The sequence below is a fragment of the Prionailurus viverrinus genome, chromosome B3 (genome assembly GCF_022837055.1).
Source record: "Prionailurus viverrinus isolate Anna chromosome B3, UM_Priviv_1.0, whole genome shotgun sequence".
NCBI classification, from domain to species: domain Eukaryota; kingdom Metazoa; phylum Chordata; class Mammalia; order Carnivora; family Felidae; genus Prionailurus; species Prionailurus viverrinus.
Genome location: NC_062566.1, coordinates 130,158,548 through 130,267,823, shown reverse-complemented (window position 1 = coordinate 130,267,823; position 109,276 = coordinate 130,158,548). Strand labels below are relative to the sequence as shown.

The 109,276-nt window shown below is 49.6% G+C and overlaps 2 protein-coding genes across 9 annotated transcripts; one reads left to right on the top strand and one right to left on the bottom strand.

The window, feature by feature from the left end:
- Positions 1–247: 247 nt before the first annotated feature.
- GPR68 (G protein-coupled receptor 68) lies at positions 248–29,866 on the top strand. Of its 8 annotated transcripts, none has more exons than XM_047864331.1 (2): positions 248–917; positions 26,469–29,866. In XM_047864331.1, the coding sequence occupies exon 2, from the start codon at positions 26,598–26,600 to the stop codon at positions 27,678–27,680; it is 1,083 nt and encodes a 360-aa protein (XP_047720287.1). In that variant the 5' UTR covers positions 248–917; positions 26,469–26,597; the 3' UTR covers positions 27,681–29,866. The 8 variants fall into 8 exon arrangements, with proteins under 8 accessions (XP_047720287.1, XP_047720294.1, XP_047720292.1 ...); XM_047864338.1 differs by lacking the exon at positions 248–917 and adding an exon at positions 9,789–10,191; XM_047864336.1 differs by lacking the exon at positions 248–917 and adding an exon at positions 10,207–10,417.
- Positions 29,867–34,589: 4,723 nt separating this feature from the next.
- On the bottom strand, positions 34,590–106,394 carry DGLUCY (D-glutamate cyclase). The gene is given in 18 exon segments (XM_047864091.1): positions 34,590–35,112; positions 35,114–35,146; positions 40,900–41,051; positions 41,733–41,837; positions 41,840–41,851; positions 45,232–45,380; positions 49,613–49,712; positions 53,383–53,643; positions 60,277–60,480; positions 63,679–63,801; positions 64,949–65,096; positions 68,425–68,623; positions 70,370–70,523; positions 74,541–74,570; positions 74,573–80,190; positions 80,492–81,014; positions 84,064–86,353; positions 106,144–106,394. Coding segments are annotated over 15 exon segments (1,836 nt in total). The 5' UTR covers positions 74,622–80,190; positions 80,492–81,014; positions 84,064–86,353; positions 106,144–106,394; the 3' UTR covers positions 34,590–34,995.
- Between the last annotated feature and the right edge of the window lie 2,882 nt (positions 106,395–109,276).

The window sequence follows — 109,276 nt, the reverse complement described above, 5'->3', positions numbered from 1 at the left end:
CATAATTAAGTTAATGTTAATTAAATTAAAACAAGTTAATTTTTAGTGATGACTGTTTATCAACTGGCTTGCAAAATTCCTGCACGCTCCTGGGAGCACCGCCTTTTTAGAGATGGGCTGAAAAAGCAGAGACAGAATTGAGAACCGAAGAAGACCAAAGAAGAGGGAGGAAGCTGTGAAGAGCTGACCGCCTACTCCGTGTTGGTGTGGGTGGCGCAGTGTTCTTCCAGCACAGGGCACAGGGAGCCATCGCTGGAGGCTGAAAGCTCCGACCCGGGCTTCGGTGTCTCCTCCCATCGCCCCTCCTTGCCCTTCTGCCCCAGGTAGAGGGAAAGAGTGGGCCCGAGGAAAGCCCGCGACCTCTGCGTCTGTACAATGGAGCAGTGAACGACGTGAAGTCAGGCAGGAGCCCGGGGCGCCGGGCAGGCCTGGCACGTGCTGGGGAGGGGTGAGGAGGGATCATGGCAGCGCTCAGACCCGTCCTCCCCTTTCCAGGCTTTTTGGCCCAGCCCACTGAGGTGAAGATTACGGGGGTCACCTGGCGCAGTGTGAGAGCTGGCAGAGGCAAAGCCGGCCACCTGCTCCCCAAATCCTCTCCTCCAAGAGACCCCCAATAAAGAGCCGGGAGGAAACCCCAGGGCCCCTCGGCGCTCCCCGCGGGAGAGCAATGGTTCTGGAAGCCGCACCCTCCCCGGATCCCTGGGGCGGCTGCTCGGCGCCCGCCGGGAGCCTCCGCCCCCTCCACCTCCTCCCGCGGCGAGGCGGCGCGCGAGCTGGAGCCGGTGCGCAGGGCCGCCCGCACCTCGTCCCCGGCCCGTCCCCGGCCCGTCCCCGCCCGGTCCCCGCCGCCGCCGCCCGCTCGTCCCTCCGCTCCCGCCCGCCGCGATCCGGCCTCCTGCGCCCGGGACCCGAGAGAGGTGAGTGCGCCCCGGGGCAGCGCAGGGTTGGGCCGGGACGGCGGGGCAGGCAGCGCGCGGATGACGGCGGCCCGGCCCAGGGGACCACGGACCTTCAGCAAGGCCGGCTCCCTGACATCTCCTGCGGCGGAAAATTCAAAATCCAGTCTCCAGATAAAGGCCTTAGCGGGGAGTGGAGGAGGAGGAGGAGAGGGGCTGGGAAGTAGGTCCGTGTCATCCCAAGGTCCACACTGATAGTGCTTTGGGGGCCCAGGGACCTATCACCCAGAAGGTGTGTCACGAGAGGGGGCGTTTGGGGGTGCAGCGGGCCGGAGGGGGCCGCCCTGCCCAGGGCCCCCGCGGTCCCCGCAGATTTCAAAAGTCCAACACCATCCAGGTCCCCGGGACACACACCCTGACCCTGCATAAGCGCAGCTAAGGCCCAAGGAAGTGCGCCGTGGGCGGAGTCCAAGGACCCGGTCCCAGACTGGAGACTTTCCTGATGGGGGGGGGGGGGGGGGAGGCGGGGAGGAGGGGGCAAACTAACGTTTCCCGAGTGCCTGCTGGGGCCTGGTGCTTCTCCAGGAGCATCTCCACTGTCTGTCTCCGCTCTTCCCCCATCCATTCCCTATGGCCCATTCAGCAGCCCCACATGGAGGGAGCTGGTCCCCGCCCCCCTGCCAGTACAACTCACACTCGAGCTGGAGAGACAGATAGATCCACCTTGTTTCTCTTTCCTGCCCCAAACGATCAGAATCTGAGGGGGCACTCGCCACCAGCAATATACCCTTGGACTAGTGAGAAATTCTTAAGCCCCCCACCATCAATACTCAAAGGACCCCTTCTGTAGCCACAGCATCATAAACACCAGTCACTGGGAGGAATTCCAGGATGCTCCTGCCCCCTTGTGGGTTTCAGTTTAGAAGTCACCTCTTCCAGGAAGGCCACCTTGACTGCTGTCCTCTTGATCAGATGCTCTGGTACCTTGGGCTCCCACAGTATGGCCCTCCTGCCCTTCATCCTGTGATCATACCTGCTCTCAGAGTATTGTCATTGCCGTATCACTCCCAGCTTTCCCTCCTAAGTCAGTTTCAAAAACTCAGCCACTCTAGTTCCATGTTAGTATATACATAACATTTTTCTTGATTTTACTTTGGAAACTGGATGATTGCAGAACCTCTATTCAGGAAATAGAAACTTTTCTCTGTTGGTCATCTCTTCTCTCTGGCCAGCCCGCACTGGCCCGGATGGCCCCTGAGTGGCTCTTTCGGGGGCACAAGGTAAAAAGTTACCCAGAGGTCCCCTGGGCCTCCCCCTCGGTCCAGATCCCATGGGCATCTTGGCTCTAGCACCGTCTCCTCCTGCCCCCCACCCTGGTTCCTGCCCCACCAGATGGCCCCCCAGGAGCTCAGCTCCTGCCCTCACATCCACTTAGCCACACAAGCCTGCATGACAAGTGGAGGACGGTGTGCAGGCCACTCACTGTCCCCTGGCTGTCTCCTGCTCCTCTCCAGGCTTCTTTTCTTCCTGTCCAAAAAGGCACACTGAGCAGTTTACTGTGCTCCCTGCCTTAGCAGATGGACCCCAGGCTCCTCTCCTTGTAGCAGCCCCGCCCCCCTCCACGAGAATTCTCTTAGAGAATCTCAGCCTCTCAGTGGCCACCCAGTTTCCGCTCGCCGTCCCCAGCACCGCACACAGCCCAGAATAGGATGTGGAAGTTCTCAGGAGTCAGGCCCAGCGCTGCCCCGGGCACACACTCAGTGTGCCCCTCTTGGTGTTCAGCTGGACCCCAGTGGTCAACTCCGGGATAGGAGGGAGAACCCCCCACTCACTCATGGTTCCATCACACTTGCGTACAGTTCTTTTTCAAAGGAAATTGTGTTCCGCTCGCAGAAGTGGAAAACCAGTACCCTCTGCCACAAAATGAAGGTAATTAAACCAATAAAAACAAGGAAAACCAAGAAGTGTTGTTAGACTTCAATGGGCACCTGTTGCCTGCATAGCACACCCGAGTCAAGCTCTCCAGGTTACAAAGCGAGATTAATAAGAATTAAAGAATTCAAGACACACTAACACCCAGCTGAGACTTTCTCCTTAGTGCAGGAAGATGAGCTAAGGGAGAATTAGCTAGAGGTGCCTGGTGGCTCAGTCAGTTAAGCATCTGACTCTTGATTTCAGCTCGGGTCATGATGTCACAGTTCGTGAGTTCAAGCCCCGCATCGGGTTCTGCCCTGAGGGTGTGGATCCTGCTTGGGATTCTCTCCCTCTTTCTGTGTTCCTCCCCATCTTGTGCTCTCTTTCTCTCTCTCAAAATAAATAAAACTTTTTTTTTAAAGAAAGAATTGGATAGTGAATAATAAAATATATGGCTAAACTCCTCTCAGTCAGCACCTGCTGAGTACAGAGCACCACATAGAGCCTGAAGTGATACAGAACAAGCCTTCAGTTTACCTATCCTGGAAGGGCCACTTCCTCCAGGAAGCCCACCCAGATGTGCTTCCTTAACAAGCTGTACTCGTCCTGCTGTAAGGGTTGTTATATGCTTTACTATAATGGGGTATTGGCTTCTACTCCCAGTGTAAGTTCCATAAGAACCCCCACCAGGTCTGTCTCAGTCACTTACTATCCAGGTGTCTATCCCCCACAGGGCCTGGAGCACAAGCACTGAATAGGAAGATGAATGAATAATGATTGAATGACTGTGTTGACCTCCTTGACTTTGGTCCCCCTGGGCCTCTTCCCACAATGCCTTTCCTTCCTCCTCCTCCTCCTCTTCCCTGTCCAAACCCCACACTTTTCATCCTTCAAGGCCCACCTGAGGGTGTAGATTTTCCAGGAGGCCTTTTCAACCCACTGAGCCCACCGGGATGTGTCCTGCCCTTTTGTATTCAATCCCTGGCAGTGCCTGTGCCCAGAGGAAATTCAGTTCCATGGTCCAGGGTGTTCCCCACGCCTGCACGGGACAAGCAGAGTGGGTGACGTCACAGATGCTTCATGTCTACTGTGGAGTGAGTCAGCGTGGTTCTTCCCTCAGGGATGCAGCTGAGTCGGGTCTCGGCAGCTGTATGAGTTCCCTGCTGCTGCTGTAACAAATTACTACAAGCTTCGTGGCTTAAAACAACGCAAATTTAATCTTGCAATCCTTGAGGTCAGAAATAGGTCTCATTTCCTTTTTCAGTTTCTAGAAACCTTGTGGAGGCTGCCTGCATTTCTTGGCTGGTGGTCAACTCCCATGTTCAAAACCAACAAGGGCTGATTGCGTCTTTCCTACCTGTGGAAATTCCAGGATACTCTCCCCTTCTTGAGATCCTTAAATTAATCACACCTGCCAAGTCCCTTGTGCCATAAAAGGGCAACACAGTCACAGGTTCCAGGGATCAGGACACGGACATCTTTGAGGAGGGGCATTATTCTGGCTGCCGTAATCGCTGTCCCTGGTGGTCAGAGGGCACTGTGGCTGGTGGTATATTAATAATAATTGACATTTACTGAACACTTACTCGGGCCACGGACCGTTCTGAACGCATCACCCAGCACTCTGAGGTAGGTGCCATAGTTACCACCTTCACAGTACAGGTCAGGCACTGGGAGGTTAAATAACTTGGCAAGTGGCAGAGCTGGGATTTGAACCCACGCAGTCTGGCTCTGGTGCACCCTCCTGACCTTGGGGCTACACTCCCTCCCTGTCACCATTCTCACCTCCAAGATACCAGCCAGCAGCCTGCGAGAGGCCAGGCAAGGTCTGAAGCCCAACAACAGGAGGGGGAGAGTTTTCACCGAGATTTTCTGGGTGAGGCCCCATCTCTGGCCAGTCCCCTCCCATTTCAGCCCTCTCTCACCCCATTAGGGGCACCTAAGCCTATCTCGGGGAGCTGCAGGGAGCTTCCGATGGTTCTTCAGGCAGGTGGGCCTGGAAAAGCTCCTGGGTGCCAAGTACCAGTCAAATTCACCTCTGCCCTCCCCCCACACCCCTCCCCCAGGCATACAAGCCCCATAGAAGGCAAGTCTTATACAACAAACCAAAGAAACGAAACCACAGTTTACAAAGAAGCCTGTATATCTGAGCCAGAGGAGAACACGGAAGCCTTCTATAGGCACTCGGTGAGGAGGGGTGCCCTAACATTTATTGAGCGCCCACTAGGGGCAGGCATATTTCCAAGAGTTTTATACTCAGTAACTCATTTAATACAACAACCCTATGAGGTACTGTTATTATCCCCATTTCACAGATAAGGCAACTGGGGCAGAGAGCGGTCATGTGACTGTTCAAGGTCACACAGCCAGTATGAAGATGCAGTCCATTCTCCATGAACAGGAGAAAAAAGGCAGAGGCTGGTCAAGGCTGGCTGAACAGTCCCAGCCTGACTCCCTGTATTTCAGTTGGCCAAGCCCCTTTTGTGCCTTCCCAGCATAACCTGCCCTCTTTGCATCTGCTAGGCTGGGCCCCTGGTTTCTATGACAATATATTTCTTTTTTTTTTTTTTTAATTTTCAATGTTTATTTATCTTTGAGATACAGAAAGAGACAGAGCACAAGTCGTGGTGGCGGGGAGGGGCAAAGAGAGAGGAGACACAGAATCCAAAGCAGGCTCCAGGCTCTGAGCTGTCAGCACAGAGCTCAACGCAGGGCTCGAAACCATGAACCATGAGATCAGGAACTGAGCTGAAGTCAGACACTCAACCGAGTGAGCCATTCAGGTGCCCCTGTGACAACAGATTTCTTGAGAACACTTTTATATTTCATCCTCACACCAATCTTCTTTATCACCCCCATTTTTATTTATTTATTTTTATTCTTTTAAATTTAGAGCAAGCAGGGTTGGGGCAGAGGGAGAGACGGGGTAGAGAGAATCCCAAGCAGGCTCTGCACTGTCACAGAGCCTGACGCAGGCCCAGAACCCACAAACCATGAGATCATGACCTGAGCCGAAATCAAGAGTTGGATGCTTAACCGACTGAGCCACCTAGGCGTCCCATTGCCCCATTTAAAAAAAAAGAAAAAACCAGGCACAGGGAGGCCGCATAACTTGCCAGAGTTCTCCCAACTAGAAAGCAACAGGTTTGGGATTTGAACCCGGACATTCAGATGCTACCCCCTCTCCCAGCCCCCAAGCCTGAGCAAGCCCAGCCTGAAGGCCTCCGCCGGGAGTCTGTAGCCAGGCATGCGACATGGGTTCCCCAGCTCTCCAGAAGTGTGTGCTTGTACTTCAGCTGGACTTGTGCTGTCTTCTCCGCCAGCCTCAGAGTTTCCTGCCTTTGGGTGGCTCCATTAGTCACACTCCGTCTGAGAGCCTGGGGATTGTCTGAGTGGAAGCGGAAACAACGTCGTATTAATCAGGTCAGTCTGATTAATCAGTTCAGGCCCGAGCCTGCCGGAGTGTGGTTGATGCCAGAAAAGATAATTCACAGAAAAACCAGCTTCTTGCTGCTTGAAACTGTCCTGGCAGGAGCATGACTCCGCAATGACAAACACTTCTCAAAAGGAGAGTCACACATACCCGAGTGAATAGCCAGGAAGCTCATGGCCACAGGCAGCACAGGGCAGGGGCATCTGCAAGAGGCAGCGATGTGCTGCTGACGTAGCAGAGTGAGGAAGCTGGGACTCCTTCAGGGGATAAAGACAGATTTCCTCTGAGGCTGGCCAGCTGTGCTCATTGGAAGAACCAGCTGGAAAAACAGTAATTTTTTTAAAGTAGATAATCTGTGCGCATTCTAAATATGTGCATATTCTTCCATTAGTGTGAGTTTGCAGTGAAGACGCATCTGGCCCGTGCACTTTTGTGTCACTCAGGGTCTTGGCAGGAAGCGGACGCAAGGTCAAGCAGGGTGACCGAGGAGAGGTTAACACAGGGGACGGTTTTTAATGATGTGGGGATAGAGTTAAGGGAACCAGCGCAGGAGTCTGCAGCACCCTGGGCCTGGCGTCGTCGCTGCCCCAGGCTGGAGGGGGCAGAGGAAGAGCAGAGTAGGACAGGGACTCCGGCAGGAGCTAAAAGGAAGCAGCCAACCTGAAGCTACCCTGGCAGGGGGATACATAGTCCCTCCTCCTCACTCTCTTGCCATCTTCTGATCCCAGTTAGTGCTTCCCATTGGCCAAACCCAACAGAAGCCAGAGGGCAAGGGAGGCCGGTGACCCAATCCACGGAGCAGGATGGAGACGGGTGGACAGTGGATCTGGATGGGCCCATAAAAAGTCCTCGGCACTTTTCTGGCCCTCAGGAAACAATCCCTTTCAACCATCCCATCAGCTGCCGTTTCTGAGCCCCTGCAGCAGCCTCCCTAACCCAGACACTGGGAAAATGCAAATGCCGAGACCGAAATCCCATAAGAGACTGGAAAAGAAATGGACGTGAACGTCACTTATGCCAGGTATGGAGAAATTCTGACCACGTCTCCGGAGTCCAGCCCATTGTGGGAGATGATTGCTGTGGGCAAGGAAGATGGTTATTAGCGCAGTGTCTCAGATCAGCATTCCATGGGCCGTAATTTACCATTCCCTGGGACCAGGAAGGTTCTGGAAAACAATGCATGCTTCATTTTAACATGGTGAGCTGTTGGTTGTTTGCAAGGCCAGTGCCAGGTTTTGTTTACAAAACAACAAATTCTACTGCTCCTGCCAATGACTGGGCAGCTTGACATCAAGAAACGGCAGAAGTCGAGCCAGAAGGTGACGTTGCAGGCAGGGCGACGAATCTCTTTGCTTCCCCAAATCTAGCATCTTCTTAGGGAGAGCACAGCCAGAGATGCCAACCCCATCTTCCACAGGCCGGCTCTGGATCTTTCAGTGAGTAGTATAGGTGCCATGCTGTTCGGTCTCTAAAGAGTAAAGCATGAATCCAAACAGAGCTTTGCTTTAATCGAAGAGTATTTATCCTGGTGAGAGGTTCTGTGTTTGGAGATCTGTAAGCAGAGACTGTGTGCTAGAAAAAGGCAGGGAGAGAGGGCCACCAGACACTGCCACACCGTTCCAACTCCAGGGGACACCATCCGGTCGGTTCCAGTGTGTACGGGCCCCCCGGAACCGTGCGTCGTGGCAGCCCGGACAGGATTCCCTTGGTAATAACCTTTCCACATGGCATGTGCGGTTCATACCCCTGGAAGCCAGAATCCTGCATCTGACAACTGACGATGGGCTTTAGAACACCCCACTCCTTTCCTGGGGGACGGGACACGATTGCTCCAAGAACAGCTTCCCTTAAGACTCTCTCAAGTCCTGCTTCAGACACTCAGAACCGAGTGGCCTCAGTTAATTCACTGAATCTCAGCTTCCTGATCTGTAAGTTGGAGAGAATAAAACTACTTGGAATTCAAAGAGAGCAGCGTGCATAGGCACTAAGGACAGTAAGCATTCAAAAGATGAGAGCCGTGTAGAAGAGGGTATTGGGAGGAGACAATAATAACAGCTAATATCTACCGAACCCTAATACCTGCTGGATGTCGAGCTAAGGGCTTTGCCTGATTTAATTGTGAAATTGCTTCAACCCCCTTTTGAAGGGGTGTCCCCATTTCGCACATGAAGAGCTAGGCACAGAGAAGTTAAGGGACTTCTCCAAGGTCACCCTACTGATAGGTAACAGAGCTAGGACTCTAATTCAGACACTGGCTTTGGAAGGCAAACTTTTTTTTTTTTTAGTTTATTTATTTATTTTGAGAGACAGAGAGAGAGTGCACGCACACGCACGCGTGGGGAACGGGCAGAGAGAGAGAGAGAGAGAGAGAGAGACAGAATCCCAAGCAGGCTCCGCAATATCAGATGTGAGACTCGATCTCACTAACCGGGAAATCATGACCTGAGCTGAAATCAAGTCAGACACCTAACCCACTAAGCTGCCCGGGGCGCCCCTGGAAGGCATACTCTTTAACAAGTACTCTCAGCCTGGCAACTTTTGAAAAGCATATGTGCATTTTTATGGCCTGAATAGTTAATCCAGAAAACTCCATGTGTGAAGATGTTGCAAGAAGGAGGAAGATGTCGCACCAGGGGCCCCATCCAGCCTCTGCTTCCACTGCCTTTCCTGCTGAGGTGTCCTCTGCCCTCTTGTTCACTGTCCATCTCCCTCCAGAGAGTCCCCTAGGGGCCAGGTCACAAAGTGAGCAGCTATGAGCCACCCAGAGGGGTTAGCAGAAGGTGAGACATCTCTCCATCTCTTTACCTCTCCTGCCTGCTCTCTGACTGCCCTCCGTCCTAACCCCTGACCGCCGGTCCTAATGACCAATGGCACAAGTCTGCAGACTCCTGCAGTGACCATTCCCAGACACTCAGTTCACAAATTGGAATGGGGTGCCGTCCTCTGAGCCAGGCACTGGGCCGGGAGTGAGAGTCCTATAGAGAGACGTCTGTGCGCCAATGACCCCCGTGGACGGTGCAAAAAGACGCTGAGAAGGGGTCAGGGGAGCAGAGCACAAATTGCCTGGAACAGTCATCAAGGCCCGGTAGCAGAAGTGACTTTTGGGTCTTAAAACTGGGGCTGGAGTTCAGAAGATGGGGACGGGAGTTCTTGTGGGTGGAGGGGGACACAGGAGTTGATGTGAACGAGCAGAGATGCTGAGGGAACAGCTAAGGCTGGCTTGGCACAGACTGCTGGCTCTGGGCTCACCTGCCTGAGTTTGAAACCCACTGCCTCCACTTATTACCTGCGTGACCTTTGGCTCATTACTTGACCTTTCTGTCCCTTATTCCCCCATGTGTGAAATGGGGGTGATAATGGTATGTACCTCATAGGGTCATCTAAGCCCTTGGCACAATACCACAAGCCCTGGCTGCTGTTTTTGCTGTTATCCGTGAGCCCGAGGGGCAGAGGGGGAGACGGCCTCCTTGACTTCCCTCCTTGACCTCCACAGCAGGAGGTCTGTGTTGTGACTCAGGCACACTCAGGCCCTGGGAAGCACCAGCACCGGAATCCAGGAAGCAGCAAACCTAAGTGCAGACTCCTGGAGGGGGGCGCCCCGGCTGAGGTCAGGGGAGGTGCCAGAGGAGGTGCCGAGAGGCTCAGGGCGGCAACGCGGTACCGCATTTACTGAGTGGCTACCGATGTGCTGGCGCTGAGGATAAGGACCCGCAAAGTACAGGAAGGTCGCTTCATGGACTCTTCTCTCAGCTTCCCCAGGGATGTGGCTGGAGAAGGAACCTTGTCCTTCTGCAGCCAAGACCAGTCTGGCCCACCCTGGCCACCCAGAGCCTGTTCCGGGGACACGGTTGTAGTGGGTGGGGAGTGCTGTGCCTCTAGGACAGGTCTGAGCCACTGCGGTTCCTCCTGGCAGGCGCCTAGCCTGTGGCCTGCGGTCAGAAAGGCTGGGTAAGGACCCGGCAGGGCTGGGTGTGCCCGACCGGCAGGCGCGGGAAAGGGGGAGAGGATAGAGGAAATCAGGGCACAACGAGGAGGAGGAGGGCCCAGCCAGGAAGTGGACCCGCCGGTGTTCCCAGACCACCCCTGCCAGCAGTGCCCACCCTGCTTGCTGGGCGTCGGCCCTAGGAGGGGGCGCCGACAACTGCGACCCACACGCGGGCCCTTCACCGCGCAGGTAGGTCCCCCACCCCTGTTGCGCCCCCACCCCCCCAGCTGGGCCTCTTCCTCTCGCCAAGGTCGTGGGGTCCCTGGCGCGCCCGCAAACTGCTTTCGGACAGCGGCCGCGTCCTGGGCACTGGCAGCCAGTTCCCCGCCTTCGCCGAAGCGGCCCCACGAGCGCGCGATGACGCTTCGGGCCGGTGGGGCCACCTGTGCGTGCGCGGAGCGCAGCCACCAAGCGTGGGAGCGACCTCGTGTGCGCGGGGGATGGGGGGGCGGGAGGCGGTGCGCGGGGCGGGCACGTGCGGGAGCGGCCGGGTGGGCGCGCGCCGGGCGGGGCAGAGGCGGCCAAGTGCGGGCGCGCCCTGGGCGAGCGGTACGGCAGACGCGGCTGCGGCCAGGCCCCGCCTGGCCTGGTGTCTGCCCCCGAGCGCCGGCGGCGCGTCCGGACCCCCCTCCGCGGTAGAGTGTCTCCTCCCGCGGTAGCTGCCTGGGTTAGCAGCCACCCCCTCGGCTGGCTCTGTGGCCACCTGGTAATTAACACACACACACACACACACACACACACACACACACACAGCTAACCCTTCTTTTCCCAGAGCTCGGCAGCACAGGGGACCCAAGATTCAGCGTGGACCAGGCTCTCCCTTCCTTCCCCCAGGCCTGCGCGGTGTCTTTTACGTGAAGGGCAGGTGTCCGGCAGAGGGAAAGCTTGTCTGCGATTGGCCGAAGGAGCGCCCGGATGAGGTTGGCAAGGCCACCTGCCCGGCAATCCGTGGGCCCGGGTACTCCTCAAGCTGGAGAACGGTGACGCGTTGGCCAAAAGGCACAGGAAGACACTTTGGGATTCAAGAGGAGAAAAAGAGGAGGGAGCACTGATTTGGAGCCAGAGGCAGGTCACTTCCTGTGGCTGGGCCTCTGTGAGATGGAAATAACTACTTTAGTGAGGACAAAAGAGATGTGAGAATGTTACAGATCTGAGATGGTGAGATTGTGTTGTTCTCCCCGCAGGTAAGCTTCCAAAGAGAGGATGGTGGAAAAAGGATTCCTAAGCTTAACAGGGGATGCCGGGCTGGAACAGTGTGGATGCTATAATGAGAGCTCAGTTCCAGAGCGAGATGACGGGAGTGCAAATCTCAGCTGTTACTCTTAGGAGAGCGATCACCTTAGCAAATCAGCTACCCTCTTTTTAAGCCTCCGTGCGATTTTCTACGAAATGGGCATGATAGCCGAGCCTGCTCCCTAGGGTGTTACAAGATCATACGGGAGAAGATCTCTCCTTGAAAGCCTTGCAGAGCCCCTGAGTGTTAGCTAGGAGTCTTGTTATTACCGTCAGGTTGCACCCTTCTGGGCACAGCACACACACCGTAGGGAGAGAAGACGCAGGGAAACAGTAGAAACCGGGTTTTATCTTTCCTAGCTGGCCGGTCTCAAACAAGATACCTTACCTCTCTGAGCTTTAGTATCTCGTGGGAAAAATGGAGATTATTATATCCACCTCACAAAGTTGTTATAAAAGTTAAAATAACATGAGTGAAACCAGCACATGATAAGCCCTCACCTGATTTTGGAGAAAAAGAATACTTGCGTTCCAGTTTTTACTGCTGCCTAACACACCAGTTTAAAGATAATGGCTTAAAATAACAGTACTCAGCTATTTTGCTCAGGAAGCTGTGATTTGGGCAGGGTTTGGTGGGCGTGGCTTATCTCTGCTCCTTAACTCGTCAGCTGGCGCCAGAGAATCTTCTGAGATCGCACACTTGCGTGATCCTGGCTGCCAGCTGGGACTGGGGCTAGGGTCTTGGTTCCTCGCAACGGGGCCACTCCAAGAGGCTGCTTGGGCCTCCCCATGACATGGCGCCCAGGTTTCAAGAGCAACTCTCCCAAGTGATAGGAAATGGGGGTTTATAGTCTCTTCAGCCGTGGACTCAGAAACCAGCGCAGTGTGTTTCCACTTCATTCTACTGACCATGTAGTCACAGAGACCACCACCATTCAAGGGGGAGGGGACTTAGACTCCATCTCTCAATGAAAAAAGCATCAAACGATTTCCGACTATCTTGACTGTACCACAACTTGAAAGTCTTTTTAAAATTTTTTCTGGGTGCCATGGTGACAAATTAATTCATCCTTGCAAAGGAGAAGACCAGCAGAGATCCAGATATCCATAACGAGGGCCTTATCACAGAGCCTGTTTCGGTCACGGTCACTTTCTTGGGGCCTGGTTCCGGAATGAGGGAGCAGGCCTCCTATACAGTGGCTTCTCTAGGATCTGTTTCCCGGGACCCTCTCTGCTAGCCCCTTGTCTTTAAAACCGGAGGGAGAAGCCAGGCAGGGGATAATTTGAATTGAGAAAAGTAGATTCTAGCAGGTGGCCCAGGCTGAGTATAATGAACATCTATGTAGTGCTGGAGAAATCCCTGGAGAAATCTGTTTGTTTTTCACGAGGGTTGCTGCTTGGGTGCTTGGGGAGTGACTGTTGTCCTACATTATTAGGTTATTAACTGATGGGTTGGAGCCCCAGGGGGTGGGGAGGCAGGAGGCCAGAGAGGGCAGCAGGCCCTAGGAGTCGCCATGGCAACCTTCAGGTCTGTGGTTTTGTGCTTTGGCTCCAAGCAGGAAGGATGTCCCAGACGGCTGAGACCTTCTCAGAAAGACCACAGACTCTCCAAAGAGAGACCAACGTCTCTCTTTCGGCAGTAGGTTTCCACCGTAATGCATTCTCACACGTGGCCACCCACCAGTGTCTTCAGAGTGGAAACCAACCCTCTTCCTGTGGCCTGCCCCAGTCTCTTAGCTCCTGACTTCAATTTCAGCCACACTGGGCTGCAGAAAGAAACAGATTTTAGATTCATTTATTCATTCAAGCATTCAACACATTTCTGTTGTGCGTTTATTTTGGGCCAAACCACCTTCTCCCTAAGAGAGAACAGAACAGACCCGGCTCCTCCTTCCGCATGGGCTTACTGTCTGGAGGTGGAGGTGGGCATTAGCACATAATCATACAGATTCCCGTGCACTGCATTGATAGTTACTAGAATACAATGAATTTATTTTTTAAATATTTTATTTATTTGGGTTTTTTTTTTAATTTTGGAAAAAGAGAGTACAAATGGGGGAGAGGGGCAGAAAGAGAGGGAATGAATCTTTTTCTTTCTTTGTGTGTGTGTGAGAGAGAGAGAGAGAGAGAGAGAGGGCGCAAGTGAGTGAGGGGCAGAGAGGGAGAGAGAGAGAGAGAGAGAGAGAGAGAGAAGCCGGGCTTGCTCGAAGCCGGGCATGTGTTCACCTGAAGCGGGGGTTGAGCTCACCCAGTGCAGCACTTGAACTCATGAACCGTGAGATGGTGACCTGAGATGAGGTCAGATGCTTAACCGACTGAGCCCCCCAGGGGCCCCAAAATACAGTGGATTTAGACTTGACTTGAATCCTGGCTCTGCCAGCCCTGTGACCCTTGGTGTGTTCGGTGGTAAAGCCGGGATGATAATATTTACCTTCCAGGGTTGCTGCAAGGCATCAGCAAGGCATGTTGTGGGATACACAGAGCCTCGCATGTAGCGGTAACTCTGAGTATGTAAGCACCCGCCCGGTGTCCCCTCGTCCGGTGCCTGTTTGTCATTTGGAACTCATTGGCCACCTTCTTCCTGTATGGAGAGCCCCGGTCCCAGCTCCCTGGCAGTCACAGTCCTCCAGCTGGCCAAGGAAGGATGAAAAGAACCCAAGGAGGGATGTGTGCAGCACATTAAGCTGAGTCTTAAAGCCGTGGTTCTCGGACTTTGGCGTGTGTCAGAAAAACCCAGAGGTGTTGCTCAAAGTGCCGCCTCTTGGACCTCATCCCTCAGTGATTCTCAGTCAGTGACCCAGGGCCGGGCCTGGGAATACTGATGCAGGTTTGCTGGAGCTCCCCGGGGAAACCAGATTGGGCCTGAAAGACTAGGGAGCAGAGGCCAGGAAGTGGGTGGGCCCTGTGTTGGGACTCAGAGCGAGGGTGATGGGCCTTCTCCCTTCCTTCACACTTTGGCCACTTCTGCCCACCTCACCCGCCCCCCCCCCCCCCCCCCCGCTCTCAGGGCGCCAGCTCAAAGCCCATCCGCACCCAGAGGCTCTATCCCAACTCACCACAGATGGCTCCACGTCTCACAGATGGCTCCATCATTCACGCCGACATTCCAGAAGCACTGCTCTATAGGGTTTTAGATAAGTGCGATGTGGTGGTGTGGTCAGCAGAGATAATGACCCTCAAATGATGTCCAGTTCATAGTCCCTAGAGACAGTGACTATGTTACCTTACACGGCAAAGGGAGATTAATTAAGATAGCAGGTAGAATCAAGGTTGCTAATGGGCTGACCTTTAAATAAGGAGACTGTCCTGGATTATCCAGGTGGGCCCAGGATGATCGCAAGGGTCTTTAAAAATGGAGGAGGGGAGCAGCAGGGTCAGAGTCAGAGAAGAAGAGTGAGGCTGGGAGCAGAGGCCGCAGTGACGCAGCACGACACGAACTCAACCCGCCACTGCTGGCTTGGAAAACGAAAGCCAAGGAATGCTGGAAGCCTCTAGAAGCTGGAAAAGGCAAAGAAATGGATTTCCCCTAGGCCTTCCGGAAGGAATGCAGGCCTGCCAATACCAGTGAAACCAATGTCAGACTTCTGACCACTAGACTCTAAGACAAGAGATTTGTGTTGTCTTAAGCCACTAAGTGGGTGGTACTTTGTTCTGGCAGCAACAGGAAATTCATACAGTGGTCAAGAGTCATTGGTGCCAAACAGCTCTACTCTTTCCCAGCTATGCGACTCGGGGCGAGTTGCTGGCATGCTGGGTCTCCATGGACTGAGACAGGGATAACCCTGGCTCACAAGGTTGGTGCCAGCATTAAAACAGGAAGCATCTGAGAGGTGCTCATCCCAGGTACTAAGCACATGCTTCCACAATGGCAATGCCTATGCTCTTTGGCCCTATGTTGCCTCCACTTCTTCTCTGACCCCACCAGGGCCGTGGTGCCAGGCGCTCTGGAAGGTTCTCTGCTGGTTCTTTTTCTTGGTCCTTGGAGCCATCCTTACTTCACACCTGGCCACCTTTGAACCTGCAACAATATCGCACCATGCGTTAGCTCCTCTGATGTAAGCCTGTGCTTACAGCCTGTGCCGCTGACATAGAAGGCCTGGGGAAGGCCAAGGCTGGCCTTCAAGACACAAGTCAGCAAAGGTCCCTGGTGTCAAACAGCCGATGGCTCATGATAAGACACTCGTACTTGTCAGAGCCCCCAGGGAGCCTCCGAGGTCGTTACCCCAACCAGCCCCAAATCAGGAGAGTAGCCATGGGGATAAGGTAGTGCACCATAAAAAAATACCTCACCAAGTTGGCCTGCCCACCCTTCACCCTTTCTAGGGGAAAGCAGACCATGGGGCAGGACCTTCTAGCCTGTCACTTCCATCACCACCATCCTCGTCACCCCTGGATCCTCACTAACATGGAGGACCTACTGAGTGCCAGGCTGAACCTCATCTCCTTTGGTTCTCACAGAAGGCCAGTGGTCACAGGGTATGCGATTTCTCAAGGTCACATAGCCAGACAGTGGCAGCCTGGGGATCTAACCTGCACAGTCTGGTCCAGAGCCTCTGCTCTTAACCTTCATCCCGTGCCCATGGCATTGCTGCCATGTGCTGGACAGCTTGCATGGTGCCACCAGCTCAGGGCAGACTCTGAAGTCCTCCCTATGATGAGTCTCAGACTGTCTGGATTCTAAGAGCCAGGGGTGCCCGAGAGCCTTCTTGCCTATGGTCTTGCCTATGGTCCTGTTGCCCTCAAAATAGCCTCCAGAGTGGCTCAGAAAAGTCTGCCAGCCCCTCAGAGCCAAGGTTGTTGGAGGAGATGTTTATGCTGGGGGCAGACAGGTCTTCCCAGGGCTCAGTCCAACCTTCTGGGGCTGCCATTCTGCTGGGGGCCTACAGGGCTTCCTGTCTGCTGTCACTGAGGGCTGAGAGATGGAGACAGTGAATTCAGGTGGCAGGCCTGGTCCAGTTGATGTCCTGTAGCTTTCCAGGATGGAAGGAGACACTAAGGTGGCCCCTAGCAGCCCCTACGAGTCACCGTACCCCACAGAGCTCAGGCATTCTGGCCCTTCACTAAACTCCCCGTTCTGCTCAGCGGCAGCTCTAAGATACTATCACTTTGGGCTTAAGGACAGAAGTCTGAATGCAAGGAGGCAGTCCGGGGGCTTCTCCTGAGGCTGTGTTTTTATTACAAACTCATTACTTTGTACTCAGTTACAGGTTTATTTAGTGAGGTTTGGGCCACTCGAGGTTATGAGGTCCCTAGGGCCCCTCAGGCCCCTGCTTGATGCTTTGTGTTATCACGCTTTCTAGGCCTTCTTTCCTGTTTTAGGTTCAAGACAAAATCCTGGCAGCAAAGGAGAACACAGCACGGGCTCCTTTTTCTCTTACTGAGTGGGTGTCTCCGAGGATGTGGGCTCAGCTGACTTGAGTAAAACTAAAGCGCCACCCGCCCCCTGCGTGTGCGTGTCCTATTAGGCCGGGCCCCCCTGCAGAAGGAGCCAGAGACATTCTCTCTGGCCTGTGTGTCCACCGGGTGGTCAGGCATTCGCCACTAAGTCAACCCTGTCCTCCTCACCCACGCATTCCTTCCTGTGACATCAGGAAACGCCAGCCACGCTTCCGCGGTTCCGGAAGAACATCTGTGTCGAGAAGCATTTGCTCAGAGGGCCCGGGCCCCAACCCACGGGGATTTGTTTTTCCTGAGACCTCTACCAAAACAGTCCCCCCAAAAGACTACAGCGATTCACCCTCTGGAGAGGACGAGTCCCACAGATCACCCAACGGGGCAGGGAGAACGCACTTTCTCAATGACCCCCATGCGTGGCGGACGTTGGCTTTGTGGCCCCAGCAACGTGTCCCATGATGCAGCTTCCAAGGAGAGTTCTTCAAAGGGAGGAGGCTATGCCAAGACAGCATGACGTCTGAAGTCGCCAGCGCATTCTGAGAAAATCACGGCTCTGTCATTTAGCTGTAAGGCCCCGGTTTAGAGCCTTTGCCCTTCTGGGTCTGAGTGTCCCCATCTGTAAGATGAGGGGGCTGGGCTGCGTAACCTCCAGGGGGCTCTTCCAATCCCGCTGTGCTGAGCAAGCTTAGTAAATGCTCCTGAGAGACAGAAGACCCCGTGAAACCAGAGCCCTGTGCTTGCTCTCTGCTCGGGGCCGTGCTATTTTAAAACATCGATGCTTGCCTTCTTCATAGCCCGGAACCTTCCCTGTTGCCCTGGCTCTATCAGTCTGCAGAACAGGATCCAGCTTGCCTCCACCACCACATCAGTGCTTCTCCACCTGGCCGCCCACTGGAATTGTCCTGAGATCTTTGAAAAACATTGGTGCTGGCATCTCACCGCCAGAAAGGGTGATTTAATTCATCTGAGGTGGGGCGTGGGCATTAGTATTAATTTTTATAAGTCCCCCGGGTATGTTCTTAGGTGAGTTGTGACCCACTGACCCAGATGTTGGTTGTTTGCCGCTGAAGGGTGACAGCCTGGGGCTGGGGGCGGAAACAGTCCCCTTCCCCTGTCCTTGCCGGCCGTCCCATCGTTCTTGCCGGTGTCCGCAGCATATTCTAGCATTGGCTTGTCTGAACGGCTCAAGCAAGGACTCCTGGGGCAGGGGTTCGACACCCTGTAGCTCCTCTCCTGGTATCTTGTAGGTGCTCAAGGTGGTTTGATGGGTAGAATTAGTGTGGTTAGCTGCTCCTGCACCCCCCACCCCCACCCCACTCCCCAGGACTCTTGCCCCTAACTCAGGCTTTCGCATTCCTGGCAAGGTCTCTCCCTGCCCCCCCTGGGGTCTGGAAGCATTTGGAGGATGCCGATGGTTGAGGGAGCAGTCCCCCCCTGCTCTCATCCTTGGCTGGCAAGTGTTCCTCGGCAACCACCCAGCCTGATACCGGATCGGAGTTCACATGATTCTGCCTCAGCTCGGAACAGGCAGCCTCCAGCTGGGATTTTCTAGACCGAGCTGGGAGGTGTGGTCTGTGGGAAATCTCCGGAGGGGAAGCGCGGGTCCTGGCTGCAGAGTGGCCTGCTGGGGGCCATCCACCAGGCCCGGCAAGGTGGGTCCCGTCTCCTCCCCCGGGACTCTCCAGAGCCAGAGGAAGCCCGGCTATTTGAGGTTTGAGGGCAGCGCTCAGCCGAGTAGACAGTCAGAGAAGAGCCAGATTCCCCCTTTGCTGCCGCTCCCTGCCTGCTCTTCACCTGGCGTCCGAGACCATCGCCTTCCTGGGGTCTGGAGGCTGAGAAGGCGGGGGAACAGCCCAGTTGTTTCCAAACTGAGGATCGTGACTCATTAGTGGGTCAGGAAATCAATTTAGTGTAGAAATGATCAGAGTGCGTCGCAAGTAGTGGGGTAAGTATTGCTTTGGGGAAGTTTTATTCTCTGTATGCACGCATGTGTATGTGTGTGTGATGTCTGTGTGCTTGGTTACAATGTCAAATGTATCCTTGCTACGCTTTGTGGTCAGAAGAGCTTAAAAGGCAGCAAATCAGTGCCGTGATGCCTGGGTTCTGGGTTCTGGATTCAGATCCGCCCGACTTACTGTGTGAACTTGAGCCACTGGCTTAGGCTCTCTGGGCTTCAGGTTCTGTGAAATGGGATAGCAGTGAGAGCCCCACCTGCCCCAGAGCGACTGCCTGAGCCCAGATGGGACCGAACTTCCCAACAGGGACAAGGGCTTGAGAAATGAGATTTTCTCCTTGTTGTTGTTGCCCGAGGGAGGCTGTTTGGGAGCAAGATGGGACTCAGGAAGCCTGCAGCCTGATTTCTACTCCCGTCCCAGAGGGAAATGTCAGCCTCTGAAAGCAGGTGGAAGTTTGACCAGCTAAAGGGAAGGGAAGCTGGGTGCGCAGGAAACTCGCTGCTCCGTGGGCTCGGGGCTCCGTGAGTAGCCGTCTGTGTGCGTGCCTGTGTGCAGCACGCGGAAGAAACGGCGACAGATTAGATCACTGTTTATGCACCGGCTCCAGGCCAGCATCAGGCACCTCCGCCTTCTGGCTGGGGATGTGCAGGAGGCTCTCAGCTTGCGTCAAAAGGCGCTTCCTTCCTTTCAGGGCTAATTTTTCTTGGTCGTTAAGGTCCTGGAAGACCTTTCTCCGTGCCGACGAGCATTTGTAGAAAGATTTGCTTTCAGGGGTTCGTTGTGTCGTGGATAGTCCGTGGATTTCTTAGCTGGATGATGAAGCGTTTGAGGTAGATGCAGAGACTCCTTGTGTTCATTCTCCGCCCCTCCCCCCGCCCCTCGGGCCACCACGGACTGGGCGCACTTTGGGTGCTGAGGACATGGGTGACCCGGTAGACATCTGCCGGGTGCAGGGGAGCGGCCCGGGACTAAGCCCGGTGGCCCTCCTGGTGGCATCTGAGGACCGGAGCTTGGTGAAGCCTGGGGGTGGAGGGTGGTTGCTCACGGATCACCGTGATAGACAGAAAGGGGACATGACACAGAGTTCATGTTCACAGAGTTTGGGCCGGTCTGAGCTCCAAACCTAGCCTACCACATCGTAACTGTGGAATCCTAAGCGGGTTGGTTCATCGCTCTGAGCCTCAGTTTTTTCACCTGTCAAATGAGCACTGGTGAGAGTGGTATTGAAAGGGAGCGAAGGTGCGGAAATGTGCCTGGCACGTCGAGCCCTCTCGGCCGATGTGGCTTGGTTCTTCTATTCCATCTAGGTTTTCCCATTCACGGAACACTTTTGCATCCACTGTGTCCCTTGATTTTTGAGGAGGAAGTTTCTTATGGACAGCAGGTAGAGAAGGGACCCTCCTGGCAAGGTGGAGTTTCTATCTGGGGGTACCTGTCCTCAGGAACTGGTAGAAGGGAAGGTTGGCTGTGATAAGACCTGGGTGCAAAAGCTGGACCCTCTGACCAGCTCTGGAGGCTTGAGCAGATGCCAGGCTTCTGAAGAGGAAACCCCAGTAATCCTTCCTCCTTACTTTTCTATTTCTATTAATGATACCCCACTGTCCCAGCACCCAACCTCAAACCCATCTACCTATCCACTCACCCATCTATCCATCTCTCTCCCCATTAACCCATCCATCTGTCTACCCCTCACCCATCTAGCTATACTTTTTTTAATTTTTAATGTTTATTTGAGAGATAGAGACAGAGAGTGAGCAGGGGACAGGGGGAGAGACAGAGAGAGACACAGAATCAGAAGCAGGCTCCAGCCTCTGAGCTGTCAGCACAGAGCCCGATGTGGGGCTCAAACCCACGAACTGTGAGATTACAACCTGAGCTGAAGTCGGACGCTCAACCGACTGAGCCACCCAGGTGCCACCCACCACCATCTAGCTGTTTACATATCCATCCACCCACCCATCCACCCATTCATCCATCTGTCTACCCATTCCCTCATTCATTTATCCATCTACCTCCTCATACATTCATTTACTCATCCACCTACCCATCTATCCACCCATTCACCTATCCACCCACCTAACAAATAATTTTTGAGAGTTTATAAGGACCAAGCACTAAGGAACATCTCAGATTTGTCCCTGACTGGGGTCCCTGCCCCCTACCTCCCTTCTAATTAGTTGTCAGTTTCTGTAGCTTCTTGTCTCCTCTCTGGCCATGCTTCCTCATACCTAGACCCAGTCATGCCAAGCTACTCTCAGTTCCCCAAACGTGCCCGTTGTCTCTCTTAAATTTGGCCTGTTGCACACATTGTTTCCACAGGCAGAAACTCCCCTCTGCTTGGGTAGCCCTTCCCCCTTCTTCTGTCTTAGTCTGACTTGCTGCTCAGGAAGGCTTCTCTGGCTGGGTCAGGTTACCTCCCATGAGCTCCCTTAAAGTCCTGTGCTCTCCTTAGGAGCTGGTCTCACCCGTCTTCTCCGCTGTCTCATGAGTAAAAGCAACTTGAGTTTCACTAAGTGACAGTGTCTAGGGCAGTGCCTTCCATACAATAGATACTCAATAAGTGTCTGTTGTATGAATGAATAAGTGAATGGATGGACAGATGGATGGATGCACGAAAGCATGGTTGCATGGATGGTTTAGAGGATGGCTTTAAGGGCGGTCAGATGGAGCTAGGAAATCCAACAGGAGGCCGTTGTACCGATGCTGGGGGTGAAGTCTTGACCAAGTCAATCTAGGGCATTGGTGTAGGAAATGAAGAGGAAGAGATTGATGTGGGAAATATTTAGGAGTTGAAAATGGTAGAACTGGGTAATTAATTGGATGCTTTGGATGAAGATAAGGGAAGAAGCCAAAGGCCATTCATCTGCACAGGTAGAGATGCCCCTTCCAAGAGGCCATTAGTGCAGAAAATGATGGAAGGGGGCTGGGCCTCATCATGGGGCATGTCCTGTGAGGCAGCGGGAAGCTGGTTACGTCCACTGTCCGCCTGGTGGGAGGCCTGGAGTCGTCAGAGTGCAGATGGGGTTGAAACCACAGAGGGAGGCTGTCCCACAGAGGCCGTGTGTGGAGTGAAAAGAACAAACCAAATTAAACATGAGTATGAGGGGGGCTCACAGTACCACCGTGCGCTGCCTCGAGCGGTAGTCATTTGTGCGTGCTGTTCTGTCTTATGAGACTGGAGGCTCCCTGAGGGTGGGAGGAACACAGAGGAACTGGACTCTTGGACAAGCCACTCCATCCCTCAGTGCCCTCTTGCCTAAAATGGGGAAAAATAACAGGGCTGTAGTGAAGATGGCTGAGAGGGCAGAGGTGAAATGCTCTGTAAACTGCAGAAGATTTTGCAAATATGAGGTGTAAGAACCCGGACAGATCCAGTCCCTATTTCTTGAGAGAGTGAATCAGGCTTTGACCTCCCAAAGGCTGCATCCTGGTTCTGCCCATAAGGGTTCTGTTGGGTCGTTAAGTTCCCCTTACAGCTACCTCTGCCTCCCAGCTTGGGAACTCGAGTTATCAGGATACTTATCCTGCCCCTTATCAGGACTCAGATCCCAGACTTTCTAGAGCTTTGAGTGCCTTGCTACTCAGAGTGTGGTCAGCGGGCTGGCATACCAACGCCACATAGGAGCATGTTGCAAATTCTCAAGCCCCACCTCAGACCCACTGGATTAGACATTCGGTAGGTAAGGCTCAATAATTTCAATAAGGTTTGTTTTTTTTTTTAAGTTTATGTATTTATTTTGAGAGAAGAGAGTATGAGCGAGGGAGGGGCAGAGAGGGAGGAAGAGAGGGAATCCCAAGCAAGCTCCACACTGTCAGCACGGAGCCCGACACAGGGCCCGAACTCATGAACTGCGAGATCACAACCTGAACCGAAACCAAGAGTCGGACGCTTAACCAGTTGAGGCGCCCCTCAATAATCTGTTTTAAACAAATCTTCCAGGTGACTCAGATGCACCTAAATATGAAAACCACGGCTCTGGAACACCCAAACCCACTTTTCGCTACAAGGGAACGTAGGAGGTGTTTTAACCTAAACATAGTAAATGTTTCTTCTCTGCCTTGCACGCTTGAACATTTTTTACTTTGGTTGCCAGAATTCGCTTATTGTTGGCCTAGGAAAGAGGAAGCCACAAGCCATTGCCCCGGCACCCCCCTCACCCGCCACACACACATATATACACTCACCACTTATAAACAATAGGCTTCAGCCTGGTGACCTTCCAAAGACCCGACAGGACGTGTTTTTCTTCACGATGGCTTCATTTGCCCTGTTTTGGGGGCATCTGGGGGCCTGTGCTTATGAATGAATTTTATCTTCCTGCGGGTGGACTTTATCTGGACTTTGGAGAACCTGAGGTAAATCTAGAGACAGGGGCTGTCCTGGGTGAGTGCTCTTGGGGACAGTTCAGGGACGTGTCCGGCTGTTGACCTCATATGTAAGCCAGCTGAACTGTGCGTGGGCTTGGGATTCAGGGATAGGAGGGCCGGCAAGTGGAGGGTGAGTGGAACCAAAGTTTGACTCACCGGCCGTGGGCAGAGTTGAGGGGTCACAGGGCTCATCTGCCCCCTTTCCCCCTTCCTCTCACCATCAAGACATATAAGCAAAACCAAAAAAAAAAAAAAAAAAAAAAAACCACAAAAAGCAAAAAATAAGAAAACACCCTCGTGCACTGTGGGTAGGAATGTAAAATGATGCAGCCACTATGGAAAACAGAATGGCAGTTCCTCAAAAGAATTAAAAATAGAACTGTCCTATGATCCAGGAATTCCACTTCTAGGTGTTCACCCCAAAGAACTGAAAATGGGGACTCAGGCGGATCCTCGGCATCCCTGTTCATTGCAGCGTTATTCACACCGGCCAGTAGGTAGGATAGAAACAACTCCGATGTTCATTGACAAATGAGTGGAAAAACAAAAACACAGTACATACGCACAACGTAATGTTGTTCGGCCTTCAGGAAGAAGGAAATTCTGCAATATACTACCCCATGAATGAACCCGGAGGACATTTTGCTAAGTGACATAAGCCAGACACAAAAAGGCAAACACCGAATGATTTCCCTCACACGAGGTCCTCGCATAGTCAAATTCAGAGACAGGGAGTAGAATGGAGCTTGCCAGGGGCTGGGGGGTGAGGGGAATGGGGTATGGGGTATAGGGGAATGGGAATAGGGTATAACGGATACAGAGTTTTCCAGTTTGGGAAGATGAGAAAGTTCTGGAGACGGGTGGTGTGGTGATGGTTGCATAACCGTGTGAATGTACTTCACACCGCTTAAAAATGTACACTTAAAAATGGTTAACATGGTACATTTTATGTTATATATATCTAACCACAATTAAAAACAGCGAGAAGCACTCCCCTCCGCCACCATCACTGAGATTCCGGGCTTGTGTCCTGGAGAGGGTGGAGAGGTGAGCCCGACGGGAGTCCTGCCTTCTGGAGACTGAGAGTTCGAGAGTGAGTCTCAGGTGGGGACGGGCTGGCCGGGAGGGGGGACATGGAGTAGGCAGACCTGGGTCCTCCTGCCCACGCTTCCTTCCTCGGGCCTGAGGCGCAGAGAGCTGGCCTTTGTAGCCAGAGGGGGGTGGTGGTGGGCAAGGCTGAGGGAGTCGGGGCCAGATCATGCTGGGCCTTGTAGGTCCCGTAAGGAGTTTGGGCTTTACTGTAGGTGTGATAAGAAGCCATCTCAGCGGGTTTTAAGCAAGGAAGAAGAAGACCTGGTTATAATTAGAAAGATGGCTGTGCCTTCCATGTGGGTAATGGGCAGGAGCATGAAGGGGAGAGTCGGGGTGGGGTGGGGGGAGCCCCAAGGAGTCCCAGGGACTCCAGGTGAGGAGGGTAGCTTTGGACCAGAACCATGTCTTGCCCATTTAGAGGCAAGAGGCCAGGCAGGAGCCACAACAGAGCTGCAGGAGGGAGATGGTGGTGGGAGGGGGCCTGGTCAGCTGGCAGTGAGGTGGCTGGGGGCAGACTCTGAGGCTTTTCCCTTCTGGGTCCTTGAGTCCCAGATTGACTATTGTTGCGAGACCATGCAAAGGACAGGGTTGATTTGCTGATACTTCAAAATAGCTTAATTCGAATGTTACTCATTCAGAATTTGCAACCATATAAGACTGTATGGTCTCCGGGGGGGAGGGGGTGGTGAAAAAAATCTGAGCTATTACGATGATTTGTTACCCTCCAAAAGGCTACAGGACACAAAGAGATATGCAATACATATGGGGTATTAAAATTTCATGGAAAGGGGGTGGTTGGGGGAAAAATGTCTAATGAGGGTCTTTGGGAGAATAATTCTTTTTCTTTTCTTTCTTTCTTTCTTTCTTTCTTTTTCTTTGAGACAGAGAGAGCATGAGAGAGTGAGAGTGGAAGAGAGGGAGAGAGAGAGAGAGGGAGAGAGAGAATCCTAAGCAGACTCCACGCTCAGCACGCAGCCCGATGCAGGGCTTGATCCCACAACCCTGGGATCATGACCTGAGCTGAAATCAAGAGTCAGACACTCAACTGACTGAGCCACCCAGGTGCCCCCGGGGAGGATGACTGTTAAACAAACAAGCAAAAAGTTGAAACATCCTGATTTAGACTCACAGTGAGATTTTTCACTGGAACCAGGAGTGTTTAATCAATAGAGGAGCTCAGGCTTTTCATTATATATATATATATATATATATATATATATATATATCTGATATATATATATGTATATACACATATATATATATATATCAGATAATTTATAAAGTAGGCTTACAACAACAATTTTTATTCTATTTTGTTCTAATGTATCTGTAAATAGAGCAATAGCATTTTCTTTCTTAAATTCTCAACACGATAAACTTCTTGCAAATACCATCTTTGACTCGGCCTCTTTCCCTCTGGCAAAACAATGCCGTGCATTTTGACATCCATCGTTTGATGTGGCCCTGATACTGCCCCTGAGGGTGAGCGCTTCTATCCCCACCTTCTAGATGAGGAAACTGAGACAAGGGGTAAATGACTTGCCCGGCCTGTAAGCGGCTGACCCCGGCCTCGTGTTCATTTCTGTTGGTTCCCGTCTTGTGCTGTTCCCTGCGCTGGGCCCTCAGTTCTCCAGAGAAGAGGTGAGGGAGCACCTCCTGGGGAGCACCGGGAATCCAGGCAGTGGCCTGAGGGAAGCACGGCCTTTGTTTGTTGCCGGAGCACAAGAGGACGTGACAGGGTTGGGCCCTGCTGTCTGGAGAGGCCCCCAGGAGGGGCCGTGACCTCAGTGTTAACTGCCCTGGTACATGTCTTGGAGCAGGAAAGATGTGACGGATGCGTAGTGCTGTCGTAGAGAATGGCTGGAGCCCTCACTGTCGTGCGTGGGTCGGAATTGAACTTTACCTTGAGCTTCCCTTGGAGGGTCTGTGCTCACGAGGGCTCCTAGCCTTGCTTGCTGCCCCGAGGGACCAGGAAAATAAATAAGGGACGGGAGGCCAGGGAAGGGGGACAAGGAGGCCCAAACCACATTTCACATTTTAGTATCCTGGTGTACAACCCGCTGGGATAGTCTAGTTGAGTTGAGGCCGGTCCGTCTTCTCGATCGGGTGAGGCACTTAGAACGGGACCTGGCACACAGTAGGTGCTACGGACGTGTGAGCTGCTGTTACCCTAAGCCTCTCCCGCCTTCGGCTTTCAGGGACTTCCCCGCCACCGAGGAGGCCCAGCCTTTGAACCGGCTTGAGCCACATCCCGCAAGCAAGATGGCGTCAGAGAGCCCGGCCCCTTCCCCGAGCCCATGAGGGGCGAGGCCCCTTGAGGCCCGAAGATGGGGAACGTCACTGAGAACTCGTCGCTGAGCTGTCCCATCGACCACACCATCCACCAGACCCTGGCCCCGGTGGTCTACGTGGCGGTGCTGGTGGTGGGCTTCCCGGCCAACTGCCTGTCCCTCTACTTCGGCTACCTGCAGATCAAGGCCCGGAACGAGCTGGGCGTGTACCTGTGCAACCTGACGGTGGCCGACCTCTTCTACATCTGCTCGCTCCCCTTCTGGCTGCAGTACGTGCTGCAGCACGACAACTGGTCGCACGGAGACCTGTCCTGCCAGCTGTGCGGCATCCTCCTCTACGAGAACATCTACATCAGCGTGGGCTTCCTGTGCTGCATCTCCATCGACCGCTACCTGGCCGTGGCCCACCCCTTCCGCTTCCACCAGTTCCGCACCCTGAAGGCGGCCGTGGGCGTCAGCGCGCTCATCTGGGCCAAGGAGCTGCTGACCAGCGTCTACTTCCTCAGGCACCAGGAGGTGGTGGAGGACGACAAGCGGCACCGCGTCTGCTTCGAGCACTACCCGCTGGAGCCGTGGCAGCGCGGCATCAACTACTACCGCTTCCTGGTGGGCTTCCTCTTCCCGCTGTGCCTGCTGCTGGCCTCCTACCAGGGCATCCTGCGGGCCGTGCGCCGCAGCCACGGCACCCAGAAGAGCCGCAAGGACCAGATCCAGCGGCTCGTGTTCAGCACGGTGGTCATCTTCCTGGCCTGCTTCCTGCCCTACCACACCCTGCTGCTGGTGCGCAGCCTCTGGGAGGCCAGCTGCCAGTTCGCCAGGGCCGTCTTCAACCCCTACCACTTCGCCCTGCTCCTCACCAGCTTCAACTGCGTGGCCGACCCCGTGCTGTACTGCTTCGTCAGCGAGTCCACCCACAGGGACCTGGGCCGCCTGCGCGGGGCCTGCCTGGCCTTCCTCACCTGCGCCAGGACCGGCCGGGCCAGGGAGGCCTACCCGTCGGGCACCCCCGACGCCTCGGGGAAGAGCGATGAGCCCGAGTTGCTGACCAGGCTCCACTCGACCTTCCAGACCCCGAACTCGCCTGGAGCGGGCGGGACCCCCGCGGGCGGCTTGGCCTAGCCGGGGTCCCGCCGTGAGGGGCCAAGTGAGGCCTGAGCTTGCCGGCCGCCTGCCGCCCGCGTGGCCAAGCGCAGGTGGGAGCGATGGGCCTGGGCCGCCGTGAGACCTCTCTGGTCCCGGCGGGGGTGGGGCGGGGGCCTCTCTGGTCCCGGGGGGCCTGCTCCAGCTTGCTGAGCCCAGTGGGGATAAGCCCCCATCAGCTGATGGGAGTCGTCTGCGGCCGGCTTCTGGGGAGAGGAAGACAGTGAATTGTCACCTCCAGGAAGTTCACAGAGACAGGCTGGAGGGCGGGAGGGTGCAGAGCGTGAGGGGGGGGGGGGATTGGGAGATGAGGGTGGGGATCTGGGTTCACGCCTGCCAGGACCTTCCAGGGCCGTTGTCACCGATGACACCTGTCCAAATGCACGGGTGTTTCCTGAGGACATGACACACGAAGCTGTATTGTCATCAACACTTGAGCCCCACCCCACAAAGGGGTCGGAAGGGAGATGACCTCCCTGGAGGCCGGAGGGGAGAAGGGAGGTGGGGAGGCGGTCGGGCACTGGGAGCATGTGGTGGGGGGACAGTGAAGGGCATGTCTCACTTTCACAGGAAAGGTGAGTGGATTCTACAAGCCCCAGGGCTGATGGAAGACAAATCCCAGGGCTCCCCGGGGCTCCCTGGGGCCATGTCTGTGGCCCTTTTAAACAGCCAGTCCTGAAGCGCAGGGCCAGGACAGAGGCCTAAAGCCAGTGTGTCTAACCGAGTTCCCAACACACAGAGTTCTAATTATTTTTCTGATTCCATTTGCCCAGAAGCACCAGAGGCAGATGCCAGGAACCCTATGTGTTTGTGTGTGTGTGTGTGTGTGTGTGTGTGCGCGCGTGCACGTGCGTGCAAGCATGCATGTGTTCACCGTTAAAATGCCAGGGTCTCCATGACAGCTCTGTGCCAAGACACTGAGGCTAAGGTTATATGACTACTGGCAGAGTTGTCTCCCCCCACCGCCCCAGTCCCCACCTCAGCCCCCTGCCACATGCCCTGTGGAGTGTCTTAGCAGTCTCAGAGAGGACCCTGACATTCTCTCCGAGTTCTCAGATACAACAAAACAAAACGGAGACTCATTCTCTGGCATCTCTCAGCCCAAAGGCCTGGGGTTAAGCTCCATAATGGTTTAAATAGCCCCTGGGACAAGAAGAGGAGGTGGCCCCGGGCTCGCCCTGCCTCTTTTGTTCTCCAGCACTGCTCGTCTGCCAGACGTCTCACCTCACCACCTGGAGAGTGATAGTGGGTCTGTAAGGCCATATGTAGACCAGGGTACTGCTCGCCATCTTCTGTTCTGTCCTGGGAAGCTCAGTTACCAGTCTCATCTCTCCTGCAATTTTGTGCCCGACCATGTTGAGCCTCCACCCTGCTGAACATACCAAGGACCAGAAGAACTTCTTGCTGCTCCAAGGGTCTGCCCACCTTAACAGAAATGCTAGTCCTTCAGATTTCCTGGTCAGTGGGCTGGGGCCAACTCTGACTTCCATTGGAGTTCTGGGATTCAAGCTCCTCACTGCCAAGGGGCTAGGTGGACTCAAGCCTGGGGAGGGACCAGGGGCAGGGAGACACAAGCTGGCATCCATAGAACATTTATGGAATCTGCTAAAAGGAGAGCCAAGGAGAACATCCTCTAGATCTCTCTGACTCTCCTCCCATCCCTTTCCAAGAGGTGGATTTACCCTGAGTCGCTTACTCTCCAATCAGGGGTGCCCAGAGGCAGATACCCCAGGTTGGATGTGTCCCAGGGAAGTGGCTTTGGCTTTGACTGGATAGCTCTACTCTAGCTCCTTATGGAAGGCCTCCCATAACCTGGGGAGCTTCTCTTCCCCTTCTTGGAGGAGGCAGTGACCAGATCTGAAAGTGGCAGAAAGGCCACACTGCCAAGAAAAGTCCACCCGGCCCCAGCCCAGAATCTTACTGGGGCAATGGAACTGGTTGAGACCTCCATGCCTCCTCATGCCAAATTTCCCCCTATTTTGACCTTAAACATGGGTGTTCCCACTAGGAGGATGGACGGGGATGAGCTGAGGGTGGTTCCTTTTACTATCAAGAGTTGTATTTTTGTACGGTCCTCCCTTTTATGCCAAGTATGTGTATGCCGAACTGTGCAATGGATTTACGTAGCAAACTTGAGTCTGCAAATAAAGCAAAGTAAAAAGCCACAGCTGGAGTGTGCTGCAGTCTTTATGGGGAAGGAGGGTCTTCCAACACCAGGGGTATCTAGAAGGCTCTTGAAATACCCAATGGAGTTAGGAAGATCCAGGGATTGGTTTTCTTAGAGAAAAGTCAGAGAAATTAGGGTATTCCCTTGGTCAGCCAGCAGTGGCCAAAAACAATGGAGCCTTCAAGTGAAGTTGGGTCTTCTGTCTCTCCTCTTGAGATTCATAAAGTGTCTTCAGCTCTATAGCACATCATTACAAATCCACTCTGGGACTTAACTTGTTTTCCTCCTTTTGAGGACAGAGTCCAGCCTTGTGATTTGGAGAATATCACTCCCTCTGTCCCCCACAGTGAGGAAGGGCTTGATGAGAGACCACCCCGCTCACCATGGAAGAGTGCCAAAGTAGAAAGACCTGCTGGAGTCATCTCTTGGGGATGTCCTCACTTCTTGGGTTTTGTTTGGGGAGGTTCACATTTGTTGACCAGCCCTTTTAGGTTTTAGCATCTTCTCAACAGTGGCAGGCTATGTGTTTATCGCTCAAGATTAACTGCATCATATTAAAATGTAAATTTGGTTTTGGTCACTTAATCCTTCTCTGGATCAGATTCCTGGAGTCCTGAAGTATTCTTCAAGAATTGATCCTTCTTCCAAACAGACTAAGTGAGGACATTATTGGGGATTAAGACGCCTTTCTCTCCTGAGAGAATGGATGGAGGAAAAGGCCCATCTGGTTTGGACGGAAGGTGACAGAGCCATTAGATTCCTTTTTTATTCACCAGTGTTGCTTAGCAAGATGAGGGCTCATCTTCCTGTTTATATACATTGGTCTGTGGGTTGGCCAGACAAGAGTGGGAGACATTTTCAGCACAGAATGCAGCCCCATCTGCCGCATTCCCTCTGACTGGTAGAGCCAAGACAGCCAGAATGTGGTCTGCTTGGTTCACTGCTTTTCTGAAAAATCTGCTGCTTGAATTTGGCGATCCTACAGCCTCCATTCCTGGAATTCATCTAGCAAGACAATGGCCTTTGATGGCAATCACCTGGAGGTCACAATAGTACCCAGTGATCTGGAGAAATGGTGGGATTTTTATTCCATTTGCTTTAATTCAACAACTCTCAGAAGGACGCTGCTAGATTATATGTTAGATATCGTTGCTGGAATGCACCATACAGGTCATGATATCCCGTTTGCTCTCCATGAATTATCCCAGGTATATCCCCTCTCCCCCAAATGATGGTCCAGTTTTCTGAACAAATACCACCAATGACACCAATTTGCTACTACCCGAGATAAGTCGTCCCAGGGTTGGTCAGAAAATCTTAACTCTTAATGAGCCAAAGTGGAACGACTTTCCCCACTGGCCTTAAAGCACATGAGCTGTGCCCCTGGAGTACATGGTCCTTCCAGTACTGGCATCTGAAGAGAATTCTCTTATCCTACTTCTCAGTATTAACCCTTGCAAGCTTGTATTAGGCAAGGCTGGATTATACTGCAGTAATGAATATACCGCCCCCCCCCCCCCCCCAAATCACAGTGCCTTAAAACAAGAAAAGTTTATCTTCTGTTCATCCAAAGTCCAACGAGAGGCTGCCAGTTCTGGAAAATCTTCATCCAAGTGATGGCAGTGATTCAGAATCCTTCCATCAAGAGGTTCCCGCATCTTGGGGTACTGTTCCATTCACACAGGTAGGGGAAGCAGCACCAAAAGAATCTCACGGGGCATTTATGGCCAAGTCTGGAAGTGATTGATATCTACTACTCACACTCCATTGGCCAGATTCCAATCACATGCTCCAACCCAACTGCAAGGGAGAATGGGAAATGTAATTTTCCTATGTATTCAGGAAAGGGAAACAGAAGTGGTGAGCATCCAGTCAGTCTCTGACAGATGGCAAGTTAAGTCACCTACCTCCATTTAACAGGTTTTAAGCTCTCACCTTCCTAAACCTTACCTGAACAAAACTCATTTCTTCAAATGTGATGCTTGGGTCTGAAGTGAGACCAAGCCTGTCTGATCTGCACTGAGGAGAAAGGGACCATTTACCTCACACTGTGCTTCTCCTCCTCCTCCTCCTTCCCCTTTCTCCTTCTCCTTCTCTTCTTCTCCTTCTTCTTCTCCTTCTTCTCCTAATGTTTATTTTTGAGAGAGAGGGAGAGAGGGTGAGGGGATAGTTACAGAGAGAGAGGGGAGCAGAGGATCTGAAGTGGGATCTGTGCTGAAAGCAGAGAGCTCAAAGTGGGGCTCAAACTCATGAACTGTGACATCATGACCTGAGCCAAAGTCAACCACTCAACCGACTGAGCCACCCAGGCACCACTACCTCACTGTGCTTCTGTCGATGCATTGGCTTTTCTGGCAGACACAGCACATCATTGACATACATTGAGTCCATGTGAACTGCTCTTACGCCACATCTTCTCCGTCCTGCCTAGAGCGGTGGTCTCTTGAATCTGGGAATTATCATTGAGGATCAGTGAAACCCATATGGAATGGGCAGGAAGGAGAAGAATGCAGTGGACTGGACGATGGTGGGGCTGGCCATCAGCAGGGCCCATGCAATTAGGGGCATGAAATGAATTCAGAGGAATGTCTTGCCCAGATGAGCAATAGGACAGCACTTGACCAGGGGACAGCAGGGGTCTAAGGAACCCTGACTCCATTGGTTGGCTTGCTTGCCTTTGAGTCCCACCTCCTGTAGGGTCTATGGGGCATGTGCATCTCGATGTGCCCAAGGTCTCCAGCCTGCCCTTGAATATCCAGAGAGCATCCCAGACACTGCTTGCCAGGATCCCCCTCTAACATTCCTGGAAGTGCCCCAAGATGCTCACCTGCCCCATGAATCCATCCCGGGGGACGTTCCAGCCCATCTTTACCCCAGGCTGCCCCACCATTCCCCACTGCAACTGGCTTCTCCAGGCCATAGCCATGCTCACCCAGTCACCCTAGATGTGGACACAGGCCCTTTATCAAAACACAGCCAACACTAGGATAAACTTGAGCCAAACTTTATGAAAGGCTTGACCAGGAATCATCCTGTGGAACGGAAATGGCTGAAAACTGGATCCTGGAACTCAGAGCTCCAGTGGTCCCTGGGCTGGTCCCTGCTGGCCCCTATTCCTGGCTCTTGCTTGCACCTTAGCCCCTTTCTCCCTGCAGTGTGTGTGTGGGGGGGGGGGGGGGCGGGGGTACTGCGGATGTCTCACTCCAGAACTAGGACCCCCCACTTGCGGCCTTCTCTGGGCTCCACCCAGGTCTCGGCCTCTGTCCTAAACAATGTCATCATCATCCCATAAACTTCTGGCCACAGCGCACATAACCTATTACACGGTCATGCCTTAAACTTCTCCATGCCAGAACAGAACTCTGTTATTACTATTGCAAAACCAAAGGCCCATTAGTGTCTTTCCCCAAAATATGAATCAGAAGAGTGATGGCAGCTTTACCAAAGTGATGCTTCCTCGCTTCCTCTCTCCTAGTCATCGAGACTTCACAAATGCCAGGGCGGGCTCTCAGAGGCCCCCATTACGCGGAACTCTGCCGTCTCAAGTCAGGGCTGAAAACTGTAAGTGTGGAACACATGGCCAGTAAAGCTGACAGCTGAGACAGGCTCAGTGAGCTGTGAGAAGTTGCAGATGGGAGGGACTGTGAGCTCATCACAATGAGCACGTCAGCCCTGGAGGCCACACCAGCGGAAGCACAGACCTGTAGGTGGGGACTCCCCGCCAGAATGACAAAGGAAGGTCTGGACTGTCCCACCCCTAGCTGGCCAGGGGCTTTGCCGTGTAAATAGCACTGGAAGTTAATCTCAGATTACTTACTACATGTTTAGGCTTTAACGTCTATTGAGTAGACAACCTAGGGGTAATTTTTGTAGCATGTGTTTCACGCTTCACAATTAATGCCCCTTAAAGAGTTGAAGTGGACATGTTTAAGGAAATAAAACAAAGCAGGCCCAATAAACATTTGGAGCTGTAGCTGGGAAGCCAGACTACCCCATCTGGATGAGTGAGCCATTGCTCGGCAGTGAACTAGCACGAGATACTGTATTAGCACAACAGGGGAGTGTAATGGGATGTGGTCGGTGATCCTGCTCCTAATTTTGTTGGGAAATGTGCACTGGACGAGTGTGAGTGAGATAAGGACAAGCTGACTACAGTTGTCCAGGAGGAGCCTGTGAGCCACCTGAGCCCTAGACACTCCTGACCCCCCAACCCCCTGGCTCCAGGAGTGTGGCCGCCCTCCTATTCAGGGAGGCCAAAGCCTCTGGCTCTAGGCTGGGGCTGAGCATATGGGGAGGAGGCAGGCCAAGAGTCAGGCTCTGTGGTAGGGGGTGTCGGGAGGTGTGGGGGTGAAGAGAGGTGAGGAACAGAAAGGAGGGGTGATGGCGATAAGCGTAAGGTTTGAAGACCCAAGGAAACAAAATGTTTGAAAAAGAAAGCATTTCAGAGGTATAAATATTTTGTTGGTGGTGGTAGTGAGTAAACCCTTAGTAAAGTCCCAGAGGTTTGTAAATATATGCTACATAATTGTACATTGAACGATTTCTTTTTTTTTTAAGTTTGTTTATTTTGAGAGAGAGAGTGGGGGGGGGGGGCGGTAAGGGCAGAGAGAGAGGGGGAGAGAGGATCCCAAGCAGGCTCCACACTGTCAACACGGAGGCTGACACAGGGCTCGATCTCACAAACCGCGAGATCATGACCTGAGCCAAAATCAAGGCTCAGACATTTAACTAAGTCACCCAGGTGCCCCCTCCTCACCCAGGTGCCCCTCCGTTTTGTGTGTGTGTGTGTTTTTTTACTATTTCTTAATTAGCCTTGGGATTATTCATGGCTCTAGTCATGCCTACTCTTGTCCCCATAAGTGGTGCCTCGGAAAACTCTCAGAGCAGACCACGTGGGTGCTCTGAAGAAGCCTGAGGAGGAGGGTTGAAATCAATCCCTCTTAGCGCTTAGGAAGAAAAGCAAAGGACTGGAAGCCCTGAGGAAACATCCTCCTCAGTCCCCAACGTCTGCGCTGTCCCGTCACAGGCGCTGCTCACCCAGGACCGTGTGGAAAGGAGCTCGGGGCCCTCAGGGAACCCCCTCCTAGTTCCGGGCGCGGCCATCTGGTACGCACTCTCCATGCACAGTCACACACCCATTGCAGTGACATCCACCAGCTTCTGGATCATCTGGGCGTGGGTGCCGTGGAAGGGCAGCCCATCTACCTCCGGGCCCACCTCGCCCGAGACTCCACTCTGGACTTGGGTGCCGCACCAGGATGCCCAACGCTTTTTCTTCCTGGAAAAACAAGGGGATGGGGATAGAATGGGGGAGGGGGAGGGAAAAGAAAGAAACACATACATTTACAAGTGGAGGAAGAGTGTTTCACTTGGCGTGGACTCCTTTTTAACAACGAATTTTTGCTTAACCACAGTAATGCCACCGGCAGACTCATAATGAAAAGTGTCCTGTATCACCTGTCATCTGCCCCAAACCTTCTCCCGAGAAGCAGCAATTTGGAACAGTTTGGGATGTTTCTTCTGGTAACTACCTTGGAGTTAGTGTTTGTTAAAAACACTGAAGATTCACTTCTGCGGGGACAGCACGGGCTATTCCTTGCAACCTAGCCCCTGCTCAGCTCTGGATCATCAGTCCGCGGCTTTTGTGCCGGGGAGGCTCCCATCCCTCCTGAGACGCCGCCGTTAGCCTCCTGTGGGGCGTGTACCAACCCCTGCTACAGCCACCTTCTTGTCTTCTCCATACGACCCAGTGTGGATGTGGGGGCATCCGGAGGGAGCAGAGCCATGGAGAAAATGCAGCCTGACCTGAAAGCGCGGGCCTACGCCAGCCACTCCATCTGGTTCTGTGTCCTTCACCTTGACCACGCCTCCTCCCCTTGAGTAACCTCCCACTCACCTGCCTAACAGGACTCTGACCCTTCCCCAGCCAATCGGCTGAGGCCACAGCCATTAACACCAACTGCCCCTAGGCCCCAATAAAACCTTTGTCCTTTTGAAACTCGGCTCTCTCCCAGGTATCTCACCGCTGCGTCAGTGCAGGTAGGGGATTGAGCTCGAGCTAGCTCGAATAAAGGCTCTTTTGCTTTTACATCGGACTCGGCTCCCTGGCGGTCTTTGGGGATCACGAATTCTGGGCATAACAGACCCTGGGCCCAGCAGGCAGGGTTTAGGATCAGACAGATCTGACTTGGGTCTTTCCTGGTAGGTGTTTTAACTTCTCCTTGCCTCAGTGTCCTTATCTGTATAATGGGGATTTTGATGATAATAGTAGTAATGCCTCCATTAAATAAGACGATGGAAGTAAAGCACCTAGTGTGGTCCTTGGCACACAGTAGGTGCTCATGAGATGAAGTGAATTATTATTGGCAGGGTTGGGTCCCCTGGCCTTTAGCCCAGAGCTTTTTTTCCTTTGACATATTTGCTCATTTTTTAAAAAGTGATTTGATCCCCCTCATTTCGCCTTCCGAAAGTAAAGGTCCCAAAGAACTACTTATCAAAGCTAGCATGAGTTACTCTCTGGTTGAAAAGTTCTCCCTGAGGAAGGGGGTCTTGGGTGTGGGCAAAAGGAGAGAGGAAGGTGCCTGAGGGGCAGAAGTCAAGTATGTTCTCCCCCTCCTCCTCCTCCGAAAGCAGAAGGTGGGGGGAGGGGAGTGGTGGAGGAGACATAGGAATCCACAACAGGAAGGTTAGGACAGGACTGAGAAGGGCTCTCATCTTCCTCCTCAGGCATTTGCTCATTCATTTCAGCACCCATCAAAGTTTCCTTGAGCACCAGCTGTGTGCCAGAGCTGAACCAGGGATACAGTGGTGAATGTGACATAGTCCCTGCTCCCCTGGGGGGTTCATAGTCTAGATAAGTGACCAGGCAGGCACAGTCTATGGGGATCACAGCACCAAGCAGGGGGCATCCAACCCTGGTTATCAGAGTGGCTCAAGAAAGACTTTCTAGAAGACAGACAGCTAGGATGTCAGATGACAAAAGAGCAGGAAGGAGCCAAGCCAGGGGCTGTGAGGAGCACTCACTGAAAACCAGTCAAAACAATGGAGAGAGTGCTGGCAAAAGTCACCTGGGAACTGTCTCTACTCCCAGCTGGTGGGAGAGCCTGCATTTCCACCTGCCCTGAGTGCCAAGTTGGGAGGGACACCCACGGGCATTTCCAGGCATCTCTTTGTCCACCAGCCCCTTCCCAGGGACTACCCAGCCTAGAATGGCATTTCCTGCCCTTTGTTTGGGCTTTAGTCTTCCATTTCTCTCTCCATTGGATCATATCCTCTCTTTCTGGGGGAGTGCTCCTGGGTCCCCGGAGGGGGGATGGGCATTTCCTCTTAGCGCACTGCCCACTGGCACCATTCCCATCCTTCTGGGTCCCAGGGAGAGGCTTGGGGTGTCAGGGTGCATGTGATTAGACAGCAGCTTTGGAACTGGTTGGCACTCGGCCTCTACCAAGAGCCACAAGGAACAGCTGGGCCAGTGGAGACTGCCTGAAAATTTCCAGGAATCACTGAATGACCACACCATCTTCAAGGAGATGCCACCACATGGAGGAGATGACAGAAGACAGGAGACTTGACCTGGAGGCAGAGCACCTGGAGGCTGTGACACCAATCCAGGCTGAGACAGTGTGGCATGAGAGGAGGGACGGAGGACTGAAGTGAGACAAGAAGGCCAGGGCTTGGGGCCTAGTTCATTGTGAACAGGGAAAGAGGCCCTAGGATGCCTTCTGGGGCTTAGTGGCTGAGTGTGTGGGTGGTCACTGTTGGTTCACACAGGGTGCGTGGTAGGGTGGTGTCATGGGTAGGTGATGTTGCTGTTCAAAGTGGGGTGGGAGAAAGGGGCCTCCTAGGAAGTTAGCACTGTTCTGTATCATGATCTTGGCAGTGGCTGTATGGATGTATATGTATGTAAAAATTCATCTGCCGTACATGCAAGGTGTATGCACTTCTTTCTTCTATGTAACTCAATTTTTAAAAGTTAGAAAGAAACGTAGAGTGGGATGAAGGTACTGGAAGAGAAAAGGAGCCCAGGATGAAGCCATGTTCCTCCTTGTCTGTATCATCCATCTATCTATCCATCTGGCCAGACAGCCAGCAATCCAGCCATCCAGCCATAAATCCAACCATCCAGCCAGAAATCCATCCATCCAGGCATCCATCCATCCATCCATCCAGGCATCCATCCATCCATCCATCCAGGCATCCATCCAGGCATCCATCCATCCATCCATCCATCCAGGCATCCATCCATCCATCCATCCATCCAGGCATCCATCCATCCATCCATCCATCCAGGCATCCATCCATCCATCCATCCATCCAGGCATCCATCCATCCATCCATCCAGGCATCCAGGCATCCATCCATCCAGGTATCCATCCATCCATCCATCCATCCATCCTCCATCCATCCTTAGTCCTTGTAAGGTGTCATCAATCAGCTCTCAGCTCTTGACAAGGTGTGGGGAATGCTCTCCAGCCATTTAGTGCCCTCAGATAAAACTCCCAGGCACAGCCAAGGGCTGGAGCAGGCAGGGTGTGCCTTAGATGGTGGTGGCTACCTTCCCTGGGCTCCTCAGCCTGGTGCCCACACCTGCTACAGTTACAAGGGGACCCCTAAGAACCGTCCCTGAATATGGGAGGCCCTGCTTACAAGCAACTCACAGAGCAGAAATGGCGGGGGGGGGGGGGGACATTCCTCATCCTGCTAATCAAGCTGCACCACCTGCTCAGGCCACAGCTCTGCCCACACCTCTCGATGAGTCAGGGACATCCATGGAGCCACCTACAGAACTCTAGCATGACGATCCCAGTTACTCCCCCTGCACACTGCACTGCTTCGTGTGCCTGCACCTTGGCTTATGTGGGTCCTCTGCCTGGAAGAGCCTTTCCACCCTTTCTTACCTGCCTACTTATATCCCACTCATCCTTTAAGACCTAGCTCAGCACCACCTCCTCCAGGCAGCCTTTCTTGAGCCCCCTGAGGGAGCTGAGTGCCTGCTCTCTGTCCCCACAGCAGCTTGCCCTGCACACTTCTATCGTTCCATGAGTCCCCACACCTGACCCCAGGGAGATCCCGAGTTCCCTATCCAGGGCCTGGGTCTGACCCCATTGCCTCTCAGAACAGACCTGGCCTGGCCCAGAGGAGGGGCTCAACACACACGAGTTTGTACTTTTGCTTTGAAAACGTTTCCTTTTATTTTCCTTACAAGAGAGATACATTATTAATGTATTTATGAAGGACTGGGTGGAAACTCAAAAGGAGAATTTTCCATCCCCAGAGGGTAAGCATTTAGTCTGTGTGAATTTGTTTGGCTGGGTTCATTCTTTTGTGTCTGTGTGAATCAGGAATCATGTGTCAGGCAGCCCCCCTGAGTGTTTTTTTCCAGTTCAGATCCAGGAAGTGCAAAGAAAACACAGAGGGCCCTGTGGGCCCCTATGGGGCAGACTGTTTCCCCTGAAAATGTCACTTCAAGCTGCTCTAGTGCCCCCAACCCCACATGGCACCCTGGCATTAACAGGAACCAGGAAACTTCTGAGCCACAGAAACAGAATGGAGTCAGAAAGACCCAGGCTCAGGTCCAAGGTCATCTCTTAGCTGGGTGAGCTGGGCAAGCCACCTCCCTTGTTGGAATCCCAGCTCCCTCATGTGTAAAGTGGGGACATCAACCCAAGGAGGTGTTGGAGAGAAACGGGGTGGCAGGAGGGAGAAAGAGAGACACAGAGGGAGAGACAGGGCTCTGGATGCACATGCTTCTCCAAAGTGAGGGGCTCTGGGCCTCAGCCCCTGGCTGCCTGGGGACTCATCACAACCACTCGCCCCACCTGAGCTGCTATGTCCAGGCTCGAGGCTCAGGAACCTTCCCGCCTTGGAATTGCCTTCACTTCTCCCCAGACCAACCCTGTAACCCAGGGTCTCAGAGTGTGGTCACCCAGAACATGTCAGAAATGCCACTTCGGCTCAACTCAGGTCTCTGGAGTCAGGTACTCTGGGGTGGGCTTTGCACCCTGTGGTTTACGATGCCCTGAGGTGATTCAGATGCCTCTAGATTTGGGGACCTGCTGCCCTAACAAAGCACTGCATCGGCCTGCCCGTTCGTTCATTCGTTTGTTCTATAAGAATTTACCACTATGTTCCCTCTGCTGGTTGCTGGGAAAGCAGACACAAAAGACCTGGTTCCTGGTCTTGCATTTAGCGATCCATACCTTTGGGAGGCCAGGCTAGGAAAGTGAGGCCTTCAGGTGCACGAGACTGCTTCTGGACTGGTTAGGAGTGGCCGTGGGGTCAGCGGCCCAGCCTGACCTCGCACAGGAACCCCTCCTCCATGGGCCCACGTCAGAGGCTGCCTCCTTGCAGGGCTGGGCAGCTCTGCAGAGGGCAAGGTCTTCCTTACAGTGAACCAGAATCTGCTTTCGTGACCTCTGCCTTTTGGCCTGCTTCTGTCTCTCAGGGGGCCGAGGGCGTTGTCTGTCTCCCTCCTCCAGGAAGCCATTCAGGTGTGAGCCATTCATGCCCCGCCCCCCAGTCTTCTCCCCTCCAAGCCAAACACCCCAGCTCCCTCCACGGTTTCTCAGGCTTTGTGGCCCTTTCAGCCTCCCGCCTGCCCCCAGGTGAAGCTGCTGCTCACGGGCAAGTCCCTTCAGGCCTGGGATTTAGACATCAAGTCAGGGCTTTGGCTCCAATTTCCCATGATCCAAATTATTCTGGAAAATTCTCCCAGAAGGTGCTTCAGGCTCAAGGAGGAGCAGGGGATGAAGAGGTGGGTTTGAGTCTGCGATTGGGGTGAGTGGGTAGGGCCGTGGGAACTGAGGCCCCAAGAGAGAACGGCAGAGTCATTGAGTCCTTCTGTTTTCAAACAATAATCATCCTAAAATAATCCACATGCCAAACAGCCACATTTTGTGGTGGCAAATTTTGCTCCCCTACATAGGCAGGCTCTGCCTCTGGCTGTTAACAGGCAGCAGTGGTCCTGGCCCTGGGCTGAAAGCCTGAAAGCCCTGCCTCTCCTGCAGAGAGTGGCCAGCTGGGGTGTGTTACCTTAGCAACGGATGGAAGGGCCTGAGCCCAGTCCTGCTCCCCAGGTGCTCTGGAGGGTCCAACTGCCTCCCTTAGGTAATGTCTGTGGACCTCACATGAGTTGAGGATGTACAGCACACAGGCCAAGGCACAGCCTCCCCAGTTAGAAGCACCTAGAACAGAAAAAGATTCTATCATAGAATTGGAAAGCTTATGGGGTCCATCACCCTGCCTCTAAGCAGCAGAACTCATCTCAAAGAGTGGCCCCAAGGGGGGTGTGGGTGGCTTAGTCGGTTGAGTGTCCAACTTCCAAACCTATGACCCACAAGGAACGGTATGGCCATAGACCACCCCTCATACGATGGAAACAAGCCAATCAGGAATGGACCACCCAGCATCTAGAGTTATCCAGTCAATAAGGGTAGGACCTGAGAAGAAACAAGAGGGAAGGGAAGGGGCTGACCAAAACCCTATAAAATAAAGACCCTTGTCTATAGGGTCTTACTTACTTTGTAAGTAAGAGTAATCTTATAGTCTAATAAACTGTTGCCTGCTGCTCAGTTTGTGTCCACATCTTCATTCTTCAAAGCAGTGAGACAACAAACCCCGGGTATTGAGGTAAAAAAAAATTCTGCAACACGGACAGTTCAGAGCCTGGAGCCTGCTTCAGATTCTGTGTCTCCCTCTCTCTCTGCCCCTCCCCCACTCACATCTGTCTTTCTCAAAAATAAATAAACATAAAAAAAAAAAAAAAGACCGGTGGCACCAGGAGCTCCTGGGAACTTGTTAGAAACACAGATTCTTGGGCCCCAGCGCAGACCTGGGCCTGACTGGCCTGCCATGTGAATACTCACCAGTGATGACAGCAAAGTCAGCCTCCACATCACAGGCAATCACATCCCCATTTCGTATGTGTCTTTTCACAGCCTCCTTGACTTTGCCCTTCCCAAGCTGATTGCTCCATCACCGACCCCTGAAGGCAAGGGGAACCAAGTCAGTGGGTGTACAGGATTGGGCAAAATGGGGGCTCGATGTGGGGCAGGACGGTCCCCCTCCCCCCACATGTGTGTTGTTGCCTCAGGTTAGGGAAAAGGGTTGCTTCTGGGTACATTTTCAGACAACTAGGAGATGTACTTCTCCTTCAGATCTTCTAGGAACTTCTTTAGTTAAAATTGAGTTGAGGGGCGCCTGGGTGGCTCAGCCTGTTAAATGCCCAACTTCGGCTCAGGTCATGATCCCACAGGTCATGGGTTCGAGCCCTGTGTTGGTCCCTGGGCTGAGGGCTCAGAGCCTGGAGCCCCTGCTTCAGATTCTATGTCTCCCTCTCTCCCTGCCCCTCCCTCACTAGTGCTCTCTCTCTCTCTCTCTCTCTCGCTCAAAAATAAATAAAACATACAAAGTTTTTTAAAAAAGTGAGTTGAAGTTTGGAACTCACCAGAATGTGGCCAGTGCCCTACTGAGTCATGCTCTCTAGTCACAGATGAATACCCCCTATGCTGATGTTACCAAGCCCGAGGGAGACGCAGCTGTGGTTCCTCAACTTTTGAGTGACTCCTGCTTATAAAGGGGCTTCAAGGAAGGCCCTGAACCCCATCCATGTGCTGGGGAGCTGATACAGATTGTAAAGGTCAATTCTGTAATTTAATGTAAATTAAAGACTGAGCCTGGGTGGCTCAGTCGGTTGGGTGTCCAACTTCGGCTCCGGTCATGATCTCACAGTTCGTGAGTTTGAGCCCCACATCAGGCTCTGTGCTGAGAGCTCAGAGCCTGGAGCCTGCTTCAGATTCTGTGTCTCCCTCTCTCTCTGCCCCTCCCCCACTCATGCTCTGTCTCTCTCTCAAAAATAAATAAACAAAAAAAAAAAAGAGTATGAAATATATGTGTGTCAGTTAATCTACACCAGAAGGGTGCCTGGTTGCTTGTGGAGTAGCCTAATGAGGAACACATACCACAGGGGTGGTTGGTTAGCACTGGAAAGAGACCACGGCCTAAAGGCGATCTGATAAGCAGCACCAGAGGGTTTGTTAATTAGCACAATAAATGCTAGCGCAAATACGTTAGAATAAATCAATATCAGAAATGATTTAATTCTTCTGTGAAAGGAATGGTGTTGAAGATAGGTGAACTGGCTAAAAATAATTACCAGGCTGCACCACCCTCACAGGAACAGGATGCAAAAAAATCTAACCAGGGGCACCTGGGTGGCTCAGTTAAGCGACTGACTTCAGCTCAGGCCATCATCTCGCGGTCCACAAATTCGAGCCCCGAGTCTGAGCCCCGAGTCGGGCTCTGTGCTCACGGCTTGGAGCCTGAAGCCTGCTTCAGATTCTGTGTCTCCCTCTCTCTCTGTCCCTTCTCTGCTTTGTCTCTCTGTCTCTCTCTCTCTCTCTCCAAAAAAAAAAAAAAAAAAATTATAAGTAACTCTGCAGCCTACCCATCTGAGGTGGTGCTAGAGGAACACCGTTTGGTCCTGTGTCCAGGTATTTCTGGAGACTTCTGTAGGCCAGAGGTCAGCTGAATCTGCCTCCAGGAGAGGGTTGTGGCTGCCTTAAGATAACCGCTTACCCAAAGCACTTGTCCAAGGGCCTCAAGGGCAGAGGGCCAGGCCATGCAAGCCTGCAGAAAGGTTGCATGGCTCTTTTTGTGTCTGTTTCTAGAAAGGCCTGGAATGCGTGGAAGCATTCCACCAGAGGCTAGCATTCACTGTGAGATGGTGGACAGGGACCAGAGCTACCCCACCTCGAGTGCCAGAGACCTGGACGCAGCCCAAAGAATCAGACTGTTGTGAATGGCCAGATGCCTTAGGTCCACACCCTGAGGATTTCTCTCTGAAAAATTTTCTGGGTCCACGACAGGCTACTGAATGAAGGGAAAAAATAACAACCCCAGCATTGGTATTTTGTCTATTTCTGTCTCTGCTCTTTTGCATTTTATGAATTTTATCTTGTTTGCTCCTCAGGTGAGTCCTTGTTTGCCTCACTTGATGGCACTCCCAGAATCTCCAAGAGGGATGGCACCTAGGTCCTGGGTGGTCGGTAGTACGTCCATGACAAGGTAGCTGCCGGTGGAAACTGAGGAAAACAGGGTGTGGATGGAGCAGAGGGAAGAAAAGACCAGGGGTGGTCCTGCTGAGAAGGGGGTGCTGGGGGAAATCACAGGAGAAGCTTGGGATCCTTTGGGTAAGAGAGGGGTCCAAGGGCCCACAAAAAAGGGGCAATTGGAAGGCACGAACAGCGAGCTCTACCTGCGTCCTCTGGGATCTTGGGGGGATGAGCAAAGATTAGGGGTCCATTCATCAGGGGAAGAGCAGCTCCTTCAGACCCTGATTGTCCCTTTGGACTTGGAGACCCCTTCCCTCCCCGCCCTGGGCACGCCTTCCTCCAGCCCTCAGGTCCTTCGCCTGGCCAGCCTCGAGAGACAGGAAGCCCAAGCCAACTGTGCTGTGGGCACCACACCCACGGCCTCTTCTGGGAAAGACCAGGCGATTTGCAGAAATTTTCTACCCAGCCAGGAAGACTTTCATTGTCTCATCCAACCTCAAAAGCCAAAGGAGACTAATGAGTCTGGGAAACACTCTGAAGTGTTTGAATGAAGAGAACAAATAAACACAGAACAGAGAAACTTGCCTTAATTACCCCGGGGTCTACACCTACTCCCAGGGGAAGAACACTGCTCTGGGAGTTACAGCAAGCCTTTCAGAAACTCAGTTAAAGCAACGTGATTCCATGAAAAGCATGTTTGGAGGGGTCCTGGGAGTCTGGACTCCTAATTCTACCAGCAACACTATGGGCACAGCGACCATGAGGAACCTCCGTAGGCCTCATTTTTGGACACTCTACCTTACCTACTTCCCAGGGTTTTAAAGAGGCTTCAACAATATATGGATGTGAAACCTCTTTGAAAGCGATGAAGTTCTGTACAAACACAAATGATCACATTATATTATTAGCAATCGGAATATTGCACTAATCATATAGTCAAGATATATTTCAAAACTAAAGCTCTTATAAGATGAAGCACAGTATATACATGGTGCATTGGTCCTGCATGACTAAAAGAATATGTTATGCCTTGATTTTATTATTATTATTATTTTACTATTAGTTTTAATATTTTAGAGTTGGGGGAATAGAATATGCTAAAGCGTCATTTCCCTTTCTTGCTGTGGGAATGTTGGATTTCTAAGTGATAATGTTGTTATTGTCTACACAGATCACAATAAACAAAGAACATCTCTGGAGTAGAAAAACTATGGACCCCATAGAACTCCTTCATGTCACCTGTTCAATAGTCAACTAAAAAGGCATTTAGTGCAGACACGCTCTTGTTGAATTCTCTGTGCTCCCGGCTTACCAGTAGCTGAGATTCCAGGAATCTTCTGTGCTGCCAGGAAAAGATCATCAGTGGGGTCAACCCAGTGCCTGATGCTCATCTTCCTCGCATTATAGCAATTACCATTGGCGGCCCTTCCTGTGCGCTCAATTGCCACCAGATGGTCGAATCTGCCAGGAAGCAAGGGCATAGGGGCTTTATGGAGGGTGTGGCTGACTTGTTGGGTCATATGTTCGTGTGAAGGACCCTTGTGCTCTCTTTGATTCCTTCATTCCTACAGAATTTGACTCAACATTTATGTGTGCCACGGCCTGTGCTGGGGGCTAGTTGATCAGATCATTTTTTTTAAGTTTATTTGTTTATTTTGAGAGGAGGAAGGGTCAGAGAGAGAAAATCCCAGGCAGGCTCTGCACTGTCAGCATAGAGCCAGACTCGGGCCTGGAACTCAGGAACCGTGAGATCATGACCTGAGCCGAAACCAAGAGTCAGATGCTTAACTGACTGAGCCACCCAGGTGCCCCTCGATCAGATCACTAAAAATCTCATCAGAGTCTCTAGCGGTTCATTAGAGTCAGAGGCTGTGAGATTGAGAAGGCCAATGGTCAGGGTCACGTGCTTGACGCTGCTGATGCCCTGCCCCATCTCCACTAGCCAGTGGGCACCAGCACCCAGGGGTTGGAGCGTTGGCTGCTCCTGGCCCACTTCTGGCTTCTTCTAGGTTCTTGTTTGGTTTACGAACACAAACAGACTTAAAAAAGAGTTGAAATGGAAGACGAATGAATCTAATACAAGACGGAGATTAGATAAGAGGCACAGGGAGAAGCGGTAAGCTTGTGGGCTATGGAATCAGATGGTGTAGGCTCTGGGTCCAGACCCTCCCGCTCCTGGCCTTGGCCAAGTGCTTAACCTCTCTGGCCCACATTTGCTACCTCGGATGACCTGACAAGGGGACCTGTCTCATACAGGGCTGAAAGCAGCCTCCCTCGGCCTCATTTTTGGACACTGTGCCTGCAATATCTACTTCCCCGGGTTTGAAAGAGGCTTCAACAATATAGTGGAGAAAATGCACAAGAGGTGCTTAGCAGAGGGCCCTGCACCCACTCAGTGCACCGTAAGTGGTAGTAGTTGTGGATGTTATCACTCTTAGGAGGAATATTATCTTTTTTTTCTCCACTATTTTTAAGTTTTTATTTAAATTCTAGTTAGTTAACAGACAGTGCAATATTGGTTTCAGGAGTAGAATGCAGTGACTCATCACTGATCTACAATGCCCAGTGCTCATCACAAGCGTCCTCCTTAATGCCCACCGCCATATAGCCTATCCCCCACCCGCCTCAGGAAAATACTGTCTTGATTATCCAATTTCAAAACATGAAAATCACACTTCTTTATCTCTGCAAATCCTCCCATGATGGAGTTCTTTAAAATCTTTGCTACGGGTAGCTAGGTGGTTAAGCGTTTGACTTCAGCTCGGGTCATGATCTCACGGTCTGTGAGTTCGAGCCCACATCGGGCTCTGTGCTGACAGCTCAGAGTCTGGAGCCTGCTTTGGATTCTGTGTCTTCCTCTCTCTCCGCCCCTCCGCCGCTCATGCTCTGTCTCTCTCCCTCTCTCAAAAAGAAGTAGACGTTAAAAAATTTTAAAAATCTTTGCTGTGGGAAACTGTGTGGTGGTTGCTCAAAACACGTAAAATAGAATCACCACGCGAACCAGAAATTCCACAAAAGCGGGGGAGACAGCGGGGTCTCCAAGAGATATTGCACATCCTTGCTCACGACAGTGGTGTTCCCACCAAGCGAACGGTAGAAGCAGCCCAGTGCCCACCGACAGACGAGCAAAAAGAACCAAAAGTGGTGCGTCCTCAAAAAGGATGGAAATTCTGGCACGTGCTACAACACGGATGAAACTTGTGGATAATTTGCCGACCGAAATCAGCCAATCACAGAAGAACGAATACTGTAGGATCTCACCTTTCTGAGGTACTAGAGCAGTTGATTCATAGAGACAGGAAGTAGAAGGGTCGGGGTGGGGGATGGAAAGTCACTGTTTAATGGGGACAGCATTGCCGTTTGGGAGATGAAAAGGTCCTGGAGATGGACACACGACAATGCGAATACACCTTAATGCCACTGAACTGCACACTTAAAATGGTTAAAGTGGCAACATTTATGTTATGCATATTTTGCTACAGTAAAAAAAAAAACACTAAGCTCTGAATGCTTTTTCTGTACATGTTTTTATTTATTCTATTTTATTAAAACAATTTTTTAATGTTTATTTATTTTTGAGAGACAGAGACAGAGAGAGAGCAGGGAAAGGGCAGAGAGAGGGAGACACAGAATCCGAAGCAGGCTCCAGGCTCTGAGCTGTCAGCACAGAGCCCGATGTGGGGCTTGAACTCACAGTCTGCGACATCATGACCTGAGCTGAAGTCGGACGCTTAACCGACTGAGCCACCCAGGTGCCCCTGTACATGTTTTTAAAAAACAAAATCTTTATGCCTGGTCTGTGCCCTCTGGTTATGCATAATGTGGTGACATCATATATGCCTGGATGAATAGGTCACCGGGTAGGTTTTGGAATGTAATCCTGAGGCTACATGTCCACGGCAGAAAAAGGCAACCACTGAGAAGCAGAATCAACAAAAGGAAGGAGCTTTTTTTTTTTTTTTAAAGTTTATTTATTTATTTTGAGAGAGAGGCAGAGAGAGTGAGCAGGAAAGGGCAGAGAGAGAGAGAGGGAGACAGAGAATCCCAAGAGGTCTCTGCGCTGTCAGTGTGGAGCCTGATGCAGGGCTCAAACCCACGAACGGTGACATCATGACTTGAGTTGAAACCAAGGGTCGGACGCTTAACTGACTAAGCCACCCAGGCGCCCCAGGAGGAAAGAGCTTTGACCCTGGATTTCCTCTAGATCTGTATCAATGTCGTTGAAAAAGCTGTTTACAACAAGACCTCCAATTGAGATTAATACATTCTCTATTCTGCAGGGAGAACACCATTTCTGGATCTTCCCCCCAGGAGAATTCAGTTATATACCTCATGAAGGTGGATTGATTTTTTTTTTTTTCTAGGCCTGCAGGGTCCATTTAGCTACAGTGGGAAGTAATCCACTCCTGGGAAGCCTGTTCCCTGGAAAGAGTTAATGCATCTTCTCCAAAGAGAGCAGAACCCTCTCTCCACCTCTCTCCGCTCAGCAAACAGAGCAGCACCTGTGTTAACTGCCATCGGGGATCCCACACAAGAGAATGTTCCAGCTTCTCCCCGGAGTTCCGGAGCTTTGTTTATATGCCAACTGTTTGCAGAATAGAAACATCTCTAATATGAACCATACATGTTCTTGCAGCTTTAAATAGCATATCAGCTCCATGATTGAACTTTTCATTGGTGACTCAGGGTTGTCATTATGATCACCAAATTCTGCTGTGACGTGCAGTAAAGCTATGCCCTCCAGGCCTATTAAGTCAGTGTTTTAAGTTCTAATGGGACACTCATTAGTGGGTTGTGAAATAAATTAGGCCACGTCAGCATTTCCAGAAAAGTAAAATAGAACACCGAAGAACAGAATAGAACAGACTGGAATAGAAAATGTCAGAAAATACTGTTTTTTGAATCTTCTGTTCTAGTTGTGTGTGCATGCGTGTGTACTGTTTTGCAATGCAAAATGTAGTATGTATTACTTTTGTCAAAAACGTTTGCAGAACACAGTATTAAAAATTATAAGATCTGAAATTCATCCCTACCTACAATAAAAATATTTTTCAAAATGTTTGATCATAACACACAGTAAAAAAAAATACACATACTTGGGGGCACCTGGGTGGCTCAGTCAGTTAAGCGTCTGACTTTGGCTCAGGTCATGATCTCACAGTTTGTGAGTTTGAGACCCGCGTCGTGCTCTATGCTGACAGTTCAGAGCCTGGAACCTGCTTCGGATTCTGTGTCTCCCTCTCTCCCTGCCCCTCCCCCACTCACACTCTGTCTCTGTCTCTCAAAAATAAACATTAAAAAGGCACACACACTTGCATAAAGTTTCATGACAGTACTTAACATGATGACTTAAAACATACAATGGTATTTCTATTTCTATTTCACCTTCCAAAGGTGCTGGTTACCCCCACTGGAATGATTCACTGCCCTCTGATGGGTCATGACCCAGTTTGAGAAACTGTTAAGGTTTTGTTTTTTATAATTGTCCTATTGTCTCCCTCTACGGAGAAGACATGCCATCTCTCAGGGACCTGCCACTCCCAGAGACCCTGTGCGAAGCCCCCAGTACAGCTTGAGACCCTCCAGCCTGGCCCATCAGAACCCCGAGGTTCTGTCCTCTCTGGAGTTGTCAAAGTTAATAGCGTGTGGGCTTTTCCACCACCACCACTCACACTGGGAGGTGACATACATGCCTGGGTGACTTGGGGTCCCCATCTTTGCAGAGAAATGCCTGAACAGCTCCCGCTGATTCACCTTGGAGAGTTAATATGGGGATCTGTGTCTTCAGGACCCCTTGAAAGTAAAGGCAGAGGGTGGACGCATCAGCCCTAGTGCTGCATTTTGGAAATTCACGTTGGCTTTTCAAAAGCTTCTTTGGAGAGGATCATCATCATGGGTGAGCAGCACCTACCCTGTAGAATACTTTGTTAGGAAAGCCAAGACCTGGATGCAAAAATACTTGCTTCCTTTTAGTCGTGAGTAAACCCCGGGGCTGGTGGAGTGTGTGACCCTGAGTGGAACTGGGCTAGTGGCACCAATATTGTGGGCTAGCAAATAGGCTGCATGGAGATGTCCATAACACCATGTGATCGGAGGCCTATTCTGGCTCACTGTCCTTGTGAGCGCTGAGGACATATTTAGGTGCCCAGGTGACAGGGAGGCAGCTCTCCACTAAGTATGTGACATGCATGCTTTCGTTTAACTGGCACAACAATTCTATGTGATAAGAACCTTATGAATCCCGTTTTATAGAAGAGGAAAACTGAGGCTCAGAGATGCTAAATAACTTAGGCAAAGCTGAACGTGGAGGTCAGTGTCACGACCTCAGTTTCCACCCTAAGTTCTCATCTGCTCCCCCCCCTCCCCTCCCTGCACACCCTTGGGGAAGTTCGAGAACAACAGAAGAGAGGTCCCAGAGTGTGGGCCTGGAGTTAGCTACTGATAGTAAAGTGATTTCCAAAAGTGAGTGTGACTCTCAAAAAAGGCACCTTTTCTAATTACAATAATAATACATATTATTGTAGAATACATGGGAAGCACACACAAATTCCAAATTAAAATAAAACTGACTTGGGGCAGCTGGTGGCTCAGTCGGTTAAGCACCTGACCCTTGGTTTCTGCTCTGATCGTGATCTCATGGTTTCGTGAGTTCTAGCCCCGCTTCAGGCTCTGTGCTGACAGCTCAGAGCCTAGAGCCTGCATCGGATTCTGTGTCTCTTTCTTTCTCTGCCTCTCCCCGGCTCGAGCTCTGTCTCTCTCTGAATCTCAACAAATAAGTAAACATTAAAAAAAAAAAAATAGTCTCCTTCCTGGGATAGATTGAAACTAGTTCAATCTTTCTTAAAAAATAAATAAATAAAAATAAAATTGACTTGATTTTCTTTAACTAAGACCTCACAGCAGTTTGGGGTGGAATCCACGCGCCTTCACTGGCCCAGGATGAGGTCTCCCCGCAGAGCTTGAGACGCCTAACAGAGGGCCTGCGACAGGGATCGGACCCAGCGCTCATGATCCCACTGGTTCTGCAGGACCCCCCAGACTGCTCCGTGGACCAGAGGGGGTGTCATAATCTCCGTCATCAGCCCCTCACACCCCTCACATAAACCCAGCCCAGGTAAGGTCTATGTTACGACCATGTGCTTGTATAACAAATGTGGATTCGGGATGGCCCAGCTTCACTGTGTTGTTGCCCCAAGCCCTTTGGGAACTGCCACAGTGGGTGGAGGGGCCAGAATCATTGTCAGAGACCCTAAAGGGCCTCCCTCCAACCTCTCTCCCTAGCCCCACCCCATGTCTAAGGGGGAAAGACAAGAGGAGGGCAGTCAGTCCACTAAGGGAAACTCACTGAGCACATTCTACATGGGGCAGGCCAGGGAACAGGCAGGGAGGGGGGTGCGGGGGGTGGTCACAGCAGGCTGAAAGATCCAGCCCCTTTCTGTGCTGTGAGGAGCAGCCTGGTGGCCCGGCACGAAGACTGACTAAAACACCCCTGGGTGGGAAGCTACATTCCTAGCTGTGTGATCTTGGACAAGTCACAGAAATTCCCTTAGTTGTGGTTTCCTCCTCTGCGAATGGGGTTAATCATGCTCCCTGCCCCCAGGAGTGCTGTGGATGCAGTGATAGGATATGTGCCAAGCACTGAGCTGGGGGAGGCTGGTGCATAGTAGGTGCTAAGTTAAGGCTGGTGGTTTCTTACTTTCTTGACGTTGGATCAAGGATACAGGATTCCCGTAAGAAGGGGTACCAGGGGCCAAACAGGGCGGGGCACATAACATACTTCCAAGAGGGGGGCACACAGAAAGAGCCCCTGCAAAGGAATGTCAGGGCAAGATGAGAACCTGCATCTGAGCTACGAAGAACCAGTTTATCAGTTTGGTCCATTTACGCTCAAGACAGGGAAGAATTGACTAAGCTCTTTCTTCTTTAAACATGTGCAGCCTTTGGTTATAAAAAGAACCGAAATAGTTTTCATCAAAAGGGCCAAATCTCTTTTGCTTTCCTCGTCCACATGTAATGAAATTTCTGCACAACCTAACACAGTAGATTCCACCTGCTAACCCGCCCGGCTGAGCGAGCCCCAGTTCTGAGCTCTTGTGCCGCCGGAGTTGGAGCGAGCGAGCAGGTGAGCAGAGAGCAGACCTGCTTCTGGGAACGCGCGCGGCTAAAAATACCGGACCCGGCTGTCAGATGGAAAAAAGACTGCCAGCCTGTTGGCGGTGGCTGCCACTGCGGCCCGTCCCTTCTCTGTGTTGACAACACAGTCGGTAAGTTTTCCTCTGTCCTCAGGGCAGCTACTCCCTTCTCCATCTCCCTGCTGGCTCCCCCTCTTCTCCTCAGCCTCTCCCTGGGGAGCATCCCAGGGGGGCAATCCTGGGCCCTTTTCTCCGTCTCGTATTCCCTCGGTGATCTCACTCTGTGTCTGGACTTAAAAGACCATCAATATGCCAACTGCTCTCCGATTTATCTTTCCAGCCCAGACTGCTCTCCTGACCTTGACTCGTAGATCTGTCTCCTCGACTTCTCCATTTGTGTGGCTAATAGATTTCTCACCCCAAGGCTCCAACTTGCTCTCTTTTAAAAACTTTTAAAACGTTGTAATTTTGGTAAAATACATAATGTAAAGTTTACTCTCTTAGCCATTTCTACGTGTGCATCTGCCCGGCATCGAATACATTCGCAACATTGTTTGACGAGCACCCCACCATCCCTCTCCAGAATTTTTTCATCTTCACGAAGAGCTTCATTGAAGCCCTTTTTAGAGGCTAAAGGGAAAAAATGTGTCTCTAAAGAACACAGAGAGGTAGGCAATGGGAAGCAGGGTAGAGCACCAGGCTCCCAGCTGATGCCCAAACACCACCTGTGGGAGGGAGGACAGGTGAAGAGACTTGGTCACAGTGCCCCCCGGGCCGATCGTGGTGCACAGACATCAGCAGCACAGCCTCACCCCAGCGCTGTTTGCAGCTCTCGTGCCACCTGGGTGCTCTGGGAACCTGTGCGGCATGGGGCATCCCCACCCATGCGGCCCCCGGAGGGACTCTGCCACCTGAGCCCTTCGGCCACTCTGTTCTTGACTATCCTGCCTCTGACTGGGGGGCGGGGGTCCAGGGCTGGCCAGGGTTGTTGAGTCCTCTTCAGGTCACCAGGGCTCTTGTAGGGAGGGGAGCAGGTGCACAGTGGGACCTTGGGACCTGGAGCCTGAAGGACCGGGGTTCACACCCCAGTTCACCATTCCCATCCGGGGAAATCACCTGGACTTCTCAGAGGCTCAGCCTCTTCATCCATAAAACATGGATATAATGCTGCTTATACCAGAGAGTTGTTCTGAGCGTTACGACAAACGCCCCTGCCCAGTGCACAGCCCTGTGCTGGGTGCTGGGCAGGAGTTCCACACACGCTGACCCCCCCCCCCTCTGCCCGCGGAGGTCCCCTCGGGGAAATGGACTGCCTTCATCTCGCTGCTCACCTTGCTCAACGGCATCTTCAACAAGATTCTTGAACAAACCCGAAGCTCTCAGGTCAACGATCACAGAGACCTCCTTCTCCAAGGCCTGTAGGCAGGCAGCCAGAGCAATGGCTCCTGATGGGCCGTCTGTCTCTTCTGGGGGCTCATGGTTGAAGTGAGTGGGGAAGCCAGTGGTGACGAGCACCGAGCGGGCGTGGGACAGTGACAGGGAGGCCCTCAGCAGCTCACCTTTACAGAGCAGGTGTCCAATCCTCCAGCGGCCTAAAATTATTTGGAAAAAAAAAATCATAAAATAATGTCATTGTGTTTTGAGTCGAAACTTATGCAAACAGCGGTTTGGTTTTTTATTTCCTTTTGTTTCTCATGTGGATTTGAGGGGTGTGGCAGAGACGGCTGGTAGTTCCCTGGAATGCCTTCTCCTCTGTCCCCTCTCACAAAGGGTAGCCGGTCAACCTCTGCCCAGCAGCAATTCCAGTTAGTGGGGGTGGGGGAGGGGGAGGGCAAAGGACTGGGTTCTCTCTGCAGCATTCGGAGAGGGTCAAAGGGAATGTGAATGGAAGTCATGTGCACCCCCTCTGGGCCTGCCACACACCTCCTTGCCTACCCCCCTTCTCGGGTGCTGGGGTGCGACAACCAGCGCCTGCTGGGGGTCACGGGGTGTGATGGCAGAGCTTCTGGTGGGGGCAGGTCTCCCTTCCTGCTGAACCCGAACACTCACCTGGGAAGGCTGCTCTGGATAGTTGCGTGAGAGCCACACGCTTGTACTGTATTTGAGGAAAGCATCTTGGGGTCAATTTATTATCGTGGTCTTAGCAAATCCTAACTCGTACAAGAACGTCAAAGGAAGAGAGGCAATGGGGCTGCCCTCATCGGGGAGTCACCAGAAGAAGGCCCTGAGACACGGACTTGGGGGCAGGGATTTCAGTGGGAAGTCAGCCCAGGAATATGAAGTCCGAAGATGGAAGAAGTGTGAAAAAAGGGAGAAAAGCCGCTAAAGAATGCGTGAGTGAGCAAATCAACCCCAAAGGCAGCTGGGGCCTGATCCCGCTGGAGATGCTCTAGGAAACCGTGGGGTACACACCTCAGGACTGTCCTGCTAGAGGACAGGGAGACTGGGCATTGAGGCACCTGCCCCTGTCCCCTGCTGGGTGCAGGTTACCCATCAGGACATAAACTCCCCATCACCTGGGGCTGTGCCTGCTGTGCTGGGTCTGGAGCTACAAGGACATGCTCAGGTGGAGGACAGAGAGTTGTGAGCCTAAGTGGGTGAGCTGTCCCATTGGGAACCCCCCACTGCAGCAGCAGGTGAACCCCTGGGGGCAGGGGAGACAGGTGGGGCACCAACGGCATCTGCTGTGATGCCTACTGGTGACTGTCAACCTGGTCCCAACTGGGCAGCACAGCCTCCCAGGGCCTGTCACGAATTTCATCATGACCCTGTCCGTATTCAGGGCACCCCAGATCATATCTGCGCCCCGTGAAGGCAGGATGTGGCTCAGAACTTCCCCCACAAGCTGTGGCTGAAACGAGAGGTGGGCTGAGGGATGCAGCCAGAGGAGGTCAGCTCGGCCTTGAGCTGCCTGGAGAACATGAAGGGACACAGGGTTGGGCTTTCTGTTGTGGGGGGACAGTTCCAGACTTAGAATCCGGAAACTTATATTCAAGCCCAGGTGTCGGAACATGGTAGCTGTGTGACCTTGGCCTCATCCCTGGATTGCTCTGGACCTCAGTTTCCTAGTGGAGCATGGGGGGGGGGGTCCAGGTGGAGGAGGGTGCAGGGAAAGGGCCCTTCACATACCTCCAGTAGGAGTGCCAACTGAACATTTGTCTGGAGGGCACTTTGACCTTAGATTGGCACATTCTAGTGGCATCAGCAATTCACGTTTAGGAATTTACCCTCATAAAGTGATTGTGGGGGGGGTCCACACACATAGTCAGAAGGCATTCATCACAGCCTTGTTTGTGGTGCCAAGTGACAGGATAATAATATAAATGGTGGCACATTCCTCAAATGGAATTCTAGGCAAACATTAGAAAGGATGTTGTAGAAAGCTAATGACATGGAAGGATGTTTGCAATATAAAAGGAAAAATATATTTACAATTTGTTTACATATACAGAAAGAATATATATATTCTTTCTATATATATTCTTTCTATATATATATTCTTTCTCTCTCTCTCTCTCTATATATATATAATATATATATATATATATATATATATATATATATATATATATATTCTTTCTCTATATATATTTCTTCAGTCTTACAGGTTTAAGACTGAAGTAAAAGACCTTAAGGGCAAATATTGAACGGCTGATAATGGTTAATTGGGATGAGATTTTGGTAATTTTTTTAATGTTTATTTATTTCTTTTGAGAGAGAGAGAGAGAGCAGAGAAGGGGCAGAGAGAGAGAGGGAAAGAGAGAACCCCAAGCAGGCTCTGCACTGTCAGCACAGAGCCTGAGTCGGGGGTCTCGATCTCACAAACCGACTGAGCCACCCAGATGCCCTGATTCTGGTCATCTTTACTGCCTGTTTACGTTCATATATTTTCTGATGCTTCTCCAACGAGTATGAACTGCTGTTGGTGGAAGGAAAGAAGAACATTTAAAAAAAAATTTTTTTTTAACGTTTATTTTATTTTTGAGACAGAGAGAGACACAGCATGAACGGGGGAGGGGCAGAGAGAGAGGGAGACACAGAATCGGAAGCAGACTCCAGGCTCTGAGCCATCAGCCCAGAGCCCGACGTGGGGCTCGAACTCACAGACCGTGAGATCGTGACCTGAGCTGAAGTCGGACGCCCAACCGACTGAGCCACCCAGGCGCCCCAAGAAGAACATTTTTAAAGAAAGAATTGGAATGTAACCTATTTCATAGGATGTGATAACAAAAGTGAGAGGAGGAGAGAGAACTTTGTCAAATTTAGAGCAGTGTATGATTTCATCATTTGTGATGATTTTATTATGAGAGAAGCATCGTCGCTATGAACCCTGTGTTCCTTCATATTCTCCAGGCACCTCAAATGCAAGCCAACGTCGTCTCAAAAATGACTGAGTGACTCTAATAGTGAGTAATGCTCAGTATACCACCATTAATCTTGTATCTGCTTATGTAATATAGTAGGAATCAAAAGCATCTATTGTTCTTGGGGATTAAAGATGTTCCTTAATAGACCGTATTGGCACATCCGGACAGTCATGAATCTGCCTTTCCCCCAAGCCTCATGCTTCAAACCTTGACACAGTCTGACTAAGCACCGAAGGGGGGCTTTGTGGATGACCTCCTAGGTCATTCTTAGTAAGTTAGGGTGTGCTGGGTCTACAGTAAATTTGCTTCCTAGTTACTTTTTTATCTGAGCTAATGGCAGAGTTAATAATTCATCTTCCCTTATGACCCTTGTGCTGAGTGGAAGAGATATAGCCTGGATAAGAATGTTTGTGAGGGAGAAAGTATTGCAGAAATTAAAAAAAAAAAATCCACCTAGGAGATCAACTATGTAAGAGGTGCTCTCTCTCTCTCTCTCTCTCTCTCTCTATATATATATATGTATATAGCCATAAGCATTCAACTCCGTATATGCATATGTCCTTAAAGGTGCACCTGTGATAGGTATAGATCTCAAATTTACTGTGGGTTTATATGTAAAAGAAACCATACTCTTTGCAGAACCAATGAATGAATGAATGAACGAACAACCTAACAGACATACAAAAAATCAAAAAGCTATGCCCTGTGGTTTTGAAGGAAATTTTGCTACTGTAGACCTTTGATCTCAAACCCAGGGAAGAGAGAAGACTTTCTTTTTTTTTTAATTTTAGAGAGAAAGAGAGAGCATGAGCTGGGGAGAGGGGCAGAGGGAGAGAGGGAGAGAATCTTAAGCAGGCTCCATGCTCCACGAGAAGTCCAACATTGGACTCAATCCTACAGCTCTGGGACCATGACCTGAGCTGAAATCAATAGACACTCAACTGACTGAGCCACCCAGGCACCAGACATTTTTAAGGCTGGTTACTGGTCCTGGAACTATTTGATTCTTGGCCACAGTATTATTTAACATAAAAAGGCACCCTGGTTGGCTGCTCTATGACTCTGCCCAGCTGCTGCTCTCTGTACTGATGTTACTGTCATCAGCTCTGTCTAGGTGCTGGGACTTTGGCCAGGAGGGTCGATGTCTGCAGGCTGACCTTACCCCTCTGCTCTCCACAGGGGCCCCACCACCATCAATCCAGGTATCTGCTTAGGAAACAGGGATCAGATGGGCCAGCAGGGAGACCACTATATGCCTTCTCCAGATATTCAAAGTACAAAGAGCTCCCAAGTCTAGAATTACAGCCCATGAGAAGGTGCGGAAGAAATGGGGTGTGAGCCAGGAGAGACCAGGGCACTGTTTTAACTGGCCCAGTGGGACCATGATATACGACTTAAACTCAGATTCCAATTTATGCAACATTTGTTGATCGTGGGCTTTGGAGTCTGTTAGCGTGGATTCAATATCTGCCCCGACCATCTGCTAGCTAGGTGGACTTGGGCAAGTTTCTTAACCTTATATGCCTCAGTTTCCTCATCTGTTAAAGTTAATAATAGCTGTCTCATAGGGTCACTGGAAGAATTCAATAAGATGAAATGTGTCAAAGCTTTTAAATTAAAAAAAAATTATTGGGGCGCCTGGGTGGCGCAGTCGGTTAAGCGTCCGACTTCAGCCAGGTCACGATCTCGCGGTCCGTGAGTTCGAGCCCCGCGTCAGGCTCTGGGCTGATGGCTCGGAGCCTGGAGCTTGTTTCCGATTCTGTGTCTCCCTCTCTCTCTGCCCCTCCCCCGTTCATGCTCTGTCTCTCTCTGTCCCAAAAATAAATAAAAACGTTGAAAAAAAAATTTAAAAAAATTATTTATTTTGAGAGAAAAAGAACACAGAGGAGGGGCAGAGAGGAGGAGAGAGAATCCCAAGCAGGATTCGCACTGTCAGCACAGAGCTGGATGTAGGGCTCAAACCCACAAACCATGAGATCACGCTTAATGGCTTAATCAACTGAGCCACCCAGGCGCCCTGAAATGTGTCAAAGCTTTTAACATACGGGGAGAGCAGCTGGGAAGGCTGCACCTTAATTCTCTGGGGAGCACTAGCTAGCAAATTGATGGAATTTCTATGCACATCAGCGCCCTCTGCTGGCCATATGTTTAAAAATTAGACATTGGCTCTTAACAAATGGTGCTGCAGGGGAAAGAGAAAAGCCCCTCGACTGGCTTACAGCCAACCTCCTCCTCCTTGCAACCAGAAGACCCCTAGTGGATCTCATGTCTAGAAAGCCAGCAGGTCGCAAGCCATAGAAGGAATGTCCTTTCTCTGAGACTCAATATACAATATACGTGTTGCTTCCAAACTCTTGTGAGGCTGCCTCTTGCAGGGTCCTGCCCTACCAGCATCTGCAAGTGAGTGGCAACCCAGCCCCCACCCCCGCCCCCACCTCTGTTGCCCAGCACAGCCTATTCTGCACCCAACCTCAGGGCAATGGCACAAAAAGATGGGATTAGGGACACTGAAACCCAGGGGTGACTTGTTTAAATGGTGCCAGTTGACTACCTAGGAACCACACTCCCTCTTTTCTTACCTACCCGGTCCCAACTGAGTCCTGCTGGCAATGTGCCCAATTAATGAGCTCACCTTCCAAAGTCCCTCTTATCTTTAGTGTTGACAATTTTGGGGAAAAAAAACATAAATAAAAACCCCCAAAATTATTCATAGTCGAACTACCCAGAGATCATCAACATTAGAATTTTGGTGCATTTTGGGGGTACTCATACACAGTATAAACATTTTTAAAAAATCACACTGTGGGGGTGCCTGGGTGGTTCAGTCAGTTAAGCGGCCGACTTCGGCTCAGGTCATGCTCTCACGGTCCGTGAGTTTGAGCCCCGCGTTGGGCTCTGTGCTGACAGCTCAGAGCCTGGAGCCTGTTTCATATCCTGTGTCTCCCTCTCTCTGACCCTCACCGGTTCATGCTCTGTCTCTCTCTGTCTCAAAAATAAATAAATGTTAAAAAATAAAATAAAATAAAATAAAATAAAAAATCACACTGTGGGAATGCTCAGTAGAGGCAAAGAGGGAATTTAGGCAGCTGACCCTTGTATATGTAGGTGGAGGTGGAGGGGAAAGACGACTCAAACAAGTATCTTAATGACTCTCAAGTAACTTTTTAAAGAGTTTGGAAAAAAAAAGAGTTTGGATTCTGAATATCTGTTTAAAATTTTTTTTAATTTTTTAATGTTTATTTAGTTTTGAGAGAGAGAGAGACACAGAGTGTGAGCAGGAGAGGGTCAGAGAGAGAGGGAGACACAGAATCTGAAGTAGGTTCCAGGCTCTGAGCTGTCAGCACAGAGCCCGATATGGGGCTTAAACTCACAAACGATGAGATCAGTCTGAGCCAAAGTCAGATGCTTAACCGACTGAGCCACCCAGGTGCCCCTAAATTTTTAAAAATATTTATTTAGTTTTGAGACAGAGAGAGAGAGAGAGAGAGAGAGAATGAGCAAGGTAGGGTCAGAGAGAGAGGGAGATACAGAATTTGAAGCAGGCTCCAGGGTCCGAGCTGTCAGCACAGAGCCCGATGTGGGGCTTGAACTCACGAATCGTGAGATCATGACCTCAGCCAAAGTTGGACGCTTAATCGACTGAGCCACCCAGGTGCCCCAAGGCTATGCCTACTTTCTTGGTAAAACAGCAACTTCTTCTCTTTGATAGTGCTAGTTAAATAAAGAGGAATAAATTCTTCTTTTCATAAAAAATTCATACTATAGATGCATATACTTTGCATACTGCCTTTTTCACTGACCATTACTTCAATGATGAATTTCTCCAAGTCATTAAGGTGTGAACACTTTGTTTCTTACCTGGGTCTATGGCAATTATAGTCTCTAGTTCTCTAATCTTCTGAACAGCTGAAGCCGATGCGATGCTGTAGTGCAAAGGATCTTGGGAAATGGGATGGACCTCAGGAATTCCCTCAGGGGTAAGACAACTGGGTGGAGCCTCTGTATTCTTCAGGTTGGTCATGACTGTGCAACCCAGTGCACTGGTGAAAGCCAGCGGGGTCTCTAAAACACACAACAAGAGGGCCTGAATGCACTCACTTCATTAGACTCAGTTCATTCTCATCTAGCCCACTGTCGGACGGGCAAGATGGCACCATGCATCAACTCTGCCAACAGTGCTTCACGGCTTCTTGCACCAAGTCAGAAAAAACTGTCTTATGGCTAAATCAAGTGCCTCCAAATTTTAGGAAAGTGAAGATGAGTTGGGTATGGAAGAAGGGAGAAGGGAGGCACAGCCATAGCTACTGATAGGGCTCTAGGAATTTCCATCAATTTATCCCACGGGTATCTGAAAGTACTTACTGAACTCTTACAATGCATGAAGCCATCTTTCTGTACTTTGCTAATGAATAGTTCTCTCTGAACATACCTCCTATTTTTCCCATAGGACTTTTATTTTGATTTGGTATATGCTAACTTTGTTCTTTAAAAAACTCCCCCCCCCCCCTTCCAAAAAAAAGGGCTCAGTCCATTGAGTGTCTGGCTCCTGATTTCAGCTCAGGTTATGATCCCAGGGTGGCGATATTGAGCCCCACCTTGGACTCCGTGCTGATCGTGGAGCCTACTTAAGAGTCTCTCTCTTTCTGGCCCTCCCCTGCTTGCATCCTCTCTCTCAAAATAAATAAATAAACTTAAAATATTTTTTAAAAAAGATTCTCTCTCTCTCCCTCTGCCACTCTCCCACTCACACCTTCTCTCTTGCACCCTCCCTCCCTCAAAACAAAACACAAACAAAACAACACACCTCTCCCACACTAAATCCTGGGCAATGTGAATCCCGGGCATTCTAGTATAGTTATAAAGAACTGGCTTTAGTGTGCCAAACAGAGTTGGAGATGAGACTTTATCTTCTCTAAACACGTTTCTTCAACTATATCATAACGATAATGCCTCAGATGGTTGTTGTCAGAACTGGAAAATGCACATGAAAGTGTTTTCTCGAAGTGGTTCAGAGTAAACCTTCAATAAGTGATGGTTTGACTCACTGAATCAGGCACAGTATCTTACTCGTCCTATGCTTTTGTGCCTGGCTCATTTAGGTGCTTAATACCTCCTGTCCTTCATTTACGTCTTCTGCTTTCTTCACTGTCATTATTATCCTAGAGTGCTTCCACTTCTCAGCTGTGTGCTCCCAGAGATGAGGGACCATTGTTTACTTATCTCAGACTTCGAGTGTCTCAACGCACAAATGTTTCGAATTTCACGGAAAACAGTCACATTTTTTTTCAGATTTAACAAAAGTCCAAAGTTAGTCAACACTTCAGAAGGAAAACCTACTGATAACTGCAGAAAGCATTCTAACTTCATTTTTAGACAGGCAAGGACTAAGGATTTTGATGAATGTAATCACTTAGACAGCATCTAAAACTGATCACTCTAATGCCAGGTACACATCAGAACAGTCAGCTCAGAAGGTGACACAGGGTTTTTCCCCACCAGCTGTGAGGTGTGTAGCTATCACCGAGAGAAGTTTAAATGTTGAAGTTTGAGCATGGCTTTTGTAAGTCAGAAATATTCAAGGTCATCCCTAAGCCAATGACGTCACTTGGTCTCATTTACAGTCAGAAAGGCTATTTCCAGCCAGAGCTAAAGGGCTGGAGTTTGCTGCAGAACAGGGCGTCCCCTGTGGCTGGTGGCAGAGAGGAGTGAGGCCACCGTGCTAGACAATATTTACTGCACGTGTGTGGATGTGTGAACACACATGAGCACACACACACACTCAGAAATGACCACACACTCCCTGAGAACTGCATCTTGTCTCATGCAGCATTTTATTCCCAAGATCTGGGTCCATTTTATTCCCAAGATCTGGTACATAGCAGGTGCCTAATACATTTAATGTTAGATAATAGAATTCCACAGATCTCATCACCATATTAATCTTCCCCTGTCATGAGGCCATTCTGATAGCTAAACTTATATGAATGATTTCAAAATCAATTAAAGTAACACTAAATTCTATGGATTGTAGTGTGAGTGTGGCTGACCTGGCTAGAATTTTCCATTATCTATGAAATAGACTGCAATAGTTAATGTTTTATCACATCCCTACCTTACCGTGAGCTAGTTAGGGCGCCCTCGTGTGTCGCTTCATTGTAATAGCATCCTACACTTGGGGAAAAATAAACTGTATATACATCACTTTCAAATACGGAAGTCCTGCCGGATGAAGATCTGTTCCAAGAACCCCCATGGACAGGAAACCTCGGATAGCACCGAACCCTACAGACTATGTTTTTCCCTATATGTACATCCCTATGATAAAGTTTAGTTTATAAATTAGGCACAGTAGGATTAAGAAGGCTAACTAATAATAGAGCAATTATAACAATATACTATAATAAAAGTTATGTGAATGTGGTCTCCCTTTCTAAAAATACCTTCCGGTACTGTACGCACCCTTCCTCTTGTGACCATGTGAGGTGATAACGTGCCTGCGTGAGAGCTGAATGAAGCGAGGTGAGCGACCGCAGGCATTGTGATGGAGTGGGAGGCCACTACTGACCTTCTGACGATTCGTCGGAAGGAGGATCATCTGCTTCTTGACTGCAGTTGACTGTGGGTAACAAACCTCCCGAGGCAGAACTGAAGATGAGGGGGGCCCGCTGCACCTTGCCAACACCACGTGGAATGGTGTGTTTAGCTGTGCTTTTGCCTTCGCTCTTGTTTTCACAAGCCCCACCCACCTTCAAAATGTCTCAGAGAGTCAAGCTAAATATTGGTCTTTCTATCACAATGGGCTGGGAGCCCTCTGCAGTGAGAAATATTTTAATCAAAGCATCCTTTGGCTGAGAGACGAGCTGCTGGTGAGACCCAGCCCTGGGAAGGGAAGAAGGAAGCCAGTGAGATCTGTATGCTTTGTGTTCTGTTTTGTGACTCTGTTTCTTTTTTGTGTTTAATGTTTATTTATTTATGAGAGAGCATGAGTGGGGGGAAGCGCAGAGGGAAAGGGGGACAGAGGATCCAAAGTTGCCTCTGCGCTGTCAGCGTGAGCAGGACTCGAATGCAGCGCGCGGACTCACAAACTGTGAGATTGTGACCTGAGCCGAAGTCGGACACTCAACTGACTGAGTCACCCAGGCGCCCATTATGACTCTATTTCTTAAATCACTGCACTGTGAGTCTATGCTTTCAAGAACTACAGCCCCACTGGTTTCCATCGTGGGTCATGGTGATTGTGCCCCATAAGCCCAGACACACTGCAGCTGCTGACAGCTTCGAGGCTGGTCATTGGAGAAGGTCAGAACACTGGGACGTCCCCCGGCTGACACACCACAGGCTCCCCATAGTCAGGTCTAGAAAGATCTTTGATTCCCAACCATTCTGCAAATGGAAAAAGAAAATGAAGTCCATCGGATCCTGCCCTGGTAGGTCCCATCCAAGTTTGACACACATTGAGTGGTTTATGCTTCTTTCTCCCAGACAAACTCTGGTCCTAGGATTGCTGTCGATGGTACTGGAGAAAAGGAATTGGGACTTTAACAACCCAGGGCACTTGCTAACTTCTAGCCCATTCTGAGTAGCACAGTTTCTGAACACAGAACCTCAAACCCCTGGTTTGATTGCTGGAGGAGCCTTGGGTGCACTTAGCCCAGCACCTTGTGCAGGTTGCTAACCAAGCCAGCATTTGTGAGCCCACATTTATCTTGGTACAAGCTGAGTCACATAACGCAGACCTACACTCTGTTGCTTAACCACCAACAGCACCCTTACTGATGGTTTGGCATCAGAAGGCTCATGAGGACAGCAAAGATGGATGTGTTGGGCCAACTCAGGCCCACCGATGAGAAGACAATTCAATGATTCATCAATGCACTTTGCTTTGGGGGGTCCTGAGATCATCTTTCTAAGAGGAAGGTGGCTCCGCTGTTGATTGCATCTTTAGAGAAAGTAGGTTTTGTCTGGTTCGTTTTACACAGCTGAGCAAATTCAGTTACACTGAGCTTTGACTCTCACCCAAGACCCAATCCCAGGTTCTCACCAGGTCCTCTGAGAACCACAAAGAGGACTGGACAGCTGCCACTTTTGGATCTGCTCACTCACTCTCAGACTGACTTAATACCCTGGGGATCAGTTGAAGTGACCATTTGGAACAAAGCCTTCCCCTGCTAAATACGCTGCTGACCAACAGCCTGGATTAGAGGTTGCTCTCAGCTCAAGTCCCGGGACACATAGCTGTGCTGTCACTCTCTACCACCTGCTTCCCCTGACCCTTCAGGTTCACCTTAAGTTCATGGGAGATGATGGGTGAGGCTGACTATTCTGCCAAGGGCAACACCTTTAAACCTGAGGGACCTCTGTAAACCCAGCCCGAAAGCTGCTGCGGGAGTCTGATCCTCGTCCAGGACGCCCCGGACCCCTGGGAAGATGAGGACAAGCCGGGGAAGTTCGGGAACATAGTAGGTTCCCGTCTTCTCGTGCTGAAGTTCAGTGGTGGCTGTCAGAATACTGAATGAGAGTGGACACTCACCCGGGTCGCCGATATGAATGGGATGTCCCTTATTCCCTGGGGAGCAACTGGCCCACACCAGCCCTTCCAGCTTGTTCTTGGGGATGGGCCTCATTATGACCACCAGGTGGCAGCAAAAGCCAGCAATGGTGGCACAAGGCGCTGTCATCTGAAAAGAGATCAAGGAAAACAAGTTGAAAAACAGAATTAACACAGATGGAAAGCCTGAACACCAGGAGTTCAAAGCAGCTGAATGAAAGAGGGGATCCAAGCAGCTATTATAAAATTATAGCTTCTACTTTTTGTTTGTTTTTAAGACTGATATATTATATTATATTATATTATTTAGTGACAGAGACAGTGCCAGCAGGGGAGAGGCAGAGAGAGAGAGAGGGAGAGAGAGAATCCCAAGCAGGCTCCTCTCTACCCACGCAGAGCCAGATGGGGGGCTTGAACCCGCAACACTGTGAAATCATGACCTGAGCCAAAATCAAGAGTTGGACGCTCAACCAACCAACTGAGCCACCCAGGTGCCCCATGTTGCTTCTACTTTTATGTGACATAGAAATGATAGGGGCGCCTGGGTGGCGCAGTCGGTTAAGCGTCCGACTTCAGCCAGGTCACCATCTCGCGGTCGGTGAGTTCGAGCCCCGCGTCAGGCTCTGGGCTGATGGCTCGGAGCCTGGAGCCTGTTTACGATTCTGTGTCTCCCTCTCTCTATGCCCCTCCCCCATTCATGCTCTGTCTCTCTCTGTCCCAAAAATAAATAAAAAAAAAAACGTTGAAAAAAAAAATTAAAAAAAAAAAAGAAATGAGAAAGCCTGCTGGTATTTATTGGTCTAAAACAGAGAACCTTGTATGTGCTGTGGATGCTCTGGTAGCTTGGAGCAGCTGCAGACCCCCACTTAAAGCAATGTTTTTAACTACAGAAAAAGAAACGCATAGGTTTACAAAGCGAACCAATTATATTGCACATGCAGTTATCAAATTATGAAAAGATGTGATGCAGCGATATGTATCCTTCATTAACAGTTTGGGGAACAAGACAGCAGACCTACCATTATAATTTTGGTGTAGTGATCAACATATAGGATATTTTTGTGCTATCAGACTGGCCATGAGACATGAAACTATCTGGGAGTTCTCTGGGCAGCCACAAAATCACAGGGTCTGCTGATACAACTGTAGTTCCTTGTCTGCGTTCATAATCAAAGGAAATGCTCAGTTTCAGTCTGAAGCTATAAAAATAAAGATGTAATTTTTTTCCCCATCCAATTTCATGGGTCCTCTGAATTTTCTCCACAGACCTCTAGGTGTCCGTGGACCGCAGGTGAAGACCTCTAAGACAGCGGCAGAGGGTTCCAAGGACAAGGGATCTCTCAGGAGGCATTGGGATCTGCTCTGCCTCGTGAGTCCACACTGGGGATGGGGGCCCCACTGAGCCCTGCCTCACTCCTCCTGCCTTAGAATGACCTGTGTGACTTTCACTGGTGGCGGTGTTTGTGGTCTGAATGGTTTCTGGTGGCTGCCGTGGGGCTTATGAATGATTTAGGATGTGGCCAGGATGATGATCCACTGGGACGTGGCTGCTGCCCAAAGGGCTTGCTGTTGGCACTGAGGGGGGAAAATGCCACCCCAAAATACACCAGTTTGGCATATGGATTGTTTTGAATTAAAGTTACTTGAGAAACCGCCAGTGCAAGAGAAACAGTCTACACCCCTTTCCAGCCCCCCGCTGAAAAGCAGGAAATAATCCTCCCACGTGAAGGGACCCTCCCCGTACCAAGAGGGTAGAAGGCATCTTTATCTCCAGAGATGGGAAATCAAGGCCGAGAGGGCTGTGTAAACAAACCTTGTGACTTCCTCGTGAATTTACTACCCCAAGCTCAAACTTGTCTTACCAATTCTTCACAAATTCATTGTTTCTTTGTCTGAAAGGTGTAAAAGCTATCTGTTTTGGTCACTTCTTTGAGCCTCACATATTTGGGGCTCCTGTAGGTATGACATTAAATTTAGTTTTCTCCTGTTAATCCACCTCCTGTCCATCTAAGTGTTAGACCAGCCAAAGGGCCTAGAAGGGAAGAAGGGACAAGTTTTCCTCCCTGGCAGTACCTGGTGGCCACAGGATGAAACCTTGGCGTGCCTGCCTGGTTGGTGTCTGAATCACAGCACTGGGGAAGGGACATGCGTCAGGGACTTTCACAGGGGACAGGCAGTGCTCCCCGAGGCTGCCCTTCAGGGCCCCACCTGAATCCAATATGGCTGCCTGGCCGTATCTCCCAGGAGCCAAGGGCCAGAGGCAACCATACTGAACAGAAGGTTATTTGGTAAGTGAGCTGTCATGAGAAAACCATGGCTCCCCTGAGCACTGACCATGGCAGTGATGAACATGCTGTGCAAAGCATCCCTTAATCGTCACACTTCTACTAGTGACATTTCATAAACGGGAGCCAGGAGTCCTAGGGTACGGTCTGGCTTCGGGATATGGGCGAGTCCTTTTCTCTCTCCAGGCCTCAGTTTCCTCATCTCAATGACAGACTGCCCATGATGTACCCGCTGCCAAGGGCGGTGTGTTTGGGGGCCACCTCTGCCCCAGGGCCCCTGCCAGTGACTGTACTTCTGTCTCTGCCCTTGCCTACCTTTAAGAAAACTGCTCAGGCACATGCTTCACTCATGAAAGTTGTTTCTCATCGGAGGCAGCTCGGGCCTCTCTGGCAGGAGCCCAAACCAGGCAAGTTTCAATAAATGTCCGGAAGCCCAAGACAAAATCTGCCATCCAAGTCCTCCATAGAGGACCCTGCAGCCGGCCGTTGATGCTGGCTGACCAGCCGTTGACGTGGGCTGATTCACACGATGTCCTGGAGGGGGGTCAGGGGAATGAGGGAATCTGGTTCTCCTGCCTTGACAAGCAGTGGCTGGAATGGAACTTCAGAGACACAGCAGGGAGGTGACCCCTAGCAGCGGGCACGTCCCAGGAGAGGCGACCCCCAGGGGCCACCGCTGGCCAAGAACAGAACCCAGCTTTCCTGACAGAAACATAACCCGGCAGCCAACAGGCTGGCCAAGGCCCTGCCACAAATCCCCGGGGCATTTACCTGGCCAGGCACATTCTGCCCGATGCCAGGAAGTTTGAGCCAAGGAGGATTTTCAAAAAGCTCACTGAGATGCTCTAAGTTAAAGGAGCCAGACAAATTCCAGACAGGTTTGGTTTACACGGTTGCCACAATGTCTATAAGGGCTTGACTTGCACACTCAAGGCCACCCTGGGAGCTCACAGCAATCCCAGAGGTGGGCACGAGGGAGGCTGGACATTCCATTTTCCAGATGAGGGGACAAGCTCAGAGAGGTTAACCGCTTGTCGGGTTGCACAGCAAGAGAGTGGCTGAGCTGAGGTCACTTTAGTCTCTGACCTCCTGAGTGCATGTTCTCCCCACCACAGGAAAATACAAGGTGATGCACATTTTCAGGTCATTCTGCCCTTGGAGATTGTGTGCTACCTCGTACGCACCCACATGACCATGCCCTACAGAGTCTCTTCTGGGGAGCCCCACCTTCTCCAAGGCTGCTTCCAGGGAGGAGCTGCAGTCCGGGAGGAAGGTCACCATGTCCCTCAGCTGCTCTGAGTATTCCTCCAATGAGGTCAGGCTGCCTCTGTGGGCACCAAACTCGTACTTCTGGAACTAGGGACACCCTGTCCTGGGGGGAAGCTCATAGTTCCAGAATCAAGATGGCCCCTGACCGTGCATTTTTAAAAAGAATGGGGGATGGGGTCCCTGGGTGGCGCAGTTGGTTAGGCCTCCGACTCTTGCTTTCAGCTCAGATTCATGAGTTTGAGCCCCATGTCGGACTCTGCACTGACAGTGTGGAGCCTGCTTGGGATTCTCTCTCTCTCTCTCTCTCTCTCTGCTCTTCCCCCACTTGTGCTCTCTCTCAAAAATAAATAAAAAAGCTTAAAAAAATCTTTTAAAAAAAGAGACTTTTCTGTAGAATTAAAATATTATGGTTTTAAGCCAGTTCTTTATTCACTCCAAAATTATTTTGTTGAGCCATTCCTCTGTGCCAAGCACAAGCCAGGTGATGGGACAACAGTGACAGAGAGGACATCGTCCCAGCCCATAAGAAGTATGCAATCCTACGTTGGCAGTGAGACTGCACTGAAAATAAATACTTGCAACACAGAGCAGTGAGTGTTAACAGTATGGGTGGAGGAGTGACCCACGGAAGGGAGGAACTCATTCTCCCCCACAAAGGGGAAGGTGCTGGAGCTGGATCTTGAGGGATGCATAGGAGTTCACCAGCTGAACAAGGGGGAAAGCACATCCTAGGCAGAGGGAACAGTATGTGAGCAGCATGGAGGCATCAAACATGTGACACACCGTGCGATCTGCTCTAAGCGTCCCCAAGATGGTAGCCTAGGGGGTGCTAGGAAAAAAACAGAAGGAGCTGACCTCAGGTCTGGGTGGGGTCTCTGAAGGACTCTCCTAGCCCAGAGTCCACAAAATGGTAGCAGCAGAATGTTCTGGGGGAGCTTTCTTTCTGGGGAGATGGCTGGGGATGGCTGGAGTGTCATGGGGGACGGGAGACACTGAGCCAGGGCCTGGTCACTACAGGTGACCAGGTATCAGGCCAAGGTGCAAGTCATGGGAAGGCACTGAAGAGTTTATTTATTTATTTATTTATTTATTTTTATTTTTTAAATTATTTATTTATTTTTAAGAGAGAAGAGAGACAGAGCATGAGCAGGGGAAGGGCAGAGAGACCAAGATACACAGAATCCGTAGGAGGCTCTAGACTCCGAGCTGACAGCACAGAGCCCGATGCAGGGCTTGAACCGACAAACCATGAGATCATGACCTGAGCCGAAGTTGGATGCTTACCCAACTGAGCCACTCAGGCGCTCCATGACACTGAAGATTTTAAAGGGGGGAGTCATGTGATCAGACCTAGCATTTAGGAAAAGTCACTCAGGTGGGCGAGCAGAAGAGATGTGAGCCTGAGCTGGGGTCGTGGGAGAAAGGTGGGCTCGTTGGAATGCTATGGAGGAAGCAGAATCAGTAGGCCCATACCCACAGTGTTAATAACGGCTCTCCCTGGGTAGGTATCAGTAGTGCAAGTGTTTTTACTTTCTTCTTCATCCAGTGCTTCCGATTTCTGGCTTGGGTGAGGAAGTGGATGATGGGAGGTGCCAGCGGCATTTCCGCAGCCAGGGCAGGACTATCTTGGTGATCCCCAAGATTTTTCCCAGGGCAAGGGGCAGGGACAGGGACAGGGATGGGAATGGAGGGGAGGACAGCTCATCCCTGAGCAAGAGTCATGGGTGAGGCCTTGTACCAGGTACTGAGCATCCCCATGACTGGACAAAGAGGTCCCCGTTGACAGACACACCTGGCTGCTGCATGTGGCCACTCCCAAGCTTGAACCCTGGTAACCCAAGCATTTTACCTGGTGTCCAGAACAGCGTTCGGGGTAGGCAACGTCCACTTGCCTGGCTCAGTAAGGCCCAGTAGGGGCAGAGGGCCATTGTTGGCTTGGCAGAACTTTTCAAAGGCTGGAGCCAGGGACCTGTGCAGGACCACCATGCTGGCTGGTTGGAGCCCTGAGTTTGGTGAGAGAAGGGACACAGGCATAGTCGGTTGCCTCTTGGTAGAGCCTTTCAATTTTAACTCTTTATCGTAGCACAGCGCAGAAAGATGCCCCTAAGTGTACAACTTGATGAACACGTAACTGACACCCAGGTCAAGAAACAACATTATCAACATTCCAGAATCCCTCTATGCCCCTTATAGTTCATCACCCCAGCCTCGAAGGTGGCCGCTACCGTGACTTCTAACACCATGGGTTACTTTTGCCTGTTCTTCATATAATGGAATCATACGATGTGAGCCTTTTGAGTCTGGCTTCTGTCACTCAATCGTATGTCCGGGAGATCCATCCATCCCTTTGTGTTTGACAACAGCTGGTTCATTCTCATTGCTGTGTGATATACTCATTACCACAATGTATTTACCCAATCCTGTTGTGGATGGACATTTGAATGGCTTCCAGTTTGGGGTTATTATAAATGGTGCTGCCATGAGCATTTTAATACACGCATGTTGGGGTGCATTTCTGTCTGGCATACCCCTAGGGTTGCAGGGTATATACATGTTCAGCTAAGCGGTTTCCAAAGCGGTTGTACCAATTTATATTGCAAGTTCTTGCTTGTTCCTTATCCTCTCCGGTGCTTGCTGTTGCCTATCTTTTCCATTCCATCCACCCTGGCAGGTGGGTAGTGGCCTCACACTGCGGTTTTAATTTGCATTGCCCTGAAGACCAATGCGGTTGAGTGACTTTCATAGGTTTTATTGGCCATTTGGGTATCCTTTGTGGGAAAGACACTGCTCATGTCTTTTGTCTGGGCAGATTCTTGACTGAGCAGGCTCACAGAATCCTTGACTCCCCCTCCAAGGAGGTAGTTTTACTTCAGCTATGGGGGAAGACCCCCCACTTGCCATGACACCACCTCCTGTGGTAAGGAGCCCTCTTCTGGAATGGGAAGTCCTTTGACAGCTAAACAAACCTGTGTTTGAATCCCGATTCGGCCTCTGACCGGCAGTGTGCCCCTGAGCCTTGGTATTCCCAAGGAGGAGATGGCAGTAATGACACCTGCCTCAAAGAGAACTCTGGGAGTTCATTCCTGTGTGTTAATTACCTAACACACAGGTGTACAGGAAGTAGGGGTTGGAGGCATGAATATGGGCTCTTGCATGGACATTTACAATTATGGTACTGAAGGAATATTTCATGATGGTTTGTAACGTACGGTTAAAGGAACAAAACTAGATAACAAAACCGTATTTGGGGCATATTCTCCTTTTTATACAGCTCATGAGAGAAATAACTAGAAGGAAATACATCTACATGTTAATCACAGTTATCTCCTGTATCAAGATTGCGTGATATTTAATGTTCTCTTCTGTGCTTTTCTCAATTCTAAAATTTACGTAATAAACAGGTATCATTCTGTAACTGGAGGAAAAAACAAACAAGAAAACTTATGGTTTGTTTTTTTTTTAAGGGATTATTTCCTTTAAACACACCATCCCAAAGAAAAACATAATTATGCTGCTTTTGGAGAAATAACCTTGGTGACAATTCTCCTAAATGTTAGATTGCCGTATCAACATGTGGGCATCTCTTTTCCACAACGATACTGTCTGCTAGTATTTTCTCTTTAGCTCTGATATTTGCCTTAGCTCTCTGTGCTAAGTCATTTGTAGATGTAATCACTTATATTTTATACGTAAGGAGAACAAGGCTCAAAGAGATGAAGTGACTTCACACGGCTGGGGCATGGCAGAGCCAGGATTTAAGCCTGAGACAGCAGACCCCTGAGTCCCTCTAGGGTCACCATTGGACTGCAGGCATCAGACCTTCGTAGGATGGGTCCACCACCCATTCCGGCACCTTCCTCCTCAGGGATGGTAGAAAGAAGTGGATACAAGCAGATGCAACCATCCGTACGGAAAGTTCTAGCACCAGCTTCTGCTCTAACACCCTGGAACTCATTGCCTCAAACCCTCGGTGCCTGCCAATGCTATAGACTTTGAAAATGGGGACGAGCTGGACACTCCCAGCTACTGAAAGCCCAAGGAAGCTGACTGCATGTCTCGAGCAAGCCCAGCGTGTCTCCAAAAATAGTCTGGAGTGAGGTGGAAGGGAATCCAGCCAGCCTAGAAGCCTGGTTTTCCCTAGCCGCCTCCTTTCTTACCTCCAAAGCCTGTTGTGAGAGCAAATTGGATTTTTAATACCGCAAATCAGAGATTTTTAATACCGCAAATATTATGAGCACAAAGCTTCTTTGTTTCCTTTTTAATTAAACGCACTTCAGAGGGCACTGTGTTTTCATTTTGTTCATCTCCACTGCTGATGGTACCAAGTCCCCAGTTGTTCCCATTAGTAACAAGACACCAATGGAGGGCTCAGTGGTGGCTTTTGGGGGTGGGGGGGGTGGATGAGTGAGGGGAGGGTCTGAACTGATTCCTGTGTTTCCTGGGTCTCTCCGGCTCCATCTAAGGTCATGACAGCTTTTTCTTTGTGAGGAGAAACAAAGTGAGCCTTCCGAGTCCTTTTACCTCAAAGCAAAGTTGTCCATTCTTTTTTTTTTTTTTTTAACTTAATGACGGGAGAGGGAAAAAAAAAAAAGCACCTCTAATGTCCCTAATCTGATATAAACCCCCGGAAGACGTAGTCCCGAGCTGAGGTGCTCCAGCTGTTCTGCAGAATGAGCTTCTTTCCTTGCGGAACATTCCATGACAGCGGCTGACTTGGATGGTACATCTTACCCCCACGAGCTCAGTTACCCCTCCCGACAGCTCCTGAGGGAGGACTGAACTGTTACTTTCAGGGTGCAGGTGAGCTTAGAGAGGTCACACACCTTACCCACAGCTACAGCCAGAAGGAGCCAAGCTGGGACTTACATCCGGACTGGTACGCTCTGCCCTCTGGGAGCCCCGAGGTGCTAGCAGGCAGTGGGGTTCAGCTGGTGTTTGCTGGTACGTCATGTACAGGGTTGGGGGAGACTATGACCCTGGTGGCTCTCTACAAAGCACGCTCCCTAGGGCTCACAGCCCTGAGTGGCTCCTTCCCCGTTGACTCTGTCCTTGGCCACGTGCCTTGCTTTGCCAACGGGACGGTAGGAAGTATGACGCAAGCGGGTGTTTGATATGTGCTTGGGCATTACGGCTCCTCCTCCAGTTTGGCTACCACTGCTGGCGAGGCTTCCTAGCAAGAGAGAAGCATTAGGCTGGCCCCAAGCGCTCTGGGCCTCCCAGTAGACACTCCAGACATGTGAGGAAGAAGCCATCATGGATGGTCCAGCCCCAGCAGACATGGTACCACGTGAAGCAGAACCCCCCCCCCCCCCCCCCCCCCCGCTAAGGCCAGCGTCATCGCAGAATATCGCTTAAGCCGGTGAGTCTGGGGTGCTTTGTTATGCAATAATAGAGAATTCTGTTGGTCCAGAAATAGCCACAGAGGCCAGATATGTCAATAAACAGTGAAAACTGTCCTGCTCCAGCACTTTAAACCATGCTACTGGTTTTTCTCTTAGGCGATTCCGGTAACCGGAAGTCTTTCGTATCATGAAATTTTGCTGGGACTTGTGTCAGTGACAACTTTGATGGCTGTTTTCTCTCGCAGGACCTTTCAGAGCCTTGAGTGTCACTCCTGGAAGAGACTGGGGAGACGGTGCACCCAGAGAGGAACAAAACAGGGAGACGTGGTCTGAATCAAAAACCAGATTAAAATGCAGTGTTATCTGGGGGTGCTTTTCCCCCCGAGGGAAAACCCCTTTCGTCATCTGAGGCCATTGGCAGGTCCCCCGGGTGGAGTTGGGTTGACCAAGCAGAACCGGTGGTACCGGAGCCATCTGGTAAGGTGTTCACGCCTGAGTCTGGCCCAACTGCCCGACCTGCTGGAACATTAATTAGGGACACGAGCAAATATCATCCTGCTCTTACTTCCTGTCTCCCAGGCAGAAGCTACAAGTTTCGGGAATTCCTGGGCCCTGCATCGCTGGTATTTCTAGGGATTTTCTTTCTTTCTTTTTTTTTAAACGTCTATCACTACTTACCCCCAGCCACGCTGGACATATTTCTGATGTCTTCTGTAGGATCAAGCTCCTTATGGCAGAGGGAAGTGTGAAGGTTATCATGCCGTCTTTGAACGGGCCAGAGTCTGGGTGAAGGAGGGAAGAGGAACAAATGAGAAGCTCAGCTTCCTTGCAGGGGGCAGATTCGACGTCAGGTATCCATCACCACCCCCCACCCCCGGCCCTACCTGGTCCTGGCCCGAGTGGGCACTGTTTGGAGCAAATTCTCCCCACCCTATTCCCATCCCCTTCATGTCTCAGTTTCTAGTGAAAAACTCCTAACACTTCCAGACCTTTGTTCATGACCTTCCCCTGGCCCAGGATGTCCTCCCTCCCTCCCTCCTGAAGACCTTTCCATTCCTCAGTACAGGTTCCAATCCTCCGCCTCTATGAAGCACCCAGTAGGCTCACGCCGACTGGTTGCCGGGTCTCCTTGCTCCCAGAGCATTCTTTGAGCCACTGACTTCGGCCTGATGTTTTACTGGACTCTGAACCCCCTTCCTCTTTCCCGGGGAGACCCCAAGTACCCAGAGAGCAGGTTCACATCTTGGGCCTCCCGCGGTGTTACGACAGCCAAAGCACATAGCACACACCAAAAATACTTATGCTCAGATGAACAAGCGACTGCATGCCACGTGCAATCACAAATGAAAGAATAGGCCAGATTTTCTATGTGTGACTTCTGTTATTTAGATTTAGGTGCCTAGAAGGAACAGATTTTATGTTTTCTTCTTTATATTCCATGCTCCACCACCCCACCCTGCTACTCCAGGTACAGTGCCTTACAGAGATTTTTGGTGGATGAAAAAAAAAATACTGCATATTTTTAAATACAGAGATGGTGTCAAAGCTTCAGGAAATTGCATTCAGAAAGGAATCCTGTATGTTGACTTCTTGTGAAAACTAATGAAAGGAAACCAGTTTAGTTCAGGTTATGGTTGAGTTTAAAACGGAGGAGGGAGGCCAGCAGGGGGCGCTCTCACAGCCCCAACAGGAAGACCTACACCTTACCAAGTCCAATACTACTTTAGCTACTAGTTTACTGCCCCAGCAGGAGAAGGAAAGGTCTCCTCCTCTCCTGGCAACAGCCCCGCCAATGACAGTCACAGCTCAGCCAATCAGGAGGCGCTACCCTTCGAACTCCCAGTTTACTCCAATGGACTTCCGGATTATAACAGCTCTCCCATCTTCCCCCTTCCCTCTGGAAAGGAGCTACCTACCTTCCCTTTGCTCCCCGGACTTGCCTCTGGCCTTGCCTGTAGTTTTGGCACAGCTTGCACGTCCTGGGATTGCAATTCTCTGCTATTTCCAAATAAACCCGTTTTTGCTGGTAAAATGGCCGGCAGTTTTCTCTTTAAGGTTAACATGCTCTAGAAAGAGGTTTCAACGTGTCAGCGGAATCTAGGGTTCGACAGATGAAGAGGCGAACGAAATGACAGAGATGAAAAGTCTAGCATAGAGAATGTGGCCGATAATACTGCAGTAGTTTTGTGTGGTTAACAGATGGTGACGACAATTACCTTGGTGAGCACTGTGCTGTGTATGGAATTGTCAAATCTGTGTTTGTACACCTGAAACAACTACAACATTGTAGGTCACCTATACTTCAATTTATAACAATCCAGGGCTAGACAGTCTCATTGTGTTGGCCTCCAAGGCACAGCCCATGTCTTCTTCATCTCAATATACTACATGTCTAGCACAGTGCCTGGCACAAAGTGTAGTTCAGTGTTTGTTGAATGGCTAGCTAACTGACTGCACAATGGATGAAAGCAGGATTCAAGGGTGGTGTCCCCAGGGAAGGTTCTGGACAAGCCAGATTTTCCACAGCCCTTTCTACCTAGAGAAGAACCCAATGGGATTCCAAACCACCAATGCAGTTTTCAACTCCAATCTCATAGGTAGAAAACCAAGCAAACCCCACGGCCATTTTAATGAAAAATTTGAGATCGTATAAAAACTTTAACAAACAAAATATAAGAAGTATTGCCCTGGAAGGGGTAGAGATGTGTTTTAAACTGACAGTGAGTGCTTTAATAGCCACAGAACAAAGTGCTTCGGGGACACAGAGGAGAGAACAGTTGGTCCTGCTGGGCTGAGGGGGTTGGGTGCTGGGAGGGTCAGGTGAGGTTGGATTCCATTCCCCAGTTGAAGATACTGAGTATTAAAGCAGCTGCTTTGGGAGGTCAAGCCTGAGCTTGTCTGCTGGACTGAGAGAGCCCTCCTGGACCTGGCCGGCCTGACCCCTTGGCCAAGCATCTGAGGCACCGGCTAAGGTCGTGGATGTCTGTGTTTTCCCAGGGTCACTGCAGAAATGTTAGCACCTCAGCCAGGCACTCAGCAAAGGTCGAAGAGAGAACCATTCCATAATCAAGTGGGGACAGTGGCCAGACTCCTCTGGTAATGGCCTTCACTTCATATCTAGAGGACAGAATAGAACTTACCCCAAACCCACCGAAATGAGAGCCCTCACTGGTACCTGTTAGCTGTCGCCCCTCATTTTTACTCTATAAGACAGCAGGTGGAAGCTGGGAGCTGGTTTGCAAATAAATTGTAGTCAAAAGACCAAAATCTGAGGGTGATTGCCTTTCCTTTCCTTTCCTTTATTTACTTATTGTTTTAATATAAGTTTAAGTGGATCTAGGTCATTCCTGTAATAATGTTGCTTTGTTGGCCTGGAGATTAAATAAGTGTAGCATGAAATCCTGCCCTGTGAAATGCATGCTGGGAGTGTGCCAGTCACCTGAGTATTACCCACTGTGCATGTTGGGAGGGAAAGAAGGCTGAGAACCCCTACCCTACAGAGTCATCCCCCTTGAAGGCAGGGGCCAAATGGAGCACGAAGGACATGCTCATTAGCAATTGTCAATACACCAATGACAGAGTGCCCAGTCATATAATAAATGATGGTAGCTACCACCCTACCATATATGAGAACCCACTGCATGCCAGGCACTGTGCCAGACCCTTTACCCTCTTTGGTTTACAACCATTCGTTCTTCACCACTGCCCCACAAAAAAGACACTTTTTAATCCCATTATGGACAAAGAATGGGGTCTTGGGGAGATCAAAGAAGCTCCCTGAAGTCTGATAACTATTAAGTGGTACAGCCTAAACCCCAAAATAAGTCTAAATTCATGCTTGCTTGACTGATATCTACCTTTCTATGCTTATGTGTCTATATATCCATCCCTCCCTCCTTCCATCCATCCTCTGGTGTTAATAAGAACCACATCCTCAGTAGGAATAGCAAGGACTTTCCCCTTTTCCCCCAAAAGGTGATTCCAGAACCAGAGTCTCTTGAGTCCATATGTTCCTTTGGGAACTGAACCCTGAACTTCTCTGGCTTTCCACCAGGGCTTCCAGTGAACTCACTGCTGAGTGGCCCTGCGTGGCCCAAGTGTCTCAATACCCAGTAAGGCCTTACTCTAAGTAAGGGATCTAATCATTGAGCACTAGTTGGACTCTAAGAAGCTTACCCTTCCACTGTGAATTCTTTTTTCTCTTTAGAGAGTAACAAACTATCAAGCCCACAGATATCATTCCCTAGCCTGGGATACACCAGAGAGGGGCCCACAGACCATCAATTACTTAGAAGGATCTGGCACACCCCAAAGCCCAGTATAAAAATACCTCAGCTATGCCTGTCACAGATGACTGGAATTCCACCATTAGAAAGTCATTTCTCTGCTTTACCCAAGTAATCCAATTCTAGGAATGCATGCTCCAGATGTTCTCAAACAGCCAGGTGGAATGATGGGAGCACATGGCAGCACTATTTGTAAGAGAAACAATGTAGAAACAACCTAATACAGGTTGGGTAAATACATAGAGGGCTGATTAAACAGAGGCATAGCTAAACTGTGGTACATCCATACCGCACAATGAGATACTGTGTAACCATTAAAAAGAATGAGGCTACTCTATACACCCTGTATGAAACAATCTCCCAAAGACATAAAATGAACAAGGTAAGGTAAAGGATTCTATGTTGAATAACACACCCATGATCCATTCAAATGCATGTAAACTATCTCTGTAAAGATGGAAAAGAGCTTGATATCAGTTGTGGCCGCAGAGAGGGAAATTAGGTGGATGGGGTCCTGAGCAGGAGCAGTGGCTGCCACACTGTATTTTAGGTGAGTGGTGCCCTCTGGAGTTGTGCTAGGGGGTGGCCCTGACGGAAGAGGGATTTTCTGCTCTTTATCCTTCCTACAACTTTCAATAGGACAACATGTAAGTATCACATAATTTAAAAACTGGAATTTAATTTAAACATATATAAGGAAGGTAGGATCATATCCTTTTGAAGTAACCTCTACACCCACTGTGGGGCTTGAATTCACAACCTTGAGATCCGGGATCGCATGTTCAACCTTGAGATCCGGGATCAACTGAGCCAGCCAGGCACCCTAGGTCATTCCTTATGTCATGAGTTTTTTCATTCATTTGGTAAATATTTATTTAGTCCTTACCATGTGGGTGGAATGTGCTGAGCACACAGAGGTGAGTAAAGCAGAACTTATCACTATTAAAGGGCATGTATGCCTGGGGCACCTGGGTGGGTCAGTCGGTTAAGCGTCTGACTCTTGGTTTTGGCTGCAGTCGTGATCTCATGGTTCATGAGTTTGAGCCCTGCATCGGGCTCTGTGCTGACAGAGTGGAGCCTGCTTGGGATTCTCTCTCCTTCTCTCTCTCTGCCCCTCCATCCCTCCCTCTCTCAAAATAAATAAATAAACTTAAAAAAATAGAAAAATAAAAGGCATGCACGCCTGGGAGTGTGGACACCATGGTGATAATAATGACAGCTGTCGATTACTGGGTGCCTGCTAGGCACTTAGTATCCAGACACGATCCATCATCCACCTGCCATTCAACAGGCATTGCAGTACAGAGCACAGATTAGGGGGTAGGCTGTCTGGATTCCAAGCCTGCCTCTACACTCAGGAGGGGATCATATTCACCTCCCTGTGCCTATTTTCTCATCTGTAAACAGGGACTCATAACAATATGTATCCCACTGAGTTGTGGTAAGGATTAAATGAGCTAACACACGTGAGATTCTTAGAACAATTCCTGGCTGGGTGCACAGTTAGCACCACAAAAGTGTTGCCTGTTTACCGCTCCTCACCCAGCGTGCTGCACATACTGTAGGGAATAAGACAGCCACAGCCCACGCTCACAGGGGGTTTGCCATCCCCAGAGACAGACATTAAGCACATAATTACCACTGTATCTATCTTCAGTAGCTATAACACCATGTGCTGAGCACTCCTGGGCCACGTGGACTACAAGTGGAGGAGGAAAAGAAGCTCAGTCTAACAGGAAGAGTAGGGGTCAGACTAGCAGACAGGTGGGGAGGGGGCACTGTAGGTCAGGGGACAGCATGAGCAAAAGCAGGGAGGCATGGGAAGGAAACCAGCTTCCTGTGCCGCTGGAATGTTTGATGTAAGGGAGGAGATAGGGGAGTAGGGGCTGGGATGGGGCAGTGGCCAGCTCGTGGGTGATCCAAGAACGATGGGAAATCAAGAAGGTGTTAGGCAGTAGAGTGACTTGGTAAGACCTACCTTTTATGAAGAAGACCCTGGCTGCAGGTGGGGGACTGGACCGCAGGGCAGGCAAAATAGGAGGCTGGTAGATGAGAGGGGAGGCCAGAAGAAAGATGAGCATACAGAAAGGCTCCCTCCTAGGACGTGCCCAGGTGGCTCAGTCAGTTAAGTATCTGACCCTTGATTTCAGCTCAGGTCATGGTCTCATGGTACGTGAGTTCAAGCCCCATGTCAGTGCAGAGCCTGCTTTGGATTCTCTCCCTCTCCCTCTCTCTCTGCCCCTCCTCTGCTTGTGCTCTCTCTCTCTCTCTCTCTCTCAAAATAAATAAACTTAAAAAAAAAAAGTCTTCCTTCTAGAAAAAATCTTGAAGGAGAGACGGTACCTTAACCCTTTGTTTGCCTGGCTGGACCAGTCAGTGTTCAACACGCTTCAGGGCAACAGCAGAGGCTGGTCCTGTGGAACAGACACAAGAAACCACACACACATAAGAGACAAGGCTTTCTGTTTCCCTTCAGTTCTTCCACGGAAGGAGTTCTGATCTTCTTTATTCCTTGCTGTATCTCCAGTACCTACAACAGTGCCTGGCGCATGGAGAATGCCCAATAAATGTCCACTGTTGGAGGACACAGGCAGAGCAAGTAACATGCACAAAGGCAACCATGATGAGGGAGCCAGGGAGGGAGAGGAGAAACCATGGCTCAGAAGCGAAGGGAAGCAAGTGTTGCAGGGGGGGAGTTCGTGGTTATGGAGGTCAAGGAGGACCTATGGAGGTCAACAAGCACCCACTGGAGTTTGGAATTCATGCCCCTTCTCCCTTACCACCATGATGGTGTCATCGTGGTCCTGTTGGTTAACAAGCATCAGGAGCACCCGCCCCATAAGCAGGATTGCGTTTAGGACCTGACCTGGAAGGGTACAAAAATAGGAGGAGACAAGTCCATTCCCTTGATGTTCAGAGTCTAACCAGGAAGATCTTAATTCACAAGCATGAGCAATTCACAGTAACACAAAACTCCATTTCTGGTTTCTGTAGATGTCCCCTGGATCACTTCCCTAGAGTCCTACAGCTTGATAATGGAAGAACAGAATAAGTAGGTGTACAGACCTTGTCTTTACTCATTAATTTTTGTGGTGGGAGTCGCTCGACGTTTGCCAAGAGAGTGGCTGGTGGCAGCCTAAATACAACTGCAAATTTGCAAAATAGATGTTGCTGTAAGGAAGAAGCCATCCTAACTGTATAGACATTTCACAAAAAGTGTTTTCATTACAATAAGAGAGACAAAAGATTAGGGAGAATGCTGGCAGTCATGTTTAGTATTGCTTATCTAATAGGTCAGATTCAAGTGCTCCCAATAAGCAAAAGATTGTGAACAAAACAAGCATTTTCAACCAAAGCCAATGGGTTCCCTTCCTAAACAATTCAGTCCCAAAGTCATTAGGTAGAGCTGAGTGGGGAAGGAGTCCATGGTGGGGGATGGAGGGCAGGAGCCATGGTGGCCCAAAGCAGGGGATCAGAGTCCAAGTGATGAGGAGGACAAGCCCAAGGAGGGTGACATGACCCGTGGTGTCACCATCCGATCAGTGCAAGGAGAGATTCCTCATACGGTGGGAGAATGGCAGACTGGCATGTAGCATCAGAGGGAAAGAGTGCACCCACGTGGGGGCGTGCCCATGTGCGTGTGTGTGCGCATGCACAGGGAAACACGTATCTTAGCTCTGCCTGGGAGCACTAACATTTCAAAAGGGATGAGCACGTCTGGTGCCCAAATCTTGGATTCCAAATGCCATTTTCCATTAAAATGAATCAAGAGGCCTTGGAGAAATGGTTGATTCACTAACTGGGGCCTAGAAGTCAGAAGGTGAGCCTCCTGGAAGTCAGAAGTCCAGAAGGTGTGCTGGAAAGTAGGGATGTGCTGAAAGAATGATGGAACCATACACAAAAGCCATAGAATGAAGGAGCTCTCAGTGGTCAAACTGGGGACAATGTGAGTTTCAAATTAAAGAATGATGGGAATGGATATAACTCACTAACTTCTATAGGAATCCAAAAGTTCATATGGAGATAAAAAATAATTAAAGTTGATGAGGAATGAGACATTTACGCAATTTCAAAGTACCTCCCCATAAAATACCTATCAATTACAAAGAGGAAAAGTCTAGTTTTATAGTGAAGAAACCTAGTAGACACCACCTTAACCAAGTGATCAAAGTATAGGAACAAACCAAAATGGAGAACGCCTCGGTAGGAGGCAAGGGGAAGAAGGCAGTGTCATTGCATGATTTTCCTGCTATGGTGTATAACTTGAATCTGATCCGGAGGAAACATTAAGCAAACCTTAACTGAGGGACATTCTACAATGTCTGTGATCTTTAAAAGTGTCAAGGTCAAAACACTAAAAAAAATTTTTTTAAGGGGAGCCTGGGTGGCTCAGTTGGTTAAGCATCCAACTTCGGCTCAGGTCATGATCTCATGGCTCACAAGTTCAAGCCCCACATCCAGCTCTGTGCTGACAGCGCAGATTCTGTGTTTCTCTCTCTCTCTGTCCCTCCCATGCTTGCTCTCTCTCTCTCTCTCTCTCAAAAAATAAATAACAACATTAGAAAAAAAGTGTCAAGGTCATGAAAGTCAAGGAGAGACTGTTGAGTTGTATTTCCAGACTGAAGGGGACTAAACAGATTTAATTAAGTGCAAGAGTGATTCTGAACTGGATCTTTTTGTGGTCAAAAACACAGTTGTGATAATTGGCAAATCTTGTTTCCTGGTTTTGATGGTTGTGCTGTGGTCAGGTAGGGAAGTGTCTTTGTATGCAGGAAAGACACAGGAAAGTATTGAAAGATGATGGAGTATCAGGGCAATGTATTCCTAAAGAGTTCAAGAAAAAAAGAGGGTTTTGTTTTTTTGTATCACCCTTGAAATTGTTCTGTCACTTTGTGATTGTTTCAAAATTTAAAAATGACAAGAAACAAATATAGAAAATTAAATTGTAGATAAATAAAATGTAGCATATACATACAATGGAATATTATTTAGCCTTTAACAGGAAGGAAATTCTAACATGTTACGAACATGGATGAAGCTTAAAGACATTATAGAAAGTAAAATACACCCATCACAAGGGACAAATACTGTATGATTCTGCTTATAAGAGGTTCCTGGGGGCGGGGGGTGCCTGGGGGACTCAGTTAAGCATCTGACTCTTGATTTCGCCTCAGGTCATGATCTCATGGTTCAGGTCATGATCTCATGGTTCATGAGATCGAGCCCCATGTTGGGCTCTGTGCTGACAGCACGGAGCCTGCTTGGGATACTCTCTTTTTCTCTTTCAGAATAAATAAATAAGCCTAGAAAAAAAAAGAGGTACGTTGAATAGTCAAACTCATAAGGACAGATAATAGAAGGGTGGTTGCGAAGGGCTGGGATGGGGGTAACAGGGGGTGAGTGTTTACTGGGGCCAGGTTTTAGGTTTGGGAAGATGAAAAAGTTCTGGAGATGGAGGGTAGTGATGGTTGCACAACGATCTGGATATATTCAAGGCCACTGAACTGGTGAGGACAATAAATATTATGTTACGTATATTTTGCAACATTATATTTAACTTAAACAAAGGAAACTGTGATTCGCTAAGGTGCATTCTGGTGACATGTTTAGCTTCAAATCGTTGCTTGTGAAAAGTGTCACCAGGGTCGGTGTGTGTCTTGAATTAAATATCAAATATTCTTGGGGCGCCTGGGTGGCTCAGTCGGCTAAGCGTCCAACTTCAGCTCAGGTCACCATCTCGCAGTTCGTGGGTTCGAGCCCTGCATCGGGCTCTGTGCTGACAGCTCAGAGCCTGGAGCCTGTTTCAGATTCTGTGTCTCCCTCTCTCTCTGACCCACTCCGTTCATGCTCTATCTCTCTCTGTCTCAAAAATAAATAAACGTTAAAAAAATTTTTTTAAATAAATAAATAAATACCAAATATTCTCCAACTCAGGGTTCCTGTTCCAGCTCCGTGAAAAGGAGCTCACCCTGAAAAAAGGAAAGATTTTGTGTAAATGCTTCACGTAGCCAAACATTAACTTTATGACTCTGTGACAATTTAGGAAAAACTCTTCCCGCCAAATGTGGTCGTGAATGTCCATTCTTAGAGAGTGATAGGATATTTGGGAGCCTCACTCTTCAAAGTAAATCTGCTTTTAGTTATTTAGCTAAATAAAGCAACCCAACCAAGTGGCAAGACTCCAAGGTACGACATTGCTACGGGCAAACAAGGCAAACCCTTCTGCTTCATAGTTTGCCTTGCTTGTAAAACCAGAGCACGCATGTCTGCTTATTTAATACAGAGGTTCTGCGATGCTCTGTCAGAGCAAATTCCTGTGGCCATGAAACATGACACACAAATCCAGACGGAGGTTAAGTCTATGATGTTACTAACAGTAAATGCTGCCTTGTAGTTCCTTGGGTGAGTCCTAGGGATAAACCAAACAGTTGCTTTGATGTCTAGCTCCCCGTCCACTGGACTGCTCAACCAATAGCACGACCTACGAGCCTACCTCAAGGTCACAATGAACACTGTTCTCTGGTTGGAGGAGCTGGAGGCTCCATGCCCTTCCTTGGCTGGGGAAGGTCTCACCGAAGTGGTGATAATCTGGCACAACATAGAAGATACAGTGAATCAAACAGCAAAGCACCTTGATTCCTCGGGCCTGGTTCCTTCGTGTCAAATGTCAGACGTGCCAGGATAGACATTTCTTTAGTGCTTTCCAGTCCTATGGTTTTCACAATCTGTAACTACTCAGGCAATAATTTATGAGTTGATGGTGGTATGGGTTACTAAAGTGGTTTTTTTTTCCCCCTTAATTCCTGTGTTAGGGATATGTATGTGTGTTTCTTTGAGAGTAAAATTAACTCTTAGTTGGTCAGTTCTTGGAATGATTGGTCTCAGAACCACACATTAGTCCGGAACTATACTTACCCTACCCTGCAGGAAGTTTGCCACCTGAGATCATAATTGTACAGAAACAAATATATTCAGTAATAGAGCCCCATTCCAGAAGTACATATTGTGAGACAGATATAATGACACATGTCCTTTAAACCTAATCCTCTTATGCTGGGCCTAATATAATTTAGGTTTCAAGGCCATATGTATATATGGGTTACATTTCAGAAGACAGGCAATTGGTCTAAATCCAAATAAAAATGAGCTAAGTTTGGCCCCCTTTCATTTATATCCATCCATCAACAGCTGTACAGAGACGGGATGGCTCAGGCAGTTGTTCCAAAGGGTCTTTCAGTCCCGTTAAAGCTGCATCCAGAAACAGCTGAGGCCGAGCCAGGGTCTGCACTGCCTGAGGTCTCACAAACTGAAAAACACACTCTCAGACATGATTATGCCCTTCCCTGCTCTGTTTCCTGGTTAAGATTCTCTGAGATTTCATTTTATGAGTATTCCTGACCACCAGATGTTTGCGACTCAGGGCCTGCACCGCAAGCTCTTTATTACCTGTTGCATAAAACCAGTGACAGCTGTACATCTAGGCAGGATGGGGACAGTGTAGGGGACAGCGCACTCCCAACGCTGGGGAGGGGAACCGTGGCGGGCGCTAGTTCAGAGGCCGCTGTTTGCCTAGGTGATCGGTGCGCTGGGGCAAAGGGAAGAGCTCCGTAAGGGAGTTGCCCAGGAGGATGCCCCCGCGGGCGCCCTCAGAGGGAGACCATCAGAGGCCTCGGACAAACACAGTGAAAAAGTTAGGAGCTTCAAGGGGCCTAGGAGTCTCTCCTGACCAAGCAGTCAGCAGGTGGGACAGGGCCCTTGGAGGGTCCCGTTGTGCCCAGCAGCCAGATGCAGCGGAATCGCGGTGCATTTCCATGGGAACGGCTGGGCAGCCCCACACTCAGCGGTGTGCTCCGTCTATTTCTATGGCACCTATCACCATGGCACCTACTTGCTCTGAAAAACACAGGCTAAAAACAGAACCTAAAGTAAAGGGGGGCAATCCGCTTCCCCGCAGTCACCTTCTGCAGCTGCTGTTACACTTTGGGATTGCTCATGCGGACCTTTTGCGTTCTGAGTTTCCGTGTTTTTGCTGTCGGTGGCTTTAAAAAAATAAAAGGCTTACTTACTATCAGCCTCAGCATCATCTTGGGGTGATGTGGCCTGAGGCTCCAGGAAGTCTGTACTTACTTGCTGCAGGTGTAAAATTTCCAGCCAGAGGGAGCTCCTCTGAAGTGGCTCCTCCTCCCAGGGCTTGTTCAGGGCCTCCTGTGAGGTGTTTGGGAAAGTGGGGAAAAGCTGGGGGTTAGTGGACAGGGACAGTGACAGTGACATCAGTATACACAGATGACCCAAGAAAGGACCTGTGTTTATCCCAACAAGTGGATCACAAGCTCCTCTGGGAGCGAAATCCACAAGGTCAAATAGCTTCCCTGAAAGTTTTCCCTAAGTTAATGGCCACCCTTTATAGCACAGCCCTTAACCCAGTCTCTGGAGTCAGACAGAGCTTGAGTTTGAATCCTGACTCTGTCACTGGCCAGCCATGTGAGATCGGTGGGCAACCTCTGAGCAGATGGTTAACGTACTCATCTATAAACTAGGGCTGAGAAGACACAACCCATAGGAACAAGCCACTTCCTGTGATCTCAGCCTTCATGGTCGTTCCTTCATTTGTCCAGCTATAAAATGGGGAGAATAACAGCCTCGAGAGCTCAAAAGAGCTTTGTGACTGTCGAGGAGACAATATATGAAAAGCACTGAGCAGAGTACTCACAGCTGCTAGAGAGGAAACTGTGAGCAGGTGGGCAATGACAATGGCCAGGACAGAGTGCTCAGCCTGCCCTGGTTCTCCGGGCCTGACTTCCTGCCCTCAGGCCCTAGAAACAGGGCCCTCAGCCACGAGTAGCTTCCTGCCTCCAGACTCCCACATTTATCAGTGTCCTTGGGCACAACAGATGTGGCTAAGGACAAGCTCACTCTCTGCAGCAAGAGTAACCATGCAGAAGGGTCATCAACCTGGTACTTTCTGTGATACATAGGACAACAAAATTCTCACGAACTGGAGAAAATCCCAACGCAGTTCCCTGTTTGTAGGCTTTGGAGTCAAGCAGGCCTGGGGACTCAAGTCTCCCCCCTGCACATCTGTTGGCTGAGTGACTCAACTGAAATCCCTTCCCTCACCCATCTGTGAAGTGGGCTGATGCCTCCTATCTCAGAGAGAGGTTGGGGCATTAAAGGAGAAGATGTAGGAAGTGCCTCCAGCCCAGAGTCCACACAGAGTGGGCTCTCAGTAAATGTGGGCTCTCCTCCTCTCTAACCCCCCACTGAATGTTTTAAGGTACAGTAAATACTCTGTTTAATGAATTAAGGGTTAGCCTTTATAATAGAAGGAAACAGGTGTGTTTCCTGAATTTGCTGAGGTGCTGGTAAATGCTGGTAAATGCTGAACTCCCAGGCTCACACAACACCCAGCCCAGGGTTGGCATGGCCCCCCTCCAGGGCCCCCGCTGCCCTTTCTCACCACCCCCTCTCAAGAACGCTCTGCCAAACAAGCCTGTAGGCTTGCTCTCACCACTGCTTACCCTTTCCTTTTTATTTTATGAAAGTTAACTTCCCCCTTGCGAGCATTGTGGCTATCCCACCCTCCAAGAGGTCCCCCTTTCCACTTGAGGCTTCATGTGCTTCCAAGAAACTGGGCACGACTCCAAGGTGCTGGGGATGGAACATGTGGCCTGAGCTAAGCCAATCACATAATTCCAGCCCCCCCCCCCCCCCCCCCCCCCCCCGCAGGCAGGGATTGGTTCATGGGTTCAATGCCACTTGGAACTGTCCGGAGAATAGGGAACAGAAGGTCTGCAGGGGCTGTCGATGTGAGGCTGGGCCGCTCCAGTCATTTGACTATCAAGCAAAGCCAGCCTGTTGGCAAAGCCAACACATGAAGAACAACAACCAAAGCCTCACGAAGAACGGTTGCTGGAGCCATGGCGGCATTCGTAGGCCTAGACCAAACTGCGTCTCAGACTTGCCCCGCCTCTTTCTTGGGTCTGTGAGTCAGTATAGTCCATTCATGGCTAAACCAATTAGAGTTGGGTTTTCCATAACACGAGGATACAAGCACCAGGAACATTACTTCCTCTTTAGAGTTCCAGAGCCCTCATCACATTCAGACCTCAGTTCCAAAGCCAGGTCTTGAAGAAAGCCCGCCTAATTCTATTTCCTCCTTTACCCCCAGCTCCTGTGTGTTGTTTGTTAGGAATCGACCACGTGTGTGACCCTAACAATAAAATCCATCATGTCTCCATTTTCCCACCGAGGACACTGAGGTCCCAGTGAAATCATTTTCTCTATGGCTACACATTTAGTAGTTGGTAAGATCAGGACTAGTCTAGAAATGAGGACCCTGTGTGATAGGTAGGCTATTAATAAGTTTTCATTTTTTTCTAAATATGAAATTTTTTTAATTCCCCAGTTGGATTATAAATTTATTGAGTCCAAAGCTATTTTTTCTTCCTATTTTGACCATCCATTGTAGTCGCTTGAGACATGTTTGTTACCAAATGGCTAAGGGAGTCTCCTGGCCCAGGGGCCCGACAATGTCCAGAGGTCTGCTGAGTACCAGGCATTGGGTGAAGTGCTTGACATATGTAATCTTATATTTTTATTATTTTTTAAATTTTTATTTATTTTTGAGAGAGAGTGCACATGAGCAGGGGAGGGGCAGAGAGCCAGGGGATAGAGGTTCCAAAGCAGGCTCTGTGCTGACAGCAGAGCCCGATGCGGGGCTCAAACTCTCCAACCACAAGATCATGACCTGAGCCAGAGCTGGACACTTAACTGACTGAGCCACCCAGGGCCCCTGTAATCTTATTTTTTTTTTTAATGGCTTACTGTAGGGGCACCTGAGTGGCTCAGCCAGTTAAGCATTCAACTCGCAGTTTTGGCTCAGGTCATGATCTCACAGTGTGGGATCAAGACCCACATTGGGCTCTGCACTGACAGCATGGAGCCTGCTTGAGATTCTCCCTCTCTCTGCCTCTTCCCCCTTTCAAAATAAATAAATAAACATAAAATGAAATGGAATGAAATGAAATGAAATAAAATAAAATAAAATAAAATAAAATAAAATAAAATAAAAATGGCTCATTTTAGGGGCATGTGGCTGGCCTAGTCGGTGGAGTATGTAGCTCTTGACCTCGGGGTTGTAGGTTCAAGCCTCCCAATGGGTGTAGAGATTACCTGAAAATAAAATCTTAAAAAAAACCCAGCTCATCATATTTATGTGATTCTTAGACCCGAGGATAAGTGGCCTTTTGCCAAGGCCTGTGAGCAGAACCTGATTGTACTGGAAGGGGAGGATCTATCCTGAAGAAGGAACACAGAGAGCCGTGGTCCCCTACTGTGGCACATGGCTGTGTGGAAAGGGCAAGGACTCTGGGTTTGATTCCCAGGCATGTGCCCCCAACCCCCACCCCCACTCTGTGGATGATGGCCAACCCTACTTGGGAGCCAAAGAGAGATAAAGAAGTTCAAGGAAACACTGGCCACCAGGTGGGGAGAAGTTTCCATCGCATTCCTTGCCAAACATAGATTTGCTGCTGGAAACCCAGAGCGCGCCAAGAAACGGTTATAGCCCAAGCTGCTCTATTTCCTTGAAGATCATTGTGTTTGGATTGTAAGAAAGTGTTTTTCCTTTTGTCTCTGCCCAGCAATCCATGAACAGTTCCAGATCTGACAGCCTGAGCACTGGGTCTAACTTATTAAAGAAAGGGAAGGGGATATGCTGCGTGGCTCAGTGTGTATTTTCAATTAAGACGTGAAACTGTTCCTCAGACAAGCCAGGCTTTGCTCAGGTGTTGAGCGTCATCATATAACCAGTGTGTACCCCTGCTCAGGGCTCTTTGTCAGTCATGGGGAATGTTCTTCCTCTTTGGGTAAATGTGACAGAGCAGCACTTCTCTGTGGCTTGGGTGGGGAGTTGGGTAGGGAAGCCTGAGGGACAGGAAGAGATAAGATATCTGACATTTTGTCACTTCTTCTAATCTCCTCTTGCATTCACAGAAGGGGGTAGGCCCAGCAAGTTGTTCCACCCCAGGATGAGGCTTCTGGTGTTAAACAGTTCTACGTTTCTGCTGGAAGCCGTTCAGTTTCCATTTATGGGAGGCAGTGTTCTCAAAGTATAGATCTCTAGGACACCTGCATCAGAACCCTGGAGCGCTTGGTAAAATTGCAAATTTCTGGCTCCAGAGGATTCCCACTGATTTAGGCTCTACCAAAGATTGAGAACCTTGGGTAGCAGGTGAAGAACATGAGTTTTAGAGTCAGATCAGTATGGACTGAACCCCAAGCTGCAGCTCCACTACCCACTACCTGTGGATCTTGGCCAGGTTATGTAACCTCTCTGGGTCTCCATTTCACCTGCACAAAGGGAATGCTGAACAATCAAGACGGATGGAGCTCATGTGGTTGTTACACGGATGAGGTGAAACATCACGTGTTTAGCCACGCTCGGCAGAAACATTCATTGATTGCATGGTAACTCTTCTTTTTATATAACAATACCTGTACTCAAAAAGTCTGAGGACTTTACTATTTACAAGAAATAATAAACTTGGCCATCACAAGCAGTGTTAAGAGTCCTACTAGTACTTTCCACTGGTACAGGTTTTGATAAGTCTACAGACCAGCACCCAGACCTGGAGGTGTCTTGAGCCACATGAAACGCCACCAGAACTCACATCTAATCCTCAACAGTGAGCCAGCCAGGAGAGGGCAGCAAGAGAGAGCCAGAGTCTAACTGTAGCTGTTCACGTCACCATGCCCGAGTGTTAGAGGCACTTGGTGTGATCCTGGTTGGTACTAGTTTGAAAAGACATTGGATTTGGTGGAGGGAGATATGGTAGCATGGTTTTCCTGCTGTGTGGTGGCTGTCCCTCTGACTCTTGACTTCCATACATATTTACTTTAGGAAATCACACAAGCATCACTATATTGTAGGAAACAATAAAACTTTATTGAGATGTAGATACCGGGAGATAATCTAAGTCAGGGATTGGCAAATTCTTCTGCATAGCCTGTGAGTTAAAGAATAGTTTTTTATATTTTTTCTTTTTCTTTTTAAAGTTTATTTATTTATTTTGAGAGAAACAGACACAGTGTGAGTGGGGGAGGGGCAGGGAGAGGGAGAGGGAGACGCAGAATCCCAAACAGGCTCTACGCTGTCAGCACGAGCCCGATGCGGGGCTCGAACTCACGAAACCTCACGACACCATGAGATCATGACCTAAGCCGAAATCAAGAGTTGGGCGCTTAACTGAGTGAGCCAGCCAGGCACCCTAGTTTTTATATTTTTAAAGCATTGTTAAAAAAAGAGGTGGAGGGGAACAATATCAGTAACAACAAAATAAAAATAATGAAACAAATAAATAACAAAAACAAGAACACTGTGATAGTTAATTTTATGTGTCAGCTTGGGTCGTGGGGTGCCCTGGTAGTTGGTTAAACATTACTTCTGGTGTGTCTGTGAGGGTGTTTCCAGATGAGATAAGCATTTGAATTGGTAGACTGAGTAAAGCAGACAGCCCTCCCAGGGTCGTGGGCATCATCCAATTCTTTGAGGGCCTGAATAGAGCAAGAAGGCAGAGAAAGGGAGATTTTGCTTTCTGCCTGATGGGTTGAGCTGAGACATTGGTCTCCTCCTGCCCTCTGACTAGGACCTATACCACTGGCTTTCTTGGGTCTGTAGCTTGCAGCCAACAGATTGTGGGACTTCTCAGTCTCCATGATCCCATAAGCAATTTCTTCTATATTATATATAAGATATAATAGATAATACAGACATAATATATCTCCCCTACTGGTTCTGTTTCTCCAGAAAAGAAAAAAATAACAAAAAATTTATACCATGCTTAATGGTGAAATATTGAAAGCAGTCCCTTTAAGATCCAGAACAAGGCCTAGGAAGTCCCATTATCACCACATTCTACTGGTGAGTGTGGTAGAATAAGGGAAAAAAGAAAAGCAAATCAAAATGTGTAAGGATTGGAAAAAAAGGAAAAAAAACCTTCCGGGTCTTACGATTGCCTAGAAAATCCAACATTATCTGCAAGTAAATTATTAAAATTGGTATGAGAGTTTAGGAAGCTTTCCAGATACAAAACCAATACGTGAAAGTCAATTGCATTTCTGTTCATCGGCAACTGTTAGAAAATGTAATTTAAAAAGATACCATCTATAATAGCATGAGCAAATGTCAATACTCTAAATCTAACAAAAATTGCGAAAGGCCTTTATGGAGAAAATTGTAAAACTTTACTGGCTTTTTACAACACCTATGTAAATGGAGAGACAGCATGTTCGTGACAGGAAGACTCAGTATTGTAAATATATCAGTAATCCTCACATTGATGTACGTGTTTTAGGCAATTCCAATCAAAATATGAACAAGATTCTAAAAAAGAAGCTCAACAAATGATTCCAAAATTTGTTTGGAAGAGCAAAGGGCCACGAAATGCCAAATCATTTTTTAAAAACAGACAAATATGTCTCTTTTTGGCGGGAAGTTACCTTTCCTCTACCGGATATCAAGACTTGTTATAAAACCATAGCAATTAAGATTAAATGAAAGAACTCCCACAACTCAACAGCAAAAACAAACAAATTAAAAAAAAAAAAACCCTCAACCCAGTTAAATAATGAGAAAGGACTTGAATAGACATTTCTCCAAAGAATATATACAAATACAAACGACTAACAGGCACATGAAAAGATGCTCAGCATCACTAATCATTACAAAAATGCAAAGCAAAACCACAATAAAATACCACTTCACACCACAAAACACAAAAACAGAAAATAACAAGTGTTGGCAAGGATGCGGGGTAACTAGAACGCTTATATATTGCCGGCGGAAATGTAAAATGGTGTAGCCTCTGTGAAAACACTAACATTTACTCAAAATCATTACGTATCAAACTGCAATCACACTTCTGGGTATATGCCAAAAAGAATGGAAGGAAAGAACTCAAACAGACATTTGTACACCTATATTCATAGCAACTATTCCTAACAGTCACAATAGGTGGAATATTCACAAAATTATTGTTTACGGTATTTCACAATAGGTGGAAACAATCCTCATGTCCATTGATGGATGAATGGATAAACAAAATATGGCAGACACAGACAATGGAATATTCCAAAAAGGAAGGACATTCTGAAATACCCTGCAACATGGGTGAACCTTGCTGACATGTTTGTGAAGAAAGCCAGCCACAAAATGACAAATACCATATGCTTCCACTTCTCTGAGTTAGCTAAGATAATAAATTAATAAAGACAAGAGTAGAATGGTGGTAACCAGGGCTTGGATGAAGGGGGGAGTGGGGAGTCATTGTTTAATGAGGACAGAGATTCAGTTTGGGATGCTGAAAAGTCCTGGAGATGGATGGTGTGGATGGCTGTATGTTAAGCGAATGTACTGAATGCCAATGAATTGTACATTTAACAATGGTTAAGGGGCACCTGAGTGGCTCAGTCAGTTAAGTGTCCGATTTGGCTCAGGTCATGATCTCACGGTTCGTGAGTTCAAGCCCCACATCAGGCTCTCTGTTGTCAGTGCAGAGCCTGCTTCAGATCCTCTGCCTCTCTCTCTCTCTCTCTTTCTCTCTCTCTCTCTCTCTCTCTGCCTCTCTCTCCAGAATAGATAAATATATTTTAAAAAGTAAAAATAAAAATGGTTAAGATGGGGAGCCCCTGGGGGGCTCTGTCAGTTGAGCGTCTGACTCTTGATTCTGGCTCAGATCATGATCCTGGGGGTTGTAGGATCAAGCCCCACATTGGGCTCTACACTAAGCATGGAGCCTGCTCAAGATTCCCTCCCTCTGCCCCTCTCCCTCGCTCACACGTGCATGTTCTCTCTCTCCCAAATTAAAAAATTTTTATAATGGTTAAAATGGTAAATTTTAAGTTATGTATGTTTTACCACAATTTTTCAAAAAGATTGGGTGATATTAGAGCAGGAATAAACAAACATATTAGTAGGGCAAAACACAGGAGCACCACTCAAAGTGTAGTCTGAACACTGCTTGTCATCTCTGAACTGTTTGCCATGGGCCAACCATCAGTACAGACGTGAATAGTAAGCATTTGGAAACTTGGATAGCAACTTGACAGAGTACGTTTAAATTTGCTGGGTCTTGGGGCATCTGGGTGGCTCAGTCAGTTGAGCGTCCGACTTCGGCTCAGGTCAAGATCTCACAGTGTGTGGGTTCGAGCCCCGCGTCGGGCTCTGTGCTGACAGCTCAGAGCCTGGAGCCTGCTTCGGATTCTGTGTCTCCCTCTCTCTCTGACCCTCCCCTGTTCATGCTCTGTCTCTCTCTGTCTCAAAAATAAATAAAACATTAAAAAAAATTTTTTTTAGTTTGCTGGATCTAATAATAAAAAACTGGGGACTTTATTTTGTGTATCTTTTTGAATTTCATTTTTCTAGCAATTGATTTTTATTGTATTTCCAAAACCATTGTTCTGCAGTGGATTATGGGAAAAACTGGCATTCAACACAGAACGTTTGAGAGGTCGGAGGAAAAAGAACAACCAGTCACACATGGAAACTTGATTTCTGATGGAGTGGGGAAAAAGGTAGAACTGGGAGCCGATCATCTTACAACAGTCACAAAAATCAAATCCAGGTAGATTAAATACTTAGAACATGAAAGATTTCATACTTCAAATATGAAAGACAAAATATGAAATTCTTAGAAGATAATAATAAATAAGATCTTTATGACCTCAGCTTGGAAAAGGTTTCTTAGACAAGAAAAATTTGGCGTGAAAATGAACAGCTTCTGTTCAAGTCACTACAAGTAAAATGCAAAGGCAATCCCAAACTGCAAGTAAATATCTGAACATACAGAACCGATATCAGATTGTAACCCTCTAAATCCATAAAGAGCTCTTATAAATCAAGAAAAAATACCAACAGCCCGTTAGAAAATAGAGAAAAGACATGAACAGGCATTTCACAGCAGAGAAAAAGCAGATGGTTCAAAAGCATGAAGAGAATTTCCAATCGATGGTAAGCAAATACATGCAAATTACAGCCATAATGAGACACAGGCCATGCCCATTCAACTGAGAAAGTTGACAAGAATGAGATCAACCAAAATATTGTTGTTGACTTCTAGTAAAAATACAGATTATTATAATCACGTGAGGGGGGAAATTAGCATTACCCAGTAGACTTGAAGGTGTGAGCACCCTTAAAACTAGCAATTTCATACACTGGTATACACTCTAAAGAACAGAAGAAATACATGCCAAGTGGGATAATCCCACAGTGGAATAGTATGTAGCGTAAAAGTGAACTACAGTGATTTGCATCAACATAAATGAATCTCAGATATATAATGTTTAATGAAAGAAGTCACAGAATATGTATTATATTCTTATTTATTTACTTTTGAGAGAGAGAAAGACAGAGTGTGAGTAGGGAAGGAGCAGAGAGAGAGGGAGACATAGAAAATGAAGCAGACTCCAGGCTCTGAGCTGTCAGCAGAGCCCGACATGGGGCTCGAGCTCATAAACCGCAAGACTATGACCTGAGCCGAAGTCAGACACTTCAGCGACTGAGCCACCCAGGTGCCCCTATCATATTATTAAATATAGCATTAAAATAGGCATCCATGCTCTACAAAATCAAACAATATACTGCTCAGAGATTTAAGAGTGTGTGTGTGTGTGTGTGTGTGTGTGTGTGTGTGTGCATGTGGGTAATAAAACTGTATGGAAAAGCATGGCTGATAAACATAGAATTCTGTAGAGGTTCTCTTCGATAGAGAGAGGAGTGTTGACTAGGGAGGAGCATTCAGAGGCTTCTAAGAAACTCACACTGTTCTATTTTTTAACTTGGGAGGTGGGATGCAAGTGTTTGTTTCACTGTTCTTTAAGCTGAGCATATGGCTTATATGTATGTATGATACATTCCACAATAAAAAATTAACATAAAGGAAAAAAGGCCTCTCAGTGATGGGTAAGGATGCAGAAGAAGGTCAAATCCTCTGAGGGTGCGAGCGAAGGCTGGGCAGGCTGCCATGCTCTGGACCAAAAGGAAAATGCAGATCAAGAACCTGCTCAGGGGCCTAGCTCCTACACATTTATTTTTGCCTTTCAAGCATTTTTTTTCCTTTCAGAGACTACCTTTCCTTGCAACCCAGAGGGGCTGTCTGGTGGGCACGTGTCTCAAGACAGCTAAGCGGGATACTTCTGCTTTTCTGGCCTCAGTGGTTAATACAGGGATGAACAGAGGTCCCAAGCCAGCCCAGTCAGAGTCATCCATGTCCTTCTGTTGGAACAATCAAGAAAGAGGTAACATTACTGTATGTAAATGCATGGCAGGCCCAGAGCTCCATGAAATCTGTCTGAAAATGAAGCTAGCAGAGAAAAAAGCAGAAAGGAGGACTGGAGAGTCACAGAGGGGTAGAGAGAGGGGTAAGAGAGAGACAAAGTCCTCATCCTGTCATTCCAGTGTCTTGATCCAGCCATTCCTGATACCCATTATGCAGACAGTTGCAGATCTAGTTGCAATCAAAAGTGTGCTGTGTGTAGTGTAGAATTTTGTATCATGAGCAGGGGGTTACAAGGGGCAAGCCCTACTATGTGGAATTGGCTGTGCTGGGGTGGGGACCAGGGCCGTGTGGAGCTCCCCCTCCCTGACCAGAAAGTAAGCAATATCTGCTACATGGAGCAAAGCTGCTAAACTCTCTCCTGTTGGGTCTGGGGAGTCAAACCACATGCTCAGTGAGGTTGGAAATTTAAAGACCGTATATTTTAAAAAGCTGGGCTCTGGAGTGCATTGGCTACTTCTTCAGACTTTAGTAAGGTTCTATAACAAAAGACATACTTGAATCTCAGCTGGCCTTTCTGAAAGCAGAGAAATGGGAAAACAGAGCCACGAGATCCTCCTTCTGCCTGTGGCCAGTGATTCAACTGAGCTGAGAGCCAGAAAATTATCTTTCAGGATCGCAGAAGTCAAATCCCTGCCCAGGCCAAGAGAAGGAAAACACAGTGGGAGATAAGAGAGGAACACTGGAGAGGGCCTCTTGTCCTCCAGCAGCTCTTGCTGGGCCCTCCCTTCCTGGCCAAAGTGACCATTCCCCCCCCCCCCCCCCCTAGACAGCGGTCCACTGGGAAAGAGCCTGAGGGCAAGTGGTCAAATCAGCCCTGCCTCTCCCCCACTACTCAGCGTGTCCAGGGCAGAGGCCAAGTGGCTGTGCGTCTAAATGAAAGCTGGCGGAGGGAAGAGCACAGAGATGACTGTTAGCAGACAGACATGGTGAGGACAAGGTCCAGATTCCAGAGCATGACTGGTGTTCCAGTGTTGGTTGCCAGCTTATGGACTTATCAGAAAACTAACTGCCCAGCAACTGTCTCCAAGTTTAAAGAGTCATACTGCCAGTGACACCCCCGTCTAGCAAACCACAGCATGAGATTGCTCAATTGCTGGGTCCAGCCCCAGACCTCTGTCCTCAGGTCCTCATCTAGTGGCCTGCTAGAGTATACAGTTTCCAGAAGGCGCATTCTCTCTGATGCCACTCTTGGAGGGTAAAGAGCAACAGAGAGTCTTCCGGAGAGCAGAACCCCAGGCACCCCTGGACGATTGAGGAACTCAGATCTTCCAGCAGATTTGAAGTGGTTTCTTGCCAGTTCTCTTCTGTAGAATGTTGGACGAGTGGCCACAGTGTGTGTGCTGTAGTCCCATTCCCTTTAATAAAGGCAAGTGGTTTTTATTTTTTCTCTCGACCATTAAATGCTGGGGTGTTTGACTTGACCACTTGCTCTTAATAACTGACAGATTATTAAGAGTAACATCCAGACCCGACCAAGAAGAATGCACATCCACCAGCTTGGCTGACATGTGGGCAGCTTGTACCATGTTGGGGTGGCACATTTCTGAAATTGTTTGTATGGGGAAAAATGTTTGCATGGTGGTACATTTCTGAAATTGTTTCTATGCTAGGCAGTCAAGGGGTACAGTGTAGTGGCTATCTATTACTTACTTTCTGCCCTATAATTAGTTGAATTATGCCTCCTCCCCCCAAAGATATGTCTAAGTCCCAATTCCCAGTACCTGTGAATGTGATCTTATTTGGGGAAAGGGTCTTTGCAGATGTAATTAAGTGAAGGATCTCGAGATGAGATCATTGTAGATTAATCAAGTCGGCCCTGAATTCAATGACAAATATCATTATAGGAGGACAAGACACCCACAGAACAAGAGAAACACAGAAGGAGCAGTCATATGACAGTCAAGGCAGAGACTGGAGTGATACAGCTATACGCAAAGGGACACCAAGAACTGCCTGGGGTCAAAGAAGCTGGATCAGGCAAGGAAAGATGATTCCTCAGAGTCCTTGCAGGGAGTGTGGCCCTGCTAACACCTTGCTTTCAAACTTCTGCCCTCCAGAACCGTGAGGTAATATCTCTCTGTTGTTTTTAGCCACCAAGTTATGGTAACTTGTTGTGCGGCCCCAAGAAACCCATACATGCCCAGACATTTTTAAGACTGTCCCTCCCCTGGTAGGGCTGTCAATCACTATCTCAGACCCAGGTGACCAATCAAAATACTCCGTCCCCAAGATCGTGCTGTTTGCCTTGGGGATGGTCCTTGCAATGGACTGTTTGTCTGTTCCCTAAATTCATATATTGGAATCCTAACCCCCAAGGTGATGGTATCAGGAGATGGGCCTCTGGGATGTGATTAGGTCGTGAGAGTAGAATCCTCATGAATGGGATTAGTGCTCTTACAGAAGAGACCCCACAGAAGAGTTGCCTTTCGCCTTCTGCCTTGTGAGGACGTAGTGAGAAGATAGCTATCTGTAAGCCAGGAAGTGGGCTCTATCCAGACACCAAATCTGTGGACACCTTGATCTGGAACTTCCCAGCCTCCAGAACCGTGAGAAATAAATGCGTGTTAAGTCCCCCAGTCTGTGGTATTTTCGTTTTAACGGCCCAAACAAACTACGATAGCCACATGACCCAGAGTAGGCAATTAGAGGTACCTTTTGACTCTGTATAGTTGTTGGGAAAGAAGAATTTCTTGTCCTGAAATTGCTAGATGTTAAGGGCAATTTCTGTCCCTCCATAGAGAGCTTGAGAAGGAAGCCAGCTAAGAAGGAAGCAGAGCCAAAGGTACACAGGGAGAGGCATGCCTTGATGATGCTATCCCTGACCCTAGAAACAAGCATATCTAAACACAGATCTCCCTCTAGCATTTTTCAGCCAGAGAATTCATCTTTCTCGCATAGGTCATGAGTTGAGACTATCACTTGCAAACCCTGGGTCTTGATTGGCACATTCTGTGAGATGCCAGCCAATCTCCTCAGTCATGGGAAGCCCAGACTCAGGGGAGCACCAGAAGTAGAGGTCTTACCTGGTGACAGGAATGAGGCTCCTGATATCTCTGGCTCTCATGGTCTGGGAGATGGGACCAGCCTAGTTCCACACGGCTGGGTAGCCAGCCAGTGCCGTATTCGAAATGCTGAGGCGACCACCAAAGACTAGAGACAGAATCTCGGCTGTTCCGGAGAACAGATTTGGCAGCAAGTAAATTTCAAGCACGGCAGCTAAAACTATCATAACAAACAATGAAAACTTCTGTAAAACGAGAAGATTTGCTTCTGTGCCGCTGGAGAATTAGAGCGAGACACAAACAATCTCTCTGGAGCACCATGCTTTCCCTGGCCAGGGCAACATCACCTCCCCCCAAAGCTTTCTCCAAACCTTCAGTGCTCCTGGCTGAGGAAAGTCACCGTTCACAAAATGTCCGGTCCACCGTAAATTAACAAGCAGCTACCCCCCCAGAGACCCTATTTCCTCCCTGAAACCTTGAATCCTGCTGAACTGTCAACCCCTCGGGCCTAATGCAATAATATAATGAATTCAGAAACCCCAGAGAATAAAGGACCCCAGGGCATATGCAAAAATACCGTGCACGCTGACAGCCCAGAGAAAGGAGGCAGCGGGGAAGAGGGGCAGTGGTGCTTCCTTTTGCTCAGCAACTTGGGAGTGAATGAGGAACGACTAACTGCTCTACCCTCAGCTGACTGGCTGCACAGCTTCTACATGTCTGATTGTCAAGGTCAAACCATGCTTCTATTAAAAAACTGGAGACACCCTGAAGAGCTTTTACAAGGGACCTTAACTTGATGCCTCAGGCTTCCTGAGTGAGAATTAAAAGTTTCTGAAACAAATAGTCCATGCCTTTACCATTTGTAGAGCACCTTGTGTGTGCTTCGGCCCTGGAGCTGCTAACGGGGAATCCGGTGTGTGAAATGGTGACAGCCGTGCCAGGCAGACGTGGCCTGTGAGATGCTGCCCGAGCTGAGTTTTGACAGACAACTGGAGATCAGCACCAGGAGGAAGGCAGAAGGTGCTGCAGGTGAAGGCATGTCGCTAGGCATGAACCTGCACCGCCCCGCGTGGGGTAAAGATGGAGAGGGGCTGTAAGGGTAGACCCGGAATTATCAGGAAGGGTTGTGTGATTAGCTGAAGGAGTGTGAGCTTTATCCAAAATCTCTGGGAGCACTGAGGAGCAGGAGGATGCCCTGAGCCAACAGCACTAGAGGGATGACCCTGGCAGTGGAGGATGGAAATAGAGGCGGTCCCTCAAGGGCCCTTTGCCATAGCTATGTGAGAAGCAGTACGGGCTTTTCCCCCAGTGGTAGGAGAATGAGAGGCAGGGAGATTCAGGAGCTGGAAGAGCTAGACTCACCAGAACATGATACCTGTTCAATGAGATGCAATGAGAAGGATGGATCCAAGATAATTACTAGACTTCTTTGCTCTGACATGGGCAACTGGGGTAACGGTACCGTTCCTGACAACTGGGGGCATAAGAAGAGGGGCAAGTCTTGGAAGAGCCTGACGAGGAGTCTGGCTTTAGAATGCTAAGCGGGAGGAGCCTGGGGACAGCCAGAAGCAGTAGTCCAAGAGAGGCTGGACACTCAGGACCAGATGTCAGGAGGGAGAGCAGGAGAGTGTCGGCTCATATATGGTTGAGGACACCAAGGGACAGGGTGAGAAGAGCAGTGGGTGGGACAGAGAGACCCTGGAGACATTCAGGGAGTAAGTAGAACAGGAGGTCTCCATAAGGAGATAGGAAAAAAATATCCAGCAAAGTAGGGTGGAAACCTAGAGAGCAAAGTCATCTGGGAAGAGAGGCTCAAAATGTGTGGGTGTGTAATGGTACCAATGCCCTCGAAAGATGGAGTCATTCTAGGGAAGAAAAACAACAACTAGATCTCGGGAATGGCTGTCTTTCATGACGTTAGTCTGGGCATTTGATCATGGGAACATACGCCAGACGGGTGATGGCGGACTGAATGGGCAGGGGGGCAGTGTCAGCAGCCAGTGTAGATGATTCTTTCAAGAAGCCTGGGCTGCGAAAGGAGAGAGAAAGGGAAACTGAAGGCAGAAGTAGACAGGAATACGGGTTCGAGAACAGGGTACTATTCAGATTGGAGAGCTTGAACAAGTTCAGGTAGTGATGAGAAATACTGGTAGGCAAGAAGCTGAAGATGTGAACAAGAGAACAGAATGATTGGAGAGAGTAGGGGAGGGTGTCTCTAGGGGAGATGAGAGAGTGTCTGGAGCACAAGGAGAAGGTCGGCCGTGGGCAGGAGCACACCCCTTCCCTAGCACGGGAGGAGTGGAGAAGCAGAGTAGGAGATATGCTGGGGGGATTGCCAGAGATGACCTTGAGAATTTCTTGGGGCCTTAAATTGTGTTCAGTTTTCTCAATGGACAGGATGGATTCCCTGTCAATGACAGTGACAGGCAATGAAATGGAGGTTTAAACAGGGTGGATGAAAGAGGAACAGCCAGGAGGAGACACCAATAATAATGGGACAGGGGAGGCCTAGGGACATCTGGGAGGGTTTCCAGGCAGCCTTGGGAACCTAGTACTCTAATGGTCCAGACAGACTTGGCAGACAATTTCTCCAGCTATAGTCAGAGCCCAACAAAGGAGCAGGGCAGAACTATTCCAGAAGTGGGGTTCCACCAGGTGGGTGCACAGAGAAGGATCAGTGGGCAAGGGTGATTAGAGAGAGATGCAGGTTAGCGCAAAAAATCCAACCACCACAGTCAAGTGAAGCCAACCCCTGAGTTTATAATAATCACCGTTTCAGGTTTTTAGCACAGGGGACCACGTCTCTCCTACATATAGGCTAGATTCCCTCTTCAACACAAAAAGTGTCTGGAGGCCGATGAAATAATAATGGAAAGAGCAAAAAGTTTTAGAATCAGGTAGATGTAGGTTTAAAAGCATCCTTACCATTTCCCTCTCTGAGCTTGAATTTTTGGCCTACAAAATATGAAAAATACACGCTTTGCAGAATTTACAAGGATTAAATGAGATGGTTAATGCATGGTACTCCTGCTAGGTTGTAAACTCCATCAGGTGCATGTTTTGTTACTTAATGCCTGGACTGCTGCCTTGAGCAGGTGCTTGGCACATAGCAGGCCCTCAACAAATACAAATGTCCTCCTTCATCTGTTAGCCAATATACCTCAAAGTACCTTCTCTGTCCCTGGAGTAAGCTCCCGCTAGACCATTGATATGCCTTTCTTTGACCCAACCAATAAATTACTTGCAATAATGAGAATGGAATACTGATCCACACTTCCTTTCATTGAGCCAGGCTGCTACTTAAACTAGTGCTTTCAGGAAAGTATGTATCACCGAAGTTGAACTAAAAGACTACAGAGCTCTGGGACCACATGGCTGCCCATCCATTCAGCAAACATGTGGCTTGATTTCTTTCTTACAGTCCTGCGGGCTCATAGATAATCCTTGATGAGGTGGGGAGAAGGTTCCCTCTTCAACGCATGCAAGGATGAGCTCTAGGAGAATGGAAGGACACAGGGACCCTTCCTTAATCAGCCACCCCAGACTCAAGATCCCAAGGAAGAGTGACTCTCTGGAGACAACAGAGTGTGGAATTTACATTGCCTGTTGGGGAAGTTGTCAAAAGAGCCAGAAGAAAATAAACAAACAAAGAGAGCCAATGCCACTCTTGCTAGGAGGTTTGGGCAGTAAGGGGACAGGCTGCCCAACCCTGCGGACAGGCAGTCTGACCAGCCAGCAGGAGATACCCATGCTGCCACCAGGGGTATTTATCTGAAACATGAGCCAAGAGCTGTCCCTGGGTTTTTCTAAAGAAGAAATCCAGGAGCAAATCAGGCATCCAGTCGGAAGTAGAGCTCAGGTGGGCTAAGAACCCAGTGACCATGAACTCTTCCCAATTTCCACTCTCCCTTTCTTCCTTTTAGTAAGAGAATTCCTAAGTTTTAGTTGGGCATATTTAGTTGGCCTAGCTGGAGACTACATTTGCCAGACCCACCTGCAGCTAAGTGTGCCCACGTTCTGGTCAATGAGGGATAGGAGTGAAAGGGCATGAACAGCTTCAGAGTTACAACATTTGGAAGGGGGCCGTTTGCCTGCAGGCAGGAGCAGAAAGGAGATATAATGTTGGGGAGCTGTAACTAGGCAGAAGAGGGGGACACCCTAGGGGATGGGAAGAAACACAACACAAGGAACCTGGGTTCCTGAATGACCCTGTGGAGCAGAATTGTTTACCTGTCCTGGACCGACCGTCTACCTCCAAGCTAGCAGGTGAGAGAGAAATAATACACTTCTATCCTTTTTGAGCAAATGTATTTTGGGGTCCTTTTGTTACAACTTAGCTTGTCGCAAAGGTACCGATAATAATAATTTTAGTACTGATAGTAATATTTACTGAAAACTTACAGTGTGCCAGGTGTTGTTCTGAACATTTTGCATGTGTTATCTCATTTAACCCACACAACACTCCCTAGATAAGGGCTGTCATACCCATTTTACAGGAAAGGAGGCACAGGGAGATTCAGTACTCTGTCTAAAGACTCACAGCTACCGAGTCGCCTAACCAGGAGTCAAGCTAGTAGTACTCTGGATGGACATCCTACCCATGGTCATTATGCGTTTCCAAGCCTAGCTTTTTATAATTCCACGCAGTCTAAGGGACACAGCTTACTTTTATTAACTTTTCTTCACAACTGCTGCAGGACCAAGGCATTTAGTTTCTCTACTGTCGGTTTTCTCCAAGAGAGCACAGGAAGGGGGCCCAAACTATCCACCTCACGGAACTGCCGGAAGGAGAAAATGAATTCGTGCATGTTGCAGAAATGCTTTAAAAGCTAGAAAGTGTGGCATACATGAAATATTGCCTTCAGGCAGGCTGGGAAATACTTAAACCAAAATAAGAAAATGCACTCAAAAAAATTTTTTTAAATGCAAATACCATCTCGCAATTTGGCAGATAGCCTGGAAAGGCTGCGGAGTCTGTAAGGAGAGGGGTACACTTGGTTTTCTGCATCTGCCATCCTCAGCTGAAAAGGGGAGAGAGATTAATTGAAATTAATTGAAAGACAGCATACCTGTGTGCTTGGCATGTGCACACACACAGCCTCACGCGTGCACACACGTGCACACACACACACACACACACACACACACACACAGGCTCAACAGAAGAGAATCATGATCGAGACCAGGAGTAGCAGCCGTTTGCAATCAATGCCTGTGGGAACCCGGCAGGTAACAGAAGTTGGGGAGTGGGGGTGGGGAGAAGACAAAATGCTTGCGGTGTGAGTGGGGACCTCGGCGAACAGGTGCAGCTCCAGCTTCAGCTGCCCTTCTGCAGTTTAAGCCTGGTGTGCAGACCTTTCAGAGTCACGCGTGAAACCTCCCCACTTTCCAAGGGTGCTCAGGTTAATAAATAAAACACGTCAGGGGCCAGCAATTGATCTCTGGGATCTAGCCCCCGCAGCCAGAAGTCACATCTGGCTCTTGAAGATGCTTCATCGTTATTATGGACAAGCTACCATTCGGCTTCCTCTCCGCGAACCCCGTCCTGCCCTGCCCTGCTCACCCCATGCCACCTTCCTCTTCCTTCTTCCTCATCTTCACTCCACCCACCGGTAAAGCCAACTTTCTCTTTGCTCCCTACTCTTGGACCTCCCCTTCCCTTCCTTTTAGCTTGTACCCAGTTATCTTGAAGACACAAAGTAGCTTCCCTCCTCTGCGTGCCAATCAATGCCAACCTTCTCTCTGCCAACATAATCTCAACCTGCTACCCGCTCCCAACGCATGATAATTTTCGCATACATTCTCAGGCAGTAAGGTGGATTATAGTTAGCTCTCAATTGTCTGTAATGGAGGAGGGGGCAGGGCAGCACAGATGACACGAGAGAAGAGACACCCGGAAGTCACAAGGCTTTGCCTTTAGCATTTGGTGGCACACACTGGTCAGGGGCATGCCACCGTAGCCACCTGTGCCAATTGGTCCTGCCCCCTCCCAGTGGAGACTGAGTCAAGCGGACTCAAGGCCTGGAGAAAGTCTTGAATAGGATTAACAGAGCTCTGCCTCCAGCCAAGGTGGAGGTGATGTCCTGGCTGCTGTCTCCCCTCCACCTTTCCCTCCTCAAAGTCCCTGCCTATGCCCTGCAGGTGCCCAGGGAAACTTGGGACGCCGACTGCCCCGCATCTGTCACAGCCCCCACAGCCACCCCCATTTTGGCCATTAGCTTCATTGCCTTGTTCCAGGCAAGCTGGTGGCCCAAAGACCGACAGTTAAACTGACAGGTTTCAATTTCACTTTCTCTGCTTTCACGACGGGACCAAGGCGTTCTCAGGACAAGGACACGGACCTCAAGGCCCCTGCAGGTGGAGGGACAGAGTGCAGAAACACCACTCACACCTGAGGTGTGGGCAGTCATCAGGTGTTACCTGACCTGTGCTGAGCCCTGAAGTTCAGAGCCCCCTCCCCCCCCCATCCCCCAACCCTGGAGAAAGAATTTCAGGGAATTTTCTGTCCTGCTCACTGGCTTGGCCAGGCTGTCCCTGGGTGGGCTGTGGGCAGAGCCTGCCCCTTAGCTGCAGGGGTATGTGTGTGTGTGCATGTGTGCATGTGTGTGGTGTCCTGGGGGAGGGGCCGTGCGGTGTTCGTGCCCTCCTGACTTACTGTTTGTTTGGGACGTCTGGACTAGGGCTACAAACAGTTCCTCTCTTTGTTTCCACGGCCTTGCAGAATGTGTGCTTCCCCCAAAAGGCATAAAGGTCCCCTTTCTTCGGCTTGCCGGCGCCACCGCCGCTGGGGCCGGCCTGCGGGGCTCGGGTCTGCAAGCCCAGGCCGGGCCCAGCGCTGACTGTCGCAGCCTGCAGCCTGTGCTCACGTGGCCCGTGCAAGATGGCAGGCGGCCTCCCGGGGCCTCCGTGGCTGGCAGCCAGCTCCCCTTCTTAAAGCTGCAGAGCCTCCGGAGCCGGGAGCCCAGTCCCCTTTCCCCCTCCCTCTCCCCTCCTCCCTCCTTCCTGCAGGAGTCAGCCTGACCTCCCTGGAAAGGGGGACGCGTCACCCAAGGGCTTGGGGGAACTTTGAAAAAATCCTGATGCCTGAGCGGCAGCCCCAGAAACTCTGCAGTCCTTCATCCAGGGGTTCGGTCTACCCAGGAGAGTCTCATATGCAGCTAGTCCCGGGAGTCACCTTAGAGCTTCTCTAACTTCAGTGTGCTCAGGAATCACCCTGGAGGATCCTGTTGAAATGCAGATTCTGTTCTGGAAGGTGTAGGACCAAGGTTCTGCATTTCCAGCAAGTTCCCGGGAGATACGGTTGATTCTGCTCCCCAGACCACGCGGAATAGCAGCGGTGATGGTTATGATGACGTTTTGGGGGTGATGATGGGTTCGGAGCTGACGGCCAAGAAAGAATTCTTGAAGATGTCTTTGGTGCAAAAAAGGTGATTTTGTTAAAGCTCACGGGCAGGAGGACCCTTGGGCAGAAAGAGCTGCACTGGGGTTGTGAGGAATGACTGGCTATGTACTATAGAGTTGGGGAGGTAAGGTCAAAAGGGAAGTTTCCAAAGAGATTTTCCTGTGCTGAAAAAGATTCACAGGATACTGGAGGCCTCGCTTTTGTCAAGCTAAAGTTGTTTTCCCTCTAGCAAAGCATTAACATTAAGACGGTGGGGGGTTCCTGGGGAAATGTTTTCTCTGTATTTGCCTCAAGAATTTGTCAATGGGCTGCAGGTTATAAGGAAATTTAATTTTACCTGCCATTTCTTTCTTGCCTTTCTTTGTTCCCCATATCACTGAGGAGGAGATGTTGGGGCTCAGGAAACTGAGCCTACCAGTTTCTAGAGATTAAGCAATTGATAAGGTTGCCTTTGTCTTGTAATTTACTAAGATATTTGTGAACTGATGGAGACTCATGTCCTGCATGACTGTGATCTTTATCAGTTAACCATTTGTTTTCTTTCCTTTCCTTTGGTCTTGGGCAGCTGGGAGTGCCTGAGAGACGTCACACACCTCCCCCCTATATTTGTACTTTGCCCTCAGCCTGCCTTATGGTCCCTCATCAGTGGGATCTGCATCCTGCCACCCACGCCCGGAGGCCTTGGTAAGATTCTCTCTAGGTCTCATCACTCATCCTGATCAGCTGTTGTGAGGGTTAACTGAGATAAGCATGAGGCCCCAGAGCAGCACTCAGGCCTCAGAAATGCTCAGTGGATGTTGGTTCTTAGGATTTTCAGCTGGATGCCTCCTTCAAGGGTAGAACAGGATCTGCTTTCTTCCCTGGCTTCAAAGCCCTCAGAACTTCTCTTTTGCCCCAGGGTTGAGCCCAAACACCACTCGAGTTCCCCTCTCCAAATGATCCCTGCCCACATCTGTGGCTTCACTGCCTCTGCCTCTCACACATCTCCACACCCCCACCTCAAATCCCAAGTCACACACGTAAGCCAACTACAGGTCCTTCCTTTCATCTCTGGGCCCTTGGGTGACCCTCTCCAGGCCTGGTTCACCCTTTCCATCCTCTGCTCCCTCTGGCTAATTTCTTCCCTTCCCTAATGACTTGGCACAGGTGTGACTTCCTTCAGATAGCCTTTCCTGGCTCCCAAGGACAGGAGGGGCACCTCTCTGGGTTCCCACGGCATGCCATCCTGATTCTCCCAAAGCCCTGAATGTTGGGTTTTGTCAGTGTCAATTTACGGGCCTCTCTGCCTCTAACGGTTAGAAGCTCAGGGCAGTCTGAGCTCATCACTGTGTTAAATAATATTGGAATGAACGAGTGGGAGAATGATAGAATGAATGAGTTTAATGAATTGAATGAATGAACGAATGAATGCAAGTTCTCTTTTATTACAGAGTCAGAACCCCTGTGTTGTGCAATCCCACTCCCCCAGGGTGCTATCTCCGACCAGCTAGACCCTCAGGTGTAGCTCTGCAAAAGTCCATAGTGACCACGGATCCTCATCTTTCACTGACTGTCTCCAGCACCAGTTTTGCCTGCAGAGCCCTGGTGGTGCTCTAATTGATGTCCTATTTCTATTTTTTTAAATGTTTATTTATTTTTGAGAGAGAGAGAGAGCGGGCCTGAGCAGGGAAGGGGCAGAGAGAGGTTGGGGGACAGAGGATCGGAAGTGGGCTCCATGCTGACCCCAGAGAGCCGATGCGGGGCTCAAACTCACAAACCACAAGATCATGACCTGAGCCCAAGTTGGACAATTAATGGACTGAGCCACCCAGGTGCCCCGATGTCCTATTTCTAGAGAATGAAATGAAGTAAAATGTAGTTGTTACGTTGGTCATAGGTCACAGAGGAGCCAGATCCCATGCATTTATTATGTTAAACTTTATTAGACACTAGGCAAAAAATGGAAATAACCCAAGTGTCCACCAACAGATGAGTGGATAAACAACATGGGGCATATGTACACGCAATGGGATCTACAAAAAGGGATGAAAGTCTGATATATGCTACCATATGGATCAACCTTCAAGACGTTACGCTAAGTGAAATTAAGTCAGACGTCAAAGGACAAATATTATCTGATTCTACTTATATGAGGTACTTAGAATAGTCAAATTCATAGAGTTAGAAAATAGATTAGTGGTTACCAGAGACTGGAGGAGAGGATAATGGGGAGCTACTACTATTTAATGGGTACAGAGCTTCTGTTTCGGATGATGAAAAAGGTCTGAAAATGGATAGTGCCAAAGATTGCATGACATTGTGAATGTATGTGATGCCACAGAATTGTATGCTTTAAAATGGTTAAAAGGGTAAAATTTACGTATATCTATTTTACCAAACACACACA

Excerpts from the sequence above, each read along its gene's own strand:
- GPR68 (XM_047864331.1), top strand. The coding sequence starts at position 26,598 with ATGGGGAACGTCACTGAGAACTCGTCGCTGAGCTGTCCCATCGACCAC.